Consider the following 144,179-nt stretch of genomic DNA (forward strand, 5'->3'; position numbering starts at 1 on the left):
CCCCCTCCCCTATCTTCACAACCCTACTCCTATCTCTCTCCCTAATCTCCTAAACCTCCTAACACTCACCCCCTCCACCCTTAAACCCCCCTTCCCCAGCTCTTCTCACTCTACCTGTCCCCCCCTCGCGCTTTCCCGCCGCGACCTCCTGCACGCCCCCGCCCCCCAGCTCCCATTCGACCCCAGCTGACCCCTCCCCCCCACCTCATATGGCGCCCGCTGCGCGACAGTGGTAGCGACCCTTGACCCAAGGGTAGGTTGCTCCCCCTGCCGCTGCAGCTCCTCCAGCTCCTCCAGGTTCCTGAGACCCACCTCACAGTAAGTACCCCCCACCTCCCTGCCCCTCACCCTGCCCCGCGCTACTCACCCTCTCTCCTGCTTCATTTCTTCTTTTCTTCTTCTCTGTTCTTCCTCCTCGCTCCTCCTCTGTAATCTTCTTCTGTACTCTTCTTTTCCCCGTCTGCTCTCTTCTTCTGGGTGCTTCTCTGCCTCTCCTGTTCGCCTCTCTTCTTCTTCATCTTCTTCTGTGGTCTTCTGCCTGTCTTCTGCCTTCTGTTCTTCGTATCTTCATCTGTGATCTTCTGGACTCCTGTTCTTCTGTTCTTCCGGTCTTCTGTTCTCCTGTTCTTCTGTTCTTCCGGTCTTCTGTTCTTCCGGTCTTCTGTTCTCCTGTTCTTCTGTTCTTCCGGTCTTCTGTTCTCCTGTTCTTCTGTTCTTCCGGTCTTCTGTTCTCCTGTTCTTCTGTTCTTCCGGTCTTCTGTTCTCCTGTTCTTCCGGTCTTCTGTTCTCCTGTTCTTCCGGTCTTCTGTTCTTCTGTCTTCTATCTTCTGTCTTCGGCTCCTCTGCCTCCTCCGTCTTCTTCTCCCCGCGCCTGCCCTCCTGCTCCTGCCTCATCCCCCTCCCTCACTCGCCTCCCCCTCTCCATCACCCCTACCTACCCCGTTCGCTATCTACCTCCCTCACTCCTCCTATCTACCTATCTCTCTATCTATCTATTTCTCTATCTATCTATTTCTCTATCTATTTCTCTGCCTATCTATTTCTCTATCTATCTACTTTCTCTATCTATTTCTCTATCTCTCCCCCCCTTCCCGCCACCCCCTCTATTACCTATCTTCCTATCCTCTCACTCTACCTCTCACCCTCACCCACCTCTACAACCCCCCTCCCCTATCTTCACAACCCTACTCCTATCTCTCTCCCTAAGCTCCTAAACCTCCTAACACTCACCCCCCTCCACCCTTAAAGCCCCCTCCCCCAGCTCTTCTCACTCTACCTGTCCCCCCCTCCCTCGTGCTTTCCCGCCGCGACCTCCTGCACGCCCTGCCCCCCAGCTCCCATTCGACCCCAGCTGACCACTCCCCCCCCTCCTACCTCATATGGCGGCCCCTGCGTGACAGTGGTAGCGACCCTTGACCCAAGGGTAGGTTGCTCCCCCTGCTGCTGCAGCTCCTCCAGCTCCTCCAGGTTCCTGAGTTCCTGAGACCCACCTCACAGTAAGTACCCCCCACCTCCCTGCCCCTCACCCTGCCCCGCGCTACTCACCCTCTCTCCTGCTCCTGCTTTATTTCTTCTTCTCTGTTCTTCCTCCTCGCTCCTCCTCTGTAATCTTCTTCTGTACTCTTCTTTTCCCCGTCTGCTCTCTTCTTCTGGGTGCTTCTCTGCCTCTCCTGTTCGCCTCTCTTCTTCTTCATCTTCTTCTGTGGTCTTCTGCCTGTCTTCTGCCTTCTGTTCTTCGTATCTTCATCTGTGATCTTCTGGACTCCTGTTCTTCTGTTCTTCCGGTCTTCTGTTCTCCTGTTCTTCTGTTCTTCCGGTCTTCTGTTCTTCCTGTTCTTCTGTTCTTCCGGTCTTCTGTTCTCCTGTTCTTCCGGTCTTCCGGTCTTCTGTTCTCCTGTTCTTCTGTTCTTCCGGTCTTCTGTTCTCCTGTTCTTCTGTTCTTCTGTTCTTCCGGTCTTCTGTCTTCTGTCTTCGGCTCCTCTGCCTCCTCCGTCTTCTTCTCCCCGCGCCTGCCCTCCTGCTCCTGCCTCATCCCCCTCCCTCACTCGCCCCCCCTTCTCCATCACCCCTACCTACCCCGTTCGCTATCTACCTCCCTCACTCCTCCTATCTACCTATCTCTCTATCTATCTATTTCTCTATCTATCTATTTCTCTACCTATCTATTTCTCTATCTATCTACTTTCTCTATCTATTTCTCTATCTCTCCCCCCCTTCCCGCCACCCCCTCTATTACCTATCTTCCTATCCTCTCACTCTACCTCTCACCCTCACCCACCTCTACAACCCCCCCTATCTTCACAACCCTACTCCTATCTCTCTCCCTAATCTCCTAAACCTCCTAACACTCACCCCCCTCTACCCTTAAACCCCCCTCCCCCAGCTCTTCTCACTCTACCTGTCCCCCCCTCGTGCTTTCCCGCCGCGACCTCCTGCACGCCCCCGCCCCCCAGCTCCCATTCGACCCCAGCTGACCCCTCCCCCACACCTCATATGGCGGCCGCTGCGCGACAGTGGTAGCGACCCTTGACCCAAGGGTAGGTTGCTCCCCCTGCCGCTGCAGCTCCTCCAGCTCCTCCAGGTTCCTGAGACCCACCTCACAGTAAGTACCCCCCACCTCCCTGCCCCTCACCCTGCCCCACGCTACTAACCCTCTCTCCTGCTTCATTTCTTCTTTTCTTCTTCTCTGTTCTTCCTCCTCGCTCCTCCTCTGTAATCTTCTTCTGTACTCTTCTTTTCCCCATCTGCTCTCTTCTTCTGGGTGCTTCTCTGCCTCTCCTGTTCGCCTCTCTTCTTCTTCATCTTCTTCTGTGGTCTTCTGCCTGTCTTCTGCCTTCTGTTCTTCGTATCTTCATCTGTGATCTTCTGGACTCCTGTTCTTCTGTTCTTCCGGTCTTCTGTTCTCCTGTTCTTCTGTTCTTCCGGTCTTCTGTTCTTCCGGTCTTCTGTTCTCCTGTTCTTCTGTTCTTCCGGTCTTCTGTTCTCCTGTTCTTCTGTTCTTCCGGTCTTCTGTTCTCCTGTTCTTCTGTTCTTCCGGTCTTCTGTTCTCCTGTTCTTCCGGTCTTCTGTTCTTCTGTCTTCTATCTTCTGTCTTCGGCTCCTCTGCCTCCTCCGTCTTCTTCTCCCCGCGCCTGCCCTCCTGCTCCTGCCTCATCCCCCTCCCTCACTCGCCTCCCCCTCTCCATCACCCCTACCTACCCCGTTCGCTATCTACCTCCCTCACTCCTCCTATCTACCTATCTCTCTATCTATCTATTTCTCTATCTATTTCTCTATCTATTTCTCTACCTATCTATTTCTCTATCTACTTTCTCTATCTATTTCTCTATCTCTCCCCCCCTTCCCGCCACCCCCTCTATTACCTATCTTCCTATCCTCTCACTCTACCTCTCACCCTCACCCACCTCTACAACCCCCCTCCCCTATCTTCACAACCCTACTCCTATCTCTCTTCCTAAGCTCCTAAACCTCCTAACACTCACCCCCCTCCACCCTTAAACCCCCCTCCCCCAGCTCTTCTCACTCTACCTGTCCCCCCCTCCCTCGCGCTTTCCCGCCGCGACCTCCTGCACGCCCCGCCCCCCATCTCCCATTCGACCCCAGCTGACCCCTCCCCCCCTCCTACCTCATATGGCGGCCCCTGCCTGACAGTGGTAGCGACCCTTGACCCAAGGGTAGGTTGCTCCCCCTGCCGCTGCAGCTCCTCCAGCTCCTCCAGGTTCCTGAGTTCCTGAGACCCACCTCACAGTAAGTACCCCCCACCTCCCTGCCCCTCCCCCTGCCCCGCGCTACTCACCCTCTCTCCTGCTCCTGCTTCATTTCTTCTTTTCTTCTTCTCTGTTCTTCCTCCGCGCTCCTCCTCTGTAATCTTCTTCTGTACTCTTCTTTTCCCCGTCTGCTCTCTTCTTCTGGGTGCTTCTCTGCCTCTCCTGTTCGCCACTCTTCTTCTTCATCTTCTTCTGTGGTCTTCTGCCTGTCTTCTGCCTTCTGTTCTTCGTATCTTCATCTGTGATCTTCTGGACTCCTGTTCTTCTGTTCTTCCGGTCTTCTGTTCTCCTGTTCTTCTGTTCTCCTGTTCTTCTGTTCTTCCGGTCTTCTGTTCTCCTGTTCTTCTGTTCTTCCGGTCTTCTGTTCTCCTGTTCTTCCGGTCTTCTGTTCTCCTGTTCTTCTGTTCTTCCGGTCTTCTGTTCTCCTGTTCTTCTGTTCTTCCGGTCTTCTGCTCTTCTGTCTTCTATCTTCTGTCTTCGGCTCCTCTGCCTCCTCCGTCTTCTTCTCCCCGCGCCTGCCCTCCTGCTCCTGCCTCATCCCCCTCCCTCACTCGCCTCCCCCTCTCCATCACCCCTACCTACCCTGTTCGCTATCTACCTCCCTCACTCCTCCTATCTACCTATCTCTCTATCTATCTATCTATTTCTCTATCTATCTATTTCTCTATCTATCTATTTCTCTACCTATCTATTTCTCTATCTATCTACTTTCTCTATCTATTTCTCTATCTCTCCCCCCCTTCCCGCCACCCCCTCTATTACCTATCTTCCTATCCTCTCACTCTACCTCTCACCCTCACCCACCTCTACAACCCCCCCTCCCCTATCTTCACAACCCTACTCCTATCTCTCTCCCTAATCTCCTAAACCTCCTAACACTCACCCCCTCCACCCTTAAACCCCCCTCCCCCAGCTCTTCTCACTCTACCTGTCCCCCCCGCGCTTTCCCGCCGCGACCTCCTGCACGCCCCACCCCCCAGCTCCCATTCGACCCCAGCTGACCCCTCCCCCCCTACCTCATATGGCGGCCGCTGCGCGACAGTGGTAGCGACCCTTGACCCAAGGGTAGGTTGCTCCCCCTGCCGCTGCAGCTCCTCCAGCTCCTCCAGGTTCCTGAGTTCCTGAGACCCACCTCACAGTAAGTGCCCCCCACTTCCCTGCCCCTCACCCTGCCCCGCGCTACTCACCCTCTCTCCTGCTCCTGCTTCATTTCTTCTTTTCTTCTTCTCTGTTCTTCCTCCTCGCTCCTCCTCTGTAATCTTCTTCTGTACTCTTCTTTTCCCCGTCTGCTCTCTTCTTCTGGGTGCTTCTCTGCCTCTCCTGTTCGCCTCTCTTCTTCTTCATCTTCTTCTGTGGTCTTCTGCCTGTCTTCTGCCTTCTGTTCTTCGTATCTTCATCTGTGATCTTCTGGACTCCTGTTCTTCTGTTCTTCCGGTCTTCTGTTCTCCTGTTCTTCTGTTCTTCCGGTCTTCTGTTCTCCTGTTCTTCTGTTCTTCCGGTCTTCTGTTCTCCTGTTCTTCTGTTCTTCCGGTCTTCTGTTCTCCTGTTCTTCTGTTCTTCCGGTCTTCTGTTCTTCTGTTCTTCCGGTCTTCTGTTCTCCTGTTCTTCTGTTCTTCCGGTCTTCTGTTCTCCTGTTCTTCTGTTCTTCCGGTCTTCTGTTCTTCCGGTCTTCTGTCTTCTATCTTCTGTTCTTCTGTCTTCTATCTTCTGTCTTCGGCTCCTCTGCCTCCTCCGTCTTCTTCTCCCCGCGCCTGCCCTCCTGCTCCTGCCTCATCCCCCTCCCTCACTCGCCTCCCCCTCTCCATCACCCCTACCAACCCCGTTTGCTATCTACCGCCCTCACTCCTCCTATCTACCTATCTCTCTATCTATCTATTTCTCTATCTATCTATTTCTCTACCTATCTATTTCTCTATCTATCTACTTTCTCTATCTATTTCTCTATCTCTCCCCCTCTTCCCGCCACCCCCTCTATTACCTATCTTCCTATCCTCTCACTCTACCTCTCACCCTCACCCACCTCTACAACCCCCCTCCCCTATCTTCACAACCCTACTCCTATCTCTCTCCCTAATCTCCTAAATCTCCTAACACTCACCCCCCTCCACCCTTAAACCCCCCTCCCCCAGCTCTTCTCACTCTACCTGTCCCCCCCTCCCTCGCGCTTTCCCGCCGCGACCTCCTGCACGCCCACGCCCCCCAGCTCCCATTCGACCCCAGCCGACCCCTCCCCCCCCTCCTACCTCATATGGCGGCCGCACGCGCCAGAGGCAAGCCCGTCTGCGCCTGGCCCGCGGCCAGCGGCACGACCCCTGGTCTCCAGCTCTCCCAAGCCCCGCTGATCTGCTACGACCCCACCACCCTCCACGCCCTCAACCCAGGGCGCTCCAACACCTGCTTCCAAGCTCACCCCAAACGCACCCATGGACCCTTCGCCTGCAACTCCTGCAAACGCATCTTCCACCACGCAACTACCACGACCACAAGCCCACGCGCCATCAACCACCTCAAGTGCATCCTGGTCAACGCTCGTTCCGTCCACAAGCACGCCGTTGAACTCTGGGACCTCCTGGACTCCACAGCACCGGATGTCGCCTTCATCACGGAGACCTGGATGAACACCTCCTCTGCTCCAGACATCGCTACCCGCCATCCCCGAAGGCTACAAGATCTCCAGAAAAGACCGCACCAACCAAGTAGGAGGAGGTATCGCCATCGTCTTCAAAGACTCCATCAGCGTCACCACCTCCACCGAAGACACCCCTCTCGCCGCTGAACACCTGCATTTTCAGATTCGCACTGACCCCAGGTCCACCCTCAGAGGATCCCTCGTCTACCGTCCTCCCGGACCGCGCGCCCCTTTCAGCGACGCCATCGCCGACTTCATCTCCCCGCACGCCCTCGCCTCGCCGGACTACATCCTCCTAGGCGACCTCAACTTCCATCTGGAACAAAACAACGACCCCAACACCACCACCCTGCTCGACAACCTCGGCCTCAAGCAACTGGTGAACACCGCCACCCACATCGCCGGACACACGCTTGACCCCATCTTCTCCGCCAGCAAACACGTCTTCTTCAGCCACACCTCCGCTCTACACTGGACCGACCACAGCTGTGTACATTTCACATTCCGACGCGAGACCTGCCACCTCCGCACTCAACCCATCCCTCGTCGACAGTGGAACAAAATCCCCAAAGAGCAACTCTTCTCCGCACTCGCCGCCAACCAACCCACCCTCACCACCGACCCCAACAACGCAGCCCTCAGCCTCACGAACTGGATCTCCAACTGCGCAGACAACCTTGCTCCCCTCAAACGCACGCATCGACAGGCCAACACCAAAAAACCTCTCTGGTTCTCTGACACCCTCAAAGAATCGAAGAAAACTTGTCGCGCCCTCGAGAAGGCCTGGCGCAAGGACCACACCGCTGACAACATGACCACCCTCAAGAACGCTACCCGCGAACACCACCACCTGATCCGCGCTGCCAAAAGGAACTTTTTAACCGACAGACTGGACAAAAACAGCCACAACAGCAGAGAACTTTTTAGCATCGTCAAGCAGTTTTCCAACCCCAACGCCAACGCCGTCACGCCCTCACAAGATCTGTGCAACTCCCTCGCCATCTTCTTCCATCGCAAGATCAGCGACCTCCACGACAGCTTCGGACACCAGACCCAACCAAGCATCACCGAACCCACACCTCCGACCATCTCCCTCAACGACTGGACCCACATCAACACCGAAGAAACCAAAACCACCATGAACTCGATCCACTCCGGCGCTCCATCGGACCCCTGCCCTCACTTCATCTTCAATAAAGCCGACGACACCATCGCCCCGCACCTCCAGGCCATCATCAACTCCTCTTTTTCTTCTGCTACCTTCCCCGAATGCTGGAAACACGCCGAAGTCAACGCACTACTAAAGAAACCTACGGCTGACCCGAGGGACCTGAAAAACGTCCGCCCCATCTCGCTCCTCCCCTTCCCCGCCAAGGTAATAGAGAAGGCCGTCAACAAACAGCTGACCACCTTCCTGGAAGACAACAACCTGCTCGACCCTTCACAAACTGGATTCCGAACCAACCACAGCACTGAAACCGCCCTCATCTCAGTCACAGACGACATCAGAACCCTGATGGACAACGGTGAAACAGTTGCCCTCATCCTCCTCGACCTCTCGGCTGCCTTCGACACCGTCTGCCACCGCACCCTAATCACCCGCCTCTGCTCCACCGGGATCCAAGGCAAGGCCCTGGACTGGATCGCCTCCTTCCTCTCAAACCGATCCCAAAGAGTCTACCTCCCTCCGTTTCGCTCAGACCCCACCGAGATCATCTGCGGCGTACCTCAAGGCTCATCACTCAGCCCGACACTCTTCAATGTCTACATGAGCCCCCTCACCGACATCGTACGCAAGCACGACATCATCATCAACTCCTACGCCGACGACACCCAACTTATACTCTCCCTCACCAAGGACCCCGCCAGCGCCAAGACCAACCTACAAGAGGGCATGAAGGACGTCGCAGATTGGATGAGGCTTAGCCGCCTAAAGCTGAACTCTGACAAAATGGAAGTCCTCATCCTCGGCAACACCCCGTCCGCTTGGGACGACTCCTGGTGGCCCACGGCCCTCGGCACCGCACCGACCCCCGCAAACCACGCCCGCAACCTCGGCTTCATCTTGGACCCTCTTCTCACCATGACCAAGCAAGTCAACGCCGTGTCCTCCGCCTGCTTCCTCACCCTCCGCATGCTCCGCAAGATCTTCCACTGGATCCCCGCCGACACTAGAAAAACCGTGACCCACGCCCTCGTCACGAGCCGCATGGACTACGGCAACACCCTCTATGCTGGGACCACCGCCAAGCTCCAAAAACACCTGCAACGTATTCAAAACGCCTCGGCCCGCCCCATCCTCGACGTACCCCGCAACAGCCACATCTCCGCACACCTGAGACACCTGCATTGGCTCCCAGTCAGCAAAAGGATCACCTTCCGACTTCTCACCCACGCACACAAAGCCCTCCACAACAAGGGACCGGATTACCTCAACCGTCGCCTCAGCTTCTACGCCCCCACCTGTCTCCTCTGTTCCTCGGGCCTCGCGCTCGCTGCCGTCCCTCGCATCCGCCACTCCACGGCGGGTGGGAGGTCCTTCTCCTTCCTGGCAGCCAAGACCTGGAACTCCCTCCCCACCAGCCTCAGGACCACCCAGGACCACTCCGCATTCCGGAGACTCCTAAAAACCTGACTCTTCGAGCAGCAGTAACCCCCCCCTTTTTTTTCCCCTTAGCGCCTTGCGACCCGCACGGGTGAGTAGCGCGCTTTATAAATATTAATGATTTGATTCGATTTGAAAAAATATAAGGTACTGGGCAAGTGAAATTTTAACTACACTTTCAAAATTTTGCATTACACAATTATAATTAATTTTGTCGTAGTCGGACTCTCGCTCCCTAGCAAGACTTGGTTTACCGATGACAGCATTTTTGTTTGTAGGCGACTGAGTCACTCCAACAAGTCACAACTTGTCCAGGCTCACAAGCTGTACCTCACCAAAACCCAGACAGCAAAGGTAATTTCTGGCAGCCTTATGAATGAACTCTAGATTAGACCTCTTGGGGAAATCGTGGTTGAATGGAAGTTACCCTTTTCTCTCAATAGCAACAAGTCTCATACACACAAAGGCAATGAAGGAGACGTAGGAGAGTTTTCAATATGTTTATTGAAAAGACTGCAATCTACGATAAAGTGCATGTGCTGCAATGATTAGGATAATGAACAGTAAAAGAAGCAGAATTGTGAAGATGAGAGTTGTGAACATAAACCCCCCACCATCTTACAATAAACAGGAGATGTAAAATTCCTAACCAAGAAAGCCCCAATCTCTACCCTAGAGAGAGCTAGGTGTGATACACCTTATCTGCCAGCACCATGTCCATGAGAAGTGCCCCCCAACCCTTGTTACCTTGGAATGAGGTCTCCAGGTCAGACTCCGTAGGTGACACAAAGGCTGAGTTCTGCAGCAAGGTGACGTGCAGCATGGATGGCACCTGGAAGGAACCCCTCTAATGACCTTGCCTTTGTGAGATGTATTTATACAGATCATGTAGGGTGCCTGACGCAGGAATGTTCCTAAACAACTGATAAGGTGGCAGACTTGTGGCGGCAATTACATAAACAATCCCCAACAAGTGCACATTATGTTCCTATCACGCATAAGTGAGAAAGGGACATGATGACACTACCTATGTACATCACTGATCATGACGCTGATAATGACGCCTTCTCAGAGTGGCACTGATAATGCAAATCAAAACATGTTTTATAAAATATAAACAATAGCAGCCAGCTAGAATAAATAATAAAATAAATGAAATAAAACAGAGCAAGCTAAGCAGATAAAAAGTCACTAGGTGATGGGGCAAAGGCCTGCAAGCCAAAGGTTAAGCTATACTCCTGCTTCCCAATAGGAAACTAAAATGGACTCACCACAATTTGTTCCTCACAGGAAACTGGTTTGAGCAGAAAAAGTCTTACAGGGAGAATTTTCCGCTTGAACTGGTCTCTTGTTGATATATCGGATTACCTTTTTATGCACAGCAATGAGTAAAAATGAATGCAAAATATTGGTAACACATTTCTTGCCTTTCACGTACGTTTACCTAATTGTCATGACCTTTCTGAAAGTTCTAAAAAAAAAATTAAAAAAAAAATCACACACCCCTGGTTATTTATATATAACTGATATACTGATAATTAAAATTGTGTTGGTCAGCTAATACGCATTTTTCCAGTGTCCCCTGCCACAAGTTTAAACCAAGAGCGGTCAAACAATGAATCCTTCACCTCTATTTCTCAACATGTTTCAGCACTCATGAGATGCCCACAGATCACCTCACAACTTCCTCAGGACAGGAGGTCCTACTATTGACAATAAAGAATTTTGGGTTAGCCCCTGAATATGTTGCAGAACTCATAAAATGCACACAGAGCATCACACAACTTTCTCTGGACCGTATGTTCGAGTATCGCCAGTAAAGAGTCTGGGGTAAGCCCTTTCACATGTGTACGCTGTTTACAAAGGATAGAGAAAATGCTTAACATCTTTGTATTTTTTTTTGCTGACAGACTCATGGTCACTAGTAGATATGCCACTTTGGTTGCTAGTTGCAACTAGCATGTGAGCTAAGTGTTGGACTTAAGACGCTCAACATGAGTGGCCAGGCGCAGCATTCATAGAGTAGATACTGCTCTGGGGAATTCTCTTTTTCAAGTGCCTCTGGTGCCAGAATTACTAGAGCCACAAACATTGGGCCTGTTAATCATGGGCCCAGAGAAACCTGACCAGGACCTCGGAGGCAGCTGCAGGGGCTGCGGTCCTTTGCTATGCCCAACCACCATCTAACAGCAGCATGTGGACACCAGCAAACACTTTCCCCTCATGTACCTTCCATCGCCACTCCACTACACCACAGGCCTTCAAAAGTGCCCACATTCATTTACCACCCAGGTGCAGAATTGTTGCTGTAACTTTCCCTGGAAAATGAAACATATGCACCTGGGATTTATAGGTCAAAATATGTGTTATTCCCCATTCTGGGGGAAATAACACTATGGGCCTCATTATGACCCTGGCGGGCGGCGGAGGCCGCCCGCCAGGATCCCGCCCTCCAAATTACCGCGCCGCGGTCAAAAGACCGCTGCGGGTATTACGAGTTTTCCCCTGGGCTGGCGGGCGGTTCCAGTAAAACCACCCGCCAGCCCAGGGGAAAACGACCTTCCCACGAGGATGCCGGCTCGTAATCGAGCCGGCGGAGTGGGAAGGTGCGACGGGTGCAGTGGCACCCGTCGCGTATTTCAGTGTCTGCAAGGCAGACACTGAAATACTTTTCGGGGCCCTCTTACGGGGGCCCCTGCCGTGCCCATGCCATTGCCCATTGGCATGGGCACGGGAGGGGCCCCCAGGGGCCCCGCGACCCCCCCTACCGCCATCCTGTTCATGGCGGCTTTCCCGCCATGAACTGGATGGCGGTAGGGGGGGTCAGAATCCTCATGGCTGCGGAGCGCGCTCCGCAGCCATGGAGGATTCCAAAGAGCAGCGGAAAGTCAGCGGGAGACCGCTGACTTTCCGCTTCTGACCGCGGCTGAACCGCCGCGGTCAGAATGCTCATTGGAGCACCGCCAGCCTGTCGGCGGTGCTCCCGTGGTCGGTGGCCCTGGCGGCCACCGGCCGCCAGGGTCAGAATGACCCTCTTAATCCCTAGATTTAGGTGCTGGAATATTAGTCAGACCTCAAAATGAGGGCCTTAGTGTGGCGTTTAATCTGCCACCACCTCTGTGCAGGTCCGTCACACAATGAGCTGAACAACCATTCACCTGGAGGCATAAGTTATTTGAGTCAAACCTGGCGCTTAAACAAAGGTCATGAGACATATGTGTATTTTTTGCTGAACCAACACTATATGACTGGAGTGTGCACAGCATGTGAATCTATAACAGATACTTCATGAATTCCCATTTACTTTCTTTGTTTTCTTTTACAAGGCAATTATTTTCATGTAAACGTTTCGGTTCTAAAATAATAAATGATCTAGTTTGCCACTTTAGCCTTACCAATTTTTTTTTTAAAAAACACAATGGAAATGATGCCAAAAGGAATAAAAAGGTAGCCACAGAACATGTGAATATTAGGATATTGATAGGTTTATAACTGTATATAATCACATCTCTTGAGTATTCTGTTTCTTTCCATGTACAGTTGTTTGGGTCTCAGAAAACTCGGGCCTGTTATGTTATGCAGATTTGTGGAGCACACTAACATCTGGAAGCGTACTCTGGTGCTCAGCAGGTGGGAGTCTAGCCAAACCTAGGGCTTATTAGGACTACTCGAAAAGCCAAGCCATAAGCTGATTTGTTGTATGTATGTTTCTCAGATTTATCTTGATCCCAAATTGCTGGGTGGCGAAACAGCAAGGCACAGTCTTCTTTAGGAAAACTGTTACAGGACTAAGGTTAATTCCAGAAAGCTAGAATCTGGAGACAGCAGTGAAGCAGGTTCTTGAGTCCTGTCTCCCATGATAGAAAGCAATAAAAATATCCTACAATCTACTACACAAAGTACATCTATGTACGTATATCAGCACAACCACACAGTCTTTGAAATATATTTATTGTGTGATATAGTTAGAGCACTGCAAACAGATTGTTTTTACATAGCAACCAGACATATCATACATATCATATCTTCAAGACTGGCAGATTGATGAGAAACAGTAACTGCACAAAATATGTAGGAAACAATTTCAACTCTGTTTCTGACGGGTTGCTCAGGATGCAAAATGTGTGGCGGGAGTAGTGGTTGCATAATTCTGGCTCATGCACAAGAGTGTTATAGGCAGGTAGAGTTTGGAGAATTTCTTAGGGATGGTTAGCAAGGATCTAGATTGAGAAGATCTGATTTGATGGCAGTCTTGAATGAGGCAAAGTAGAGGCAGCTCCGAGCTGAGCTGTTCATACCTATTTGGCATGTATGTTATGGATTTTTCACAGTGACAGAGGAGTTGGTGACACGAGCCCCATAGTGCCCAGCCCAGGTTAGAGTGTCCTTCCCTTTGTGAAAGAACTTCACGTAACGTACATCGGGACCATAGTTACGGAACACATGCCAGACCTGCAGAGAACAAAGTACAATTAGACGTACCACTTAGTGTCTGGAAGAGATTCCATGCTTTGCAACTTTACAAATATTTTTGCACAGTCTAGTGAGCAGTTTTTAGACATTCTTATTCTTTAAAGACCACCCTGATGACACAGCCAAGTCAAATGAAGGTACAAAATTGCTCTTCCTTTTTCTGTTCTACCGAATGCAAAAAAGAGGGTCACCAACACCAGCACACTGTTTTGCAGGTTAGCCACTTCCCTCCAAGTGATCTACAGCTGTTACACTACTTACTTGCCAACATTATATAGCTAAAGAGATGTGGAGTTTTTAAGTTTCGAAAAACAAAAACTAAAGGTATCATATGACCTTTGACCACCCTTCTCCTTATGACATTCTATCTCACTCACAGAAAACACATAATGCACATTCATTGAGAGCTCTGCATCATCTAATAAACAGATGCATTGAGATCTAGGAGTGGGGTGCTACTCAGACTTACTCGTGGCTCTGGCATAACACCCAGATATTTGCCTGAGATAATACTAGACTGATGCACAGCTCTTCTGGTAATGTAATCCAGGCTCTCTTGAACTCGATTTGTTAAGGGACAGACTTCGAGCTCAGAAAATCAGATCTTTGCATCTGAGAATACGTCAACTCACCCATTGTTGTTATGCTGATAATAACCAAGGCGCCATCCTCACGTTCTCTCACGCTCTCGCTTTATCGAAAGCAGGCTTGCTCTCCTGTGACTTTACATTCGTAAGACTCTCATACCTCCTTTTCCTCTCTTTCTTCAGTTTCTTTGCCCTCTTATGTACAGTTCAGCTAGGCTCACCACCGTATACTACCACTCTGTCATATATTTTATTCAACTTTATTTGTCCTTTTTGTCATGCACACATATTACAATACCTATATAACAAACATAATCAGCTCAGTTTGTATATCTTAGTTTGGGTGGAGTAAGAAGGAGGCCAACACAATCAGGGTGCACATCTATTTTCCCCAGGCCCCCTGCACCTGACAATTCATTTCTTCCTTCCTTTTTCACTTTATCGCACCTCTTTCACGTACTTTTCTCCTCACATTGACACATTTCTTAGGTCGATTCTTCACTCGCCAATCAACCATCCTCACTCTGTCATATTTAAATCCTATTCTGTCTTGTTGTCCTCACCCTCCTCCCTTGGATACTCTCCTCTGGGCACTGTGCTTTCCCCACCACAATACTTCAATGAGGAACTACTAAGCATCAGGTTTGTAAATATGTAAACGTCTTTCAAACAAGGAGCACATTTAGCTTTGAACTGATCCTAATTGCAAGGCAAACAAACAGGAGAGCATCACTTCTGCCACTCCTGGATGAGAGTAATCATCCCCGTCAATAAGGAACCCTTTCAGTAGTCTACACATGTATTGGGTATCCAAGTCTCACTTATTAAAAGCAGCAACCTCCATAAGCATCCGTAGCTAAATCTTTGTCCACTTCAGCTCACCATAGATTTCGAGAGACCAGGTAATTCAGTGACAAAACAGAAAGGAAGCTCATTACTGGGGGCTGATGGCAAACTTTAAATTTATTTAGACAACTAAACCTGGTCAATCAATGCAGCTGTTGTGCATTCTCTAGATGTAAACTGAACCCAAGGCCAAAGCTCCAACAAATGCACTCTGTGCTGTAATACAAAGGGCTTGTGCTACAGCTCAAAAAGAAAGTAAAGACCACTGTGGCATTAGAAAAGGTTTTAAGAGCAAACATGTAGACTAAACCTTTGAGTAAATCCATACAACAGGTGATTTGAACATGGATGATAGGTCCAGTAAACGCAAAAAAGCCAAAAGGGCTTACAAATAATCTTTAAGAGTGCCCACTGCAAGACCTACTGGACAAAAGACAAAACAAACAATAACACATCTGACAGTTTAGCCAGCAACAAGCCTTTGCCATACCAAGCCCCAAGTCTGTCCCAGGGCCATGCATAAACAGATTTTGTAGAATGCCACCCAGCCACCAGGAAGACATCCACTGCTTCGGAAGCAAGGCTGAATAAGTCAACTGCCACCACTCAATTTCCATGAATAGAAGTGTAGATTGTGCATGCCCAGATGCAGGACCATGCCCTACTGCAATAGATCTTCCCAAAGCAGCAGCCTGATTGGAGGACAGATGCATTTGTCCAGAGATTACAGGTATCACACTCTCCTGGCCCAATATAAAGCCACTAACATTACATGGACCTGGTCACTCCCATTCTTGCTCAGAACCTGTGGCAGGAGAGGTTGTTGTGGGAAGTAATACACTAGTCCTTGTCTCCACTCTAGGTGGAAAGCATCTCCGTGAGAAAGCCTTCTTTGGAACTTCAACCACCAAAAGTATTGACACTGCATGGTTTTGGTGGTGGAGAAGAAATCCCTTTGGGTTTCCCTGTCGCTGGAAGACATCCTGCTGCACTTCCAAATGTAGCTGCCATTTTTGGTCCACTACATGTCCTATGAGTTTGTCCATCCTTACATTTAAAGATCCCTACCAGGTGGTGGACGATCAGGAAGAGGCTCTGATGATTCAGCCAGATCTAGCGGTGCAACAGCTTTTGTCACAGAGCCCAGGAATCCATTGCGCCCTGCTTGTTGAAATACCACACAGTAGTAGTGGTGGTGTCCATTAGGACCTGAGCCAGCCTCCGTTTGATGGATGTAGGAAAGCTTTTAATGCCAAGTGAATGTCCTGTAACTCCAGCAAGTTGATGAGAATCTCCACATCTCACACAGAACCTTCCCAACTGAGAAGAGATGCATCTGTCACCACTGTCCACTTGAGGGGAGGAGGGGAGAGTTATGGGGGGGTGGGCTGGGGAAGAAAGTTCTCCTACTGGTCCAATTGCAGTCAAGCAGTCACCACTGCAGATATTTTGCAACCTTCTCCGAAACCTAAATGGAATCCAACAGGGTCCTGTGGTGCTAGGCCCACAGAGACTTCAGATCCCACTACGGAGCCCGCATGTGCCATCTAGCTTAGTCATGAGCAGGACGCAGGAGGTCAGTACAACAAGAATCCTCCGAGCCATTCCCACTTTGACACAGGATTGAGGCTGAAACATCAGCATCATAGCCTAAATGTCTGGGGCTCATTGATCCTGAGGGATGGCCCATATCTGTCCTGTATATAGGATGGCTTCAAAGAAAGGGAGCCTCTGTGGAGGAGTCATGTATGACTTTGGCATGTTGATTGTGAACCCCAATGATGTAAGGAGGTTTGCCATCATCAGGAGGTGGTCTGGGACTGTGTGAGCTCCCTTTCAACAGCAAGTCGTTAAGGTAGGGGGAGGGACTGGTACCTCTGATGGTACACTATGACCACAGTTATCACCTGCGTGAACACCCAAGGTACACTGGTGAGGCTGAAAGGGAGCAAGGAAAACTGAAAAATGCTTGCAGACCATCTTGAACCACCAGTAACACCTGTGAGCCTGCAAGACAGTGATGTGAAATTATGTGTCCTGCAGGTATAACGCCACCACCCGGTGTCCTGGATCTAGGGCAGACAGTAGTTTGGTCAGCCCTTCTTCGGCACCAAGAAATAATTGGAGTAACGCCCAGTTCTAATCTCCAGAATCCTTTCTATGCCTCCTTTATCCAAACAGCCAGTACTTCTTGCATCAAGATGTAAAAATGATCATTTGTAAACTGCTCTGAAATGGGTGGAACATATGTCAGAACAGAAGGGAATGGCAGGACGTAGCCCAGTTGGAGGCATCTGTTTAATGTTATGGCTTGCCACTCACAGAGAAAATATCTGCCCTGCCTCCCACTGGATGGTTGTATGCTGCTAAGGACAAACTAACAAAATGTTGAACCTGCCGGAGGGGCTGGAGACCAGCAGGTTCACTGTCCCTGTAAGCTTGGACATTGTCTGCTGGATCCTCTACCCTGACCCTAAAGGCTGGGATGCCAGTTATTGGAGAGGTGGGTCTTGAAACTCCCTGCAAACAAAGACCCATGCAATGCCTCAAAAGGGGCAAAACTGTTAGGGATTCTGCCTTGAGGGTGTGGAGAGGCAGGGTGGAGTCAGCCTTCTTGCCAAAAAGGCAAGAGCAAGACCTGTCAAAAGCCGTATCCATAAGCGGTGCTTGAATGTCGTTCTGAAAAACCTGTAGATCTCATCCATGATTAGAGTTGGAGCACCACCCTACCTTAACAGTTGGTCATGCCCAGGTCTGACCGTATGTTGTACTTGGCCACATCATGGCCATCTTCAACAATCTTCTGTGTCATGTAGGCATGAAATTCTTCTTGGTCTGATGGCAAGACCTCAGCTATCATGTCTCATAATGCATGAGAGGACCTTCCGAGCACACAGCATATGTTGACTGACCTAAGAGAAAGGCTTCCTGAAGAAAATATTCACTCCCCAAATGCCTCAGTCCTTTTTTACTCTATGCAGTGGGAAAATATTTAGTTTTAACACTGCTAGCAGAGGCTTGCACTACCAGGATCTCAGGAGTAGGGTGCTGCATAAAGAAGGCAGCGTCACACGAAACAGCAGTGTTGCGCTATTCCACTTGCCTGTTTACAGATGGACAGATGGACAAGAGGAGGGCTGACCACCCATCTGATAACCATGGTGAAAGAAGCAGACTATTCTGTGGAAGACTGGGACAAGACCAGCCCTGTGTCAGGGGAAGTGTCCCGCCCACTAGTCTCTTGCAGGTCCATATAAAAATGTCATTGTTGGTGGGGGGTGAATTCTCCCCACACTCTAGCCCCATCATCTCCAAAAGGGTCAGGTCAGAGTCTGATTCGAATAGTTGTTGGATTATTGGAGAGTGGCTGATAGGCAAAGGAGTCAGAATGTATGGGGGCTGGGTGTGTGGGGCTTAAATTTGAGTGCAGCTTTGGCTGAGGTCGAGGTAGGCACATTGTCAGATAGGACTACATGCTCAATTTCCTCCGGTGACATCAGTGCAGGTGTTGACGCAGGAGGAACTGCAATGGACAGTGGTTGCAGGAGTGGAGTCAGCTCCCAATGCAGACCTGAATCTGAGGCAGTTTTGGGAGGCACAGACAGCACCTCGGGTTGCCCTGTTGGCAGTAACCCAAATGGCAGTTTCCACTGGTCCATGGGCCCGTAGGCAGGTCAGAGGGAGCTGGTAGGGTGCTGAAGATGCAGAGCATGGTCTCCTTCAATGCCTTGACCTGTTGTGGACCCGGATATTCAGTGAGCGTTGAGATCAGCTGTGGAATTGACTCCTTAGTGGAGGCCCGAAAGCGAGCTCAGGGGACAATTTGACATCTTTGAGACTTCTCAGGCAGAGAGTGGCAAAGCTCGGACGAGACCCACTTGAGCTTCTTGTGTTTTTTTTTTTTTTTTTTACTTTAACTTACACGAAGATTTAGAACATGATGAAAATCTGTCACGGGACCAGCCAAGGGAACGTGAACTGGTCTGTGCCCATGACTTCAAGTGGGAACTGCCTTTACACAACTTTGTTCGGTGTGTGGTGACATATAGCTTGGCCTTGCAGTCCCTGATCCCATTAGGGCACATTCTTCACATTACTCAGAGGTATGACCTAACCCCAGACACCAGAGGCAGATTTCGTGGGGATCTGTCACAGACATCTGTTCGAGACAGTCCCCACAAACCTGTAGTATTAGGAGGGACATATTCCCTTGCACACTGGAAAATAATTTAGGAAAAAATGCTCAACAACTTATGAGACAAAGTAGCAGCTAGCTCTGAATCTAAACCTAGGACCTGGGTGAGATAAAGAAATAACACATAAATGGTCCTTCTAGGGGGAAATATAAGCCTAGACTTCCACAGAAGACCCAACATCTCATTCTCTTCAAGGAGTATGTCACATGGCTGAAACAAATTTTAAAATAGGTCTAAATACAAGTGTATCACAAAGGTCAAGAACATGAAAATAAGGCTCACAAACGCCTCCAAAGGTATGTGTCAAGCGCAATACCATAAATTATTGAGCGGAGGTCATTCAACAAGGGAATATCCTCAGTTGCTGCATGAGAATGAATCAGGTGCCTTGTAAAGACCCAGTGTGAACGCGGGACGCTGGCTTCATTAAAGAAAGGGTGTAGCATAGAAGCCTGACCTTTGGGAGAAGCTGCGTGTGTCAACATGTCCACTGTAGCTGTAGACACAGGATATCCACATATGATTGCGGTGAACCAGAATGTGCAAAAACTAAAGTAGCGGCATGTAAAAGAAACAAAACTGATAGTGCACAACATCCTTAGGGTTTAAAACACTGCGGGCCTAGAGCCTGCAAACCTCAGGGGAGAATGCTATAAGGATTTAACTGTCGCATGTTGACAAAAGCAAAGTCGCTGGATCACGGCATCCTCCAATAGATTAAAACGTAGCAAAGTCTTTACACAGGGTTTCGCCTATTCGCTGTGTGCCTTGCAAGTATAGTATGTATAAGAATGTATTTATCCATACAAACATCAAGATCTCATTGACAAGCTTTTAGTTTAGCTTTTAGGAGGGAAGTTCTTCTCATGAGTATAGACCATGATATTTAAATCCAATTAGATTTTTGCGACTGATGGCAAGTTGTTGTTCATTTTTAGGTGTCTCCTACACACTACCTTGTCCTGATGATGGTCCTTTCCTAAATTGTACTATGAGTCGAAACGTGAACAGTTTGAAACATTGGACTGTTTTTTAAAATAATTTAATCAAAGGATAGCAACATTTTCATGTTGGAGTGTGATCAGTTTTATTTGTATGTTTATACCAGTCATTTATTTATATCTGCACTGTACATAGAACCTGTACACACTATCTCACATTATCACTTTCACTGCGCCGTATCACTTTTTGAAGCACCTTGGATTGCATACCATTTCGATTCAGATTGGATGTTTGACTTAAAAATTTGTATCTTTGTTATAAATAAATTAATTTGATAAATTATCTTTTGCAAGTTGATTGTTCAAATTTCTGTGGAAGTCTAGGTTTATACTTTCCCCAGAAGCACCATTTATGTGTTAATTGGGTGTTGCTTATATGCAGCTTCAGCCGTCACTTCCTGGGCGAAGTGTAGTCGACACAAAGCCGCACAACAATACCTACTTGTGCATAGGGGCTGTGCTGAAAAATCTTCCCAATACAGTCTGGGACCTAGGGATATTTAAATGTGAGGAATCTGAGGTTAGAAATATCCATAAGAAAGGCAGATTCAAAGAGGAGTGCTCCTAGGCAATACCTGTCTGACTTAACTTGGCAAAGAGGATCCATAGAAATTTGCAGTGTTGGCCGACTAGTTGTTAGCTGACATGTGGTTAGACAGCAGGATTAAAAAAGAGTTAGCGAAGCTTGGCTCTAAGCCAAATGGAGAGAGTAAGGGAAAATGAGGACACAAACAGAAAGAGAACTAGGTTCCAATGCAGATGCAGAATGACAAAGGAGGAAAGGATGACTCCTTCATGCACAAGTGATTATTTACTATAAGTATCACAAGAAAGGGCATTACCATGGAGACTTTTCAGGTAAAACACACTGTACCAGCTCTATCCGTTATACTGAATATACTGACTATGTGTGAAGGGACCCTACAGGGCTCAGTGACACTCCATCTAGTGCCAATAGACACTGGGAAAAGGACTCAGGTGTCCCAAATCACATTCATCCAAATACCAAGGGACCGATTCACAAACGTAATGTTGGACCAAAAGTCTAACTTAGCCCATAAGTGTAACTTAGACCATACGTCTAACTTTACTACTAGTAAAGCTAGACTTTTAGTCTAACTTTACCTTTGTGAATACAGGAAAGTAGTAAAGTTGGACTTTTGGTCTAAGGTAGACTTCATGAATATTGAAAAGTAGTAAAGTTAGACTTTTGGTCTAACTTTACCTTAGTGAATCGGACCCATGTGTTGAAGCAGCTATCAATAGGAGGAAGATTCTTGTCCTGAGGGACAGAAGTGCTTGCAGGACTATGTTTGAGAGGAAGTATCTCAAACATGAACAGGTTCTGCCAAGTGCTAATGACATAGGCTTGGTAGCCAGTCGAGATGACATGGAGCATCCAACTGCCAGAGTTGAGGTTGACGTAAATGGCATGTAGGCTATGATCAATGTAGGGATAAGAGAAAAGCAATGTGCTGGATGTTTCTTGGCCAATGGTTTGATTGCTCCTAGTTTAGTACCAGGACCAGACGTCTACATGGCTTGGACAATGTCAGCAGTGTTTACCAGAGCACAGGCTTTATGTCAGTCTTAGGAAAAGACTGGGACTATCCCCGATTTGCATAGACCAGAGAAGGGTAGAGAGCGAGTCAGGGCACACTCTAAAAAGGCACAGGCTGTAACACCAGTTGCAGTTGCTCCAGAGAGAAAGGCACCTGAAGAGGACCAGGTGTTGGAGTCCGGGCCCCTGCCAGAGCTGCAGCATTTATTAGCAGCTGGAAGGTCTACCTGGGAGGAGTTCTGCTGGGCACACTTAGAGTGCACTTCAGAAAGAAGGACCAGGTCAGCAAGAGAGTGGTTGGAAGGCATTATGCGAGCTGGAAGGATGGGTTATTGCACAGTGAGCCTTGAATCCACAGCCAGGAGGTAGCCAAATGCTAGTGATTCATCTAGTACACAGGATCACCTGTTGTCCCTGGCTCACAGAGTTTCTTTAGTGGTTCACTTGGGAATTAAAAAGACACAAGATAGGTTGGACTTTTTATTTTACTGGCCAGGGGTGCACCAAGGCAGACAGAGGGTCGGTAGAACATGTCACACTTCCCAATTGAGTGGTAACTCATGAAGTAAGACCAAGGCACAGTTAGTACTGCTGCCGGTAGTAGGTGCTTCATTTGGCGGTGAGGGGGCACTGACATTGTTATTGCTTTGCCTCCCACCCCCAGCAAGACTACTAGGGTAGTAATCTTTTTAAGGATTTGATGTCCTAGGATGGTTGCTTCCAACTGGGAATCAAATTACAGCTCCTCTTAAATGCGTGAGAAAGACAGTTTAACCTACCTCTTCTCCACTGCATAAAACACACAGACCAATGGGCTGGTGAACTGGGTTAACAATACCTTCCTTTACAGCATGCTGGAGAACCTCAGAAGTAAGTGGGATCTTCTAATGCCATGCGTCTTACTTGCCCACAGAGACATTTCACATAAAGGAGTTTGGTTCAGTCCCTGCGAACATCTGTTTGGGTACCCAGTGCTTTGCCCACACATCTTAGTCAGATGAGGTTAGGAAGGGACTTCTAAGAAACCCAAAAAGATGTGGATGGCTATATGAATGGCACCAGGAAAATGATGAAGTAGGTGAAGAAAAACCTTCAGGCATGCCAAGAGCTGATGAAAAATTGGTATGACCAGGAAGCAACGCTGAGTGGGTAACAGAAAGTTCAGGAGGTGTTGATGCTGAAGCCCATTTGTACCGAAGCTGTGGAGGGTAAGTGCTGTGGGCCATTCAAGGTAGTGCGGAAAGTTTTCTGAGATTAACTAATTGGTGGACACAGGTGCTACAGAACAGCCAAAAAGGATGCCCCATGTGGACTAGCTTGAGCCATACCTCCGAACATCTGGCAATGACAGAAAAGGATGAGGAGGGAAGATAGTCACTTCTTGACCTCCTTCACAGTGATCAGGATGGTTCTGTAAAAAGGCCTACAGCTTACCCCCCAACTAAAGTTTCAGCTACAAGACTGTGGAGAGGTACTGGGACAATTTTCCTATCTCTTCTTGCTGACCCTAGGATTAACACCTCTCTGTGAGAACAAATTAGACACAGATGATAGCTTACCAATAAAGAGAAAGGTCTATTGGATATAGGTTCGGGTCCAAACGTCCATCAAAGTAAAGACTGCAAAGATTTTAGACCTTGGAGTGATCAAGTATTCCAATGGTTTAGGGCCAACCTAGTAGTGTTGGTGTCAAAGCAAGGGTCATCAGACCTGTGCTTTGTGTGGACTACCAGGCCCTCAATGACATGAAGAAAACTACTGCACATCTAATTCCCCAATGAATTCTGGTGGACGATCCAGGTGCTGTTCACTTCTTTAGCACATCTGTGGGTGGAGACCCAGACACATAAATAAGGCAGGATGGAGAATGAGCTACTTTTAGAAAATCTATGAGGCTGTTTTAGCAATGGATTGCTATAGTAGTACTGCCATTCAGTAGATGGTAGGTGAGAGAGGGGCAGCAGATTCTGTTGTTAAAGGTGAGGAATTTTCTAGGTATGTCCTACCGCTTTGTATGTCGCTGATTGCTACTTCAGGAATTCCGATAACAGCTAGCTCAAGATCTGTACTTTATTTGCACTGGGGTTTGCTGGTGGTCGACACCAGCACTTTTTTTTTTTTTTTAAACAGAAAAGCGGTATGCATTAATTAGAGTGAGTCCACAAAATGGTGGCGCTGTGTGTCTATTTTTTAGTACAGTTCATTAGTGGTGCATTTAACTATTTAACATTTCTTACACATTTTTAAACCTAGGACTTCCAGGTCGTCCTTAGGGTTAAAAGTGGCATTTGGGTGGTGCCAGCTGTAGATGTCTCATGTGAAATTGCTTGGGGCCTGGCACTTCATTGTTTCACAAATTAGCACTGTTTGAGTGACTTCATACTTTAGTGTGCAATGCATTGTATGCACATGCCTGGAATTAGCATTGTCACATACATCTTCAGCCAAAATTGACATCTGAAATTGAATCACTTCAAACTGGTTTAGGGGCCTTACACAATCGGTCCACATCTCCTGTCGGAAACAGAGTATAAATGTTGGACCCAAACTACTCCACATGGTTCCAGCTCCAAGTCTGTCTTGACTAAAGGAGGGAGTGATCTGCGGAGCATATGAAGAGCTGCTGTGAAACAAGGGCTGGTTCTGTAGGAAAGCCAGACTCCCAGAGGTGAAGAGATGTCACCTGAAGCCTGCACAACTTGCTGGTGAAGCTGTGGGTATGTCTTTAGCCTAGAAGTCTGCCTGCCTGCTCAAAGAGTGAAGGAGAGTTCATGGGCCTTCAAGAAGGGAGGTTGTACATGAGAAGACGCCCAGACATGTTACTGGTGCATGTAACACCCTTAAGAAACTGACTGGTGTTGAGGAGTGTGCCTGCTACTGACCCCAGCTGAGAGGAGTCACCCCACCTCCCTACACTGGCATACTTTGTGAAGCAACATCAACTATAAATATTAGTATGCGGTCCAGCGTCTACACTGCAAACTGGGGGACATGCCTACTGTCGTGCTTTGCATCTAGACATCACTGCTGCTGTTGTTGAGGACTTCCCTGAGGCTACAGTTGCCAAGAAAAAGACAACAAGTAATTCTGGGCCTGCTATGCTACAAAAGCACTGGACTGGCAGCAAATTATTTTGCATCTTAGTAAACTGGTGAGTTTGGGGTTCTTGCCACCCCCCACTATCTCCTTGAGAAGGCTTTAAATGCTCACCCTTGGCACCGTGAGAGTCAGGCATAGAAGGTGTTTATTTGGCCCAGTTTGTGGAGCCATAGAAGGATGGACTAGAGGTAAATGAACCAATCACCGCAATTGTGATCTAGTAGCCTGTGTCTGCCCTTTGGCCCCCCAAATTGGAATTATACTCAATTTATGAAACTGCACAATGAGTGGCCCAACTAAACAGCAACTTAGCTAGTGACACGGAGAGTCTTGGTGTTGCCACATGTAATTATCGCAGCCATTCCCACTCTGTCTTCCCCCACATGAACTAACCTCTGAAAAAGCCATTATCCTCACCCATCTACAGACTACCTGGTGACTCAGGTCCACCCATAAATAAGCTCTTCATGGAATACTGACAGGCTTTATAATCTCAATCCTAAATATGAACAGTTTAGTTGACAATACTAAGACAAATTTTTGTAACATCAATCCAAATATCAGGTTACTAGAAGAAATTGAGTGGTAATCATCTCAAACACTCCACTACATGGTCAGCTAATCTAGCCTCACGGACATATGTTATTGAATTATTTTCCCGACAGTGACCCCTCCCCAATAATCTAAAACTGAAACTGGGACCTGTTACTGAATCAGGTCACAGGTGATCAACTACTTTATACTGATGGTAATTAGCAACCTCCACAATCATGCCTCGCCCTCACAGACCCCCCGTCATCTGTACCTGGTGATAGCTTCCATCATTCCCTTTAGGAATGTAGTCAGGTGCTTCTTTATATTCTGCTATTATCTCTTTTTCATCGGAGGCGAGCAGCGTCACACAAATTTCATACTGACATCCACAATCTTTGCGTCCACCGTACCTTAATGGACAAAAAACAAGTAGTTTGTGACACACAATTTGTGAGCGGTCTACTAAAAGATCTTCACTGGTCTGAAAAAGTGGCATGTATTAAAGCAAAGAGGAGGAGCAAACTAAAAGGCAACAAGTCTGGATAGTTGAGGAGGCAGCAGGTCTGTGAATGGTTGGGTTTGGGGGAGCAGCCTGATCTAGACAAAGCATCAAATATAATCTGGTCAGAGCAAGAATTGGGAAAGGCAGAATTGTTTGTGCAAAGAGGAATAATCACTTGATGAACATGCTGGGGCCTCTTCCTTATCAGTAGGCATTTGGGTGTGCTTGAAGAGCAGTTCTTGGGTGTACACAGCTGAAAGAACAGCGTTCTGGTGATAAACAAAGGAAGTGCTGGAGGCAGAGATCATGGGCTGAGTCTGGTGGTCATAAGTGCTTGCATAGGTGACTGCATACAGCTGAGACACAGTGGTCAGTCATGTAAACCCAAATTGTTCCTTTCTTTTCAGACCCCGACTTGGTGGCCTCAGGACAGAAAGAGGCCACCAGGCCCTGACAGTGGTGGTTGCGGTAACTTGCCACTGCTGTCCTGAGGTCTGTACTATAATGGCTCTGCAAACCCAGCCAAGTACAAACCTTTCTATACTTCACTTTCAGGGTAGGAAGGCCTCACAGACTTCTCAGGGAAGTAGTGTGGAGCACAAGAGCTCCAAACACAACAGTCAACCAGCAGACACAATAACGTATTGTCCAGCCCAACCCTTCTCTTTTATGTGAGAGAAACTATTTTAAAATCACAGCAAAACTAAATACTTCACAGTTCAATAGGGATGTAATATAAGGTCGTAACCTAAATCACTGAGTTCCTGCAACCCCTTTGATGTCCTCTAGACCTGCCATGGTTTGGATCCCATGACTAAAGTCCACAACACACTAAGAGCAGAGGCACTGGTTGGGCGCAGATGGCATTAAATACTCTCATTGGTCAACTTCGGAACTCAGTTCAACATCTTTTACCCCTTGATTTCACTCGGTAAAAGACCCTCCTTCTCATGCTAGTGTCTTCTCCTTGATGCTAGCTAAGCCCTGCGTATAGCTGCTGGCAGTCCTAGCAGTGCGGTGGGGGAGACAGCATTCCCTACCTCCTGGTGATGGCTCTTCTTCTGTGGGACCGCTGCGACAGCCTTGTACCGCAGTAGAGATCAGGGAATGCAGGAGGTGGATCACATCTGCTTGGAAGCACTCATCTTCAGAAGTGGTGGCCTATGGAGCTGATTACCGACAGGTGCTCATATTCAGCACTTGCTGCCTCTGAACTGAAGCACCCATGGTGTGCCTTTGTCATCTGCATCCTCTGGGCCAGTCAGGGCTTTCTGCTTTGACGGCAACATATCTTTGTTTGCTGATGTCAGTAGTGGCAGCACCTACCTTCCTACCTACCTACCAGGGCAGGCTGCCAGGCTACCCATTTGTACTTGGTCTTACAAGGTCTTCGTGCAGCTGACACAGGAATCTCACAGAGAGGAGAAGGTCCCTCGTGACTTCGCTTTCTCTGGCAGTCAGCTTTCCCTAGGTTGTGTTAACTGCTACTTGATTCCAAGAAGATACATGAATCTGTTTCTAATCAACCATCAGTGTATTTTTCCTCATTCAGAATGGGCGGTGCCATTTCGTTCTGTACATGCAGGTATGACCTATGTCCTTAATGCATCATTTGTCTGTCGGGCAATAAGAGTATTATCTATCACCAGAAATTATGGCGCTCTCACAGAGTGGTCCAAAATTCCCAATTTGGCAAGTAACGGAATTACAAGTGTTCCTGGAAAAATTCAACTTCCGTTTATTTTTACCAGGACATTTCGCCTATTAAAAGCAGGTGATATCTGCATCTGAAAACAGGAATCAGAAATAACGTGGAAATTGGTGCGGAATTACACTTTCTTTTGGGGTTAACTCAATGGGAGGTATTCCTACATCTTGGAAATCCAAACCCCACCACAGCTGTCCCACATCACAAGTAATCAGTTCACATTGAGTCAAATAGTCAATCCAGTCGAAAAGCAGTCATAGCAAAATACTATGACGTGTGCCAGGCAAACACTGACCAAAAAAAAAAAACTTTAGATACTCTCTGGGAAGGAGTTAACACTTTTTGGAATGCTCTATTACGAAAATGTAGTATGCTCTGTTTATTTTTGTGACAATGAAAATACCTTAGGTTGTAATCTCTAATGTTCTGCCTTGGCTCGTGAGGTCATTGTATATAATTTTGACAAAGCTAAGGAAACGAGAGGAATCAAAAGTTTAACAGTTCTCAATCCTCACTCAGAATGCCAATGTTCAACCTCATCCCTCTACAAAAGGATAGAAAGCGGCAATAAATAACTCAGTGTGTGAAATATATGAAGTACAACTGATAAGTTAGAGAAGACTAAATATAGGGACCACTTCTACAAGTGTTTCTCACTCTTATAGCTGAGGCACATGAAGAACATAAACTAGAAGTAGGCACTATTAGCAAACATCCAAACTGTAAGAAAAGGTTGCTAAGGGGCAGCATAAAATGTGTTGGGGCCAGATCAATCGTTTGGTAATTGCCAATCTATCAATGTTGAAAAACACATTTCGGGGGTCATAGTACTGTTGAACTTGGGCAGCTGAAAGTGTCAAATGATTAGCTGACATGCAATCTCTACTTCAGCGGAGGCCATAAACAACAGAATTAAGGAAAGTGTCTCAAGGTCCAAGTGGGATGGAAAGATATTACTCATTTCCCACTAGAACAGATCAAAGTCACCACACTGCCCTAAAACATCGCATACCTCACATCTTTGGTTAAAACACATTATATGACAAAAGAACAGACTTCCTACAACTGTTCAAGAGCTGCACAGACAAATACACTGGATTACACATCCATTTGGTCTTGGCAGTCTCTACAAGTTGTCCTCTGCCACGGTACACAAATGTAAGTGCTATCCCTAGAGTGTAGAACAACGTGATTAGCAGATCATAATGTGGTAATCTCTACTTTTCAGGCCACTGTAGTTAGGTGTGGCCTGGATCCAAAGTACATCTCAGGAATATGGGGCTCATTTTGAGTTTAATTAGATCGTGCACTGCCAATAATTTATGGTACTATTATCCGGACAAACTGATGGTTCCCCGGCCCCATTTTGAGGTGGGTGAACCCCACAGGTCTTTCTGCAATACAGCTTCACTGAGTTGCCAGCGTATACTTTTTTCACTAGATAGCCCATTCACCAACAAGCCAGTAGGTCACAGTGACACTAGCGTCATGCCGATTAGGGTGGGACTACCATCACCGATTTTTGCTTTGCAGGACCACCATGCAAGGTATGACAGACCTATGAAGGAAAATGTGAAAATGTCTCTGACAAGCGACTTGAAAACCTGTGCGCGTCAGTGACATTTTTCATTTGTTTTACAGGTAACAAAGCCCCGCTTTGGGGCAGTGTTGCTGAAAATAAAAAGAGAATGCAGAGTGGTCCGAAAAAACATAGTGGCCGACTCAGCATTCTTTAGTGAAGAAAATGTATTCTCTGCATTGCCAGATGTGCTACCGTCAAAGAAATCACTGCCAGACAGGCCTCTCTAGATCTGGTGTGCAGTTCTCTGCCACGGACTGGACGCCAAGATCTCTGCTGACCTTGGTGGAGTGATGGTTGCTCGACTATCTATCAATGAGCCCCTACACCTGTTAGTTGACACTATACAATGTTTTGGGGCAAAGGGATAGCAGACCAATGAGCAAATGCCTGACTGGTTACTCTCTCTGCAGAGATATTTTTAAAGATTGTAATGAAGATCAAGGCCAGACTTCACTGGTAGCAAGGTTCCAGGCCTGCTACTGGCCTGAACTGAGAGTAGACCACACGCAAAAACTAAACTGAAAGCAGAGAAAGAGTGGGACATAGTGTCACTGGACTGGTTGAGTCTTATTACAGCCATAAAAACGTAAATGATGCATTTTGAAAAAGTGTAGACTGCACGTAATGCCTTACCAATCAGAGATGCTGATTTCTGGCTGATTTTGATCCAGATACTGCTTTGAAAACCCTTCATCATAGAGGTCAATAGTCTGCCACTTGGCGCACCACCTGTGGACAAGAAATACATGTGACTTCCAGGTATTTTGAGGTTGTATTTTTACTGTTCTAATTTCTACTTGACATGAGGTGTGTGTGTATAGGACTTCAGCCAGCCCAGGATGAGTTTACAATATCATGGTAGCTAAGCATTACAAAAATGTTAAGTCTGCATCAGAGAAACTGCTCTAAACACACACACAAAGTGAATTCTGAGTGGCTAATTCTAGACTTCCACATTAACCCAACGATGGTGAAGCAGATGAGCCTCACATGGTGCTCTAATTGCACCATTATATTGTTTAAAAAGTTGTTACGTATTGTTATAGTTTTAAATTCTATAAGTTGTACGCATCAAAATCACATTTTGATCTTGCTCATGTTCAGTCTGTGATCAGGGTTTTGTTTACGTATTCTGTCATCTATTTTTTAGCCTCCCTTGACCACCAACGCATCAAGAGACATCCATGGAGGAGGGAAATATTTATTATAGTAGCAATGATTAACAATAAACAACTGCAGCTCTTTTCTTCCCACCACGAAGCTCACATACCTACATATCCTGCCCTCCAGTCCAGAAATTATAAACAAGTTAACTTGGCCCACTTTTGCCTCTGTTAAAATCATTTACCAGAGGCCTTGACTCCAAGCCCAAACAAATATAGATAAGAATAAAGTTAAAAAGAATACATTTCAAAACTCACCATAAACTGCAGAAAACCCGTGGCACGGTTTAGAGTTGGTTTTAATGGAAAATCACACGATTTGTGGGGAAATTCAGAGTCCAATGGAGAACCCACTTGTCTGATATTATTTTAGGAATAAGTATGGTGGAGGAAATTCCACTGCAGGATTCACCGCAGGATTTAGCTCTTCCTCTGGAAATTGGAGGCTTATTATCACCAAACTCTAAATAAGACCCTCATTATTAACTAAAGTGTGTTATTGAGACTTAATAGACTGTACCACTAAGAGTAGTGAGAGTGGCATCACTAGTATTTGTAGTAGCATCACTAGTAACAGTAATAGTAAGAGAGGTAGCAGTACTTGGAGCAACAGCAGCATTAAAAGTAACAGCAGCAGCACTACTAGTAACGGAGAGTTGCAGCGCTACCAGCAATAATAAGACCTTAAATGTTGCAGCTGAAATGGAGGAAGCATACAAAAGGAACTACTAGCAACAGTGGAACTCTTTGAAGTATCAGTAGAGCTATAATGGGGCTGTGTGGCCAAGACAACATGGTTGACTAGACGTGCATTGCTAAGGCTCCAGCAGTCGCCAACTAATGCGGCTGCATCCTATACCTACCGGCTGTACAGAACCATTGTTTGGCAGCCCCACGATTCGAGATAACACCAAGGCACCTGCATGTACAGAGGCAGCCAACAGAGCGCTGGAGCTAAAAACACACCACGCTTGAGCACAAATCTAGCAGAGGTGCCATCTTGGATGGTGCTGGAAGAGAGTGTGGCCCACAGGATGATGGCAGAGTTGACACGAGGGAGCAGTCTGTGTCGGGAGGGCCCAACCACAGAGTTTAGAACAGCGGGCCAGGGAAGTCACCATCTTGGATGGCGCCGGGAGAGAATGTCTCCACAAGAAAGTTCAGTGCTGAATTAATGGAGCAGTCCACCTCCTGAGTTGGTGGACACCAGCGAGACTGGAGCAGAGGAGTGGTTCGGAGGCACAGCACAGGCTGCTATACTCAGAACACAAACTCGTCCAAGAAAACGGAGCACTGCGCTCCCATATGAGGCATGACAGGCATGTGGAAACTCAAGACAGCTCTTGGACACATCAGGTGAGGCTCCGGTTGCAGCAGACCTGCCATGACTGCACTCTGGCATCCAAAAGGAGTCGAATTATGGGTACAGACTGAACTGACCCACAGTTAAAGATGAGACATGACAGGGATATTCCGGCAACAAAGGCGGTAGCGTGGGGTTCAAACATACAAGTAAAGCAAAGCTGTTAAGGAAATAACTCATCTGGCCCCAGAGGAGTAAACAAAGTGCAGCAGATTGAAAAGTGTGATAAAAGACGGGCAGTATTACACAAAAAAATGCAATGCAAACTTCCCATTCAACGCAAAGGATCTGCAAATGGGCACAGAGATTAGAGTAGTTTGTGCTGTGCTAGTGGAGAGCCTGTAATGCAATTAAGTAGGTGCAAAGGCACCATTTAAAACAAGGGTGCAAGTAGGGCAAAGAACTAGAGCGAAAAAGATCACTGGATCAACACGTCTCACAAACTGGGCAAAGCAGGTAGCAGCACCCTCTTATTATAATGGATCTAAAAAACTGAAGACCGTAGAGTCATGCCTGCACCGTAGCAGACTAGGTAACAGAATACATTTTAGGAGAGTGGCACCCCAGAAGTTGATATAAGCGTTGTGGGATCGCATGCATGCTAAACACGGCAATATAACAGCTGAATAAAGCTTAAGGAACTCATGGACATGTTCAAGGTGGCTCTGAGCAGCGAGGGGTGGAGGAACAGCATTGGGGCTAGTTTAATGCCACACTGGCCAGTAGGAAACCTACAACCAAGAGTCGATCACACTGCGCAAGAGGCCAAGCAACAATAAAATGTGTAAACAAAAGAACACCAAGTGGTGGTCCAAATAGGGCAAACCCGATAAACCAAGTGAATATGGAGTGAGGAAGTAATGTGGACGAACCGGCCACTGAGAAGACTGATACTATACTTGCAGCCACCATGGTGCCTAGGGAGCCTATTGAGGCTAAGATATATATGGTGAAAATTGAGATGAACCTTCTCAGAGTAAACAAGTGCAAGCTCTCTGACATACTTATGGTGTGGAAGTCAACAATACCCTACAATTCTAAACTTCCAGAAAGAAGTATTTGAACTAGAGGACAAAAAAGAATTCTGAGTACAGAGTAGAAGACCCCACAGAAAATTCAAGAAGGTGTAATAAAGGATAATGAATCTCCCTGAAAAAAGGGAGGAGCACAACATGGAACTTCTTCTAGAAGAATTGATTGTCAAATAGCTGTCAGCTAAAGGACTGTCTACATTTTTTCATGATAGAAAGAACTCACAAGGTACCAACATCATCACCAAGACTTAAGTCATCACCTTGACTAATGGATGAATGCAGACAACATCCTCCATGTAGCGCAGCCAAACAGTCCATAAGGAGTGGAGTACCGTAAAGTGCTGTTCTTCCCAGAATACCAGAATACACCATATCGCTTCAGCAAAAAAGAAATCGATTCCTCAAGGTTAAGCAGAACCTCAGAATGCTTGGCCTGAAATACATGCTCCTTCTTCCTGCAAAGCTACAAATGATTGATAATAATAGACACATAGAGAACTGGGCTGCAGAGCACAATGTATCTCTACCTGCAACATAGACACGTTGTAAAAGTAAAAGGAACGCATATGGCAGGAACCACTCACAGTTCCCAACTCAACCTTGAAACAGTCCAGAGAAGAACAATCCAGTGTGACAGAGGAACTATGGCACTAGAAAGCTGCATCACTGACCAAGCAAAATGAACAGGTACAGAACTGGAAGATGAAGCTGCAGTAGTTGAAGGAATTCCAGAGGCCACACTGATGACATGAGATGAATTACTTTAAGAGGCACTCCTAACAAATGAAAGTATGCAGTGTGGTTTGTGTCTTGGGCTGGTGGAGGTATCACACGCCCTCGCCCCCTTGCTGAATTATATAATTGGTGATGGCTCATCACGGAAAGGGTCTGTTGCTATGAAGGACTTGAAGAACAGAAGATTATTAGGTTAAGCCAGATCAGCGGTGTATCAATGCCCCCCTAATGCATTTGCAGACCCATGAGTGGCCAAATATGGCTTTAGTTAATTGTTTAAATGTTACTGCGTATTGGTATTTTTAAATCTTTCTAAGACAGGGAGTTTGACTCTTGTTCATGATTTACAAATATGTATTCTGTGTGCAGTTTGTTTATAACTAGGCGCACAGTAAATGGGTAAACACATGCATTATACAAACCTGTTTGGTGTAAAGCCACGGTAGAATGAAACTGGACACACTATACTGATCTTGGGCCAAAAACACATCCTATTATCACAAGCCTTTTTTCTGACCAACAGCAACTACCAATATAGAAGTGGATGACACGGAATGTCAGGGGAATGGGAGCCAAGTCAATAGGTATAAAACATACTTATACTTGCATACAAGGGGAGTGGATGAACCCTGTTTACATCAGACTCTTTTGATAGCAACTGAAGGTATCATAGTTCGGAAGAAGTGAAAGGACCAACTTTATCACTCTTTCTACCCAGCACGGGATGCTAGTGTACGCTAGACCAGGGCTCTGTTTTGTGACGAAGAGTAGATACGCCTCTGAGGACAGACAAGTAAACTGCAAACCTTGCCAACAGGCTGTGTATATGCTCCCAATACATAGCAAACTGGTTTCCTGGGCTCACTACATGCACAAATACTGAAATAAATGACGGTGATTTGGGGTGGGGATTTTAATAGTGCGCTAGGCGGCAACAGTGACAGATCCTTGCCTGCATTACCAAACAGGCACAGGGCTGAGATATCGACCACACTCACAAGCTGGCTGCAAAATTAGTGGCTGACAGATATATGACTCACCTTCTATCCAAAGAACAGATAGTATGTGCACTACTGCTATAGACACACATTACACTTTAGGCTTGATTTGAATCCGCCCTTGTATTAGTTGTCTCAGGCTGAATGTTTGGCATGGACCACATTTATCATACTGTCTACTCAGCAGAGGGGGAAGAACACTTGTGTGTGCTAGACCAGGGCACTCCTTGGAGAAGGATGGAGCGAAAGTAGATCCAGAGAGAAGATACGTCTTTGTGGACGGACATTTAGATAGCAAACCATTATCAATAGGAAGATTATATATTCCCAGCACATTATAACGTGAGTTCCTGCACTCAATGCAGGCTCAAACACTGAAACAAATTAGTATACAAGTGATTTGGGGTGAGTATTTTATTAGTGTGCTAGATGGTGAGAGCAACAGATTCTTTCCTTTATTACTAAAGATGCACATGGCTAGATCATTGACCACACTTACAAACTCGCTGCAGACGGAGAGTACGTGCACTACTCTTAGGTCCTCAAGTTACAATGTAAGCTGGACTTGCTTCTGCACTCAAGGCACATGCAGGTTCAAGCTCACGCAGTCTGAATGCATGACATGAGTCACTTCAGATCACTGCCCAATACTGATACATTTAAATTGGGGGTAACATGGACTGTGTATACCAGCATAGTGGTATAGGTGCTAGCTCTATCAGACACTGTATTTCGTGAAGAGGAAAAGAATCTCGTACAGTACTTCAATACAAACCATGACCTTGTTGGTCATTGTTTGTGCTATATAAAACACTAAAACATTATAAATGAAAATAAAACAATCAACCAGTGATGTGTCACTGTAGTGAGATGCATTAAAAATATATATAATGGGTACATGTATCATTACAATGCATGGAGTTAGTTGGATCACTTCGAAGGAAATTATAAAGGCAGAATGAATTATGTAAAGCTGAGCTGGAGGTGGCCGGGGGGACACAATCACTGGAAGCACCAACACCAGTCAGAGCTAAACGTGGAGAAGAAATGAACCATCTCTACCAGATGGACTTTAGGGAATATGTGGAAAGGCAGCATAGGAAGGGCGACAGTCCAGGACACTTATTGACATGGTTGTGTAATAACACAGACCATAAACAGATGCACTGGGAATACAGAGGGACATATTGTCAACATGTAATAGAAGATAAATGAGGCTATGTTGGAACTGTGATTTTTAATGCGTAACTGATTATACACAAGACACTGGTGTAAATACACCCAATTACAGACGCAAAAATAAATGCACCATTAGAAACAAAGGAAATCTAGCTAGCTCTACAAGGTCTTGCTTCTTGCAAAACCCCAGGCAGCATCAGTTTCCCTGTACAATTTAAAGCAGACTATGCTCAAGTGACACTGAAATCTTAGACTTTATATACAAATACATATGATAGGGGCGTACTGAAACAATCCAGCATTGAAGACATTATAGTTATACTTAACAAACCCTGTCAGGTTCTGTTGGAACAAGCCTGTGCCTTGCACTAGCTACACCTAATTTGTACTAAAAGGTTTTATTAAAAGGTGCGAGTGAACAGATTGTCTCTATTAATGACAACACTGGTTCATTCAGATTAGATAGGTTTAATTGCCAATAGGAACACAGCATTGAACATCAGGTGGCTTTTGCATGTAATAGGGAAATGTTCAGCGGATACAGACACATGGTTGTGTCAATAAATATGAAGGCCTGTGACATTTTTTGGGGGGGCTATTTAATTGCAGTTTTAGTGACATGGGAATGGGAAATTACTACTATGATGGGTTAAGTTGCTGTATGTACATTCGAAAGCAAGAGTGAAAACAGAGAGGATCATATTACAGCCAATGTAAATAAAATGTGTCATCAGACAGGGCTGCCCCTTATCCTTTTCGTTGTTTTGCTCTGTAAATGGGGTCCCTGGCCACAGCATTCAGTCAATAGATTAACTAATGGGGAATTAAAACAGGTTAGCACACAAACATCATTTTACTTCATGCAGATGATGCTCTGCTATATTTGCATAGTGCGCCATGAGCCACTGACCAAGTTCTGTGAAAGATAAAGAAGTTTAGAAATGTATCAGGTCTCAGTAAAATATACAAAGTTTTGTTTATACCTAGTGCTCCATATGGAACCCCTCAAACTGAGTCTCTTCCAAACACCACCGCCCATGTGCACGATTCACGTTTAGATACTTAGGGATCCAAGTATGCAACACAAAGGCTTGGGGCCTGATTTAGAGTTTGGCCGATGGGTTACTCCGCACAAACGTGATAGAAATCCCGTCCACAGTATTACAATTCCCATAGGATATAATGGGATCATATTACAGAGGACAGGATATCCGTCATGTTTGTGATGACATAACTCCATCTGCCAAACTCTAAATCAGGCCCATAGTCGTTGGGAATCAGCATAGGACCATAGCGGAGTCAGAGAAAACATTGTTTTTTGGAAAAAGTTGCTGCTGTCTGTGATGTGCAGAATGTCACAGCAGCGATTGACATGATGAAAGTATTACTAGGATCTTCGAGGGCAGTGTGGCTGACGGACCCAGATGAGATGGTAACTGGCACAGAACTATAAGTTTTGCAAATTCAGTCTATCAGAAAATGAAATTCAAACTACTATAGTTCCATGTTTTAAATTACCCATACCTTGCACACAGCTGTTTATGCAGCATATTTCCAGCAGCATTCCCAGTCTCAGGTTGAATATCTTCAAAATTATGCATTTGTTCTGTTCATGCCACTCCATCAGCATTTATTGGCTAGAGGTACTGGAACTCTTAAGGCAGATAACCGGCCTCAGAGTGGAATGTAAGTCTTGGGCACGCTCACTGGAGATGAAGGCAAGAAGTATGCAAAATATATTGGTGGGCAAATTTGTCGATCTGGTATTGAATCTGACCAAGCGTCAGATGGTGATACAGAAGAAAAGTGACAACTCATGGCGCCTTCAGCTCCACTGTCACTACACATAAGACAACCGTCTAAAGGGGCAGAGGCCCAGATGGCAGACCTATCGAGACAGCAAGGACAAAACAGTACATAAGCACAAACTACTGAAAAGGACATGTTTTTTAATACAAGTAACACGTAGATGACAACAGGCCCTAATAAAGAACATAAAACCAAAGTTGTGACTCATTCCAGAAGTGCAGTTGGAACAAGGCACATTCCAAATAGTTTCCATAATGGCAGGCAAGGATGCTCCATACCACCTACACGCAATCATGCAACAGAATAGCAGGTATGACACTGACTGAGGTTGTAAATATTGTGGACTTGCCCAGTTCCTGTTTATAATACACCCTAATGGCCTGGGGCAAGTTAATAGAGCCAGGATCTTCCTAGACTTACGAGTGTACATATTTCTGGACTTCCTTGCGCTGACAATGCGATCCTACTGACCAGGATAGCCAATGATCTAAACGCTCTGATGGCCTAAAATGTTAACTTTAAGAATAATTAGGATTTAACTACCCACGTATCTGAATGTTTTGTCTAACCTTTGGGCTCTAAGGCTGTGAAATCAAGAACCTTTTCCATCAAAGGTCATGTGTTCAGGAAGATCCTTGCTTCTCCTGTGTGCTAGTTTTGATAATACTAAAAACTGTTACATACCACAAGACTTCAGCTTATTAGGTCTCTAGGAGCAGTTACTAATTTTATGGCAAAAAATTGGTGTGAAACGCTTTAATAGATAAAAACTATCTATATGGCCAAATGCATTTCTGTTGTTTTTTATGGTGTTAACGTCTGTGGTACCAGTGATGTCGCTTCCTTGCAACTAGATGAAAAATCGCTGTCGGAGACGATATGAGTTTATGATAGGGTTGTTGGGACAGAGATACCACGAGAATAAAATGTGTCACCCCTTCTTTTATGGATGCTGATTTGGAACAGCAAATCTTCTACACATTCTGAGGAGATCATCTGCAACCGCTTAAGTCTTGAGACGGCAGACAAATTGCCCTGGCTCAGGTATATTAAAGCCTGTCTGTTTGGAAATGAAATGCCTGAATGTTTTTAAAATCCCAATGGCAATTGGAAGTCTGATAAGGTGAACTTCAAGAATTTTTTTTTTAATCTTGCGGTTAAGTGCAGAGAGAGGATAGTGAAATATGTAATCTCTCTGTTCTGGTTTACTGGCTCGCAAATAATGGTGTAGGGATCAGTTTTATCTCACCTTAGTTACTAATGATTTTGAGCAGAACTTACCTACCAGGGTTAAAGGGCGTATTACGCATCTCCTACTCTCTAAACCCAGAGGCTGGGCTAGCCTTACTTCCTACCAATCATGTATTTGTTAACAACTGTAGAGGTACTTTTTTATTTTTATGCATACAAAGGCTCTCTTCTCCAGGTGTAATTTCCTATGTGGGAAAGTTTTTGGAATGTGCTGTGTGCTTGGGATCTGATTTCTTTTTTTTAAACTGAAGCAATTCTGCTGTTTGCTGTCTCATTTTTAGAACACGTATTTACTGTATTATTGTCTTTTCTATGGTATTTCTGTGCCAAATAAAACTATTTTCATTAACTTAAACTGACTGATCAAAATAGGTTGTGCACCATGACTGCAAACTACAAAAGGAATGTTGGCAATCTGATAAGCTTAAAGCCTCTAAAACAAATCCACATGCCTACGTTTTCTTGCGCTGGAACAATAATAGTAATTATTAAGATGTTGCTTAAATGTAAATGCAAATGGCAGTACTGTTGAACAACATGTAACAAATTATGCATAAATTATGTATGCTACGCTGTTTTTATTAAAAAAACTAATAATACATTATTTACAAACAAGAGAAAAAAGTAAACTGCTCCCAGTTGTGGTGTTAATACATGCATGCATTTTAGAAGAAAACATGGTATAAGTATTAGATTAGCTGTATTAATATAGCTACTCATGCTGCTGAGTCGACTACAAGTATTTCAACAGGCCTTATTACCACTATGAAATGAGGTTTGGAACTACCAATTTCCCCAGTAAATCCTTGTTTCCTTAGAAGGGACTTGCCTGCACTCAGGGTGTACAGCTTTTTGAAAAGGACAAATCATTGCATGTGAGTGCTAAAGCTCAGGAGGTGGACTACATATCCCAGACTTCTCTTTGGCCCCAGGAGGCGACCATTTTCTGGCTCAGCTGCTCCCACTCGCCAACCCAACGAGCGCTATAAAGCACCTGGGACTCTCTCGCAGCACGGGATATGATAAAGCTCAGGAGGGGGACTACATAGCCCAGACTGCTCTTTGGCCCCAGGAGGCGGCCATTTTCAGGCTCAGCTGCTCCCACTCGCCACACCAATGAGCGCTATACCGCGCCTGGGACTCTCCCGCAGCGCGAGACGCGCTAAAGCTCAGAAGGGGGACTACATATCCCAGACTGCTCTTTGGCCCCAGGAGGCGGCAATTTTCAGGCTCAGCTGCTCCCACTCGCCACACCATCCTGCGCCCATCAGCGCCAGGAGGTGGCAGGGCAGGGCCAACCCCCTTGGTCTTTTCCTTTTAAAATAAAAACTGCACCCATGGTGATTTCATTTACTATTGGTGGCGATGTGCCAGGGGAGCTAGGGTAAATATTGGAAAGTGAGCCTTGAATGAGAGTGATAATCTGATGCTGGGGAAAAGAAAACACTCAGCTTGGGGCGGGAAGCCACAAGAACAGGGACATGCGTGCTCCTCCTTATTAAATTATCTAACAGGGGCAATGGGAGCAATAGAGAAGCAGATTTCCTCCGCTGAAGAATCCCTATCCACTCGTGAGGAGGAAGTGTCAGAACCTATCCACTCAGCATCTGTTACTCCTAGTGCAACCCTGATAGTCAGGGATAATTTGGATAGCAGGGACAAGGATAGGGATCCTAACCCCATTATTTTTATTGGCTACTAAGACACTGAACCCCCGCTAAAACACTTAAGAATACTGGGTCCCACATCTAAATGTCAAGTAAGCATGTTAGCGGCATCCCAGATTGAGAAGCAAGATCACAAAAAGTCTAATAAACCGAGCATGGCAAAATCTGCTGCTAAGAAAAGCATGGTTAAAGCATCGTCAGAGGAGTTTAAGGCGTTACTAAATGCTATGCAATCACTGGAAGCTTTTGTTAAACTGTCACTGACATCCCTCTCGAACAGGGTGACTCGGGTGAATTGTATGATCTGTACCTGTACAGAGCTTTTACAATCAGCCCTATCATCAGGTGTCGTAAGCCCCCCAGAAGTACCCTCTCCACACTCGGAGTAGTTAAACACATAGCAGAGTTGTACAGCAGAAGGAGTTGGTCCGTGGGGGAATCATACAGTGAGTAATCACACTGTTCAGACGATTCCTATTAGCTTGGGTGGCGCAAATCCGGACCATTGCACTTCTGAACCAGAAGGTAAGCCTAGCAGAGGCAAAGCTACAGCTATTTACACAGGATCAGCTCCCCCATATCCAGATTTACCTCCTGCCATGTCACCCTATATTGTTGTGTTGGCAAATGTGCCAATCCTTCCACCAGGGGCAGAGGCCAAAGAAAACTGTACATCCCTTAGAAATAAAGCTGCACATTGGTTAGGTGAGAAAGCTGGTGTCTCTTGTGAACTGCTGAAGGATCTCAAAATGGTTAGGAGGGTTAGATAGGTGGGGAGGGGACAGAAAAAGTTAGAAGGGGATTGTGTAATAATGTCTTTTAAAACACTGCGCCTGGTGGAAACTATATTAGAAAGAGTGGGAGGTGAAGTCAAACAGCATAACGGTATTAACCCTTGGATTTTTCTATCAACCTAATAGAGGATGGGCAGCCCTATCCGTTTGTCTAGATCAGGCATGAGCATCCCCCCGCCAGGTAATATACGTAAGCCTTACAGAAAATGGGATGGTTCTATGCGTCCTACTGGATCGGGTGCAGGCACCCCCTTGTTTACAACTAACAATCGCTTCTCCTGCCTTGAAGGTTTAGAAGGTGTAGATTGACTGGACTTAAGCACAATTACTGTGCCGGGGTCTGGCACCACCCCTCCTCAGCCCATTAGAGGATGTTTCATCAGAGTCTGTCAGCCTTGTTGATAGTGACCTATTAGATTCACTGAGTAGCTTGCCATTCGAAGAGCCAGGGCTAACACATACCTGTCTGGAAGGCCATCCTGCTACTAGCACGACAGTTGGAACAGGCACGACAATGGTAGCATTTTGGAATGTGGCAGGATTAACGTCTAAACTGGCAATAGCTGACTGGGGTGACTTTGTAAATGGTTTTGACTTTCTTTGTTTTCAAGAAACTTGGGCAGTAAACCCAATCTACTTAAATGGCTACCGAACGTTTCACACCCCCACGGTGTCATCGAACTCAGGGAGAGTAAAGGGGGGAATCTGTACTTATATTTCAAATACTACGAATGTTTTTAGCATAACAATGGTATCCCCACTCCCATTTTACCAACTTATCACCATCGTATTCTCATCTACATGTGTGCTGGCTCTGTTCAAGTTTAATAACAATATCCCAAAGACAGAGGTTAACTCAGTTCTGAGACAACTAAAAAAAGATCTCAAAGCCATTAGTAAGATAGCAATAAGGATGCAATAAACCTGTGGGGTGGGGATTTTAATGCAGAACTATGCACTAAGTATGCTGCTAACATTTGCGGTTTAAGTGAAAGGGCCTTTTGTAGGAGGCTGGACTGGCTTGTAGTGAGTACCAAGGGGTACTTGCACCTTGCACCAGGCCCAGTTATCCCTTATTAGTGTATAGGGTGTCTAGCAGCTTAGGCTGATAGATAATGGTAGCTTAGCAGAGCAGCTTAGGCTGAACTAGGAGACGTGTGAAGCTACTACAGTACCACTTAGTGTCATATGCACAATATCATAAGAAAACACAATACACAGTTATACTAAAAAATAAAGGTACTTTATTTTTATGACAATATGCCAAAGTATCTTAGAGTGTACCCTCAGTGAGAGGATAGGAAATATACACAAGATATATATACACAATAGCAAAAATATGCAGTATAGTCTTAGAAAACAGTGCAAACAATGTATAGTTACAATAGGATGCAATGGGGAAACATAGGGATAGGGGCAACACAAACCATATACTCCAAAAGTGGAATGCGAACCACGAATGGACCCCAAACCTATGTGACCTTGTAGAGGGTCGCTGGGACTATTAGAAAATAGTGAGAGTTAGCAAAATAACCCTCCCCAAGACCCTGAAAAGTGAGTGCAAAGTGCACTAAAGTTCCCCTAAGGACAAAGTAGTCGTGTTAGAGGAATAATGCAGGAAAGACACAAACCAGCAATGCAACAACTGTGGATTTCCACTCTAGGGTACCTGTGGAACAAGGGGACCGAGTCCAAAAGTCACAAGCAAGTCGGAGATGGGCAGATGCCCAGGAAATGCCAGCTGCGGGTGCAAAGAAGCTTCTACTGGACAGAAGAAGCTGAGGTTTCTGCAGGAACGAAAGGGGCTAGAGACTTCCCCTTTGGAGGACGGATCCCTCTTGCCTTGGAGAGTCGTGCAGAAGTGTTTTCCCACCGAAAGGACGCCAACAAGCCTTGCTAGTCGCAAATCGTGCGTTTGGCGTTTTTGGACGCTGCTGGGGCCCAGGAGGGACCAGGAGGTCGCAAATTGGACCTGAAGAGAGAGGGGACGTCGAGCAAGACAAAGAGCCCTCACTGAAGCAGGTAGAACCCGGAGAAGTGCCAGAAACAGGCACTACGAGGATGCGTGAAACGGTGCTCGCCGAAGTTGCACAAAGGAGTCCCACGTCGCCGGAGACCAACTTAGAAAGTCGTGCAATGCAGGTTAGAGTGCCGTGGACCCAGGCTTGGCTGTGCACAAAGGATTTCCGCCGGAAGTGCACAGGGGCCGGAGTAGTTGCAAAGTCGCGGTTCCCAGCAATGCAGCCCAGCGAGGTGAGGCAAGGACTTACCTCCACCAAACTTGGACTGAAGAGTCACTGGACTGTGGGGGTCACTTGGACAGAGTCGCTGGATTCGAGGGACCTCGCTCGTCGTGCTGAGAGGAGACCCAAGGGACCGGTAATGCAGCTTTTTGGTGCCTGCGGTTGCAGGGGGAAGATTCCGTCGACCCACGGGAGATTTCTTCGGAGCTTCTGGTGCAGAGAGGAGGCAGGCTACCCCCACAGCATGCACAAGCAGGAAAACAATCGAGAAGGCGGCAGGATCAGCGTTACAGAGTTGCAGTAGTCGTCTTTGCTACTATGTTGCAGGTTTGCAGGCTTCCAGCGCGGTCAGCGGTCGTTTCCTTATCAGAAGGTGAAGAGAGAGATGCAGAGGAACTCGGATGAGCACTTGCATTCGTTATCTAAAGTTTCCCCAGAGACAGAGACCCTAAATAGCCAGAAAAGAGGGTTTGGCTACCTAGGAGAGAGGATAGGCTACTAACACCTGAAGGAGCCTATCAGCAGGAGTCTCTGACGTCACCTGGTGGCACTGGCCACTCAGAGCAGTCCAGTGTGCCAGCAGCACCTCTGTTTCCAAGATGGCAGAGGTCTGGAGCACACTGGAGGAGCTCTGGACACCTCCCAGGGGAGGTGCAGGTCAGGGGAGTGGTCACTCCCCTTTCCTTTGTCCAGTTTCGCGCCAGAGCAGGGGCTAAGGGGTCCCTGAACCGGTGTAGACTGGCTTATGCAGAATTGGGCACATCTGTGCCCAACAAAGCATTTCCAGAGGCTGGGGGAGGCTACTCCTCCCCTGCCTTCACACCATTTTCCAAAGGGAGAGGGTGTCACACCCTCTCTCAGAGGAAGTTCTTTGTTCTGCCATCCTGGGCCAGGCCTGGCTGGACCCCAGGAGGGCAGCTGCCTGTCTGAGGGGTTGGCAGCAGCAGCAGCTGCAGTGAAACCCCAGGAAGGGCAGTTTGGCAGTACCAGGGTCTGTGCTACAGACCACTGGGATCATGGGATTGTGCCAACTATGCCAGGATGGCATAGAGGGGGCAATTCCATGATCATAGACATGTTACATGGCCATTTTCGGAGTTACCATTGTGAAGCTACATATAGGTAGTGACCTATATGTAGTGCACGCGTGTAATGGTGTCCCCGCACTCACAAAGTTCAGTGAATTGGCTCTGAACAATGTGGGGGCACCTTGGCTAGTGCCAGGGTGCCCACACACTAAGTAACTTTGCACCTAACCTTTACCAGGTAAAGGTTAGACATATAGGTGACTTATAAGATACTTAAGTGCAGTGTAAAATGGCTGTGAAATAACGTGGACGTTATTTCACTCAGGCTGCAGTGGCAGGCCTGTGTAAGAATTGTCAGAGCTCCCTATGGGTGGCAAAAGAAATGCTGCAGCCCATAGGGATCTCCTGGAACCCCAATACCCTGGGTACCTCAGTACCATATACTAGGGAATTATAAGGGTGTTCCAGTAAGCCAATGTAAATTGGTAAAAATGGTCACTAGCCTGTTAGTGACAATTTGGAAAGAAATGAGAGAGCATAACCACTGAGGTTCTGATTAGCAGAGCCTCAGTGAGACAGTTAGTCACTACACAGGTAACACATTCAGGCACACTTATGAGCACTGGGGCCCTGGGTTACCAGGGTCCCAGTGACACATACAACTAAAACAACATATATACAGTGAAAAATGGGGGTAACATGCCAGGCAAGATGGTACTTTCCTACACAACCCCCCCCCCCAAACGAAGGACAATAAGACTAGCCATGACCTGATGAGTCTTCATTGTCTAAGTGGAAATATCTGGAGAGTCCATCTGCATTGGAGTGGTTACTCCCAGGTCTATGTTCCACTGTATAGTCCATTCCCTGTAGGGATATGGACCACCTCAACAATTTAGGATTTTCACCTTTCATTTGTTTTAGCCAAAGTAGAGGTTTGTGGTCTGTCTGAACAATGAAGTGAGTGCCAAACAGGTATGGCCTCAACTTCTTCAGAGCCCAGACCACAGCAAAGGCCTCCCTCACAATGGCAGACCAACGCTTTTCTCTAGGGGTCAACCTCCTACTAATAAAAGCAACAGGTTGATCCTGGCCCTCAGAATTAAGTTGTGATAGGACTGCCCCTACTCCTAATTCAGATGCATCAGTTTGGACATAGAATTTTTTAGAGTAACAAGGGCTTTTCAGGACAGGTGCAGAGCACATGGCCTGCTTCAGCTCCTCAAAAGCTTTCTGACAGTTTGCTGTCCATAATACCTTTTTAGGCATTTTCTTGGATGTGAGGTCATTAAGAGGGGCTGCAATGGAGCCATAGTTCTTAATGAACCTCCTGTAATACCCAGTGAGGCCTAGGAAGGCTCTCACCTGAGTCTGAGTGGTAGGGGGAACCCAATCAATAATTGTTTGGATTTTCCCCTGAAGTGGTGCAATCTGTTCCCCACCAACAAGGTGTCCCAGATAAACCACCTTACCCTGCCCTATCTGGCACTTTGAAGCCTTGATAGTGAGGCCTGCCTTTTGCAGGGCCTCCAAAACTTTCCATAGGTGGACCAGGTGATCATCCCAGCTGGAGCTAAAGACAGCTATATCGTCCAAATATGCTGCACTGAAAGCTTCCAGCCCTTGCAGGACTGTGTTCACCAACCTCTGAAAAGTGGCAGGTGCATTTTTCAAACCAAAAGGCATTACAGTAAACTGGTAATGTCCTCCAATGGTAGAAAATGCAGTCTTAGGTTTAGCATCTTCTGATAATTTGATCTGCCAATACCCTGCAGTCAAATCAAAAGTGCTTAGATACTTGGCAGATGCCAGTGTATCTATAAGCTCATCTGCCCTGGGTATAGGGTGAGCATCAGTTTTGGTTACCAAGTTGAGACCTCTATAGTCTACACAAAACCGCATTTCCTTCTTTCCATCTTTAGAATTGGGTTTTGGTACCAGTACCACAGGAGAAGCCCATGGACTGTCAGAGTGCTCAACCACTCCTAGTTCCAACATTTTCTGAACTTCTTGCTTTATGCAGTCCCTGACATGGTCAGGCTGCCTATAGATCTTACTTTTGACAGGTAAACTGTCTCCAGTATCTATAGTGTGCTCACACCAAGAAGTGGTGCCTGGCACAGTAGAGAAGAGTTCAGAGAATTGATCTAGGAGATTTATGCAATTATCTTTCTGCTCAGCAGTAAGACAATCAGCCAAAACTACACCTTCCACAAGAGCATCTTGTTCTGTGGAAGAGAAGAGATCAGGCAGAGGATCACTGTCTCCTTCCTGTCCCTCATCAGTTGCCATGAGCAGGGTGAGATCAGCCCTGTCATAGTAGGGTTTCAGGCGGTTGACATGGAGCACCCTAAGGGGACTCCTGGCAGTGCCTAAGTCAACCAAGTAGGTGACTTCACCCTTCTTTTCAACAATTGTGTGGGGTCCACTCCATTTATCTTGGAGTGCTCTTGGGGCCACAGGCTCCAAGACCCACACTTTCTGCCCTGGTTGGTACTGAACCAAAACAGCCTTCTGATCATGCCATTGCTTCTGGAGCTCTTGGCTGGCCTGAAGGTTTTTACTGGCCTTTTTCATGTACTCAGCCATCCTTGATCTGAGGCCAAGTACATAATCCACAATATCCTGCTTAGGAGCTTTTAAAGGTTGTTCCCAACCCTCCTTTACAAGTGTGAGTGGACCCCTAACAGGGTGTCCAAAAAGAAGTTCAAAGGGGCTGAAGCCCACTCCTTTCTGGGGTACCTCCCTGTAGGCAAAAAGGAGGCATGGTAGAAGGATATCCCATCTCCTGCGGAGTTTTTCAGGGAGTCCCATTATCATGCCTTTGAGAGTTTTATTAAATCTCTCCACCAGTCCATTTGTTTGTGGATGATAGGGTGTTGTGAACTTGTACGTTACACCACACTCCTTCCACATGGCCTTTAAGTATGCAGACATGAAATTGCTTCCTCTGTCTGATACTACTTCCTTTGGGAAGCCCACCCTCGAAAATATTCCCAGGAGGGCCTTTGCCACTGCAGGAGCTGTAGTGGTCCTTAAAGGAATTGCTTCAGGGTATCTTGTGGCATGGTCCACTACCACCAAGATAAACGTATTGCCTGAAGCAGTAGGAGGGTCCAGGGGGCCAACTATGTCAACCCCTACCCTTTCAAAGGGAACCCCAACCACAGGCAGTGGGATAAGGGGTGCCTTTGGAGTGCCACCTGTCTTGCCACTGGCTTGACAGGTTTCACAGGACTTACAAAATTCCTTTGTGTCCTCAGACATCCTAGGCCAATGAAACAATGGAACCAATCTGTCCCAAGTTTTCATTTGACCCAGGTGCCCAGCTAGGGGAATGTCATGTGCCAGTGTTAGGAGGAACTTTCTGTACTCCTGAGGAATCACTAATCTCCTGGCAGCTCCAGGTTTAGGATCCCTATGTTCAGTGTACAAGAGGTTGTCCTCCCAGTAAACTCTGTGAGAGTCACTGACATCCCCATTAGCCTGTTTGACAGCTTGCTGTCTGAGACCCTCTAATGTGGGACAGGTTTGCTGTGCCACACTCCGCTCCTCTCTGGCAGGCCCCCCTTCACCCAAAAGCTCAGCAGTGTCTGCTTCCAGCTCCTCTGGTGTAGGTTCTGCACAGGGAGGGAATTCTTCTTCCTCAGAAGTAGAATCCACTGTAGAGGGAGGGATAGTAGGAAGTGGTTTGCTTCTACTAGCCCTAGCTTTAGGGAGCACTTGGTCCATTGTTCCAGGATCCAAGCTTCCCTGTCCTTTTTGTTTTTTGGCCTGAGCCCTTGTCAAAGCAAAAATATGCCCTGGGATGCCCAGCATTGCTGCATGGGCCTCCACTCCACATCTGACCAAGCTGATGTCTCCAAATCATTCCCTAATAGACAGTCTACAGGTAAATCTGAAGCTACCACAACTTTCTTTGGACCAGTTACCCCCCCCCCCAGTTGAGATTTACAACAGCCATGGGGTGGCTTTGTGTTATGTTGTGAGCATCGGTTACTTGGTACTGGTGTCCAAGTATGTGTTGTTCAGGGTGCACCAGTTTCTCAATCACCATTGTGACACTGGCACCTGTGTCCCTGTAGGCCTGGACCTCAACACCATTTATTAGGGTTAGTTGCTTGTACTTCTCCAAGTTATGGGGGCAAGCAACCAAAGTGGCTAAATCAATAGCCCCTTCAGAGACTAAAGTAGCCTCTGTGGTCTCCCTAATCAGACCAACCCCAACTAAATTACCAAAAGTGAGCCCAGCTACTCCCTTGGATTGGCTATTAGTAGGTTTGCTCCCACCACCACTGCTATTAGTAGGGACACTAGGTGTAGCAGTAGGGGTTGTAGTGGTAGGAGCTGTGGTGCCTTTCTTTGGACAACTGGGATCTGTTGTCCAATGGCCTTTTATTTTACATAAATAGCACCATGGTTTCTTTTCCTTGTTCTGATTAAAGGAGGATTTGGACCCACCACCCCCACCAGAGTGTTTTTGTGGGCCTGATGAAGACTCATTTTTAGATTTGTCCCCACCCTTGTCAGAAGACTTACCATCCTTCTTTTTGTTGCCATCTTTGCCACCCCCTGTATGAACTTTTCTGTTCACTCTTGTTCTGACCCATTTGTCTGCCTTCTTTCCCAATTCTTGGGGAGAGGTCAGATCAGAGTCCACCAAGTACTGGTGCAACAAATCAGACACACAATTATTAAGAATATGCTCTCTCAGGATCAAGTTATACAGGCTGTCATAATCAGTAACTTTACTGCCATGTAACCACCCCTCCAAGGCCTTCACTGAATGGTCAATGAAATCAACCCAGTCTTGTGAAGACTCCTTTTTGGTCTCTCTGAACTTTATCCTGTACTGTTCAGTGGTTAAGCCATAACCATCCAGGAGTGCATTCTTAAGAACTTGGAAATTATTAGCATCATTTTCTTTCACAGTAAGGAGCCTATCCCTACCTTTTCCACTAAATGATAGCCATAGGATAGCAGCCCACTGCCTTTGAGGGACATCCTGTACAACACAGGCCCTCTCAAGTGCAGCAAACCACTTGTTAATGTCATCCCCCTCCTTATAAGGGGGAACTATCTTGTGCAGATTCCTGGAATCATGCTCTTTTGCAGGATGACTATGGGGAATACTGCTGCTGCCACCATGGGTATCTAAACCCAACTTCTGTCTTTCCTTCTCTAATTCAAAAGACTGTCTATCCAAATCCAGCTGTTGCTTTTTAAGCTTCAGTCTGGTTTGTTCCACCCTCAACTTATTGAGTTCCCTCTCTAACATTCTGTCATCAGGGTTGGTGGGAGGGACATTTCTAGAAACAGAGCTATGATGGGAATGAACAGAAGGAGACCTGTCCCTTACAGAAGGCACCCTAACAGCTTGGTTTACAGAAACATTACTACCAGTATGGTGAGAATAAATGCTTTTGCTATGATGTGAGACAACACTATTTATTTGGTGTGGCTCATCATCATTACCATCTATGCTTGATTGTCTAGTAATGGGCAGGCTAGGAAGTTTCTTTCCTGAATCTTTTCCTGGGGGAGTCCCTGAATCAGATTGAGAACTATTAGGTACTTTTTCAACAGATGGGGCACCTATGGCCTTATCCTGTTCTCTAAGCATGTTAAGTAACAGTTCCAAGGAAGGATTCTTCCCTACACTCAAACCTCTCTCTATACAGAGACTCCTTGCTCTTTTCCAGCTAAGGTTGTCATATGCAAGTTTGGACAGATCAACACTTTGGCCTGTGCCAGACATTTTTTAGAGAGAGTTAAAGTGATAGAAAAAGAGAAAAAAGGTTTCAGAACTTTTTGGAAAGACAGAAAAAAACTTTTTAAACTTTTAAGAACTTTTTGAAAGTTTAGAAGTACTTTTCAGCACTTAGAAAGGAGTGAAAAGAGGAAATGCAAAACTTTTTGGCTATGTGTATATACACTGACCTTGTTTGGTATATTTTTCTCTTATGAAAAGTACAATGACAAGAGTGGTAAGTAGTCTCAAGCACTTATCCCACCACTGCACAACCAATGTAGGAGGCTGGACTGGCTTGTAGTGAGTACCAAGGGGTACTTGCACCCTGCACCAGGCCCAGTTATCCCTTATTAGTGTATAGGGTGTCTAGCAGCTTAGGCTGATAGATAATGGTAGCTTAGCAGAGCAGCTTAGGCTGAACTAGGAGACGTGTGAAGCTACTACAGTACCACTTAGTGTCATATGCACAATATCATAAGAAAACACAATACACAGTTATACTAAAAATAAAGGTACTTTATTTTTATGACAATATGCCAAAGTATCTTAGAGTGTACCCTCAGTGAGAGGATAGGAAATATACACAAGATATATATACACAATAGCAAAAATATGCAGTATAGTCTTAGAAAACAGTGCAAACAATGTATAGTTACAATAGGATTCAATGGGGAAACATAGGGATAGGGGCAACACAAACCATATACTCCAAAAGTGGAATGCGAACCACGAATGGACCCCAAACCTATGTGACCTTGTAGAGGGTCGCTGGGACTATTAGAAAATAGTGAGAGTTAGCAAAATAACCCTCCCCAAGACCCTGAAAAGTGAGTGCAAAGGGCACTAAAGTTCCCCTAAGGACAAAGTAGTCGTGTTAGAGGAATAATGCAGGAAAGACACAAACCAGCAATGCAACAACTGTGGATTTCCACTCTAGGGTACCTGTGGAACAAGGGGACCGAGTCCAAAAGTCACAAGCAAGTCGGAGATGGGCAGATGCCCAGGAAATGCCAGCTGCGGGTGCAAAGAAGCTTCTACTGGACAGAAGAAGCTGAGGTTTCTGCAGGAACGAAAGGGGCTAGAGACTTCCCCTTTGGTGGACGGATCCCTCTCGCCTTGGAGAGTCGTGCAGAAGTGTTTTCCCGCCGAAAGGACGCCAACAAGCCTTGCTAGTCGCAAATCGTGCGTTTGGCGTTTTTGGACGCTGCTGGGGCCCAGGAGGGACCAGGAGGTCGCAAATTGGACCTGAAGAGAGAGGGGACGTCGAGCAAGACAAAGAGCCCTCACTGAAGCAGGTAGCACCCGGAGAAGTGCCAGAAACAGGCACTACGAGGATGCGTGAAACGGTGCTCGCCGAAGTTGCACAAAGGAGTCCCACGTCGCCGGAGACCAACTTAGAAAGTCGTGCAATGCAGGTTAGAGTGCCGTGGACCCAGGCTTGGCTGTGCACAAAGGATTTCCGCCGGAAGTGCACAGGGGCCGGAGTAGCTGCAAAGTCGCGGTTCCCAGCAATGCAGCCCAGCGAGGTGAGGCAAGGACTTACCTCCACCAAACTTGGACTGAAGAGTCACTGGACTGTGGGGGTCACTTGGACAGAGTCGCTGGATTCGAGGGACCTCGCTCGTCGTGCTGAGAGGAGACCCAAGGGACCGGTAATGCAGCTTTTTGGTGCCTGCGGTTGCAGGGGGAAGATTCCGTCGACCCACGGGAGATTTCTTCGGAGCTTCTGGTGCAGAGAGGAGGCAGGCTACCCCCACAGCATGCACAAGCAGGAAAACAGTCGAGAAGGCGGCAGGATCAGCGTTACAGAGTTGCAGTAGTCGTCTTTGCTACTATGTTGCAGGTTTGCAGGCTTCCAGCGCGGTCAGCGGTCGTTTCCTTATCAGAAGGTGAAGAGAGAGATGCAGAGGAACTCGGATGAGCTCTTGCATTCGTTATCTAAAGTTTCCCCAGAGACAGAGACCCTAAATAGCCAGAAAAGAGGGTTTGGCTACCTAGGAGAGAGGATAGGCTACTAACACCTGAAGGAGCCTATCAGCAGGAGTCTCTGACGTCACCGTGTGGCACTGGCCACTCAGAGCAGTCCAGTGTGCCAGCAGCACCTCTGTTTCCAAGATGGCAGAGGTCTGGAGCACACTGGAGGAGCTCTGGACACCTCCCAGGGGAGGTGCAGGTCAGGGGAGTGGTCACTCCCCTTTCCTTTGTCCAGTTTCGCGCCAGAGCAGGGGCTAAGGGGTCCCTGAACCGGTGTAGACTGGCTTATGCAGAATTGGGCACATCTGTGCCCAACAAAGCATTTCCAGAGGCTGGGGGAGGCTACTCCTCCCCTGCCTTCACACCATTTTCCAAAGGGAGAGGGTGTCACACCCTCTCTCAGAGGAAGTTCTTTGTTCTGCCATCCTGGGCCAGGCCTGGCTGGACCCCAGGAGGGCAGCTGCCTGTCTGAGGGGTTGGCAGCAGCAGCTGCAGTGAAACCCCAGGAAGGGCAGTTTGGCAGTACCAGGGTCTGTGCTAGAGACCACTGGGATCATGGGATTGTGCCAACTATGCCAGGATGGCATAGAGGGGGCAATTCCATGATCATAGACATGTTACATGGCCATTTTCGGAGTTACCATTGTGAAGCTACATATAGGTAGTGACCTATATGTAGTGCAGGCGTGTAATGGTGTCCCCGCACTCACAAAGTTCAGTGAATTGGCTCTGAACAATGTGGGGGCACCTTGGCTAGTGCCAGGGTGCCCACACACTAAGTAACTTTGCACCTAACCTTTACCAGGTAAAGGTTAGACATATAGGTGACTTATAAGTTACTTAAGTGCAGTGTAAAATGGCTGTGAAATAACGTGGACGTTATTTCACTCAGGCTGCAGTGGCAGGCCTGTGTAAGAATTGTCAGAGCTCCCTATGGGTGGCAAAAGAAATGCTGCAGCCCATAGGGATCTCCTGGAACCCCAATACCCTGGGTACCTCAGTACCATATACTAGGGAATTATAAGGGTGTTCCAGTAAGCCAATGTAAATTGGTAAAAATGGTCACTAGCCTGTTAGTGACAATTTGGAAAGAAATGAGAGAGCATAACCACTGAGGTTCTGATTAGCAGAGCCTCAGTGAGACAGTTAGTCACTACACAGGTAACACATTCAGGCACACTTATGAGCACTGGGGCCCTGGGTTACCAGGGTCCCAGTGACACATACAACTAAAACAACATATATACAGTGAAAAATGGGGGTAACATGCCAGGCAAGATGGTACTTTCCTACACCTTTGATGGACCTTCTCACTTTACTCATTTCCCATACATTGATCGACTGAAGGAGCTACTCTTTAATATTGATTCGGCTTTTTGCAATGAGATCTGTTCCACTTTAGTCTCATTTACTTATACATTTAATGGACTAGAGTTAAAATTCGGTGACAGACTATATAGCAATAACAAGGACACAGGCCGCCAGGGTCGGAAATTTTATTACACACCCTATTGCATATAGTGACCATTACCCTCTAAGCATCGAATTGGACCTTTAGTCTAATGATGGGTTAGTACAGATGGTGCAGCCAAATCCCTGTATGGGGGTGATGTGGAAATTGCAAGGCAAAACGGGTACGCTTTGAGATGGTATAGACTGACCCCCATGAGTTTTCAAAAAAGCTTATCTGTCGTAATAAACAGCATTTTGACCAATGTCTGGATACGGACAACAGCCCCAAGGAGATCATAGCTGGTTTCCTGAGTATTTCTAGGAGCATTAAGGAGGGTCTGTGGGTTTCCAGCGGGGGAGAAATGTCAAGAAGAAGGGATGGTTCGATGGGGCATTTACTAACGTTCATAATAGCTTGGAAACAGCATTGCATAGGAGCCCACGTTGTATTCTTGAGATCCGGACTGCCAGGAAAAACTATAATCTTGTCATAAGGCAGAGGAAACTAGCATTGAAAGAAGAACTGTGGGCTAAAATTCAGGAATCCAGCCTAAGTAAAAACTCAGCCTTCTTCTGGCATTTAATTAATTCACCTTAGCTCAGGCCTGATGATGGTCCACGCCTGGAAAGTGCAATCAGCAAAGCTGATTGGATTTCACATTTTACCGCTATCTATTCTTGTCCCCTGGACCAACCAAGTTTAGATGGCGGTGGTGCTTCGGGTAGCGGCTCTCCCGCTTCAGCTAATTTTCCAATTAATCTGGTTTTCACTCTAGAGGAAGTTGTCAGGGCTGTAAATGCGAGTAAGGGTAGAAAGGCACCAGGGCCCTGATTCTATTCCAATAGACTTGTTTAAAGTTGATACCAGTCTTTGGGGTCCTTTGCTTACCCAAGTATTAAACGCCTGCTGTAAAATTGGTCTATTGGAGTCTTGGTCAGAAGCTCTTTTAGTGCCAATCTTCAAAAAGGGGGATAGGCATAGTCCAATTTGTTACCGGCCAATGTCCCTATTAGATTCTATGGTGAAAGTGGTGGGACACATTGTATTGGAAAGACTGCAGGTTTGGGCCCAGGAGAACAACGTGCTATCTGATCTACAGTACGGGTTCCGTGAAGGGGTGTGGACCGTCGAGCAGAGCCTTAACTTAATGATGCTGGCTGAGAAATACTGTACCATCAAACAAGGGAGATTATATTTGGCCTTTGTCGATTTCCCAGCGGCATTTGTCTACATAATCCACAGCAAACTGTGGATTATAATGAAGAATTTTGGGGTGGATCCAGCGATTATAGATTTTATTAGGCAAATGTACAAGGGCAGTAGGGCCAGAGTCCAGTGCGGTTTGCAAGGTGAGTGCACCCAGCCATTTAGAATATAGAGGGGGGTAAGACAAAGGTGAGTCTTGGCTCCCTTTCTTTTTTCCTTATATATTAATAGACTGGGTAGCACATTGAGTGCCCACTGTAAAAATCTCCCCCAAACAGGGCATTGTTCTATTCCCGCCATGCTCTATGCACTTTGTATCCTCTATGGAGGAGCTAGGATTACTAGTTAACAAGAGCAATACCTTTGCAATGAGGTGTGGAAAGTGCTACCAAACCCTTACAATCTTCTGATAAATGGAACCAAAATAGACTATGTGAAGTCATTCTCATATCTGGGGGTCATGTTTGATAGCAATGGGTCTTGATCAACAGCCACTAAGACAAGGGATCTTCATTTTCAGAGAGCTAGCTCGACATTGTGTAGTTTTGCAAATAAGCTTGGGGAAACCGCCCCCAAGGATACTGCTGGCAGTGTACAAAGCGAAATGCGTGTCTACTGCCCTGTACGGGGCAGGCCTGTGGGGCCATGCAAATTGCGAACCTCTGCAGGTTGCCAAGAATGCTTTTTTGAAATACCTGCTCTCTCTCTCCCGCTGGGCAGCTCTTCCTTTGTTTGCCACGCTGAGCTAGGGGTTTCTTTTATCTCAAGCTTAGTTAAGATCCAGCCGATCCTGTTGTGGCATAAGATCTGGTCCTCCGAGTGTAAGAAACTGAATCAGGCCATTATTGCTGATAGCCTTAGCTCCACCCAAGTAGGAAGAGTACGGTGGTTACAAGATGTAAAGAACTACCTTATTGACCCGGGGCATTAAGATTACTTTCTCAAACCTGAACTGTTAAAATCAGTCTCAAGGAAATGCTTAAATCAGGGATGCCTGAACCACCTGGAAGAGCTGAGGTTAGCTGTTGAGCTGCTTAAACTAAGCGTGGTAAAAAATCAGCTGATTTTAAACTCATTTGGCATGCAAGGGCACCTCATCAGCCTAAGTAACGATCCTCAGAAATTTATACTTACTAGGTTTAGAATGGACATTTTTCATCACTTGGTAAGCTTGCCACTATGAACGATTGGTTGAGACCGTTGGAAAGATGCCCGTGTGATAATGTGCCCTCTCAAAATACATTTCATGTAACTCTTTTTTTGTAATTTGTACAAGTCACAAAGAAAGACCCATTTTTTGCCATTGTTGAAAGCTATGAAATTGACCCAGTGCCGTCAAGCTTTTACATTTTTACAATCGCGACAAACCACATACGTTTGTTATGTTATGTCCAAATTTCTGTGGGCCATTGTTAGACATCCAAAGTCGGCTCTTTTTAAATAGAATAGGACTCACTCGTTTTAACTGTATCTGTTTTTATGATATGATTTTATGTTTTGCTTTTATGATTTTAAACCTAAATGGAATAAAGCTCCTCGGTGCCATCGGCAGCCGGCTTCCTTCCTCTGCTCCCACCAGGACAGGAGCAGCTGTTTTTGGTGTTCTCCCCAGGCGGAAGCAGCTATTTTAGGTGTTTCCCCCTGGGTGGGACATAAGTTGTGATCCTTGGCTGGGAGAATGCGGGAAGTGAATTAAATTTGTATTCCCTGCCCACATTCTCCCGGGCAGGAAACAGCAGCATGCTGGAGAATGGGATCGCCGGGACTCTACTTTGATTGGGCCCTGGACGATCAGGTCCCTGGGGCTGGCCTATGGCTTGGGGGTCCTCAAGCTCCCGTCCAATAAAAAAAACTGACCCCAGGGTATGGGGTTCTCAGAAACACCCTAAGGCTTGAGGAGGGGTGCTGTATTCCTCCTACCCTGAAAATGACTGTGCCACCGCCCTGGGCCCTGGCCCCCCCATGAGGCAGATATCTGAAAACGGATCCGCAGTACCACAAAAAAAAAAAAAGTTTTTACCTCCCCCTAATTATGTTTTTTTATTAATTTCCTAGAACAGGGGACTGAGTCCCTGGGTCCTAAAACGGCTGCAGCACATCTTTGCTGATGTGATAACGACCAATCAGATCTTATCTTTAGACCTGTCTGCTCCGTGGATCCTCTGCAGCGTGATATATAAATACATTTTTAACTTTAATTTCTCACAAACTAAGAAATGGATTTGCACCAAATCACACAAAACATGCTGTGGTTGTGTCTAATTTTCCTCTTTAAAACTGCATGGGGAAAATGCATTTTGAATCCCCACCCGCCTTTTTCCTTGCCCATACTTTACTGATCACCCGAAAACTCTGTCCGAAGGAGCAGAGGTGGATAAGACTTCTTTTGAAAGGTTTCATAAAGATTCTTCAAACAGGGTCAGAGTTATTAGCAAATCAAAAAATAAATTTCATATGGAAACATGGCCCTAACTATAACTATTGAGTGGTGACCGTTACTGGGTAATATATGTGTACCTATGTTCACTAGGAAAAAACAAAAGGTTAAATGGATGTTACAGTTAGGTGAAAATATCACTTTAGAACATAACTTTTAAACTAACAAAATCAATGAAATTCATCAGTTATAGTTATCTCAAATAACTATTAATCATGCCCAAAAGTAACTATAACACATGCCCTTGGAATGTGCCTAATCAGAGAAAGAAGTTTAAGGGCTTACATAACTTGTTTGCATGGAAGGTGTGGTAAATAAACCTTCTAAAAGGAGTGGTGTCTATTATTTTAAAAAGTATGTTTAAAATGAAAGATCTGGGGGGTGTCCAAGATGGCACTTGAGTATGAGCATTTCTGTGGAGCTCAGTTACCCGAATTCAGCAGCTGGAGGATTCGACTGGTCTCCCGTAGAACTGGCTGTGGATTCGGTGGCAGGGTGGGGGGTTTGGGGATGGAACTTGGATGGCAGGCCACAAGTGCACTCCCTAGTCTGTACACCAATGCGAAATGACAGTGGAGGCACAGGGGCTGGTGATGTGTGGCGGCGCAAGGTGTGATGGAGTCTGCTGCCAGGCTGTCGGAGCTAAAGCTGCAATGCAGGAATTGTGCCGCCCGCCTGCTGCTTCTTGAGGTCACCAGAGCCGCCTACAGCTGCACAGGCTCTGAGTGCGAGGCGGCAGATGGGGCCTGCCCCAGGGGCCATCGAAGCCCTGACAGGGCGGACTGCAGCAGGGCCTGGCGGCTCAGCTGCCTACTGAGCATGGCAGCCCCCGTGCACCAAAGACTAAAGAGGCCACACCGGGGTGAAATACAGTGACTGAGCCAATAGGACCATGTAACTGGCTGGGACCCCCTTCCCCTGCCCCCACTGTTGGAGACAATGGGAGGGGCTGGAATCAGCTGGCAGCACGTCACTGCCTTCACCGTCCTAGCTGGCAGAAGGTGGTGGGCCATGCGCGGTATACAGAGGCAAGAGCAGAAGTGAGTGAAGTCAGGTGTGAGACGCCGACGGGGTATAGGAGGCAAAAGCTGCTGCATGTGCTTCGCCCATTTTTAGAGGCTGATTGTAAAGCTTGCCAGCAATATAACCAAGGCACAAGAGGGGCCGGTGTGTCCGGGGTGCTGGATGGCGCCCTGCAGCGTGCCTTCAGAATTGCGATACCCCTCCTGTAACTGGTGGAAGCAGCATCATTGTGAAACCTCTACGCAGGCCTGCCAGTTCCCGTGTGCAATAGCTTCTCTTCTTAAAGAAGGCGGCACACCTGACACTACTTCCCTACTTCAGTCACACTGAGCATCCCTAGCTCAGTCATGTCTCATTGGACTTGGCATCTTAGCCCTAAACTATTAATTCCACCCTAAAGTCAAAGAGGACCTCCACACTTTCCTCTGTACTAACGATCTACCAGGCACCACTATATCACCGCTCTGGGACAGCCTAAAGGCTCTCTCTGGAGGCACCTTCATAGCAATTTCTGCAAGACTCAACAAGGACAGGAAGGACAAACCCGCCACCCTGGAAACCCGGGTGTAAGCCTAGACGAGGCCCACAGACAATTGGGCTCCCATAAGTTGAGAAGGCAACTAACTCTTGCTAAAAACAGCTCAAGGCATTGGTTATGGATAAAGCTCTCCTCTGCACCAAATAAAAGTATTATGCAGGGGGGTAAAGCAGAGCGACTTTTAACTCAGCAGTTGAGGGCCCAAACACACAGACAGAGAATAGCTGAAATTTGGGGACGAAAGGGGCAACACTCACACCATAACATGACAATAGTACAGGAATTTGAACGCTTCTACACCAACTCTGCAGAAATGTAAGCCATATGAACACTGTAAATTACCTGTCCCTTGGTACCACTGTGTTCTTACTGGTAGGAGACACCCTCCAACTGGATAAGGATATATGAGAAGACAAAGTTGTGGCAGCTATAGCAAGACTGCAGGTGGACAAGGCACCAGGCCAAGACGGATTCACCTCCAGCTTCTGCAACCTATTTGCAGCTCAAAAGGCACTTATCCTTACCCACCTCTACAATTCCTTCATCAAAATGGGCACACTCACCAACACGATGAGGGAGACAACCATCATAGTGATCTCCAAACCTGAGTAAGATTCCACTCTATGTTGATCATATAAGTCCATCTCCTTGCTAAATATTCACGTTAAGATCTTTACAAGCATACTCCCTGCCCGTTTATTCACGTTAAGATCTTTACAAGCATACTCCCTGCCCGTTTTGGTCCCTACAGGTAGGGTTTGGTCGATTGAGACCAAGCAGGCTTTGTATTGGAAAGGTGCTGTAGTGATAATACAAAATGGCTTTTGTACCTTACAGATAAAACAAGATGCTCCCAGATTCCTTCTTCTTGTCGTCGATTGATGTGGAGAAAGCATCTGATCGTGTGCACTGGCTCTTTCTCCAGCTGCTGGACAGGGTAGGACTGGGTGCCACGGCTAAGGTGAGAGTTAACGTGCTGACCTCATGGGCATCCGACGAAGCAAGAGGTACGAGGCAGGGATGCCCACATCCCCGTCCTTAATTGTTCCCTATATAGAACACCTAGCTGAAAAGGATACACATGAACCCCCAGATCAAGGGCATCATCATGGGCCGTTAGGAGCTTAAAATCACAGTTTATGCGGACAATGTCATGATTACCCTTACCCAGCCACACAACTCATTACCACTGCTCCCAGAGGAACTTGAAGCCTTTGGAAGAGTGTATGGCTTCAAAGTCAACATACAGAAGTCGAAGGCCCTCAATCTTACTTTTCTACATAGCAATAAGTCCCAGATAAAGCGCATCTTCCCTTTCCAGTGGGCCCCTTAGGAGGTACCGTATTTGGGACTCAAAATATATTGATCGGTGGAGAAAACAGTGGAGTGTAGCTACACTGACTTGCTAACGTCATCCCGTTCTGATCTACAAACATGGTGGATTGACCCCATTTCCTGACTGGGTAGGACAGTTGCGTTGAAAATGACCCTTCGCTCAACAATCCTCTACACAATGCAGACCCTTCCTCTGCAGCCACCTCCACACGTGCTGGGGAAACTGCAAATTCCGATTGAAACTTACATATGGGGTGGCAAGAAGAATCATCTGGCTAAGAAGCAGACCTGTCTGTTCATAGTGGAGGGAGGCCTAGTCATCCTAGCCAACGCACCACCTCCGGAGGCAGATCCTTCTCCCACCTCACTGCCAAAACCTGTAACTCCCTCCCCACCAACCTAAGCAAGACCCAGGACCTCCCAACCTTCAGAAAGCACCTCAAGACATGGCTTTTCGAGCAGTAACTCCCCCCCCCAGGCCTTGAGATCCTACTGGGTGAGTAGTGCGCTTAAGAAATTTGATTGATTGATCCCTCACTTACCTCGCTACTACCAAGCAGCCCAATGGCGATATATCGTGGAATGAAACAGGACACTAACGGAAAAGCATTGGTGCTTCATTGATCAAGCAATCACCAAGATCCATATATGGGAAATTCCCTGGCTCCTTAAAAGGCGTCACCCGCCAGGTGTCGATATTGCACCAGTTGTAAGGGGGTGATAAGCTATGGGACAGAGTCAAATTAGTAATTCTTTCCACATATGCCCATCATAGGAAATCCTGACTTCACCCCTGCCATGCATGATACAGCATTCCTCCCCTGGCAAGAGCCAATTGCATAAGAATCAGGGACTTCTTTGATCACAGAGGACTCACTGACTTTCCACAAATTTGGTCTTGTTATGACATGCAGGCCCGTGAATACTCGCCCTATGGTGCCATCAGACACTGGATTACACACCTTCAGGTCCATCCACATGCCAGCAGGCCCATCACACAACTCAAGAAATGGCTTCTCAGCTGTCATAGCGACAAGGGCCTTTTATCTGACATTTGCGCCTCCCTGAACACACCAACAGTCCATAATAAATCCCATGCCCAGAAATGCCAGGAATATGAGTTTGAGCTCTCCTTCACCCCCAGAGAATGGTCAAACATCGCACACACATCCTGCACCTCTGTCTACAGTGTCTCAGGAAAGGAGACCCTACTTAAATTAACACAGATCTGTATTACACCCCAGCTAGACTGGGTAGATGGAAACCCAACAGGGAAGATGGTTGTTGGTGCAAATGTGGCCATTCAAGAAACTGACTCTCTTTCTTTGGCACTGCCCCAAACTAAAATCGTATCGGGAGACGTGTTGAAAGACATTAATGAGATGTACGGGACAGACATACCCAAATCCTCTAGCTACATACTATTTAGGCGACTTAACGCCTTGACTTACCCATCGCACTTTGCGACATAGAAAGCAATTTTCTAAGTGCTCTGTGGGGCCAAGGAAGTCATTTTGACAAAGTGGGTTACAGAAACAACACCAACCTATGTCGACTGGCTACTCAAGGAACTACTTGGTATGGAAAAATGAACAGCGTCTATAGAGCAAAAGCTTCCCCAAATTGAAAAGACGTGGTCCATGTATACAGCTTCTCAGACAAGATGTCTGGGAGCTGTCTTGCCCAGTGTACTTATAACTGCTTCGACTCACAGGCACTGACAGCAATGCTGACAAGACTAGTGAGAACTGACCCTGGATGACATCCTCTCAGGGACCATCTAAGGAACATTACATGCTCTATGCAGCAGGAAACCATTGATCAGTGCCTCCACTTGGACTTCGCCCTCCCTCTCACTCTCTTTCGCCCCAACCCTAAGGCTGTTGGACCTGAAATCACTTTACTCCTCCCAGCCCCCCTATTTCCAGACCCCTCACCCATGTCAACGTCCATTGGATGTAGGTGAGAGTTAACATTTTGTATCATTCAAAAATAAATAAAACAGATGTAAACCTAAAATGAAAGATAGGAAAAAAAGTCATGAAAACTGGAGTAAAACGTCAAACACTGCAGGGCCTTTGAGGTATGCATGGCCATCATAAGACTTAGCCAAAATTAAAAGTGCAATATTGAAGACAGCTGTTCGGTGTCAGGTGATGCCTAAAAACAGCTCAGCATACCACCTTTTTGTTCAATTACCCATATGAAGATGCAAATGCCCGAGGCGCTACTGCAACACTGCTGCCTTCCAAATCAACAATTTCCCATCCGTCTCCATCATTTTCAATTTGCCAGTGAGAAAATCCTTCTGCAAAAAGTCAAGAGGAGAAAAATACTGGATTACACAAGCAAAAATGACTATCTTAAATAAAATTACCAACATATTTCTGGTAGTGGTACCATTTTATTGGATTACCAAAACATAAAGGAAACTAAGCTACAATACATCGGATTTCGGAGACCCTTTTCTTTGCTTCCTCAAATGACACTGATGCAACAGTGAAGATATATTATCGTTTTAGAGAAAGAAAAAAACAAAAGCAAACATGAAAAGTTGAAAAGCAATGTTTAACCAAAAAATCCCTATGCAATTGTTCATAAAATTGCATCCAGGTTTTAACTGAGTCTCACAAGGGTATCGCACTCACTAGTGAGAATACTACTATGTTGAATATATTAAGTGCAAGAATATGTATACTTGCCTTAAATTATGTTCCGATTAGAGTGCGCAATAACCTAGGAGATTATCCTGGTGCTTAGCAGGTGTGAAAGTGGTTATTCAAAGAGTCACATCTTCAGCTTCAAGCAGAATTCAAAAAGAGAGGAGGAGGCCCTGATTTGTGGTTGGAGGTCATTCCATGCTTTAGGCATGATGTATGAGAAGGCTCATCTTCCAGCACTATTTCTGTGAATGTGAGGGGTGTGTACAAGAGAAATTACGGTTGAGCTGAGGTGTCTGGCATGTTGGTGGAAGGACATGCGATTGGTCAGGTAGTCCAGTCCTGTGTTGGGTAGAGCTCTGAATGTGTGAATGAGGAGCTTGAAATGGGTGCGCTTGTGTAAAGGAAGCCAACGGAGCTCTCGGAGGTATGGTGTGATGTGTGTCCTGTTAAGAAGTTTGAGGATGAGCCTGGATGCTGCATTTTGTAAGGTCTGTAGTCTTCTGGTGAACTGCTTGGTGATTCCGGTATACAGGGAGTTCCCGTAGTCCAGTTTGAAGAAGGCGTGGGAAACTGTTTTTTTGGGGATGCTTGGGAGCCATTTGAAGATCTTCTTCAGCAGCTTCAGGGTGTGGAAGCATGCGGCTGTGACAGCATTGACTTGCGCAGACATATCCAGTTTGTCGCCAGTGATGATGTCTAGTTTACAGACTTGCTGTGGTTGTAGGTCTGAGTCGGTATGCCACCAGGTGGAATTCCAGGGTGATGTGTTATTACCAAAGATTACTATTTCTGTCCTGTCGGTGTTAAGCTTGAGACAGTGCACTTCATTCAGCAGTCATGTTGATCATGCAAGTAGTGACCCTGTCCCTGATCTTGAATTTTTGTGAGAGGGACACTATGAGTTGTGTCTCGTAGGCATGTTGTCAGCATCGGCGTTGATATCATAGTTTGGAAGTCTTTGACTAGTGGTACCATATGTAGTCTAACCCCCCCACCTAACACTTCCCTACATTTAAATGTTAACCCTACATACAGCACTAAAGGCCTACTTGCAAAAGGCTTGTTATTTGGTGTGGACATACTGGCGGCCACAATCTCTAAGTCTGGACGATATCCTTGCACCAAATAATGGAGAGTGTGCTATTTTCTGAGGAACGGGGACTAGTTCTCTGCCCCCAGGAGTGCCTGGTCAAAAACTGTTTTATTCACATTCCATGACAAAATAATGGACACATCACACAATCATTTACCATCTGCTTAGAGCAGGCAGTACATGGATCTAGGACCTTTGTTTTGGCCATGGTGTAGGGACTGGCAGAAGGGCAAAGAGTAGAGGAGAGAGCTGAGGGGTGCATTTACTGATCCCTCCCATGCAGGGAGGCGAGCAGGGGCTGGGCACCACAGCTGCCCATATCCCTATCTGGTCCTCTTTAAGGTCCAAGTCTGGTGTCCAGGATTACTAAATCTGGCACTTCTGGTCCCAGTAATTCCAAGCCCAAAATCACCAGAAAATATTTAATTATTCCCCAGAAGGACTTCCTTTGATATTGAACCACTTGAGTATAGTCTGGCAGGGGTGTGGAATTTATTAAAATATCTACTTGTCCAGGGGACAGGTTGCTTCTCAAATCTACTTGTCCTATAAAAAGATCTACTTGTCCCTTTGGTGCCATGTAGTGTGGCGACAAATTATGGCAGCAATCTCATTATGTAAGAGCTCTGATAATCGCCTCTCTGATTATGCCAGGGCTACTACCTTAGTAGGGCTTGAATACTTGCAGTTTCAATCCCTACTGTAGCAATTTCCTTATTTTACCACCTTTCTGCAGATCTGCATACTGGGGCTGGAGGAAGCAGTAAGCAATAGTTTCAGGGCTGGAATGCCTTTGAGTCTGCAAACCTACTAACCTGCATGTTTTAAAGATTTTCACCAGCTTCTCTCTAATATTTTCCCATAATAAGAAAGGTTGCTATAAAAATAAAAATAAAAATAAGAAAGGTTGGACATTTACTCCTGACAATGGCAGAATTAGAACTTCTTCCAGGGTTGGGAAGAAAGTGGCTGGAGGGAAAATGAACTTGCAAATGCTCAATAGATTTTCACATGAGCAAATCTACACATCGTATTTACCCATGCTAAAATACAGTTCACAAATATTTTATAGGGGTACGACATATACCATGGGTGCACTTTTGTGACTTTCTTTAAGAATTTGGGGCCACATGTCATTAGGTTCAAATTTGCCATCCGCAAATTGTGAGTCAGAGAGACTCGCAATTTGCGAGTCGCAAATCCGAATGTAGGATAGTGTCCCTGACACCATCTGTGATTCGCAAGGGCTTCGCAAATGCCCACCTCATGAATAATCATGAGGTGGGTCACAATTTGCGACCCCCTTGCGAATGGCAGCCCTCACAGGGATGGTGGCCTGCTGGAGACAGCAGACCACCATGTCTGTGACTGCTTTTTAACAAAACAGTTTTTTTTTTTTTTTTTGTAATGCAGTCCATTTTCCTTAAAGGAAAACGAGATGCATTACAAAAACGAAAAATGAAACGTTTTCGTTTCATTTTTTCAGAGCAGGCAGTGTTCCGCAGGACCACTGCCTGCTCTGAAAAAATGTTTACAGTGACATTCACAATGGGGAAGGGGTCCCGTGGGGACCCCTTCCCTTTAGCGAAAGTGTTAGCACCCATTTGAAATGGGTGCAAACTGCGATTGGTTTGCGTCCGCATTCGTGGTCACAAAACAATCCTACATTGCACTGCGAGTCGCAATTAGGAAGGGACCACCCCTTCCTAATTGCGAGTCGCAAACCCGTTTTGCGATTCGGTAACCAGGTTACTGAATCACAAAACTGGGTTTGTGCATCGCAATGTGCTTTTTGCACGCTGCAAACAGCGAAAGTCGCTGTTTGCGACATGCAAAAAGCTACCTACATGTGGGTCTTGGTCCCTAATTAGGTCTGGTGTTAACAAAACATTTTGTTTTTATTAAACTTCTATTTCTCTCTCTTTCGGCTGGCTTTACTGTGAGCGATCGCATTCTGCTCTTCCACAAGGAGCATATTGGCACACAAAGTAGTTTTGTTCAGTGTCAGGAACTACAGTGGCAATCAGTGACGTAACGAAACTGGAGGGTGCCCCTTTGCAAAGAACATGGAGGAGCCCCCTCTCCAGACTCACTCAGGCCAGGTGCTGTGCTGAAGGGGCCCCCAGGAGGGCGGCTGCGGGCCTTTGTTATGCCACTGGTGGCAACGTGTGCTTTTAGAGTTCAAAAACGTTTTGGTTTTTTTTTTGCCAGTGTTTGTTACAGTGTTGAGTGCCTGATAGCTCCCACAACAATAAAGTGTTACAAAAGCCATGTCAAAACAAGACACGCATTGATGAAACTAAAAGACTTATAAAAATATGTCAGATCAGTTGGCTTTGTCAGTGTTTGTTTATTTTCATGCTTCCCATAATCATGTTGAAAATGGTTACACTGATTTTCCATTAGAAATATTTTTGGGAAATACTAGCATGCACCAACACATTTTACTAAATGACACTTCATTTGCATCTAATCAGAGAGCATTCTGGGAGCATTATACTTAGCCTCATAGCCTAAACTTTTCAAACATGTGTATACACGTTTTTTTTTTTGTACTGGAACCAATGTCAGTAGTGAAGTGTGACCTTAAAACATTTATTTACAGCACTCACCCTAATAATGAAGGATTTCAAATAATGAACCATAAATACAAGTTCGAACAGCATTATCTTTTGGAAACACATTACCTCAACTGCAGAGAGTTCCAGGCAGCCAAAGGGTTTGTGCTGCAGAGGGCTGGGCCTACTTGTCCCAAGGACAAAGTAAACATAAAAACTTGTTGCCCTTGACCCCAAACAAGATGTCCGGGTTTCCCTGTCATGGAAGTTGAGTAGTCTGACAGCCACTGCACTCAGTGGGACCCCAGTCACCCAGGACTCTATGGGCTCTTTCCACAGTAAATACCTTGGAGGCCTTGCCCTCCATGACTACCTTCAGCAACCAGCCCTCCATTTAGAGTTCAGCACTGGGACCTACAGCCTGTGTCAGCAGCCCCACCAATCACATGTTGCATTGTATCATTTCTCTGCATCTTCCACCCTCTCCTGTAGGCACCTTCTTCTCGTGGTCCTTGGCGATGAGCTGCAGGTGGGCCACTGTGAACTCTGTTTTGCCTACCCTTAAACCAGTTTTTGGGGTCTACTCAGAGAAGTCCCAGGTCCAGAGCAACCAAATCTATTTTATTCTACAATGCATTCTTGCTGTCTCCAACAGCCGCCAGCTTCCAGGCCACAGTCCTGCTGTTAGCCTCCAGGCCACAGTCCAATGCATGATGGTCAGCGTTCCCAGATACCACTCAAGTCTGCCTCATTCCCACTGGGGAGCTCCGCCTCTTTGGTTTATTGAGCACTATGGTCGACAGTGCCTCTAGGCAAGATACCTTTCGTGCATTGTGTACCATGTTCGGAGCTCAAGGGCCACCAAACACTGAGTTTGCAGCCACATCTCGGACATATTTCCCCCCTACACCCTCAAAGCAGCCGACTCCTTGGTCCTCTGAAGGGGAGCACCCAGGCCACCACACCAACCGGTACCTGCAAGACAGCAACCCCTCCAGCCAGCTAGAAGCCCTAAATTTAGGTTGACCTGTCTCTATTAAGGAAAGGGCCCCTTGGGAACGTGCGAGCCATAGAACTACTGCAATAATTTTTCACGCATAGTCCGTGCACAGTTCGTTCCTCATAGGTCACGAGGAACAGACTATGCACGCAAAATTATTGCAGTAGTCCTACGGCTTGCACGTTCCGAAGAGGCCCTTTCCTTAATATAAGGGGGTCAACCTAAATTTAGGGCATCTAGAATTATTTGTAAGTCTTTCTCTTAATAGTTTTACACATTGCAGATAGACTTCGGGTTACTCAAGTGAGGCTTAGGATTTTTGCTTGTCTCTTGGTCCTAAAGAAACGCAAACTGATCCTTTAGTGACAAAATAGAAGTGAAACATGTTGACCATTGTTCTGGGTTAAAGGATTATTTTAATTTTTCCCCATTTTTTTCTCGTTTGGCAAGTGCGGGAACATTATTTTCTTTGGCATGCCCTCTGTATGCTTTTAACCTTGACATAGACCCTGTAGGGATTAAACACATATGATTTAGGGCTTTTAGTTCATTTTAACATACTATCTCCAGGCCTTCACTTCCCTCACATGTAGGTTTGAGTCAATTCCTACTACTGACAACAGCACTTATTAAAAGATCTCCGGCAAAGAGCCCCTGTGAGTGGCCTGCTGGGCATTGCGGCACCGGCCTGACGAGGAGCAGGCCCCATGATGAAGCATGACACCCATTGGGGTGTGTGAGGGCTCCTGCTACTAATTATAGAAGTGCCTATTTGACCTCTGTTAAGTGTCAGAGTACTTTTGATCCCCCTCACTTCGGAACAGTGTACTTTGTTGTTTTGTATTCGACTGTTGAGAAACTGTATACTGGACCAGTCAATTTTCCTAGTCCCTCTATTGTATGAAGTGTTGCATCTCTATCCACAAAGTTAAAGAGCCGGGCTTTAGTCAGCCGAGGGGGGACCCCAGGGGCACCTTGGCAGCAAAGGGTCTGTGTGCCCGATCCACCACAAAACAAGCTAACATTGAGTCCTGCAAGGCCCACTACCAGATCCATTCGGCTATGAAGGCAGTGGGTCGGGCCCCCTCAGTTCCCTCCAGGACCCTGACTATGTGGATATTGTTCCTGCAAGACTTGCACACAGTGTCTTCCGCTCTGGTCTCCAAGAGGCCCACCCGATGCAGAGAGGGCCATCAATTCAACCTGGAAGGACTCGGAGGTGTCCTCAATCTCAGTCAGCTGCCCCTCCGCCTCCGAGACTCTTTCCACTGTATTGTGGAGGAGCAGGGACTGGTCAGCACTGAGTTCCCCTATCTTACTCTTCAAGGAAGAGCGAGAGTCATGTACAGCTTGCAGTATTGATTCCATAGAGTCCGGATGGGCAGATCCCAATAGAGGGCTATCACTGCCACCCTGCGTCCTGTCTGCAGCAGGCTTAGTGAATTTATTAATCTTCCCCTGGACAGGGGTCACAGCTTTGTCCTTGCCCATGTCTCCCTGCCACCGCACCCAGTCTAATTGTGTACAACCACCGGGGCCCCACCAGCAGAGTCCATCACAGGGGTTGCTGTTCACGCAGGGGGCCCCAAGCCAAGGATCACCAATGCCACCACCAGGCTGACCAGATCCTCATTAGCATTCACAACCTCACGCCTCACTCACTAGGCTCCAGGGACCACCGCTGTCCAACGATCTCAAATCCAGACCACCTCCACACCACTGTCAGGTCACATCAATGGGCCACTGGGCTGCATACATTTCCTCCGAGGCCCGACCCAAGGCAGGATCCTCTATGGGGCCCACGTCCGGGCCTCCAGTGAGGTCCTAGTCCTGCCCAGCTCCAGAGGCTCTGTTTGGGACAGGCACCGTACAGCACTGGGTTTCTCAGGTCTTTTTTGCGTTCAAGGCCAACCTCCGAGTCTGCAGCCAACTGCTTAGGTGTAGGCACCAGGGTCTGCCAACAGCACCCAATCTGTGTGGGTTGACGCTCAGCCATGATCACAGCTGTTAGGGAGCCTCTGCTTCTCCTTGGACGCACCTCCCAGGGATGGATGCCACCTGTAGCTCCCCTAAACGCAGGAAACAGCCCCCTTGGCAGTGGCCCAGTCATGCTAGAGCCACAGCAGGCTCAATCTCTCCCAGGGTGATGATGTTGAAAGGGAGGAATTGCAGCAGTAGCAAGATGACCTGATGTTGATGGTTGTGTGCTCTAAACAGGTACACAACGCATGCTTCTGTGCCTTGAGTATTCTGTTTAGAGCATTCCAGCGGAGGCAATTTCAAGGAGCTGCAGCTGGGCCTCGTTGGACGGGGCGTGGACTGTTCCTGTGCAGAGCCTCCATCTACTGCAACTCTGGAAAACAACAAATGAGGTGAGTGGTTTTATCTCTCCTTGCTGTCGCTTCACTTTCCTTCCCTTTAACCCATTCCTCTCTTCCTTCTTCCATTTCCCAACATTCCTTGATCTGTTGCGTTCTCCTTTTCCTGCTGTTTCCTCTCCTGGGTCCTTCTGTATTAGTAGCATCAGACAAAACTCAGGCTGCTGAATTCTAATGGTTTAAATGTAATGCTTCAATTTTAAAGTGCCATACATTCAGTGAGTCTCCTGAGATGTGAATCCTAAGGTGGGCAAATAGATAATCAAGCCTCCCTGCCAGGGTGGCTGCTTGCCTGGAAAAATAGCAAATATGCACTACGAGTTAATCTGCAAATGTTAAGGGTAATCTACAAAATTAAAGGATGCTCGTGAGCCCCTATAATTGATCGAATTAAAGGTCTGTGATGGCAAAGATTTATTCTTTTTGAGTGGTGGTGCAAAGAGTTAACAATTGATCTGTGAAGGAACTGCTTTTAATTGCAATTGTTTGTATATAGCACTGTTTACTACTCCTGATGAGGTGTTGGAAGGACAGTTCTGTAAAAGAAACTGCATGAAGTACAGTCTTGGCATTACTAAAACCTATTTTTTGTAAGCACCATTTTATTTTAGAAAGTTTTGCGTATTTGGTAGCACTCTATTTTTTACTATGTGTTATGAAAGTTTAAAATCCAGATTTCCATATTCACACGGCTTTTAGTCACAGGCTGTGCCCTCATAGCTCTAAAAATACACAAGGCACTATTCTTCACTGGAGGAGCCAAGATTTAATTCTGTTGCTCTCTGGTTACACACAGACCTCTGCAGACTATACACTAATAGCCTATCGTAACGTATTATAGTGCACATTTAAGTTGCACGTTATTTTATCTTTGTAGGCACCTGTTGGTGAAACTTACAGAGTAGTTAGTTTTTTTAGCCTCACCTTTTGTACAACTGATATTCTGAACTTGCATGTTTAAAACTACTTTCATACCTGATAATGAAGAAAAATGTTTTTTTGTGAAATAAAATATTTGCCCCAGGTCACACAATTTAACTAGGGTAGCTGGGATTTACCAATATACTCTGGTTTCACTTTGTACAAATCACCCACTAAATAAGTATCTATTTTTCTTTCATTAAGGCTTTGTTTTTAACCTCTTTGTGCAGTTTTTATATAGCGCAAACTCGATTCTAAGTAATTAAGCGCTTTCATTAGCACCAATTACATTGCACATGGTCACATTCATTTTTTTAAAAGCACGAGATTAAGTGGCGGATTTAGAGTTTGTAGAGGGGGTCACTACGCCAAACAGGATGGATATCCCATCTGCCGTATTACGATCCCATTATAGGCTATGGAGATCGTAATACAGTGAATGGGATATCCGTCATGTTTGTGACGCAGTAACCCGTCACCCAAACTCTAAATTAGCCCTTAAGTGATTTGCCCAGATTCACAGCTCTGGCTGTAACACCACATCGTGGGTAGAGGGAGGGTGACAGGCTGAAGCTAGCATAAGAACACTATTTTTTGTCCATTTATCTCAGACATATTGCTGAAAACTGCACCAAAATACACCAATTTTCAAACCTTTCCTCAGGGAGAACCCCCGAAACCTCACCCTATAAACACTGACTTCACTCGCACAACAATTCATTCACTGGTTTTATGCCACACCACTTTCAAATTCCACCAGCCGCCACTGACAGAGACAGTAAGTCATGGAATCAAAGTACATCGAAAGAGGATCTAGGGGGGAGAGAGGATAGCGTGTGAGAGGTGGAAGGTGAGAGAAGGAAAGGAAATGTATTTGTGTTCTCTGTGCAATGTGCGATTCATCATGCTTACCTGGGTCTCCTGAGTTTAATTTATTTAGAAAGAGGTCCACAAAGAATGAGGAAGAAATCATAATTTGGCTGCTCCTTAGAGTGAGCCAGGCTGTTCAGTGTATCCAAAAACGCTCCCTCTCACATCGCTTCCAGCCCTCTAATACTAGTGTTCAGTCACAAGCAAACCACAGGCTGCAATGCCGGAAGTTGAGATACTCAAGAAAGAGGGTATTTTTTGGCTTCAGTGCTGGCGATAAAGTTGTAGTGGTGGGCGAGCCAACAAATTAACAGGGACAGCTGAACCAAGGGTTCACATGGATCTTAGAGCCTGTGCATGAGAAGAGCCTTGAAAATATTTGCTGTGCTTATGTAAAATATGGTAATGTCTCTTCAAAATTCAGTTATTTCTTTAACATGTGGAAGATTTAATATGAATAAGGCACATCATAGCACTGCACTAAGAAGTACTTATTAAAAGTAATATTTAATCAAAAAGAGGTGGTTCTGCTTTTCTCTCATCACCTTCCGGCCATAGAATAAATTGGTCCTAACTAGGACTGTCCTGCTTAGCTCCCCCTCCCCCACCTCCCACAGAGTTTGCTAGTCCTGTCAAGGACAGTTCTGCTTCACTCTTCTCCCCTTCCACAGACTTTATCAGCTAGACCTATGCCATTTATTTTTTTTAATCTTTTCTCCTTCCACAGTTTACTATTCCTAAAAAAGCCACGGTTGGCTTGCTTTTCTCCCTTTCTATAAAGTTTAGCAGCACTTTTATGTTCATATTTTCTATGATCTTTTCATTATATTCATGTAAAGGACTTAGGGCCAGATGTAGCAACTTTGCAAATTGCGACTTGCAATGTGCAAGTCCAAGCAACTCGGAAATTGCAACTCGCAATTTGCAATGAAGAACGGTGTCTCAGACACCGTCTGCGAGTCGCTATGGGGGTCGCAAAGACCCACATCATTAATATTAATGAGGTGGGTCGCAAATTGCGGCCCCATAGCGACTATGGGCACTCAGGGATATGGAGGCCTGCTGTAGTCAGCAGACCTCCATGTCCGTGACTGCTTTTAAATAAAGCGTTTTTTTTTTTTTAAGTGTAGCCCGTTTTCCTTAATGGAAAACGAGCTGCACTTTAAAAAAAAAACGAAACCTTTTGTTTTGGAATTTTTTCAGGGCAGGTAGTGGTCCTTTGGACCACTACCTGCCCTGAAAAAAAAATTTGGGGTCCAGTCACAAAGGGGAAGGGGTCCCCATCCCGTTTGCGAGTGGGTTACCATCCACTTCAAGTGGATGGTAACTGCAACTCCATTTGCGACCGCGTACGCGGTCGCAAATGGAGTTGCATACCACTCCGACTCGCAAATAGGAAGGGAACACCCCTTCCTATTTGCGACTCTGAAATGCATTTTGCGAGTCGGTCCCGACTCGCAAAATGCATTTCTGCATAGCAAACTCAGGTTTGCGACTCGCAAACGGCGATTTTCGCCGTTTGCGACTCGCAAACCGTTTGCTACATCTGGCCCTCAGAAACACAGTTTGCACTTGTATGTAAATTATTGTTTAACCACGAAAATGGTTAAAGTCGTGAGAGGTGTGATATTTCTGTACCCAGTCACCAAGTTATGGTACTTTCCTAAATCCCTCTTCCAGACTGTAATACATTTCTATGAAATACATACAAATTAACATAAGAGTTAGCAAAAACCATGGCATGTGAATTTTCTCTGCTAATCTCCTTTAATCAAATTTGTTTCTAGCACTTCCGTGGAGGAATGCTACTTAAGTGCCTAGAGGTGATTCAGTTCATTGAGAGCACTCTAGAAAATATACATTCCTATTTACTTTTTATGCTCTGAATTTATTGTGTTTTTCTGGAGCAGGGTGTAGGACATTGACACCGTGGCATAAGAAGTGGCTCGGTTTTGCATATGGCTGTGGAAAGTGCATGGAGGCAAGGCCAATAAATGCACATGGAGAAATAAAATTAGATTAATAATTGCCTCTCTCAGACTGAGCTTTAGAAGACCCTAACATCTACTAGATCACTTCCCTCCTCATCTACCAGGCCTAATTCCTCACTGCTGGAAACTATTTCTCAGTAAGTAACTGCAATTAAACAAGAAAGTTGAACCTCTTGATTAAAACATCTACTTATTGAATCATGTTGTGCTGCTGAGGAGTGTAAAAATGCCTTTGAAGCTGGTGTTAAACCTAGCAGGCACAAAAATTATGAAAGATGTGGGGGCCTGGATCCTATGTGTGATGACCAAGATAATCTTTAACCTCCAAATTGCAGGTATCCCAGAAGAAACTGAGTGAAAGTACGTGGGAGCACTAATCAGTTGTAATGCATAATTGATTAAAGAATGTTATCGGGGTTACCAGAGCTGAACCTGTCTAGGACACATAGAACTCCTCTATGTCCTATTAAATCAGGGAGTCAGAAAAGTATTAACGTTGATTTTTTTAGCATTTTTGCTGAAAGAAAAAACTGGTTGAAGCCAAAAAAATAGCTGGTTTGTGGCAGCCTGGGAGTATATGTTTTCAATTTTCTTTAAGTGAACACAAAGTACACAGTGCTGATGTAAACTTTTTGGTTTGGTACGCTATACCATTAAAATAATTACCTTAAAAGTGACTTTCACATGTTGATAAACTGAATCAAAAAGAACCACTTTGCATTAGTTTTCAAGTAAACCTTAATTGGAGTGAAAACAATTAATTTTAGAAGTTCACATATCATACTCTCTTCGATTGTGAGGGGCATATTTATTAAACTATCACGCAGTCCGGCAAGTCGCCATGCTGTGCTGCATGATAGGGAAAGGGCAGTAATGCCCCGTACTTAACAATCTATGGCGTATTTTTGGCTTTTCCCTACACTGGCGCACAATGTGCTACATAGTGCCAATGCAGGCACCCTTGCACCTTGGCTAAGGGTCTGGCTTGGCTCTTAGAGCCCTTCCATGAGCCAAGCCCTGAAAATTATTGCTATGTGAAACATACAACAAACATCACATACAATATGATAAAGTCTCTTCAAAATTCAAAAAAAGTATATTTCATTAACACATAGAAGCTTTACCATTAATATGTCACAATAAAGCGTGGTACCGAGAAGTACTTTTTAAAAGTGATTGTTTTTAAAAATGAGCTTAGACTCATTCCTGCCCCGTCCTCACACTGGTGACAGTGCAATTAGTAAACCAACAGGCAAGAGAGTTGTCACGTGGACCCTGTAGGTGGCCCTGATTATTACAGAGCAATATTAGTCTATTAAATCAAACACAATATGTTTTTGAATACTTGATTTTTGATTTATATATTTGAACAAGCTTCCATTCACAAATATGAAGAAAAACAAGTTTTGGTAAAATAAAATATTTGCCCAAGATCACACAATTTAAGTGGGGAAGCTGCAATTTATCCAGGTTTTATATTATCACTTTGTATAAATGAGCCTCTACATGGCTATTTATTTGTCTCTCCTTTTTATGTTAATGCCTTGTTTTTACCTCTTTATCCAGTTTTCTGAAGTTTTTATATTGTGCAAATTCGACCTGGAAGTATTGAAGTTACACATGATTACCAGTTACATTACACAAGGTCACATTCATTTATTTCAGGCTCTGGAGATTTGCCCAGAATCACAAGATGTTGAGCCAACACCGAGACTCAAACCTAGATTGTTTAGTTACAGAGTTGGAAGCTCTTGCTGTAACCACATTCTAGGTAGTTTGAGTATGACAGGCAGAAGGTACATGAAAGCTTGGATCATTATGGTCTCGAAGTTCCAACAGGACCTCAAGCTGAGCCAGAGCCAGGCTCCAGCCCAGATCAAGCTTTCAATGTGTCCCCATCTCTAGTTGGGATAGTGGGGACCGAAGTTTACCTGCCAAGGATGCAGCAGGTACATTGACACCAGGGCCCAAGGCTGTGAAGGGCCTTCTTTACCTCAGTTATGGTCCAAGTGGAGGTTCTGAGAGTGTTTATGTATTTTAGATTGTGTAAGATGCATGCAGTAATATACTGTAGGATGGGGCATGCATTATTCTATTCAGATAGCAGCAGTGCATGCCTCATTGGATGAGCAGCCTTCAGGGCGAGGGAATCATAAATTTCCCCCAGGAATTATTGTGGAATTACAATATCTACTAGTGCATACGCTTGATTCACAAAGGTTACTTGTGTGTACGTTTACTATTTTTTGGGTATTCACGAACTACAAGTTTATTTTTACTAGTAGTAATTTTATGACTTTGGAGATGCCGCAGTTGGATGGAGAGCTCCGCACATGAACATAAAAGCTAGGACAGGCCTAACGTTTTATGTGCAGAGTCTCTGCCACTAGTGCAGAGTCTCCACAGTTGTAAAGTTACTGTTCATAAAAATTAAACACAGTTTATGAATGCCAAAAAAGCTAGTAAACATTTTTACACAAAAGTTTAGGTTTACCTTTTGTGAATCAGTTGTTAAGAGTGTCTGTCTGTTTTGTACAAGATGCTGAGGTAAAGTAAATACCAGTGTAATCTCAAATAAAATATTGTGTTGGGCTGAATTTGTTCTCACCAGTATGACAGAGTTAGAAATGGGAGTATTTTGTATTCTGATATCTTGTTACAATAGATGGGACTGTCCCGGGTTGTAGTCAGTGACACTGAATTTATGCAATTTTATGGCTGTAGTGTTTACTGCAAAATTATGGATTTGCCAGATAATCTGCAGATTTAAAAGATATGTTTTTAGCTCAAAAGGATCAAAAGTTTAAAAAAATGGTGCAATACATGCACAGTTAAGGACTCTTTGCAACGGTTGACTGTTCACCTTTCAGTTGCATACTCCTATACTTGCATGTTAAACTTGTACTAATGAGGTGCAATTTAGGGGAAGACAGTCAATCAACACATGGAAATTCATCACTCACACTCATCCCACCAACAACCTAGACTACAAGAACACCCCCTACGCCGGGATAAACAAGCATCTCATCGGGCGGATGGAGATCTTGCCAGCCAGAATTACTCCCATCCTCCCACGACACTCACACATCTCTCACCTCAAGGAGCTACACTGGCTACCCAATACTCAAATGAGCACATTTAAAACTCCTCATCCAAACTTTCAAGACACTTTGGCCCAGAATACCTCAACAATGCCATCTACTTGCACAAACCTTCCAGACACCTCAGCTCAGCAAGACTCCTATTTGCAGACATCCCACATATACTGAAAAGTAGATGCGGTGGTTGAGTATTCTCCTACATCGCTCCTAAAGCATGAAATGATGTGCCGTTACACATCTGAGCTTCCTCCTCATTTCTTGAATTCCACAAGAAACTGAAGACCTGGCTTTTTGAGTAACCACATTAGGCCCTTGGCTTGGCTGATCTCACACCTGCTCAGCATTACAATACCCTGCTGGGTGAGAGTGCGCTTTACAAACCAACATTAAAATGACATGACATGACCCAAGACAATCAAGTGCACTTTATGGAGCATTCAGTTTAGACTGGTACAAAACCTAACCATGCACAAGTATTCTGTTAGTCTATATGATTACTTTTGTTTCCCATGTTGTGTGCATGTTTGCTTCTTTGCCCACATCCATAATATGGATGGGTTAAGAGGCTAAAGGATTCCCCGTTTGTGTGGGGTCATGCCCATGCAAATGAGGGAATGTCATCTGAAAAGAACACTGGCTATACATGGGTCATTATCATAGAAGGGGCTGCACAAGCATCTGTGGGTACCCTTCTGTAACTGGGGTACTCTGTGTAAAACGGTCCAACAAGGTTACCTGATTGACTGCAATTACTGTTTTTACACTTGTTGGCATTGAAAACTGCTCTTTGTTGTCAACAATACTACTTTCTTTTTTCCAAATGTGTTGCTGTTTTTAAAACGTTTTTATCAATTAAAGTACACTGCACAAAAAGGATGTGAAAATAAACAACGTCAAAGTTCACTGTAGGCAAAGAAATAGGGGATGTGCAAACTGCAAGGAGTAAGTATCCACTCTTCCTAGTGCAACATGTTAAGGCTTAAATGTGGAGCTCCCTAACCTTGAACTACTGTTACAATCTGCTTGGAACCGGGGTGCTTGTGTTGAAACCTGGCCTGGCCTGCTGGAAATTATAATGGATGCGGCTGCTGAGTATAGACATCAGCTCAAACTCTCAAATAACTCTCTAGGTGCACTCTATGCCCGTTTGGAAGAAGATATGATTAAGGAGGTACAACCTGATTGATGGAGGCTTGTAGGCTACCTCCAGAATTGACAATAATTGGGCCCACATTAGCCCATCCGAACGTACCCCTGGCTCATCCAGATGAAAATTCCTGGATCCTGCCCTGAATAAGCAACTAAACGATGATCTGTTAAACTTTGCGACGGTCGCTCCACTGCACGCAAAAATGTTGCAACGCTTTTAGTAACTTTTGATCTGCTGGAGGAAGAAACTTTTCTTTAATTAAGATCTAGAGATTAAGCAGCAGATGATGGATAATACAGCAAAAACGGGAAACTATAATTATGAGAAAAAAACGGCGGCCACAGAATCGCGTAATACCAGTGGCCCTGCTCAGCAGGCACTGCAGGGCCGCTCACGTGAAGCCTGCAGCACGCACAGTGCGTACAATCCCACTCCCACCTTAGTCGGCTCTGAGGTTCATGACTGTCAGGTACTCCGTGTGTACAGAGAAATGCACTAAGCCCCGGTACTCACCGGAAGCGCTGGGGTTCTTTAGCAGGTTCCGTGACGCCATCTCGCTGGTCTTGATCTCGTGGAGAATTGGGGGGAATGTTGTCCGATTTATGTATTAAGAGCCTGAAGTGATTAGATTTTAACCCCTGTAATTATTTCCCATGCACGTGGTTGTTGCTAGTGCAGGTTTTGCTCGCTAAGCAATGTGTGTGTACGGTTTATGCAGTATGAATCAGTTCCAGCAACAGTTCTTGCAAAATTCCTACACTTTGCTCCTGTTTGCCGTGGCACAGCAGAACCAGGAAGGCTCCTTCTTAATCATTGCTTCTCCTTACAGAGATCACGCGCCCTCTCGTGGTCAAAACCGGCCTCTCCGATAGGAGCTGGGCTGATTCCGAGAATAGGGCCTGAAAGTTGAGACGTTTCCGGTGAGCCCTTCTTCCTGTTTTTCTCAACCAGGCGGTCTTGTGATTGTTTCAGCCTCGTAAGCTAAGCATCAAACGCTCTGTAGCTACGGAGCTCCCCGCTAGGTGCATCAACCAGGTGACCGCTGATTGACTAAGTTTAACGATGAAAAGTCCTCATTTTGTTAAGGACACGGAGGCGCCTGGCGAGCAATAGGAGGAGGCACACGAGGCTGCATCTGCAGGTAATGCTAATTCATGTACACTGGAGAACCGCGGCCGTTCAAGTCCTGAAGAGACCTCAGTTGTGTCTACCAGCCAAACCGGAGAGGAAGCATCCTCCTTGCCAAGGCCGAACTGAGAGGGAGACAATAAGCATAAACACCCAAATAAAAGTGCTCCCCCCCTTAGCAAATCAGACACCTAAACAAGTGCTGAACATTTGAAAGTCGGGACTGTTTTGAACGTGTCAAGACACGCTGAATAGGTGTTTTGCAAGGCATGGGAGACTGCATGCAGCCATGAAGAAGACGATATATACTTTATTCAGCTAATTAAAGCCTTAAAAGCCACATGTAACCACACAATATTCAATTATAAAAGCAAATATAAAGTTCCTGTAAAAAGTGTTCATCAGAAGTAATAACACAATTTATAAAAGAATGAAATGTGATCCGGTTTAATCTGTAAAACATTCATTTTAGCCCTTGTCACATAAAACATTTTAACCTCCAAGCTATTTCCAAATTCTAAGAACTTACGACAAGAATCAAACATTTTCTAGCTTACGCAACAAGAATGTTCAATTCTATTAAGGATACGGAGGCGAGGATTATGCTTATCTCTATCTTTACTGCAACACACAGCAGCCAATAGAAACAATGAAAAACAGAAACTACATTTCCCAAAAACACAAGCCTGGTAATGACCCTCCAATCAGGCTCCATTATCTTTTATATAGCACAAAGCACGCAAAGTCCGTCCTCTTTCTTTGCACGTCCATGGCAAGAGAACTTGAAACAAACACATCTTCGTAAGACTGAGTCCTAGAACAACATCTTCCTGAATCAGGAACTTGGAAGAACCTGCACAACAGTGCAGAAACAAATCAACCTTCTCCGACGCTTAGAAGACTGTTCCAACATCCAACCAGTTGGTTTCTGTAGGAAGTTGGCTCTGTATGTGCTATTTCAAAGTAAGGAATAGCATGCACAGAGTCCAAGGGTTCCCCTTAGAGGTAAAATAGTGGTAAAAATAGATAATACTAATGCTCTATTTTGTGGTAGTGTGGTCGAGCAGTAGGCTTATCCAAGGAGTAGTGTTAAGCATTTGTTGTACATACACATAGACAATAAATGAGGTACACACACTCAGAGACAAATCCAGCCAATAGGTTTTTATATAGAAAAATATCTTTTCTTAGTTTATTTTATAAGAACCACAGGTTCAAATTCTACATGTAATATCTCATTCGAAAGGTATTGCAGGTAAGTACTTTAGGAACTTCAAATCATCAAAATTGCATGTATACTTTTCAAGTTATTGACAAATAGCTGTTTTAAAAGTGGACACAGTGCAATTTTCACAGTTCCTAGGGGAGGTAAGTATTTGTTAGGTTAACCAGGTAAGTAAGGCACTTACAGGGCTTAGTTCTTGGTCCAAGGTAGCCCACCGTTGGGGGTTCAGAGCAACCCCAAAGTCACCACACCAGCAGCTCAGGGCCGGTCAGGTGCAGAGTTCAAAGTGGTGCCCAAAACGCATAGGCTAGAATGGAGAGAAGGGGGTGCCCCGGTTCCGGTCTGCTTGCAGGTAAGTACCCGCGTCTTCGGAGGGCAGACCAGGGGGGTTTTGTAGGGCACCGGGGGGGACACAAGTCCACACAGAAATTTCACCCTCAGCAGCGCGGGGGCGGCCGGGTGCAGTGTAGGAACAGGCGTCGGGTTCGCAATGTTAGTCTATGAGAGACCTCGGGATCTCTTCAGCGCTGCAGGCAGGCAAGGGGGGGATTCCTCGGGGAAACCTCCACTTGGGCAAGGGAGAGGGACTCCTGGGGGTCACTTCTCCAGTGAAAGTCCGGTCCTTCAGGTCCTGGGGGCTGCGGGTGCAGGGTCTCTCCCAGGCGTCGGGACTTTAGGTTCAAAGAGTCGCGGTCAGGGGAAGCCTCGGGATTCCCTCTGCAGGCGGCGCTGTGGGGGCTCAGGGGGGACAGGTTTTGGTACTCACAGTATCAGAGTAGTCCTGGGGTCCCTCCTGAGGTGTCGGATCTCCACCAGCCGAGTCGGGGTCGCCGGGTGCAGTGTTGCAAGTCTCACGCTTCTTGCGGGGAGCTTGCAGGGTTCTTTAAAGCTGCTGGAAGCAAAGTTGCAGCTTTTCTTGGAGCAGGTCCGCTGTCCTCGGGAGTTTCTTGTCTTTTCGAAGCAGGGGCAGTCCTCAGAGGATGTCGAGGTCGCTGGTCCCTTTGGAAGGCGTCGCTGGAGCAGGATCTTTGGAAGGCAGGAGACAGGCCGGTGAGTTTCTGGAGCCAAGGCAGTTGTCGTCTTCTGGTCTTCCGCTGCAGGGGTTTTTCAGCTAGGCAGTCCTTCTTCTTGTAGTTGCAGGAATCTAATTTTCTAGGGTTCAGGGTAGCCCTTAAATACTAAATTTAAGGGCAGGTTTAGGTCTGGGGGGTTAGTAGCCAATGGCTACTAGCCCTGAGGGTGGGTACACCCTCTTTGTGCCTCCTCCCAAGGGGAGGGGGTCACAATCCTAACCCTATTGGGGGAATCCTCCATCTGCAAGATGGAGGATTTCTAAAAGTTAGAGTCACTTCAGCTCAGGACACCTTAGGGGCTGTCCTGACTGGCCAGTGACTCCTCCTTGTTTTTCTCATTATCTTCTCCGGCCTTGCCGCCAAAAGTGGGGGCCTGGCCGGAGGGGGCGGGCAACTCCACTAGCTGGAGTGTCCTGCTGGGTTGGCACAAAGGAGGTGAGCCTTTGAGGCTCACCGCCAGGTGTGACAATTCCTGCCTGGGGGAGGTGTTAGCATCTCCACCCAGTGCAGGCTTTGTTACTGGCCTCAGAGTGACAAAGGCACTCTCCCCATGGGGCCAGCAACATGTCTCGGTTTGTGGCAGGCTGCTAGAACTAGTCAGCCTACACAGACAGTCGGTTAAGTTTCAGGGGGCACCTCTAAGGTGCCCTCTGTGGTGTATTTTACAATAAAATGTACACTGGCATCAGTGTGCATTTATTGTGCTGAGAAGTTTGATACCAAACTTCCCAGTTTTCAGTGTAGCCATTATGGTGCTGTGGAGTTCGTGCTTGACAGACTCCCAGACCATATACTCTTATGGCTACCCTGCACTTACAATGTCTAAGGTTTTGTTTAGACACTGTAGGGGTACCATGCTCATGCACTGGTACCCTCACCTATGGTATAGTGCACCCTGCCTTAGGGCTGTAAGGCCTGCTAGAGGGGTGGCTTACCTATACTGCATAGGCAGTGAGAGGCTGGCATGGCACCCTGAGGGGAGTGCCATGTCAACTTACTCGTTTTGTCCTCACTAGCACACACAAGCTGGCAAGCAGTGTGTCTGTGCTGAGTGAGAGGTCTCCAGGGTGGCATAAGACATGCTGCAGCCCTTAGAGACCTTCCTTGGCATCAGGGCCCTTGGTACTAGAAGTACCAGTTACAAGGGACTTATCTGGATGCCAGGGTCTGCCAATTGTGGATACAAAAGTACAGGTTAGGGAAAGAACACTGGTGCTGGGGCCTGGTTAGCAGGCCTCAGCACACTTTCAATTGTAAACATAGCATCAGCAAAGGCAAAAAGTCAGGGGGCAACCATGCCAAGGAGGCATTTCCTTACAGTTTCCCTCTACAAAGAAGAAGAATAAAGCGGTAACATCTTCTCGTATCATACCATATAATCAGTACAGGGTGGGACAACATACATTTTGAATTTATATAAAGGTAATGAATATGCTAATAATCAAATACTCCCGGGCGGGATAATCCTCGCCTTTGTGTCCTTAACAGAATTGAAAATTCTTGTCGCGTAAGCTAGAAAAGTTTTGATTCTATGTCAGGACCAGAGGCTTCGGATTATGCTAGTTTAAAGCTGAGCGATCACTCTAGAAGCAACATCAACAATTGGCTTATGATAGAACAATTTAAACGTAGAGTCTGATGACCAGTCAGCTGCTGTCATTATATCTTCCAATCTGGATCCTGAATTGAAAGCTTTAGAAGCCATAGCTGCACGAACAGAATGAGCTCCAAATATGGAGACATCTATCCCTGCTTCTTGCAACAAACATCTGACCCATCTCGAGAGAATGGCTGAGGAAACTGGGCCAGAGGGTTTCTGCAAGGAAATTAACAATTGCCTATTTACATCTCTGCGCAATTCTCTAGTAACATCTTCATAGACTTTTAGACAATTTACCACACATGGGGGGTCATTACGACCCCGGCGGAAGGCGGGGAACCGGCTGTAAGACCGCCAACAGGCTGGCGGTCTCCCTTCATGGAATTATGACCATGGCGGTTACCGCCATGGTCATCTGCCGGTTCTCCGTTCCGCCCGCCAGGGCGGACCCGACGGCCGTCACTAGACCGCCGGCGGTATTTGGACCCAGCTTACCGCCGTGGATTTCCAGCGGTTTGAACCACCATGAAATCCATGGCGGTAAGCACTATCAGTGCCAGGGAATCCCTATCCTGGCACTGATAGGGGTCTCCCCCACCCCCACCCGACTCCCTCCCCTACATCACTTCACCCGTACCCACACGACACGCATGCAGGCACCACCTACATACTTACACGCACACGCACCGACATAGATGCAAACATCCACACACACAGTCAGGCATGCACACCCACATTCAAACATACTGTACATGCACGCAACCATACAGACATACCCACAGACATACATGCACTCATTCCCATACACACAACACCCCCGCAAGCATACACGCACTCACCCCCCTTCACATACACACACGCACACCCCCATGCACACACACAACACCCAACACCCCCCCCCCACCCCACCCCCTCCCCTCACGGATGATCGACTTACCTGGTCCGATGATCCTCCGGGAGGGGAAGAGATCCATGGGGGCAGCTCCCCCGACACCACACCGCCAACAGAACACCGCCACGGCGAATCACAGGACATGATTCGCTGGGCGGTGTTCTGTTGGCGTGGCGGTGGAGCAACCTCCACTTCCCCGCCTCCCGCCAGTATGGCTGTTGGTGGCTCTCCGTCCGAAAAAGGACGGAGAGCTGCCAATGGTCATAATAGGCAGAGCGGAAAACCGCCACCACTGGCGGTACTCCGCACGGCGGTCTTTCAAAAAGACCGCTGAGGTCAAAATGACCCCCATAGTTTGGAATTATCACTGAAAGCTGGATAGCTAATACATTTAGAATTTGATTTTGTACGTTTAGAGATGCAAAAAGATACACCCTTAGGAGTAAAAACTCTACCTGTAGTGTCCAAGGCTTTGACATCCGAAACTCTTCTTCATGAAATTAAACAAAGCAGCATAGTTAATTTTGCAGACAACTGTTTTCTTGAAAGACCTTCATTGGCCAGCCAAGCCACCAAGGATCGTAATATAACGTTGACATCCCAAAGAGATGAATATTTTGGGACTGGAGGACGGAGCATACGAACGCCGTGCAATAACTTACAAATTAATGGGTGTTCACCCAGAGGCTTACCCTCAATGTGAGGATGTTTAGTCGAAATGGCGGCTCTAAAATTATTCACTGTCTTGTATGCTAGTCTTTGCGCCGCAACATGAGACAAAACAATTGCTATCATTTGCACTGAGGCCCCCAAGGGATCCACACTCTTTTGACTGCACCAATCCAACCATCTCCTCCAAGCGGAGGCATATCTTTTATGCGTACTAGGTGCCAAGGATTGGGAAAGGAAGAATCTAGTGTCTTCTGAAATTTCAGGACCTTGAGAGTGTCCCCCGATATCCTCCAGGCCATGAGTATTAACTGTTCCTCCAGAATCAGATGGTGTGGATTCCCCACGGGATCCATTAATAGGTCCGATGAAGGGAGGATTTGAATTGGGCAGCACAACATAAGGTCAGCGCCACTGGAAAACAAGACTGTGCCTTCCAACACGGGGTTACCAAAACCAATTCCGCTCTCTGATGAATTACTTGCGAGAGAACTCGATGGATCATGGAAAATGGGGGAACTGCGAAGTGCACATCCCCGTCCAGTCTTGGAGAAAGGCATCCGTGCTGAGGGCATTGGGATCCGGTCTCCAACTGAAGAAGAGCGGGAGATGAGTATTCAGTCGGGAGGCAAACAGATCTATCTTGCACGGGCCCCAGAGATGATTCAAAAATTTAAATACCCTGGGGTGGAGATGCCAATAGCTGGTATCTCTCGGAAGCCTGGAATTCCAGTCCGCTACTATATTCACCTTCCCCGGAATATATTCAGCTGATACAGAAATCTGATGTGCTAGACAAAAATGCCAGAAGTCCTTGGCAATCTCTGCCAACACCCTGGACCGGGTTCCCCCCAATTTGTTGATGTATCGAACTGCTGAAATATTGTCCATTTTCAGGAGAATACAGGATTTCGATTTGGTGGGGGACAACGTCTTCACTGCAAACAAACCGGCCAGAAGTTCTAAGCAATTGATATGCATCTGAAGTTCCTCCGGGGATCAACGACCCCCCCCGTCTCCATCTGGCCACACCTGGTACCCCAGCCCCATCTGCTGGCATCTGATTCTATGACCACTTCCAGAACCGAGGTGAAAATCGCCCTGCCATTCCAAGCGTCCAAATGATTCAGCCACCATTGAAGCTCTGTCCGGGCTTCGTGAAACAGGACAATCAATTCGGAATACGCCAGACCTTTGCGAAGGTGAAGGTTCTTCAACCTTTGAAGAGCACAATAGTGCAGGGGTCCCGGAAAAATGGCTTGAATAGATGATGCTAGGTGGCCCACCAGACGGGCAAGTACCCTTAAGGAAATCAAATGTGCAGACAAAGCTTTCCTCAACTCTTTCTCTATAGCATGGATACTCAAAGTACGGCCCAGGTGCCGCATGCGGCCCAGTTGACCTTTACATGCGGCCCCCTGGACAACAGAAGTACAGGGTTGCTCTTCACTCAATCGTAAATAAAGAGGCAATTCTTTATTTCAAGGTGAACTGGTGATAAGGAAAGAAAGTAACCAGGGAGTCCTGAGCTTCACTTTAGAAGCAAGTTCATTTTAAAGACATCTTGCAGCAAAAGTGTACAAATATACCATTCACTTGAAAAAAAGTGTATTAAGCTAACACGCAGTCCATTTCACCTAAGTAGAAGTTATTGTATCAGTGCAATGAGAAGTATTAATTTAAATGTGATAGTTTTCAAACAAGAATTTAGAAACATTAATTTTCACTTCTACCCTGACAAATATGCCAGTAGTAAATTAAACAAGCAAGCCAGATGTTAAGTGCACTTTTTGAGTGGCCTGGGTTCATATTATAGATGAACAACATTATAGTTTATTAAATCAAACACAGAAGCAGATTTGTAAAGTGCAGACCCTGAGCCTAAAATTAAGCAATTGCCTAGGATCACACAATTTGGAAAACTAGGGAAACTAAGATTAATCCCAGGTTTTCTAGTTTCATATTGTCCAATTCAGCCACTAGATGTATACCCTTCGCTTCACCTACCAATTCTTAACCGCCAGTCCTCCCAACCCCCTCGCCTGACCGCCATTCCGCTGGCATTGATGCAGCCCTCGGTCACATCACAGACCAAACTTTTTGGCCCGTGGGAAAATGTTTGCGAGTACCCATGCTCTATAGCAAGTCTTTTGGTTAATGGCAGTTTCAACAGAGTTGCTATGGAATCTATCCTGAACCCTAAAAATTCTGTGTTCTGAACTGGTTGTAGCTGAGATTTCTCCACATTGATTATGAACCTTAGATCTTAAAGGAGTTGTATTGTCCATGAGAGATGGAGACGAGCAAGACGCTCCTCTGGGGCCATAATGAGAATGTCGCCTAGATAAATTATCAAAACAGAAAAACCACGGCACATCCTAGAAAGTTGAAAAGTTCCAATTTATTCCTTTGTAATGTCTTTAGGTGAACAGATGACATCTGGCCCAATCAAACATCCTGGGCCCAGAGTCAAACAGTGACAACAGAATTCATGTTCGAATGGACAACAGCCTACACGTGTTTCGTCTGGTTAGACGTTTTCAAGGCTGTGGACATGTATAAATATAATATATCAAACACCGATTTTCCTAGTGTTGAGAAGAATACATTTACTGCCCAAAGAAAAATTCATGAATAGAAGAGAAAGCCCGATATTATGCCACAAAATTGGGACAAACCATGAAAGATAACAATAAGCCTATCGTTATTAAGTCATATTGTGTGACACCAAAACAGTACCCATAAAACCTTAGTGATCCAAAGCAAAGCTATCAAAGAAAAAGGAAAGAATGGAAAGAAGTTGGGGGGAAAAGACAAGAAAAAGAGAGAAGGAAAAGTGAGAGGGGCGAAAGAAACCGCAGTGCTTGTGTGATGCAAAAGTTTAAGATGAAATACGTGTAGCAGCATGAGCGTGATGAGATAATAATGATTTATCAAGAAAAAAGACATGCGAGGTCGGAAGCATGTATAGCATGAAAAACAAGGACGAGAAAAATATAGTGAAATAAGTACTGAGTGATACAGAGAAGAGCATACCTAAAGCTAGGAGTTTCACTCGATGTTCCAAAATGTCAGAAAACGCTAATGTCTTAAAAGTTGATATAACGATTGATGAACAAAATGTTTGAGGACCATGGTAAGCCTGTGTAAGAAAAAACAAATGCTGAACAGGCAGTGTATAAAAACGTGGTAACCCCCTAGTAGTAAAATTTCATGTAGTCTATCTCGTGATAAACCCTAACACACAACTTGAGCTCACAGGAACACAGGGCTCTATATACCCTCCAACTAAATGAAGACTTAGTAGTAAAAGAAGCCGATAAAGGCGGAAATATCGTCATCATGAATCGGCTGGATTACATCAAAGAAATTGACAGGCAACTTGAAGACCAATATACCTATTGCAAACTACAGGGCAACCCTATTAGTGTGATTACTAGGGCAATAGAGACAAAGCTCGGTTTCTGGAGAGACAAAGGGCTCTTAACAGACCTAGAACACAGATACCTTTAGAATCCTACGCCCAGCTTTCCATGTATTTATACTCTTCCGAAGGTACACAAACAGGCTGCCTTCCCTCCTGGCATAGCCATCATCTCTGGTATCAATTCTCCCACAGAAAAACGTTCTGAATACATTGATTTTCACTTACAACCCTTCGTTTGCAATCTACCCTCATATATCAAGGACACCGCCTATCTCCTTAGCCTCATTGCTGATTTTGAATGGACCAGTGGCCATACCCTTGCAACATTAGATGTTACTTCCTTATACACCTGTATACCGAAAGATAAGGGTATGACTGCCATACAGTATTTTTTGGACAAGAGAGATGCCAGTTTCTTACAACACTCATATATGTTAATGGACTTAATTGAGCTTGTAATGGATAACAATGTCTTCTTACATGAGGGGGCCTGGTATAGACAAAAGCAGGGTGTCGCCATGGGAGCTAAATTTTCACCATCTTTTGCAAATCTTTACATGGGACACTACGAACACCATCACTTATGGAGCAGAGGCCCGCCAGAACTCACGCAATACATCATATACTGGGGCCGATACATCGATGATGTTCTTCTTTTCTGGTCGGTTGACTCCACCACATTAGACACGTTTCTTCATTACTTAAATAACAACTGCTACAATATACATTTCACCAGTCATTCCAGTACCAGCTGTGTGGACTTCCTGGACTTAACACTGTACATTAAAGACACTCACATTTTTTCAAAATTATACAGGAAACCCACGGCCTCAAACTCGCTCCTTCATGCCAGTAGTTCACACCCATACTCTCAAATCAGAGCCATCCCTTATGGTGAGGCTACTAGAATTAGACGCAACTGTCAGGAGGACCAGGAATTCAGGACACAACTAGAAATTTTGGAACGTTGCTTTGCTAAGCACGGGTATCCTAATAAATTGCTCAGGAACACACATGATAGAATATTAAAAGTTAAGAGAACATCGTTACTTTCTAAAAAACCACTCAAACAGGCTGGCACAAGGAGGCCACCATCATTCATAACTACCTATAGCTGCGCAAGTGCTGACATATTCAAAATTCTAAAAAAAATTGGAATATATTAACATCTGATGAGACCTTAAAAAAAGGTCTCCGAAAACAACCAGACATGATCTATCGTAGGGGACGCACCCTGAGGGACCAATTATGCCACAATTTTCTACCTACTGTCACGAAAGGCAATTGGCTTCCCTCACCACCCCTAGATTTCTACAAGTGTGGACGCTGTAATGTGTGTGACTATGTTCAAGACAAAACCAAAAAGTTTATGCATAATACGGATGTCACATATACCATCAAACAGTTCATGAACTGCAATACCAAATACACTGTATACTGTATACTGTCACCGTTTGACTCTGGGCCCAGGATGTTTGATTGGGCCAGATGTCATCTGTTCACCTAAAGACATTACAAAGGAATAAATTGGAACTTTTCAACTTTCTAGGATGTGCCGTGGTTTTTCTGTTTTTCTTCTTATAACTGTGACCTTTTCGGGGTAACAGTTCACGCACTCTGTGGCTGGGTGCATCCCACTTGGGCACTCCCTCTTTCGGTCTTACATCATCATGGACTTCACAAAAAAGTATTAGCTCATCTTTGGAAAGTGCGCTCTCTCCTCTACACAGCCACATTTTTTGCATATAGATAAATTATCAAGCGAACCCCTTTTTCTCGTAACCACTGCATCACCGGTCGCATTACCTTTGTGAAGCACCAAGGGGCCGAAGAAAGGCCGAAAGGAAGGGCGGAAAACTCGTAACATCGGTCTCTCCAAAGAAATTGAAGAAATCTGTGATGTGGGGCAAATATTGGAATGGTCAAATATGCGCCCTTGAGATCCAGACAGACCATCCAATCTCCTTCCCATAAAAGATCCCTGAGAAGATGGATACCTTCCATCTTGAAGTGTCGATAAACTATCCAGGAATTGAAATGTCTCAGATTGAGAGTCAACGAGACCCCCCTCCCTTCTTCTGAACTAGAAATATCATAATTATAAAACCTCTTGGGTGAGGATATGATTCGACAATCGCGCCTTTTTGGAGAAGGGTCTCTAATTCCTGATCTATGAAAATTGTCTCTTGTTGGGAAAAACTGAGAGGAGGTGGGATCTCAGTTTGATGGGGCTCTGAATAAAACTCTAGATGATAGCCTGAAATTGTGACTCACTCTTCCCCCCAAAACAACATCCTTGTAAGAAATTAGATTGACCTGTTTGAGAGGTATTCTGGCTTTAATATGCTCCTCTGTGAGGTCCTCTGGGGTTGCGACCCCTGTAACCACGACTTCTGTTTGGGTAGAAGTTGGAATTGGGTTGGTAATTGGAAGCTCCACTGTTTCTTTGATAGGAACGAGAGGTCTGGGAGGAGAAACGGCCTGACGAACGACCTCTGGAACGTCCGGCCCTGTGAAAAAGGCCACTGTTAAATACTTTTTTAATTGAAGTTTGGGCCTTGTCTAGTGCTGAAAAGGTAGCAACGTATGCATAATAAAAACGGCTTCCTGCGTTCAGTGGACATTGAACAGTTAGCATTGCCCAGTAGGCAAATGGATGTTTCTGCCCATTCCAACAAAGTGTCTGGATCAATGGGTTCTTGTGATTCTTTGGCTTGGACTGCAAGGTCCAGGATCTTGGTTAGAGGACCAGAGATATCTAGAAGTTTATCCTGGCATCCGCGCCAGGCCCTGTCAATACCCTTCTTCGGGTCTTTGGAAAATTTCTTAAGAAATGTCATCATATGCGGATCTAATTCTGGAGTCACCGTTACTTTTCCCTCGAGAGCTGGATGAGGGCACTCTGAACGTAGAGTACTACCAATGTATTTTTCAAAACTCTTCCTGAGTCTGGATTGTACATAAGCAGCCACTTCCGGACATGGAGACCATTCCGATGTTTTGGGATGAATGATATTGTCTGGATCAAAAAGTAGATTTTGTGCCAGGGGGTTGGTGGGGGGGGAGGGGGGGGAGGGGGAAGGTCCGAATCCTCATATTGGCATTTTTTGCATTTGCGCTTGGACTTATCCTCAGAATCAGATTTGGAAGAGGCATCCAAGGAATTACGCCCTGATTGCATTGTTGGATAAGTTTCCTGATAAAAAAATGTGCCATATTCGTGATCATTCAACACAGTTAATGGTGTGCTCAAAGGGGTCAAACTCGGATCGGCCAGGCTCATTTATTTCGACCTCATTTGGGGTGGGGTTCCCCGAGCCTGCGCCAAAACGCCTGCAGACAAAATTAAATATAGGCTGAGCATAAGGGTGCAAGGCCTTAACCAAGGCCTTATTTACAGAGTCTTGCACATGGTAATCAAGTGCCTCAACAAGGCGTTCCTCTATGTGTTGGCCTCCTGTATATTCCCCATAATAATCATCTTGATGTGTTATGATGGCGACTTAAATCAAATATCAATTAGAGGTCCCAGGTAAAGTGCTGCAAAAAAAGTCAGCAAGGGGGGAAAAAAACCCTGGTGCCAAAAAGGTCAAACAGACCTTTGTTGGTTGATATAATAAAACAATTTGGTACCAATTAGGGTAGAGGGTGCCTGGCACTTATCCCCTCGAGCAAAGCTCTAAACGTATCATTACAGCCCCCACCGGGTGTAAAATGGGGAGCTTGGAATCAGCAGGCTTCCAGCTTCTCAGGCTGCCGATCGCGCGCTGGCAAACTCAAAAGATTCGAGATTTGCGCAAGTGCGACTGCAGCCACAGAAAGCGGACTGCACTGCGGAGGCCGCACTTCCCCAAATGCCCCCCACCGGCTTATTCCGAAACGGTCTTAAAGACCCTTTCTTTGGTAATGCAGCAATGCTGCCAACAAGAAAAAAACACACCGGCGCTTGAAGGCAATCTGCTGCGCCTGATAAAAGCTCTAAGCAAACACAATAAATAATATGTAACTACACAAATAGATCGAACGAGGCACTTATCTCTTGTGTGAAGCAGCAAAGAAAGAGGACAGACTTTGCTTGCTTTGTGCTATATAAGAGATAATGGAGCCTGATTGGAGGGTCGTTACGAGGCTTGTGTTTTTGGGAAATGTAGTTTCTGTTTTTCATTGTTTCTATTGGCTGCTGTGTGTTGCAGTAAAGATAGAGATAAGCATAATCCGAAGCCTCCGGTCCTGACATAGAATCCACATCCAAAAACATTCCCTATTAGCAGGGACAGTGTATGCCATTGTTCTGTAATACGAAGGCGGCCATAAGGTAAAGTAAGTAATTTGTTATTCAGTTCATAAAAACCATTACAGATATAAATCTATTCATATTAAACTACATAACCGTAGTATAAATAGCTCTTACATTGTTTTTGTGTTTGTTGAAAAAACACATTCACGGGAAAGAACATAACTTCAGTATTATTACAGACTCATTCTTCTACTTGATCTTATTTATGAGAGTCTATGGTCCATCGTCTGCCTCCCAAGCAGGTTATGTCCGCTGATTTGCCAAAACGATTTTATCTACCACTTGCAAAAATATCACCATGCGGGAGTTCAGATTAGGATCATTTGATTTTAGGCATGCTATTACTGCTTGTCGGCATGTTCATATACATCGTTGGTTAACCAAAGCTTTTAACATACGTTTTCTTTCCTACATTAGGGCTGGACAAAGACATATTAAATAACTCTGGATCATTTTCTCTGGTCCATTTGCAGCCATGGTTTGTGGTGATATCATTAAAATCAACAGTAAAACCTGTTGCATCAGATGAACAAGCCAAACAGGCTCAAAAACAGCCAAACAAATCAGCCCACATCTTGAGCTGTCAGACCAACCCTACGGTGACTGCACTGTCAGCGGGTGCAGCAAGGAAAATGAAAACTACTGCCCACCGCCTCATTATCTCATTGCCTGGTATCACCAACCGGATTTGTCAAATGAATCAAAATTTCTTTTAAAATCTTACTTATATCCTTTACTACAGTCTGCATATACTATGTAACCACCTCATGATCTGAATTGCTGAGTGAGTTATCTATACATTCATGTAGTTCATGATGAAATATGTTTTTTTCCTTTTGGACTTGAGACAATTCTATAGGTATTTCCCCTGCTTGGGGCATTTTTAAGTTATTCACTGGAACAAAATATTTTGATTTAAAAAAAAGACTTTTTGTATTTTGAAAGAAATGGTTTGAATGAAACAAAATATCTTGAATAGGAAGAGAAGCAAACTGCTCCGAGTACTGTGCCTCATGAAGTGCCAGTGTAGAAACAAAACATCAGGCAGAAACATTGTGCTGATACATCAATGTCTGTGGGTGGACAAAATAAATTTCTGCTACTAAGTATAGAGGGAAGTACTGGTTGGAAGGGGTATTCAGGAAGTAGGGGGAGAAAGCAAAGACACTGAGAGCCTTATTCACCAAAGTAAACTTACAATTTTTAAGTGTAAGATTTTTCTATTCACAAAGCTATTTTGCAAGTAGTATCCTTACAACAGTGGAGTCTCCACACTCGTGGCAGAGACTCTGCTCACAATAAGGTAGCATAGTCCTAGAGTAAGTTTATCTTTGTGGATTTGGCCCTGAGTCTCTGAGGTGCGCTTAACATCACAATGAGGTAAAGGAGGAATGGACGGATCACTTGAGGTTGCAGGGCTCAACCAAATTAAAAACTAGCGTTAGTAAAGTATAAGGATTGACTCTGGAAACTGAAGGTGATTGAGCAACTCTTCAAAATATAAATGGGTCACCAGTTGAACAACACACCTAGGAGAAACATAAGAATTTGTAAACATATAAGAACAGAGGAGCAATGTCTAATAATGAGCAGAATATCAGCACTGAAGATTTGCATAATATTAGTAATAATAAGGCACTTAGCCCGCAATAGTCTGTAGAATGCCACACATTTCTTTCAATATAATAATTTCTTATGTATGACCCAACAAGAGAAAGCCCAAATGTTGATAGCTAATGTAAAGGTATAAGGAAACCCATATTTGGCAGTTTTCAGAATCCACATAAATATGTAGAAGTACAGAAGTAAATCCTTACGCCTCATTGGGTGATTAGGAGAACTGTAGCTGGATCTGTGACAGACCGAAGCACTAGAGGATCTCAGCTTCAGCTAATGCCTCTTCTGCATGGAATCCTTTATTCATCCACATGGTTACCAAGCAGTCACTTCTTAAAAAGGTGGGAGGTGAAACTCTGCTTTCATCTAATAGCATCCCTCAACATAACTTGGCCAACTCAAGTTGTATCTCCCTGCATAAACATCCAAAGTGTAGTGCTTGCATAACATACGGATAGGCCACCAAATATCTGCGTTATGGATTTCCTAGAAGGTACTGGCAACAGAAAATTATCCAACTGGCGATAAGCTTTAGACAAACCTGCTTTGCCATGATTTCAAAGACCGCAATCATGTTGCTAAATACTAGAGTTCTACGCAACAGTGCGTATCAATTGAAGCATCCAACATGGAATACAAGAGGATCTGGAGAACATAGTGTGTTTGATTGTTTACCTCTAAATCCACTATCAATTTTGGGAACAAATCTGAGGTGAATTTTAATCCCTATTTTATCAAGTGAAACTTAAACCAGACAGTGATGGACCAGGCTTAATTTTCACTCATAAATCTACCTGATCTTATATGGACAATGAAGACCCCCTCCTAGAAAAGAAAGTGAAGTTCACAAATTTGAACAAGTTTAATAGCTGCAGTAACAACAGCTAAACTTGTCTTCTGTTTGAAGGAAACATCTGATTCAATCACCTGAGGAATATTTTTTGGTCAGGATCAGATCGGAAGAAGCTTCAAAGTTTCTTCCTGCATATAATGATGGTCCAATGATGGATTTAAATAAGTGCAACAAACCAACAAACAAAAGAACGAAGATCTTGATCTTGCGTATTCTGAAGATGAAGATACAGCAGGAGAAGTTGAGATACATTGTTGATAGGATGTTAGAAATTGGGTTGTTGGTGCAACGGGGAGTGATCCCTGTTCAAGCAACAAACACAATCCCTAGCAGTGTGAACCACAAAACGTCACTAAATTAAACTGTGGTTAATCTTGGGTAGCTTGGCACAAAAAGCAATGAGGTTTAACTTAGTGGCAATGTGTAAAGTATTTATGCAGCAAACTAACAGTAATAAAGGTAAAACACAACATGAGAAAAACCCAAACCAATTTGGAAATTTTAAAAATTATTTGACACCAAAGTGACCAAAATCCAATCAGTAGAACTGGAGTTAAGAATTTTTAAAATGTTCAGTTTAAAAAAGTCCCCAAAAGATCAAAGCACCAACCGCAGACATCTAGTCGCTCAAGACTGGGTCGAAATCAAAAAGTATGGCCAACCGCAATGGAATGTGGTTTGGATACAAGAAGTGATTTGGGCTTCGGTCAGCACTTACCTTTGGACTTAGAAGAAATTCTGAGAAAATATGTTCTGAGATTGTAAAGTTCCACAGGGCATGACTACAGAAGGTGTCTGGGGCGGGAGTGTCTTTGTCGGATAAGCTTTGGTTGAAGCTGCAGTGAACATTTCTATGCTCGAACTTAGTTGCTGAAATGGAAGTTGGAAATCTCTGGCAAGACAAGGCAAGGGACTGTGGCTGAAGACAGTTCCATGAGGCCGAATATCTCTTTGACGAAGGACCATTGAAAAGGACTTGCAGCTGTGGAGAAGAACGTAGAGGGAGAAACAGCTAAGTCAATCTGACTGGTGATGTACCTCGAGCAGACAGGCAAGCAGGTTGGTTCTGGTCTTTTCCTTGTCTCAGAGCAGTTTTTGACTAGAATCTGTCTAACACCTCAGTTTTGGGATTTGGGCACATTTAGCACCACAACCAAGGGTCCAGTAATGGTGTGACACCTCTTGGGGCTTCAGGACTCACTCAGAATCGTTCCACTTGAGGGTTCAAGATGGTGGGAGCTTTTTATGTCCCTGTGGCTCTGAACAGGAGGCCAGCAAACTAGCCCTTGGATTCACTCTGCTATTTCTGGGCACAGGTGGAGATGTAGAGCTTAACAGCAGGGTTGGCTTCCGAGGGTTCAAGGCAAGCTCCTGGCAAAAAAGCAGTCCTTCCAATTTCAGCAGCAGTCTGGCAGAGTTCACAGCAGGGCACAGCAGTAGGCAGTCAGTCCTCTGAGAGTCCTTCCACAGGTCCAGTAGTGAACTGAAGAGTTGAAGGTCCTACATTTATACCTGAGTACTTTTTTTCCGGAAGGTGGGAGAAGCTTCTGGAAAGGTTACTTGAAGTGCATGGAATTTCCTGACTCTCCTGCCCTGGCTCTAAGCTGCCTGTAGTGACAATGTGGGGTCATGGGGCCCTTTGTGTGAAGGAAAAGCATAGGCTGTTAAGTTGCAAGTGGGGCTGTGCTTTGCTTCGACCCCTCCATCCTGCCAGCAGATGGCCCATTGCATCATACCTAATCCCTCAATTGTGTGACTGTCTGGGAGGAATTCACAAAGTCTGTCAGCTAAACCCAGCATGTGACCCAAAACAGGCCGCAGGCACAAAGGGCTGTCTATGGGGAAGAAAATGCCAACTTTCTAAAAGTGGCATTTTCACAATTGTAATGAAAAATCAGATTTTACCATGAAAGAGGGGTTATCGTTACAATTTCATAGATGCCAAATATGAAATAACTACTTTCTACCAATTGGAAATTACAGCTAACCAGTGGTACCATATGCTCGCTCCCCTAAACATGGTTTGATTGGCATATACCTAATTGCCATTTTTTATGTACTTAGAAGTTCCTTGTAGAGCGGTATGCCACATACCCAGTGCCTGTAAATAGAATTCTTCCAGTGGGCCTGCAGCACTTATTGTTCCACCCACTTAAATACCCCTCTGTGTTGCTGTACTCTTCAGAATAACAGAACTATGCACTTCAGGATAGGGTAAGGCACAATGTAAAGCAATCACTCTCAGACACCCTAGTGAGTAGGATAATCAAGTTTATTTAAGGGGCAAGTTCTCTTATGGCAAAACTAACCACACTAATATATCAAGAGAATAACATGAGAATAATGGTGAGAATATAAGCACTCTGTGATATCATGAATAATAGCATGAAAATAACTGCAAGAATAAGTGCATATAACACACGCACACACAATATACTTCAAAGCTTAATAGCATGAGAATAACTGCAAGAATAAGTGCATATAACACACGCACACACAATATACTTCAATGCTTATAAATTGAAAGGCTTCACCGAAAAGAGATTCTGCATCCCTCCGCCGCACACCAAGCCTGGGAACCCAAATCGACTGGCACAGGGAGTCTCCTTCGGGACAATCAGTCCTCCTGGCGTTGCGTCCAACCCAGAAGAGAGTTCCTAAACCAGTCCATACAGGCTCCTGACCTTTATAGTATTTACTAACGCCCAGGAGTCTTTTCTAGAAAAAGACCCCCTCCTTTACAAATTGTGCAATCGGCGGTACCTTGTTCGCCCTTCGAGACGTCTCCTCAGAACGGGCCAGGTTCCCAGGAGAGGGCTCCAAGGTGAAGTTTGCATTCCTCCATGAGTACAGGCGCATCCCTCCGTTGTCCTAACTGATAGCTCGTGGAATGTAAATAGCGCCCTTCGTATCAGGCAGATGGAGCGAAGTTGAGCAGAAAAACACCCCACAATGCAGCTTGCCGAAGCTTGTGGAAAAACACAGAACAGTGCCTTACGCACAGAACCAGACTCGACAAAATGGAGTCGTGAACTAAAATGGAAGCGAAGGCCAATGGAAGCAGAGGCCAATGGTCCACACCCTGCACCACTGTTTACCTTGCACGTAGTGCATGTAGCAATATATTCCACCCTTGGACCATTTGGCCAACTTACAACTAAGTATATCCTATAAGCTGAAATGGCAATGCTCTTGGGCGACACTGAGATAGAAGGTTAGGCACACACTGAATACAACAACATAACAAAATTAAAATAACTGTTACGATAATGATTACACCAAGGATATAACGCAGTTGGCCTAAATTAGGCAGCCATCCAAAAGCCCAATCCCACCACCCCTTGTCAACATCCTGCTGCACCCCCTTCACTAACTTATGCAGGGCCTCTATATGGGAGTTGATTGATATGGAGTGGTCAGATAAATTGAAGCAACACAACCCTTCAAAATCACTGCAGCCATGGTTGTGTTTAAGCAGTAAATAATCAATAGCAGCGCGATTCTGCAAAGCAGCTTTCCTAATTCCCTGTACATCTAATAACAGCTCAGCTAAGGCAGCTGATGTATAGTTAATATCCTTGACTACTAAACATGCAAGTTTATTAATAACTCTGGTATTATATACTGCAAGTCCTGGCACCCCTACGATAGAACCAGCTAAACTGACATATTCTGTTTTGGAAAGCAATGACATTTCAGAATCACAGTTCGTAGGTAATTGAATAGTGTCTCTGGTATAGCGAGGGTGTAGAGCAGTATCCATAGGAAACATGAGAAAGCCTAAGCGTGACCAGGCACAAGGCTCTCCGGTTAGATTGGCTGGAATATAAGTAAAAGAAAGGTTACCACAAGAAAAAAACCAACCTTTAGGCAACTTAACATTTTGAATGTGGCTGGCAGCAGGCACCACATTCTGGCAGAACATTGAATTATTTACATTCAAACAGGTCAGATCATTCCGTGAGTGGCACAATGTCCGTTGTGCAGCAGTTAAGTTTTCGTCTCTTTTCTCCAATTTGAGCTCAGCACATTTACCTATCTTCATAGGATCACAGGTCAATGAATAGCACACATCCCCATTTGAGAAGTTAAACGTGAGTATAGATGTCATGTTCCTCCACAACCGCCTGCCTACCTCCGGGCAATGACGGCAGTACTCATAGAGTGACAGATGGGAGCGAACGTCACTCACATCCACCATTCCATCCTGGTTTGTATTGTTAAAGATGTGCAATAATATAGCAGCAGGAGTAGGCACTGCCACTAGACAAGTGGTAATCAGATCTTGAACGCTTTGCATGTTACTCATACAGAAGTGAGATATATTCAGCACTTCCTGCGCTAGATGAATCCAAACATTGTTCGGTTGATGCAGTAGCGTCGGCATCTGCGGCTGACGGTTGAATTTTTGGGCTATGAGCCCCTCCCGCTCCCCGGTGGAGTCTCCCGAACGGGCTCCATACACCACACTCATGGCACAGGCACTCCACAGGATGATCTGAAAAGAACAAAGGACAAAACATGTATTATCATTCTCGCAAATAGCATTTGTCAGCGGGAACATGTTCCCATTTGTCTTGACCAGGTCGCATAACTACCAGGACATTATCTGGTCCAGTGGCGATGACATCAGCGGGTTGAGGAGGGTTATTTGAGGATTCAATCCACACTTTGGCCCCTGGGTTCTTATCAGTAGATCCGAACCCTCCTTTGCCTCTTACAGTGAGAAGAGCTGGGGCGCTCCCCTTCTTCACAACACCTCCATAAACCGGCATGATGACAATTTGGGCAACACGATCACCAGGTTGCACCACTAGGTCTGCGTCACCACTGTTCAAGAGAATGACTTTTAACTCGCCTTGGTAATCTGCATCTATCACGCCTCCTAAAACTTGGATGCCTCTCAGGGCAAGCCCAAATCGAGGGGCGATCAGACCGTAATGCTCAGGGGGAATCTAAATTCCCACCCCAGTTTCAATCAGAGTGATGTCTCTAGGCTTCAATCGATGCATGTGTAAAGCATGCAAGTCAAGTCCTGCAGATTCTGGTGTAGCTCGATATGGGGCCAAAGCTCCTGGAGCTGTTTCCCAATACACAATGGTATTGCTAGCTGTAAACGGATTAATCTGTAAAGCAGGTGTGAACATTCTCATGAGAGGTGTCTCGGCATTTGTAAGGGGTCGGTTGTTAAAAATTTGCAAAGCATCGTACAAATTATCCCTCCACCCCTTCAGTGTCCCATCAGACAGTCTACGCAATTGTTCTTTCAACAACCCATTCATTCTCTCAATCAGTCCCGCTGCTTGTGGGTAGTAAGGTATGTGAAAAATCCACTCAATATTGTGTTGTGCACAATAGTCCTGCACTAGTCTGCCCTTAAAGTGGCTGGTGTTATCACTTTGAATCTGGAGTGGCACCCCATAGTACAGAATCAACAGATCTAATGTTTTCAGGGTGCTCTGCTGGGTTGCACGCTTGCAGGGAAAGGCTATGAGATAACCAGAGTAAGTGTCTACCACTGTGCAGGCATACTGACACCCTCTGCTCACTGGCATTGGTCCAATGTAATCAATCTGCCATATCTGTCCTGGCAATTTACCTCTGCCTAGCTGGCCTCTCACCACCTGTGGGACCGGTCTGTGCTGTGCATGCTGACAAATGGGACATTCAATGATTGCTGTTTTAATCAAATCTAGGGGAAGATGCATCCCTCTAATCTCGGCCCACCTGTGAGTAGCCTTTTCTCCAAGATGTCCGCATTTCTGGTGTGCCCACTTAGCCATTCCCACCAAATCAGAATTCTGCGCCTCCACTTCAGCCTCTTGAATCTTGGCTCGATCGTCTGCAAGACAATTGAACCATCGGTCTAATGAATCAGTTGGACAGTGAGCGTCCACATGATAGACAGTTACGGTGCTTTGAGGTAACATTTCCCAGATCTCCTGCCAAAACTCCTTCCCCCATACCTCTTTGTTATGGATTTTGTACTGATGTGCATGCCACGTGGGAAGCCAAGTAGCTAACCCATTGGCGGTAGACCAGGAATCTGTATAAATGTGACATTTTCCGGGTAGCTCTTGTTTTAAAGCCTGATACACGGCATAAAGCTCTGCAAACTGGCTACTTCTTCCCTGTCCTGTAGTTGTAAAAAGTTTCTTTGTAACAGGATTATAGGACACTGCCTTCCAGTGTCTTTTCGCTCCAACATATTTTGCTGAGCCATCTGTGAACCACACATGTTTTTTGTCATCTGCAGACAAGTCTGCGAACGGCTGGCCCCACCCTACTGGGGATTCACACACTGAAGGTACATCGTGCAACATTTCGGAATTCTCCACTGGAGCCTGCGCTACCTGCTCATGCAAAACGGCTGTTCCTTTTGGACCCGCTCGTGCCCTGTCCTGGACATACCATTTCCATTTTATAATGCTGGCTTCCTGTGCATGTCCAATTCTATGAGTCTTAGGGGAACTCATCACCCACTGCATGATGGGAATTTCAGGCCTTAAAATCACATTGTGTCCCAGTGTAATTTGCTCAGTATCAACCAGGGCCCAATAGCAGGCCAGCAGCTGCTTCTCAAAGGGAGTATATCGCTCTCCTTCCTCGGGTAACTTCTTTGTCCAAAATCCCAGGGGCACCCTCTTTCTTCCTTGTTTTTGCCATAAACTCCAATTAGCATGCTGCCCCTGGACTGTCACATTCAACTCGATGTCTCCCTCCCGAATCGGCCACAAATCCAAAGCATGCTGACTGGCGTCTTTCGCCAATTCAAATGCGCGCTGCTCCTGCTCTCCCCATTCAAACGCATTCTTCTTTCGTGTAACTTTGTACAATGGGGCCAAAATCTGAGACAAATGGGGTATATGCTGTCTCCAATACCCGAATAGTCCAATAAAACTCTGGGCTTCCTTCCGATTTCGCGGCACTGCAAGTTCCTTAATCTTTTGTTTCACTTTTGGCAACACTTCTCTGTGTCCCTGATTCCACTGAATGCCCAAAAATTTCACGCTCTGAGACGGTCCCTGCACTTTCTCGGGGTTAATCTCCCACCCTTTATTCTGCAAATGTTCCACCACCCTGTCTAGCTGAATCTGCACCTGTTCTTGTGTCTCTCCCTGCATCATCACGTCATCTATATAGTGGGAAATTTGCACTCCGCGAACCACTGGTACTTCATCCAATTGCTCTGCAACCAGCCGGTGACAGATAGTGGGGCTGTGTAAATACCCCATGGGCAATCTACAGAAGGTGTACTGGCGCCCCGCCCACTGGAATGCCAGCTGAGGCTGGCTCTCAGTAGCTATTGGTATCGTGAAGAACGCATTGGCAATGTCAGTGGTGGCATACCAAGTCCGACTGTGTTTCTGTATGTTCTCAATCAAGGTAATGGTGTCTGGGACCGCTGCAGTCAGAAGAGGTGTATATTTATTCAATTGACGATAATCAATGCAAATCCTCCAACTGTTATCACTTTTACGAACAGGCCAGAGGGCATTATTCCACGCAGTGGTGATGGGAATTATTACCCCGGCCTCCAGTAAGTCATGTATAGTCTGGCTAATCTCCTCATGTCCTCCCGGTATTCTGTACTGTTTCATTTGAATCACCTTAGTAGCTTGGGGAAGTGTTACTGGAGGAATCTTCGACAGCCCCACCCTTGCGGTGGCTATTTATATAAATCTTTTGGAACCAAATTGATAACATCCATCTTCCAAATGTAGGGTCATCCCTTTCAAAATGTCAATTCCAATAATGTACTCGGGAATGGGCACAATCAAGACAGTGTATTCTCTCTTTGGAAGTGCCCCTATTTTCATGGGAACCACTATCTGCACTGCCGGGGTTTCTTTTCCGCCCAATCCCGTAATGGTGAAGTACTGTCCCCTGAATTTTCTTGGGTTTCCATCAATCAAAGAGGCCTCCGCTCCGGTGTCCACAATGGCTCGAACTTTTTGAACATTTCCACGTTTCCAATAAATTTCTACTTTGACATGAGGTCTGCTATCTTTGCGAGCCCATCCCTGCACCGGAGTTTGACCTGTTTCCTAATCTATTTTCACTCTGCGCACATCAGAGTCTGCCCAAGTCAGATCTGGATACAGTTTGGGGTAATTCTCAGGGAATTCCTCCTCCCTGTCTCTGCTTCGCAACCTCTCTGAGCTTACCAGCTTCCTCTCCCACTCTTTTCCTCGAGTTTTCTCGGAACCTGTCAGTTCCCGGTCTCTCTCCCTGCTCCGGGTTCCCTCTGAGCTTCGGTGCTCCTGCTCCCAATCTCCATCATCTGGGGATCTCTCTCTACTGTGGGTCTCTCTCTCTCTCTCTCTCTCTCTTCACCCTCACGCTCCTCCCATCCTGCCTTTCTCTGGTTCACCACCTTGTTATCCTTCTTGTTCCCTTTCCTGCTCCCCTCCTTTTTATCCAAACCGCGTTTGCGGTACATCTCCCACATGTCCTTGGTGGTTATCCCATCAATGTCATCCCTGGCCACCCCATGTTTCAGCAAGGCTAGAAACATATCCCGCCTTGACACCCTGTTGTTATCAGTACGATTCTCGGACCGTGAATTCCTCTCTGGCTTAGCCCACTCTCCTAAATCACTTAACTCACGCACCGCTTCTACCACCTGAGACAATGGGTTATCCGTCTGATTGATTAACAAAGTCATGATGACATGCTTATATGCAGGAGGAGCGGCCCTAATCAACCGGTTTCGCACAGACACATTTAAAATTCCATTCATCAAATTATGAGCATTACCCATAAAGATAGCTGTTTTCATCCCTTCTTCCTTCAATCTCTGTACTGCATCCCTCAAAGTATACCAAGGTTTATCGTTAGGCGGCCAGTCTGACTCTGTCGGATACTTCTGAGCACACCCTTGCGCCGCTAACTCCAACAAATTGGTCATGGGACCATTCCCTGGATAAGTTCTAAACTCATTTTGGATAACCGGGTCTATACTTAACATACAAAGCCTCAGGGCGTCGCCGTGATCCAATTGGACCCCCTGACCCCCCATATCATGCCCTCGCACCATCCACGTAAGCAATGTTTCCCCAGACCTCTGTCGAAATCTGTCTATCACATCACTTAGTTCTTGCTGTGTATAATCCTCCAGGGCATCCAGCATCACCCCTCCAGGGTTAGCTGAGCTATGCTGTAACTTTCGCCGATATATAAGCTGCGCACGGACAACATTCCTGCGCTCTGTCTTTTCATGACTAACATCTTGACAGTTATCACCCCCGGACTCATCTGAAAAATCAGACGTATCCCAGATGTTTCTATCCCAAAATTCAGGGTCAAAGGCTAATCCTGCCTGAGAGATAGCTAAATGTACCTTCTTTTTATTAACTTTCCCTCTTCGTTTCTTGTGTTTATATTGAGCAACGCTAACGGCCGTTCTCTCTGCAACCAGCTGGTACATTTCAAGCTTATCACTTAACAATTTATTTTGACAAGCTAACATGGTAGAGGAATTTCGGGCTTCTACTAACTCCTTCTCCAGCTGCTCGTGGTCTTTTAGTAACTGTAAACATTTTTCATACAACTTTTGGTACGCAGAAAGCAAGACCCAGCCTCGCCTCCCCAACGCACAAATCTCCCTTCCCTTGTCAATTGACACTTTTTGTAAACATGTAAGAACATCTTCAGGTTCTGCATTTAACATACACGCATTCCAATTTTCACACAAACCAGCACAACGTGACCATTCCTGAGCTAAAAGTTTATACGAGGCAGTTTCCCACCCCGGTATTTCTATGTCCGGATTTGCTACATGAGAACTTGCTTTTGAGCTCGCTTTGATCTTATTAAGCATTTTCCCTTTTTTTTTTCTTTTTTCGATCCTGCAAACCACTACGCCAATTTGTGTTGCTGTACTCTTCAGAATAACAGAACTGTGCACTTCAGGATAGGGTAAGGCACAATGTAAAGCAATCACTCTCAGACACCCTAGTGAGTAGAATAATCAAGTTTATTTAAGGGGCAAGTTCTCATATGGCAAAACTAACCACACTAATATATCAAGAAAATATCATGAGAATAATGGTGAGAATATAAGCACTCTGTGATATCATGAATAATAGCATGAAAATAACTGCAAGAATAAGTGCATATAACACACGCACACACAATATACTTCAAAGCTTAATAGCATGAGAATAACTGCAAGAATAAGTGCATATAACACACGCACACACAATATACTTCAATGCTTATAAATTGAAAGGCTTCACCGAAAAGAGATTCTGCATCCCTCCGCCGCACACCAAGCCGGGGAACCCAAATCGACTGGCACAGGGAGTCTCCTTCGGGACAATCAGTCCTCCTGGCGTTGCGTCCAACCCAGAAGAGAGTTCCTAAACCAGTCCATCCAGGCTCCTGACCTTTATAGTATTTACTAACGCCCAGGAGTCTTTTCTAGAAAAAGACCCCCTCCTTTACAAATTGTGCAATCGGCGGTACCTTGTTCACCCTTCGAGACGTCTCCTCAGAACGGGCCTGGTTCCCAGGAGAGGGCTCCAAGGTGAAGTTTGCATTCCTCCTTGAGTACAGGCGCATCCCCCTGTTGTCCTAACTGATAGCTCGTGGAATGTAAATAGCGCCCTTCGTATCAGGCAGATGGAGCGAAGTTGAGCAGAAAAACACCCCACCCTGCAGCTTGCCGAAGCTTGTGGAAAAACGCAGAACAGTGCCTTACGCACAGAACCAGACTCGACAAAAATGGAGTCGTGAACCAAAATGGAAGCGAAGGCCAATGGAAGCAGAGGCCAATGGTCCACACCCTGCACCACTGTTTACCTTGCACGAAGTGCATGTAGCAGTACACCCTCCAAAATATGACCTAGGCAAGACATTGCAGCCTTAATGCAGTGTCACACTGCCATATCGACTAGGCATTTAAGCCCCCTTTCCAAGCTTTAAACTCCCCTTTTATTATATATAAGTCACCCTTAGTGTAGGCCTTAGGTAGACCATAGTGCAGAGTGCTAGGTAAATAAAAATGTTGGCTATGTACTTTTAATTTTTACATGTCCTGGTAATGAAAAACTCCTAAATTTGTTTTTAACTACTGTGATGTCTACCATTTATACTTTTAATAAGCTGTAATTCCTAATTGGGAGCAGTTAGATATGCCACATTTGGTACCTATGACATTGCAATGATAAAACCTCTTTAACTGTAAAGTTGGATTTTTCATTATAAGTTTGAAAATGCCACTTTTAAAAAGTTGTACAAACAAAATGTTCCTAGAGGACTTATTTAGTCTTACGATCTTTGTGGTTCAACAATATTTGTATTCCTTAATAAATAAACAAAAAATTTATTGTTGTCGAAATTGTTTTAGTAAGTTGCAGAACGACAACCTAAACACATTAACACTGTGGTCCCCCCATAAGATCTCATAGCAGTATAATTAAACTCAGAGATCTTAGAGAGGCAAAAGCTCCTCGTAACAAAGTGTATCATACTGCCCACAATATAGGATCCAAGTTATAGCCACTAAAAATGAGGAACTTGTTGTTCATATCATGTCAGAGATTGCATTCTAATGAGGAGCAGTCGTCAACGTTTAAGTCTCAAGTAGCCATCTGGTCCGTGAAACCATCCTTAGGACCCAGTGTTGTACGAGGGCCAAAATAGAACCAACCAAAATGTTGTAGTCGGTGAAATCAATAGCTCAACCTCCATGTTGTCAGAGGAGCTGACGGCTGCGGTTCCTTCCTGTGGCGATGATGAACTGATGATTCAGACGCTTCCCTACTTGCATTTAGTGGTCAAAGTTGAGCTATTGAATTCCACAACTACAACAGGCTCCAAAGACTCCTGAACACCACATCAGCCTATTCAATAAAGGACCTAATGTAAACAAATATGAAACAAATATGAAAAATGTGAAACCATGGTCATAATGAAGTGTACCACCAGCTCCATGGCATGGCATTTGGAAACAACAATACTCGACTCAACCACTGAGTATAAATATCTCAGATTGCTTGTTTAATAGCCTGCAAACCATCCAGCCAAAACTGTTTCCGATCCTTGCATACGGTAGTGAGGCATTAAGGGAAAAGATGCCCTCCTCCTGGATAAGATCATAGTTAAAACCTTTAGGTCCTTATTTCATCTACCTCGACATACGTCAGCTTCCCATTTGAGGCTGGATTTCAGCCTAATAAAACAAACTTTAGCCAGGCAAAGGGAAAACCATCAAATGCCGCTTTAAGCTACAAAAATGGCACCAAACACACTCTGAACTTCTACCTATTGCAGAAAATGTGTGCAAGACTCCACTCTCCGGCAAGAGCCTTCCTGGCATCATCATTGACAACCCTTGGTCTAAACTTGCAATGGGACACACAGATTAGCTATCCCCCATTCAAAATCATGGTGAGCAAACAAATCAAACAGGAATGCACTCACTCTGTGTATGCCTGCTAATTTAATCATGTTTATTTTTTGGCTTAACTTCCAATGTTAGGAGCAAAATCATGATGTTTAGTTTGGGTATTCTTTTCTTCTTGTGCTTTTTGGTGCTTTGTCAGATATATATATAAAAGCCAAGATGAATCCATCTGTTCTGTTGCTCTTAGACAAAGATACAGACTGGCTCTTAGGCTTACACCAGCCCTAGTTGCACAGTTTTCCGCTGAATACTCTGAAAAGTACTTGGAACTTGGACAACACGAGGGTAATGTGGTCCCAGGTTTATACACAAGCGGCAGACAGGGGATGTGGATCCACTCTCTGGAGTTATAGAAATGGTTTAGGGTAGTTCTCCTTTCAAATGTCCCTTTTAGGATACCCTCATATACACACAGCCTTTGTGTAGAGTAGTCCTTTGCACAGTAAGGTAGTCTCCAACTTGGAGAACCCACAACAAAGACACAATGAGGTGTGAAGTTTCTACACCTGCTGGTCATCAGCCCGACTGAAATAGTAAGCAGGGAAAGACACAAATTCAAGCCTCTATTAAACATTTCCTCACCTCACACAGCAGAGTCCGCAGCCCCATCGTTCTCTTCTACCAACAACCAAATGTCAGCGTTTTGAAAGAGTAAGCAGCTCCTTGCTAACCGAAAGGCTTCATCTCCACCCCCTCACTTGAGTAAAGTAAGGATACCAGATACACGCTGTTGGGCACTTAGGACAGGTGAAAGCACCTGTTTACCACATGATGTACATTCCCATGCTGAACACATATTTGTTCTCTGCAGCATTGAAAGGTTCACTGTGCAAGGTGATGGCTCCTCACAGAAGAGAGTGACAATGCTGGCACCAAGCAGGAGTATCCACAACATGAGCACAATAAGGCCCATATTTATACTTCTTTAGCGTCGCATTTGTGTAGTTTTTTAACTCAAAATCGGTGCAAACTTACAAAATACAATTGTATTTTGTAAGTTTGCACTGCTTTTGCATCGAAAAATTATGCAAATGCGGCACTAAAAAAGTATAAATATGGGCCTAAGTGTGAAGCTCTGTCCTTGTTTCTAACAGCCTTCCAGGGTGGGCCAGTCAGCGGAAAAGGCCAAGTCTGTCTCTTAAACCCTCTCTTTTCTTAGCAGCAGTCTCTGATGACACACTCCCTTTCCCTCATTAACCAAATGGTAGTACTCATGAATGACTACCAATATATTTCTAAAAAGGTTGCTTTGAATTTCTAAAGGCAGTATCCCTCTATCCTTCTGAACCTAGAGTTATACCCTCCTCCTCAGAAATACAGACAAGTCACTTCCACTCGCTGGGAGTTGCTTCACAACCTCCAGCTTGAGCCATGTCAGACCAGGTGCAATATAAAATCGATCCCAATAGTTACACCATACACATTGTGCTCATAACCCTGAACAAGTAAAAAAGCCTATGAAGACAATACATACTTGCCAAACATTCCTAATTAGTCATATGAACAAGAAAGTGGCTGCCGTTGGATTGGAACAAAGCCTCTGAATGATTCTTGCAAATAGAATTGATTCTAATGTAACAAAATCACAAAGGATCCTGAGGACTGAGGCTACCAGATGGCAACATATACTGGGGCTCAACATTCCCAATTCTGTCTTTTCCTTTTACAAATCATTGTTTTCCGGTGCTTTAGCCACATTTCCTTATTTCAGTAAGTGAGGGCAGGGTAAGCAGAGGCCTAAGAGACTATTAACTGCTCCTCCGTGGTGCTGATCAGGTTGAGTGGTGCCAGGCTATGTTCCTACCCACCCTGGACCCTGCAGTAGTTTCACCAGGAGTAAATCTGCACCTGCTGAAACCTCCCACTGTATCCAGGGCGGACATGTTAGGTCAGAAGATACCGGTCTACTTGTGATTGCCTTCTGCATACCTCACCCTTTGATAACTCTCCAAATGGGATAGCTCAGTGGACACACTAGGCCATAGACAGATAACTAATGAGGTTCTTTGTTATTTGCATGGCTTTTGGCCATATAATAAACAATGGGTTAAGTATACTATGAAAGTGATTGTAAAAAGCGGGTGCAAATTCCATACCAAAATATTTTCAACCACTATATTACTTTGCAAACCGATCTGTGTAATATCAGCTTTGTTTAAAAAATAACAAAATCACAGGCGTTTGCAGAAAAACCTGTCTAATTATTATTCAGTAGGTAGTTTGCAATTGGAAACTTCTTATGGTGGGCTTCTGTCACCTGGATGATGGCCTACAAGGGGCAGCAGGCCACCACCCCTGTGGTTGCATTAAAAAATGGAAAAACTTTTTTTGTTTTTTTTCGTCAACAGCAGCACAAATTCCTCAAATGAGCTGCTGCTGCTTCAAAAGAAAAGCACAAGGTTTTCTATTTGGAAACACTTTAGAGAGAGCAAGCAATGATTCCATGGACCTCTATTGTGACTGCCCATGTGTAAGAGATTTAAAGCAGACACCCTTCATGAATCAGTCACTACTCCCGCTTTGGAGTCAGCAACTAATCAATGACCGAAATTATGGTTGCCAACCAGTGATACAAAGGCTACCGAATCACAATCTGGAAGGAACGCCACAAATATGCCCTTTGCAAATTGTGATTCGGTAATAAGCTTCAGGAAAACTTTTCTAAATCACAAAATGAGATCAGTACATATGTAAAAGGGTTTTGCAGACACAAACCCTGTATTGTAGTGAATCAGAGGGCTTGAGACTGCCAGTTATGCAGACAGTAGTGAGGTAATTAGTGAAATGTCTTTGCTATTTGCACAGATACTTGCGAAATAGTACTTGATTTCCGCAACTTAGCCAGCAGCTGAGAAAACAGTGTTGTTTCTTTATCACCAGCATGGCTGCCAGACTAGTAACCCATACGTTTTGCCATGCAGCTAGCTGCCAGGTAAATAATGACATTTCTTTGCTATTTGCCCAAACATTGGCCAAAAAGCACATAATCTCTGCTATTTTGACAGAGGCTGAGTAAATAATGGAGTGTCTTTTCTATTTGCATGGCCATTTGCTAAACAGTGCATAATGTATATTATTTAGCCAACGGTCAGCTAAAGAATTACGTTTCTTTGTTATCTGCATGGCTGCCAGAAAAACTGTCAATTATTTCTGCAGTTTAGCCAGCAGTGGGTAAATAGTAGAGAACATGTACTATTTGCCGGGTGCCCAGCTATATAGTGCCCACCTTTAAAAATGCACTTTTTTCGAAGATTTCGATTTTATTGCTGTTGCTCCTGCAATAAGCCTTTGATTGCCAGAGTGTTGGAGAACTATACAAATGATAATTATTACACTTATAATAATATTATTTTCTCTATATTTGATCTTCCTTCAGCTCATGTACTTTATAGTGCAACAATCTAGCTTTAAACCGGGCACATCTTGTCATTTGCAACAACTGACACTCACAATGTCGTCTCCTATTAGAGAAGGAGAAGTGTAATGCATACTTGCACGCGCAATACCATCAGTATGAAATGCTTTCAGAACCATCTAATTTGTAGGCAGATAATGGATGCAAGTGGGTTTTATCATTAGGGAGAAGAAATACGTGGTAATTACAAGGTATTGGCATTTGTTTGCATTCACAATCACTCCTCATTCCAGTTAAATGAAGAGGCCATGGATCTCAGCCTCCAACGTGACTGTTTCCCTCTCCTGCCCCACCCTTGTGGAAACACCAGATTCACAATCATATCAGTCCAGTGACTATGGTCAAGGGAATGAGTGTTACGTTTTAGTAGCCAAGTTATCCCAGGGACAAAACCTCCTTGTTCTTTGGAATCTCTTTTGCAACCCACTGTTGCACTCTAGGATTGAGCTTCTCTTTCCATCCGAATATTTCCACATTTAAATAAAAACCTTGGGCCTGATTACAACTTTGGCAGAGGGGATTAATCCCTCCCAAAAGTGACGATATCCCACCCGCTGTATTACAAGTCCACTATATTCTATGGAACTCGTAATACAGTGGGTGGGATATCCGTCACATTTGGGATGGAGTAACCCCCTCCGCCAAAGTTGTAATCAGGCCCTTTATGTCTATTATTAATGAATAATCATAAAAAGTACATGTAAATAAAATAACATATATAACAATTTAAAACCATAGTTATAACAGTGTAAAATAGATTAAAAAACATACAGTCATAAAGCAGACAATAGCATTCTATAGGATCAACAAAAACATAGTGCAGGTCTAGAGTTAGTGAAATTATGTTTGTAACAGTGAGACTAAAAGCATCTTAGTGTAAACTTCATATTATTTGCAGGAAAGGGTGAGATGAAAAAGAGTCTGGTCAGGCACTAGCGCTGCCATATTGCTCTAGTGAAGCACAATAATGATGAATAGTGTCTGCTATAAATCTAAATATTAGGCTCTTTCCCACAGACTTGAACCTTTCTGCAAATATGGCTCAATTCTAACTATGGTCTGCAAAACAACATATTGTCTCACGATGATTTGCTTATTTCATACCCTTCTCTAGCAAAGGATCTGCTCTACAAGAAAGTGCAATTAACCCAAAGCCTATCCTCCTTACATGCAGAGATAGGATTGTCATAAACAGAGGGTCTGCCAGTTGCTCAAGCACCTGATTAATATAAGGTGACCAACGAATTTGTGGACCATTGTGCAGGCCGTAGCCAGGACTAGTTGTTGGGGGTGGGGCATGGCCCGATCATTGCCAACATGATGTGAAGTTTCAGCCTCGTGGGTAGGGCTCCAGTATCTTAACATTTTTGTTAAATACTGTGATTATAGTGAATTTGTAAAGTACATAATGCATTTTCTCTGTATTTTTTACTATGGTTATATTAATTATGTTTTCCCACTCGAGGTTTTTTTGTGTGTTTTTGAAAAATAGTGCATTTTATAACTTAGATAAAAACTGCATATCATTTAAAACAACTTTACAGGGAGGGTTCCCTGGGGAACTGTTGTTAAAATATTTGTGTAGATCAGTAACCCTTGCCAGAAGTGTATGGTTTTTAAAGATCCCTTTAGAATTGGTTTAAAAAGTTTCCATTGTGACGGGCCTGCCACCTGTGTACAAAGTACTGTGCTGAGGGGGCCCACTGGAGCTCAGTCCCCTCACCACCACCACTGTGGGCCTAATGTTACACCACTGGTATGGAGGTGTTACTGTACATAGAACAGACTAATTCACACTTAAAATGATGCCATCGACAACTACAAATTAACATTTTGTCAATCGCAGACTTGAATGCGCACTTGTAATTATATTTACCCACCTAATTGTCACCAAAGTGTTCACGTAGCTTTGTGAAGGTAAGACCTATATGTTCAGTGATATGCCATATCACCTTTCCCAAATATGGAAGTTCACAGCTGTGAAGCACTCTACATTATCAATGGAATAAGGGGCAATTCCACATTAGCGAAAGTAGTTACTGTCAATGGAGATCTATTTTCAATCGCTTTGACAAAGTGAATACATTTGATGACTGCTAGAATGCTAATAAATATGATAGGCTTTTTCATGCATCATTTCTGCCACAGCATACTCCAACAGTTTTCAATAAAAGTTTGTTATTAATTCCACATTGCTAATAGTTGTCTTCCTGTATTGTGAACTGTGATAACTTGTAAGTAATACAAACTGAAACTCATTAATATACAACATAACTTGAATATAATTTAGTACCAGAATATCAAGCTTGTAAATAACGTACTACAAAAATATTGCAGTCAGAATATGGCAGTTATAGTTAGGTCAGTGTTTCCATATGAAATTGATCTTCTATGTTGCTAACAACCTTGGCAAAGTTTGACTAATCTCTACAGAACTTTCCAAAAAAGTGCTCTATTTTGCCTCGTCGGTTGGTGTATGGAAAGTTTTTGTAGAATCCGTCAATTGAGGCTGAGAGAAGGAGGGTGTGGGCTGGGAGCAGGGCAGGGGGCCCCAAAACACAAAAGCCCCATGCATTTTCAATAGACTTCTTTAAGAAGAGCTACCACAAAATCCGCTGACAGAATTACACCAAATTTGGCACGAAGCTAGATCTTGGTGCTCAGATTATGCTTTTTGTGATTTGGTGTAAATTCGCTCAGTAGTTTTTGAGAAATTAAGGGTAAAAAATAATTGTATATCTAGAAGGTTGGGTCTGAGGAACTCTTGCGAGAGTCCCTCAAACTCAATTTTAAATAATAGAGCATTCTCATTTATTCAGTTTTTTTTTATCCTTGGCCAGTTTGCTCCCTTGGGAATCGGACTCCTGCAGTAGTGAGCACTCTGATTTGCTGCAAGCAACATGAGAAAAATGTTGCTGGCTGCTATTAAAGTAACTCGGGAGTTAGCCTCCTGTCCTGAAGTAAATGAAAACAAAATAATATAAGGAGGCAGTGTAGAAGTACCCTACCTCCCTAGGCCCCTTGGAGGGGGAGCAAAGGGTCTCTGTTGGAGCCAAAATTAAAAAAAGGTTTTTGCCATGATCCCACAGGACTCCAGAGAGATCATGGCAAAAATGAAAATACTTACATCTGCCATTTGGTTTGATATCTATATGTGTGTGTGTGTGTCTGTGTGTGTAGTAGTAGTAGCTGCAGTTAGAGTTAGGGTGCCCAGAGATAGGGATTGTTTAGATTTTTGTCCCTTAATAACTTTGCACCCATTTGACAAATGTCTGCAAAACTTTGTAGATCTACAGCCCTTGTTTCATTCGTGGAGTTCTGAAAGTTTCTTGGCATTCCGTGAGAGGGTTGCAAAGAAATAAGGGGTTCCCAAAACGATCTTCAAATCCAATGCATTTTCTCATACATTTATATATATATATATATATATATATATATATATATATATAAATATATATATATATATATATACTTACACACACATATTCTCTGAAAAAAAACAAAGGTTAGATGGGCATTAAAGTTAGGTTCTGAATTTACTTGTAGAAAACCATAGAAATTCACCTGTTGTAGGTAGAGTTACCTAAAGTAACTATGACTCCTGCCCTAAGGTAACTATAACTCGCGCCCCCGCCATGCATAGGTATCTGATCATTAACTTTACTGCAGATGTTACAGTGACTTTATCAATGATGTTATCAAATATGTTATGAGTGCAGTAATTTGTATGGTAATTATAAGTGTATGCCGAGGGCGAGTTATAGTTACCTTAGGGCAAAGAATATAGTTACTTTAGAAATCTCTAACTATAAGAGGTGAATTTCTATGGCTTTGTATGAGTAAATGCGTGCATCAGTGTTTTAGTGGGTATGTCAGTGTCTGCACAGGTCTGTAAGTGGGTGCATGAGGGTATCAGTGGATCTGTGAGTGGGTGTGTGAGAGTCTGAGTGGGCCTGTAAGTGGGTGCGTAAGTGCCTAGTGGGTCTATGAGTGGGTGCGTCAGGTTCTTAGTGGGGCTGTGAGTGGGTGCACAAGGGTCTGAGTGGGTGTGGGAGTGTCTGAGTGGGTCTGTGAGTGGGTGTGTAACAGTCTGAATGGGTGTGTGAGTGGGTGAAAGAGATTGAAAAAGCTAAATTGAGAGAGAAAGAGAGTGAGAGAGATAGAGACTTTTTAGGCTTTGGTGAATGGTATACTACAGCCGTAGAACTCACCGTAGCGGGCTCTACCGGCTATTAAACGCCCGCTCCCGCTTTAACAAGGGAGAAGGCCTTTAATAGCCGGTAGAGCCCGCTACGGTGGGTTCTAAGGCTATTAGAACATTCTGCCACTCAGGGCAGAATGTTCTATTAAATAAAACAAATACCTCACGGAGCCCGAGGGAATTAAAATCCCCTCGGGCTCTGTGAGGCTTTGTTCACAGCCCTTGCTGTGAACAAAGCGAACATTGGAATGTTGGCGCTGCGGCCTTTTACCGGCCAGTAAAAGCCCGCAGCACTCCATTGTTTTCAATGGAGCTGCCAACGTTCCAATGTTCTAATTAGAATTAGATATTTATTGACAAATTGAAAGCAAAATGTATTTGTCAATTAAAAAGAGTGCGATCATCTTTCATTATGAGCCTTAAACTTTTGAAGATTCAAAACAGAATAAAGTAGGGAAATGACCACAGACGCAACTGGACTAGAACCCTCATCTTTCAGTGTAAGGGTCTGTGACATTAACCATTATACCACAAGTGACTCCTTGCACAATCATTGCACGGAGAGACCATTGCATGAGATTGGGATTGGTGGGATCGAATCTTTTGCGTCCCTATATATACAAATTGGGGTTTTCTTAAATTTCTAAAATACTATTAAACGGATTTACACCAAATAACAAAAAGGGTGCTTTCTGGACCAATACATATCATTCTGCCAAATTTGGTGTAATTCCGTCCAGTAGTTTGGGTCTATGACTATTCGAAATCCCTATGGAAAAATTAATGAGCAGCACGTGTTTTGGGCCCCTCCTCTTTCTTCTTGGCCCCTGCTTGACAGATCACCCCGAAATTTCCAAACAGCAGCTGAAGTGAGCATCATATTATCTTGGAAAAGTTTGTGAAGATTCATCAAACGGCGCCAAAGTTATTAGCAAAACAAAAAAAAAAAATTCTATAGAAATTAGTTCCTATAGTAAAGTTGACATTCTGACTATTATATTTTTGGAGTACCAAATTTTCTACTTGATATAACCCTTCAATATCTGTTACAATCTATAGTTTTTTTCTACTATTCCAATCTCAGGCTATGGAAAGACAGATGTGTTCAGAGTCTAAAAATCTTACTAACAATGAGCACATAAGGAAACTGCAATTTGTTTTGAGGAAACACTATTTCCATTTACCATTTTTTATAGATGAATTTCACTGAATAAACCAAGAAGAAAACAAACCTGGCATGGAATGCATGTGCTACCACCAGGTCTTTGACACAACTCAGCCTTGTGAATTTGTAAGGTATTCACTGCAGATTGTCTCTGGCTGATCGTTTAGGGGCCAAAGGCCTCAGAGACTTATTGGTCGATAAATATTCTGAGTTTTTTCTTTTTACAGTGCCGTAGATGGTTGAGGTGACTCAGCCAAAGGGTCCATGACTGATATAAATAGCAAAGCATATAAGGGGCAGCCCTGTCATATACATGTAGGTACCTGAAAAGGGGCAGCTAGGAGGCTATTGACTGAACCCCATCAGGAATGGACACTCCATGGAGGCAAATGCCTTCTTGGCATCCAGTAATATTGACACAGCCTCAAGCTCAGGTTTAAGCTGGTGAAAGACAGTAAATACTGTGTGTAGATTAAAGGAAGTGGAATCATGTGGAACAAAAACAGCTTGTACCGGGGATACACCTCTCCCTTGGCAAGCCAGATGATGGTGTCCCAGTTCGGATAGTTCAGTCTGGGGGCGCAGAAGCCTGTAGGGGATTTGGACCAAATGGTCAGTGCATCCACTCTACAAGGAACATTGCAGGCAGGCTGTCACGGGCAAACAGTTAAATCATAAGTGTTTAAAAAAATGTGACAATCCTCTTAGAGTTCGTGGACTCTGCTATAACAGCTATCCGGGCATTATTTCTATGTGACCTGGCTTCCAAATCCTCATTCTTCACTGCCACGGCTATGGACCATTTCTCTAGGTGTGCCAGTTTGGATTTTGTTTCAGTAAGGTAGTCTTCCAGGTCGGAGATCCTCCATTCTGCACAATCTATTCTGGTCGAATGGTGATCAATCCATTACCTTAGACCATCGAGCCGCACCTCCATGGTGTCAATTATGGCATCAGTGGATTGAAGACAGTTGTTGAGTTTGCAGAGAAGCTCAGTCATGAAATCAGCCACTTCTGCCAGGTCTGGTGCCTTGGAGTGATCACCATGCAGCACAGAGTCCGTGCGACAGAACGTTTTCCTAGCATCACACAACAGTTTAGCCTGCCTAGTAGCAATTTTCCCCATCAGGTGGATAGCAGGGAGGCAAAGGCAAAAATAGCCGGGGAAGTCCCACTGATGGAGGCTGGTCTGAAGGTTAGGCAGTCCATCCTAGCCCCCATGTTTGATTGCCGTAGATGTAGTCATCAGCCATCCCTGATGTAAAACCCAGTGGGGAGAGTAAAAGGTGTGGAGAGGGAACAGTGGATCAAATAAAGAGCCCGTAGGAGCTATCAGTAGCAGCAGCACCCTGTCTCCTCCAATTGTAGGTGACATCTAGGGGAGCATTGTGCTAGCTGGCCCACTGGTGAGACATCAAGGATGAAGCACAGGCACCACAGCCCCCAGTATTAGGAGTAGGTCTGCTTGACAATGCAGGCATGGTAGGGGGTGGCCCCAGGCTCACCAGTGGCCTCGGCAAGGGTTCCAAGTCCGCCTGCTCCTCAGTAGGCCATGACCTAGAAGCTGCACCTCCCTGCACCCCCTCCTTTGGCTGCACAATCACTCTTCCACCACAGCACTAGGTCTAAGCTGTCAGTCCCCAGCGTCACTCATGGGTCCTGCCATGGGAGGTTCTTGCTGACCGCAGTTTATCTTGGCTGCTGTTGTGGTCATGCACCCTACTTTTTTTATATGTAACTTGGTTTGTGATATATATATATGGTGCCTTTAACTTTAACTCCTTGGTGCGTTTCCTCATGGCGGGCCCCAACATTTTACATTGTTTTCTTCAAATCCTCCTGGATTAAAATAAAGAAACCCACTCGCAAGTGCTCTGAAGATTCATCTTATTTATCCATACAACCACGGCTACATAACGTCCAATGCATTTTGGTTGTCAAGACATTGATCACGGATAATGTTACCCTGTCCTACACCACTTTTTATCGCCAATAGTCTTTTTTTCAATTCTTGTCTTTTTTTCTTTCCTTTCATTTTCTCTTTTTTTCTTGAATTTGAAAACCACCCCACAAACAAGTGAAAAAACTTTACGTATGCAAAGCAATGCAAAACGCTTTTAAAATATGGTACAAAGTTGCCAAATCATTGAAATGTTCTTATCATAGATGTAGTCTCCTGAGACAGAGCCGAATTCCCATCATAATATCACTTTATCACCCATGAACAGATTATAGTAGTTCTTTCTTTCCTACTGAGCAAACTATTTTTGTTTTTATCTTAAAGCTTTGTTGTTTTACTTATCTTGTTGCAATGCGTTCTGGTTATGGATTTCAATTTCTTTGAATGACACTAATGTGGTTTCATTAAAAACTCTAGCAACAATATTTCTGCAATTCACAATGACAAATAATCCATCCTTTAACTTATTTTTCTAAGTTCCCCTGTTATGCTCAATGCAAATCATCTTTCCTAGGTATGCCAGTTCCTCCTAATATCTCTTGTTATTAATGAATGCTCCCAAGTGCATTATCTGTTTCCTGAGTTACCTCTAGCCATCCTATTTATTTTCTTAACACAAATAAATGCTCATTTGGATCAAATTATCAATGTTACACTCATTCTTCATTTCACCCACGATGTTATACAGTGGATGGCAGATGTACTGTTTTCCTATAGTATTTCTCTAAATTATTCTCATTGTTAAGTGTCAATAACATGATAACCATCAACCCAGATGCATGTACAATTCTTCATCATGGTTCAAGCCCAATGGGGCCAGTGTCCTTAAAGATAGAATATATCTTGACTCCTTTAGTCTTAGTTGATTCATTCTGTTACCACCTCTCTCCGATTTTGTGATCTGGTCAATAGCATAGTATCTCATCTCTTCCCACTGACTATTGTGCGTTAATTCCATATGCTTTGTGATAGGATTGCTTCTGTCCTTGTTAATGGTTGCTCTTTTATGTTCCAATATTCTCTTTTTGGTTTCGCAGATGGTACTTCCAATGTATTTGAGGGAATTCAACCACATAAGTGGTGTATTTGCTTTTACAAGTTATATGTTTCCGGATATTCCACTTTTGACCACTAGCTGTTTTATATTCCTGTTAATTTATTCCAATTTTACATGCTCTGCAACTTGAGCATTTCCAAAAACCTTTACTATCAGTCCATGTCATTTGTCTGATTATATGATGACTGTGTACCAATCTGTCTTTTAAATTTGCATTCCTTGGAAATATAATTTCAGGACCATCCCCTATTATGTTACTTAAAGTGGGATCGAGTTTTAAAATTCCCCACTGTTTAGTGATGATCCTCCAAACTTTTTGGTATTCCAATGAATATGCAGAGATAAGTCTGATCTGTGCTCAGAAACATCATCTTGCCTCATTTCTTTTTGCTTTTGTTTTATTAGTTGCAATGGTTGTTTGTCTTTTACTTTCCTCAGTCCTGTTTGTATGGCCTTCTTCAGATATCCTCTGTTCTTAAAACACCTCACAGTTGCCTATATATGCTTTTATTCTTCCTCTTCTTCTGAACAATTTATTTTTATTCTAATGAATTCTCCATATGGGATACTCCATTTTAGATTTGGCTGGTGGAAGCTATTGCCATGTAATAATGAATTTGTTACCATACTTATCCTATGCAAGTTAGTCTGAATTAAACCTTCATGAATGTAGATTTCAGTATCCAAGAAATTTGCTCTCATGAATCTCATTTCATATAGAAATCAAAGGTTTGCTGGGCTGTGGTTTAAAATTTGAAAATGTTGTTCAAATTCCTTTTCTGTCCTATCCCAAATGATAAACAGATCATCAATGAACCGAATCCACATTATGATTTTACTCATAAAGTTGTCATTTTCTAATGCCCAGGCATATTTCATGGTCAAGTTCGCAAAATTTGGAGAAAAGGAGAAATCCATGGCTGTCCCCTTGATTTGGTGGTATAGCTGTTTGTTAAAAAGAAAAATATTGTTAATCAGGAATCATTTGATCATTGTTATTAGCATACAGCTGTGTTGGAAGAACTGGATATTCCTTTTCATCAAAAAGTATCTACATGCTTCAATTCCAATTTGATGCTCAATGTTTGTATAGAGTGAGACCACATTCATTGTAACTAATTTGTAGAATTCCTGCCAGGGGACATGTTGCAAGTGCCGTAAAAGATCTCAAGTATCCTTAAGAAAGGAAAGAAAAGAAAGGAACTTACATTTTTAACCATAGGTGCTAAAAATTGGTCTACATAATTTGACACATGTTCCAAGAGGGACCCCTTTGCTGATACTATTGTCCTCCCAGATGGATTCTGTTTTTTTTATGTACCTTTGGCAAGACATATATCATCGGAATTACTGGATATTTTAATTAGGCCAATCTTCCCCCCGGGGGGAGGGCAGAAGCCACTAGACATCAGGGATATATATTCTTTTGTTTTTGACATGTGGGGAGTGACTCTTTAGGCAAGGGTCGCTCCCCTGAACGCAAAATATTTATAGGCCATTTCGGCCTATGTTTTATGAGGTCAATCTGCCCTGGAGGGGCAGAAACCACTAGACACCAGGGATTTTTAATGTTAGTCAGTTTCACGCAAAGGGAGCAAATTTATTTTACACCATTTCTGTCCCCCTTGGGGGCAGATCACCCTATTTTAAGTAGGCCGATCTCCCTCCCTTGGGAGCAGAAACCACTAGGCACCAGGTATTTTTTTATTTTTTTTTACAGATGGGGAGCGACCCCTTAGGCAAGGGTCGCTCCCCTGGTGCAAATGTATTTTAGGCCATTTCTGCCTCCTTGGGGGCAGATCAGTCTATTTCTATTAGGCCGAGAAACCACTTAGGCACCAGCTATTGGTGTGTGTGTCTGTGTGTGTGTTTTGTTTGGGGGGGCAGCCCCTTGGACAAGGGGCTGCCCCCCCAAACAAAACACACACACAGACACACACACCAATAGAGGTCTTTTGATTATTTTGGATTTTGGTTTTACATTTTGGCCATGAGAGCTTGTCTAACTCTCAAAATCGTCCAACTTGGAATGGTGAGGGCTGCAATTTTTGGACTTTGGGACGCTGCCATCTAGAAAAATCTACAATAACTAGACACATCTGAAAAGTAAACATCTGGGTGAGTCCATCATGGTGTGCTTCACATGCACCAGCACCATTTTCTTACCCACAATGCCCTGCAAACCTCCAACTTTGCTTGAAATCACACATATTTACCACATTTTTGAGATGGAACCATCCTGAATCTGTAGGAATCCACAACATTCCTACCACCCGCATTGTCACATCTATACCGGTAAAAATTCTGCCCCACTTGTGAGCCTAAAAACTTTTTGTTTTCAAACTGCCCTTTTGGACCCATTTTGGTTCCCCCTCATTTTCGACATGGTTTTGGCTCATCCCTGTCACAGGCACTTGGCCCACCTACACAAGTGAGATATAATTTTTACCAGGAAACTGAGGGGAATGTTGAGTAGTAGGATATCTGTCCTTGTGCTGTTATCACACACAGAAATGTGGGACAAATGCGATTTTTTGAAGCAAAATTTGAGGTTTGCTGACGATTCTGTGTAAGAAAACACTTGGGGATCCACGGAAGTCACACCTCCCTGGACTCCCTCGGGTGTCTAGTTTTCAGAACTGTTTGGGGTTGGTAGGTTTCCCTAGATGACTGCTGAGCCCAGGACCAAAAACGCAGGTGCCCCCCCACCCCCTTTACAAAAACAGGTCATTTTGTATTTGATAATTTTGATGTGTCCACATAGTGTTTTAGTGCATTTCTCGTCGCAGGCACTAGGCCTACCCACACAAGTGAAGTACCATTTTTATCAAGAGACCCGGGGGAACGCTGGGTAGGAGTAAGTTTGTGGCTCCCCTCAGATTCCAGAACTTTGCAGCACCAAAATTTGAGGAAAAAGTGTTTTTTTGCCAAATTATGAGGTTTGCAAAGAATTCTGGGTAACAGAACCTGGTGAGAGCACCACAAGTTACCCCAACCTGGGTTCCCCTAAGTGTCTAGCTTTCAGAAATGTCCAGGTTGGCTAGCTTTTTCTAGGTGCCGGATGAACTAGAGGCCAAAATCCACAGCGAGGCACTTTGCAAAAAAACAGGTCAGTTTTCTTTGGGGAAATGTGATGTGTCCATGTTGTGTTTTGGGGCATCCTTGCTGGGTGGAAGGAAATTTGTGGCTCCTCTCAGATTCCATAACTTTCTGTCACTGAAATGTGAGGAAAAAGTGTTTTGTTTGCCACATTTTGAGGTTTGCAAAGGATTCTGGGTAACAGAAACCTGTGAGAGTGCCACAAGTCACCCCTTCCTGGGTTCCCCTAGTTGTATAGTTTTAAAAAATGCACAGGTTTGGTAGGTTTTCCCAGGTTACGGCTGAGCTAGAGACCAAAATCCACAGCTAGGCACTTTCCAAAAAACACGTTAGTTGTCAATGTAAAAATGTGATGTGTCCATATTGCGTTTTGGGGCGTTTCCTGTTGTGGGCACTAGGCCTACTCATACAAGTGAGGTACAGTTTTTATCTGGAGACTTGGGGGAATGCTTGGTGGAAGGAAATTTGTGGCTCCTCTCAGATTCCAGAACTTTCTTTCACCGAAATGTGAGGAAAAGGTGTTTTTTTTAGCCAAATTTTGAGGTTTACAAAGGATGCGGGGTAACCGAATTTGGTGAGAGCCTGATAAATCACCCCATCCTGGATTCTCCTAGTTGTATAGTTTTAAAAAATGCACAGGTTTGGTTTCCCTAGGTGCCGGCTGAGCTAGAGACCAAAATCCACAGCTAGGCACTTTCCAAAAAATACGTCAGATTTCAATGTAATGTTGTGTTTCCTGTTGCGGGCACTAATGAACCTACAAGCCCTATATATCTACACAACCAGAAGAGTCCAGTACAGGTAACAGTATATCGCTTTCAAAAATCTGACATTGCAGGAAAAAGTTACAGAGTAAAACATGGATAAAAATTGATGTTTTTTTCACATCAATTTCATCATCATCACACACCTTTATTAGGCTATAAGCCATAAAAGGAAAATACAATCAGATAAAACAAACACATCATTTCAACAACAATTATTCGTATGATCAGTCAAACCAATGTGCTTACATAAATGACCAATAATACTCCTAAAACAATAATTAACAATCATTTCCATCATTATTTTAAGAGAAAATCATTAAAATTCCTATAATTGATCTCCTACCCAAAATACCACCACTAAAATATTAACTAACCAATGGTGCACTATTTAATCTTTATGTAAAACAATAAATAAATAAGTAAATAAATAAGAAGGAAAATCCTTACAATGCATAAACACCTATTTTTCCTTCATGCAATAGACTAAAATTACATTTTAAGCAAGATAACTTATCAGGATCTATTAGCTTATTTAAAGGGGGCCTATTTGCCACTTGATCTCTGTAAAATGTATCCATGAATATGTATTAAATCTAAGCTTCTTAAAACCTCAGGCCCTCCTTGTCCCTGATAAATGAAGTTGCTAAGAGAAAACTACTTATTCCAAAAACAATGGATGGGGTAGTAGTAGACCTAAGTAATCTGGACGCTTCTTTATAATTTCTGATTCCTTCATTCCTACAAATAGGTCGAATCCATTTTTTCCTTGGTTTATCGTAGGCTTTGCAGAATAACAAGACATGATCCACCGTTTCAATGGTCTCCATATTGCATAACCCACATTTCGCCTCATGATTATTCTCTCTCAGGGAACTCCATTTAATAGTAAAAGCTTTAGTCTGAAGGATCCCATATCAAAACTTCATAAATAATGATTTTGCTTGCCTAGGGTAGATTGTATCTAACCAGTCCTCAGCTCATGGTATTGGTTTAATGTCCAGAAAGTTTGACGTCAATCTACCCAAATTCTTGTTGCGAAAAAGAGTACTCGAAGAGAATTCCCAGTATACTTGTTTTAATTGGATCTTGGACTGTATCGTAAGTGTATGGGGTTCATCCCAATATGGTTTCAGCGCTAGGTTATAGAACCAGTACCTTACATGATGTAACCACGGGAGAGAAACTGATTTATCAAGGTCCATTATCTCCATTAGTGCTTGCTTGTAATGGGTTAGTTCTGGAATTGTCCAAAGTCTACGCCAGTAAAGCAATGGCCTCAAAACTGCCAATTTACCTATTTGTTTCAAATTTATATCATAAATGAGAGGGATTAACGGAGTAGATGATGGTAATCCCAATATCCCCTAAAAAAACTGTTTTCTTGAGATACTAAAGAATTTAGATTAACAATCCCCCAAAGTTCGGCACCATATAATGCAGCAGCCTGCGCTTTATATCTATAGACCTCAAACACTGGTGAAACAATCCCAGTTCTTGAACTTTTATAGTTATTGTTTATAGCCGCAGAGTTATGGACTAAAGATGTTGCCGCTTTATTAATCTGTGGCATCCAGGACAGTTTAGCATCCAGCAGTATCCCTAGATAGTTGAAATTTTTTACGCGTTCTATATTGTACCCATTAGCTACAATATTCCTTTTCAGTACTTTATGAGGATTAACAGTCAAATACTTTGTTTTAGTTGCATTTATCTCCAGCCCCTTCAGGTTACAATATTTACCAAACATGCCTAATAGGGATTGTAAACCCAGGGGAGTTTGCGATAATAAGATAGTATCATCGGCAAAGAGGAGAGCAGGAACTGGTTCTCCATTCAATCTTGGTGAGTCAGGATTACTCTCTTTTAAATACTCTACCAAGTCATTAATATACAATGAAAAAAGAGTTGGGGCAAGCACACAGCCCTGCCTCACTCCCCTTTTAATAGGTATTGGGTCAGTCAACTCTCCATTTGGGCCCCATCGTACTTTTGCAAAAGTATTCTCGTGCAATCTCTTTATCTGAAGCAGAAGGCTCCCCGGGATACCCTGCTTCCCCAATGCAGCCCATAGAGAATCTCTAGGGACCAGATCAAAGGCTGCCCGCAAGTCCACAAATGCAATATACAAATGGCCCTTTTTTAGTTTTGTATATTTCCACATTATTGCTAATAGCCTAAAGACCTGGTCAATTGTGCTTGTCTGCTGCCTGAAACCTGCCTGGTATATTGTCAATATGTTTTTTTCTTCTATCCAGCAACCTATTCTATTCAGCAGCTGTCTAGCAGAGATTTTCTGCATAACATCAATAAGGCTAATTGGCCTATAGTTCCCAGGGTCCTCCCTAGATCCTTTTTTATAGACGGGGATTATTTCTGCACCTTTCCATGTCTCAGGAACTGACTCACCCCTTGATATAGCATTACTAAGTAAGTTTACATAAGGTGCCCAAATTTCTATGTTATATTTAAACAAGTCCCCTGGGATTTTATCCAGACCTGGGGCTTTACCTAACTTAATCGCTTCAATGGCAGCCACCGTTTCTTCCAGGCTAAACTGTATGATGGACGAGCTGTTCCAGAGGGATACTTCTTTGGTCCAGCAAAAATGTTCATCAAAGATGGGCAAGTCAGAGTAGAGGTGTGTAAAATGCTTGACCCAAACACTGGGATCTATATGATGTTCAGTGCTATGTATCCCCTCTTTCCTACCATAAGTAACTATTTTCCAAAAGGCAGCAATATCATTACGTTTGGCTGCCTCTAGGAGGTCTTGCCATTTTTGATCCTCCCAATTTTTTTGTGCTGTAGCCAGAGTTTTCTTTTAACTAGCTCTTGCCAGTTGAACGGCTATTGGGTTTTTCTGTTTAAGGGCCTTTACCAATAATGTTTTCCTCTCTCTGCATTCAATGGTATACCAAGGGTTAGATGAAGTAATTAGCTCCTTGCCATTGTTGTTTTTTTGATGTACTTGTTTAGTAAAATAAGGTCTTAGTGCGGTACTCATGGATTTGTGAATATCCATGATAGGGATCTCAGTACAATTTTTAAGGGCATGGGGTTCCATTAGTTCTACATATGTATTATAGATATTAGTCATAACACCCAAATTGCCCAATATCACTGGCCACTTTACCGCCCTACGATTATTACTAAGAGTAGGTTGTAACTCCATCTTGTCCTTTTCCATGCAATTCAATTCCGTAAGGTAGCCCTTGAGTTCAACTGTTAATGGAAAGTGATTGCTTTCCCTCCTCTTATCTATTTTAAAGGTCACTATTCTCTCCCACGTACTAGTGCTATGCATAATATAATCTAATTTTGAACCTATATTACCTCTTTGAAAAGTGTCCATGTTGAGGCCACCTTGGCCCACTCTACCATTGCACACCCTCAATCCATGCTTTAATGTAAGGCCCATAAGTTGCAATGCAGCAACCGTACCAGGGACCGACTCTTCAATTGAGAGGTGGGCGACTGCTCTAGTTTGGTCTTCCTCTTCTGCCAGGTGTTCAAGGCCAATTATAGGTTCATATTTACAATTGAAATCTCCCCCAATCATGATTGACTCTCCTACCGTAATTTTTTCCAACAAGCCGTCTAATATTTCTATTTCATGTGACTCCAGGTTTGATCTTCTAGGCCTTATGTACACGTTAAACAAATGGGATAATCCCTTATTTTTTTTCACTAGTTCTAACCAGAGAATATCAGCAGACCCTGTGTCACATTTGCATGCCTCAATATTGAGGGAAATTTTTACCCATGTAACCAGTCCCCCAGACGGCCTTCCTCTCGCTGCAGCAGTTGCACTAACAAAAAAAGTTTTATAGCCCAGCTTATACGGTGGGTCCTTTAGCCAAGTTTCTTGGAAAAGACAGACTTGAAACTGTTCTATATAAGCATGCCAATCAGGATCTATAAGCTTGCTTTGTAAACCTGCTACATTCCAGGAAACCATGGAGATCAGCTCTCTTCTGGTTACAAACGTTTCATTGGTAGTGGGGCTCTGAGATATGGTCATTTCCTTTCTACAGGGTAAATACTCCTCAATGCTTCCTCCCCCTGTATCTTGATAACTAGTATCTTCCTGGAACTCCACTACTGTTTGATCTCTGGTTGGTCTCAGATATACTTGATTCAGTCAATCAACTGCTTCCAGGTGAGAGTCTTTTTCTCGTTTGTACTCTCCCACCCCCAAATGTATTCCTCTGTGTTATAGGCTTACAGGTATACAGATCCAGGCTAAATCTCATAGCGTTTTCTATGGGTGCACTGGCTCTCTGTTCCATACTGATCAATCCATCAATTAATCTTTCATCTCTTAATGTCAGAACAACAACATCTTGCATCCCAACCTCTCCTGGAATCCTTTCCGCCCTCGTAATATCGGAGCGGATTAGAGATAGACAGTGTTGTTTATGTCTAATCCAGTGTGTAAGTTTATTCTTTAGGGAATCCTCATCATCGATACAATTTTGAGCCAATTTCGGGACATTTAGTAGGTATACTGCATCAATCCTAGAGGACCTTGCATTTCCTTCGTGATATCTATTCCTTATGAGGGAATGCATGCTACCATTTTTTAATATAGTATAGGGTTTAAATTTACTTTCCGTCTTCTCTTCTTGAGACCCTATTCCCAAGCAAGACACCCTTAAGGGATTCACAAGTTCTTGTCGTGGTTCTACTACCTTACTCACAGGGTCAATGCAAGTCCCTCTCCTACACTTGTTTTCCCCCCTCACATATTCCTGCGATACATATGTTCTACTAGCTGTAGGAAAAAAGGAATTAAACTGGGCATTCATAGTTTGATGGGACACACAACTACCTTGTGTATATGATGTTACTAATGTAGTCTCCTCTGTGCTCTGGGTTCTAGTCGTTCCTGTATTCCCCCCCTTCTTCACAAGAGCTGATAGTTTTCCCACTTCAAATTTAAGCTCTCTGACTTACTGGATTAGTCCAGTAATTAGATCATAAAGATCTGTTAAACTCCCTGTTTTACATTTTAAACAGGTCTCTAGATCTTGGTTAGCTAATGGTACCTTCTCTTTAGCTTTCTGTTCTAAGGGGGTGATTTGATCATGCCTGCCCGCAGGATTCCTCTCTTGGGCCTTCTGCGCTTTAGTTGTGGCCGGTTCTGCCAGAACTGCATACTTATTAGAGCACACTATATCACTCTTATACACATGGACCTTCTTCTTAGTATTTTCTATTGTACTTAGAGGATTGCACTTGGCCCGGAGTGTATCGTCTTTATGATTAGGTCTCCTACTAACAGGGATACATTTTCATCTTGTTGACTGTCACTCTCTTTCTTATCAATTACTTCCGCTTCCCCTACATCTATTTTCTTTGTGTAATATGAAGTTATCTTCTTGTCCAAACCCTCCCGAGATATAGTCCTGTTACTTAGTAAAGATTCTACCTCCTCTATGAGATCATCAATTTCGGATAGCATACAATTTTCACCCGAATTTCTTGTAGTTTTCTCTTTCCCCCGTGGTGGTTCTGATGCCTTGCGTTTCCCCATTTCACTTTTCAGCTATTTGATTCTTTGCTAATTTGCTAGATCAATATCTAGTACAAGGGACTCTAGGATCTTATTCTGTGATAATATTTATGTTATTCTAACTAGGGAGGAATGGCTACTATTATTAAAACTACCTAAAAATACAATAGCCCAAATTAAATTATATAGAGTCTCAATACCGGATGGCAATCTAGGGCCAGATGTAGGAAACTGTTTGCGACTCGCAAACGGCAAAATTTGCCGTTTGCGAGTCGCAAATCGCAGTTTCCAATTCAGAAATGCATTTTGCGAGTCGGGACCGACTCGCAAAATGCATTTCCGACTCGCAAATAGGAAGGGGTGTTCCCTTCCTATTTGCGAGTCTGAGTGGGATGCAATACCATTTGCGACCGCGTACGCGGTCGCAAATCGTATCGCAGTTACCATCCACTTCAAGTGGATGGTAACCCACTCGCAAATTGGAAGGGGTCCCCATGGGACCCCTTCCAGTTTGTGAATGGACCCCAAACATTTTTTTCAGGGCAGGCAGTGGTCCAAGGGACCACTGCCTGCCCTGAAAAAAAAAACGAAACTAAAGGTTTCGTATTTTTTTTTAAGTGCAGCTCGTTTTCCTTTAAGGAAAACGGGCTACACTTAAAAAAAAAAAAAAACTGCTTTATTTAAAGCAGTCACGAACACGGAGGTCTGCTGACTACAGCAGGCCTCCATGTTTGCGAGTGCCTTGACTCGCTATGGGGCTGCAATTTGCGACCCACCTCATGAATATTCATGAGGTGGGTCATTGCGACCCCATAGCGAGTCGCAGTGGATGTCTGAGACACCGTACTGCATAACATTTTGCGAGTTGCAAATAGCGAGTCGCTATGACTTGCTATTTGCAAGTCGCAAAATGTTTTGTTTCTACATCTGGCCCCTAGTCTCTTGCTGTAGATGAAAGAGGGGGGGCCCAGCCCAGTCCCCTCCGGTCTCTGACGGGCACAGGACGGGCCCGCCCTTGGCCCAGGCGCTGCCCACGTGCGTCCCGCGAGGCGGGAGCGCTTTACTGAATTTAAAGGGCTCCTGCCCTTTAGCAGTGGCTGCCTGCAGCGTCCTCCTCGGCCCCCAGATGGGAAAAAAAATAAAAGCGCGTCCACCTCAATTTCAATATGTTTTTATTTCAGCTGTTATTGTCTGTAGGACAAATGACCCCTTGCTGAATTCAAAATTCTGTCTAATTTTCCGAAATGTTTAGCTTTCTGGGATTGAGCATTGGTTTCACACCCATTTCTGTCACTAACTGGACGGAGGCTGAAAGCACAAAAAATAGTGAAAATGGGGTATATCCCAGTAAAATGCCAAAATTGTGTTGAAAAAATGTGGTTTTTTGATTCAAGTCTACCTGTTCCGGAAAGCTCGGAAGATGGTGATTTTAGCAATCCAAACCCTTTGTTGATGCCATTTTCAGGGTCAAAATCACAAGCCGTTTTCTGCAGCCCTTTTTCCCGTTTGTTTAAAAAAAATGATTTTTTTGCTGCATTTTGGCTAATTTCTTGGTCTCCTCCAAGTGAACCGACAAACTCCTGGTACCTCTAGAATCCCTAGGATGTTGAAAAAAAGGACACAAATCTAGCTTGGGTAGCTTATGTGGACAAAAAGTTATGAGGGACTAAGCACAAACTGCCCCAAATAGCCAAAAAAAGGCCTGGCACCTGAGGGGGAAAAGGCATGGCAGCAAAGTGGTTAAAAACATAGTCCATGATAAACCAACAGTCATAACATTGCAAACTCTATATTACCTAACTTGACTGCGAACAGCCCTCTTTTCTTGTACGAGAAGTTAATAAGTATTGAGCAACGATAAAATAGAGAAAATAATCTTCATTGCTATAATGATAGGAAATAGTTCTTGACATAAGTTCATAAATCCAAGGAGTAAGAGAACGAAAGAAGGTGCTGGAAACACAGGAGTCCAATGCAGATCCAAAGATGGAGAAGAGTTCTGGTAAAGACCAGTTGAAGGTGGTAGAGAGTTATGAAGTAGTTGGCATAGATGGTGAAGCCACTGACAGGGAGGGAAAGAAACATGAAGTTAGGTAATGTTGATGTGGGATAATACTCGCCTCCATGTCCTTAATAAAATGAAGACTTTCCTTCATAAATTGCTTTGAAAATCTACATTTTATTTCAAGTCCGGTGGGTCCTACTATGCTTGTTTACAGCGAAATAATAACAGGTGAAGGTTAACAATACAACACTTTTATCACATTGTCATTCGACCAATCAGCTGATCTGAGAATGTCCTTAAGACAGGAACCGGCCCAAAAAGCTTTTGAAGTCATAGCTCCTTTGGAGGAATGGGCACCAAAGACGAAATTATCAATACCTGCTACTGACAAGATCCATTTCACCCAGCAGGCAACAATAGAGTAAGAATCCATTATGTAAGATTTTTCTGAAAGAAATAAGGAGTTGGGAATGTGAAGATGTTCTTAGATCAGTAGCTTTTTGTTTATAAACTTTAAGCACGAACACAAAGTTTCAGGTGGTTGGCAAAATAAGGGTAAAGCACAGGCCAATTTAATCTTGATAGGCTTATACATTGTAAACAAAACACCTGTTGGAGTAAACTGATGAGACAAAATGTCTGGAGGTCTAACATCTGAAAGGCGTTTAACGGAAATCAGGCCTAACAAAATGGTAAGTTTAGCTGACAACATTTTTAGAGAAATAAGAGCATTATCAGGCCATGACAGAACTTTGAAAGAACATTTACATCCCATAAGGAGCTGTATTTTGGAACAATAGTATTACAAAACTTTACTCCTTTCAATAGTCGACAAATGAGCGGGCGTTCACTCACTGATTTTCCCTTGATGTAAGGCTGGTTAGTTGAGATAGCAGATGTGTACAAATTTTGTTATAGGTTTTTCAGTTGCTGATCTCTGCCTCTAGGAAATTATCAATTTAGGTAACAGTCCCTGAAAAGGATTGATAACGTTTCCCACACACCAGCGTGTGCATAAAGAGCAAGCTGATTTGTAAGCTTTTGTAGACCCTGGGGCCCAGGATTGGTTAATATAGTTTGAAGCCTCTAGCGAAATAAGCGGGGTAGATTGGGAACCCCTGTTATCTTCCAGGCTAAGAGGGTAAGCACATTATCTACGACTAGATTGTATGGAAGGCCAAGAGGGTGTAGAGAAAAGAAGGAAAAAGAACAGGGATATCCATGGTTAGTTCTGGAAAAGGAGGAAACCACACCTGAGATTGAAAGAATGGTGCTATCAAGACAAAAACAGCTTGTTTGCATCTTATCTGCACTAAAACTCTGTTTATCATGAGGAAAGGAGGGAAGGTGTAATTTGTTGAAGCAGAACAGTCCTTCAAAAAAGCATCTGAGGCTAGTGCAAAGAGATCTGAGTGTCAACTAAAGAATTAAGGTAGTTGAGACACGATGCAAAGAGATCTATCTGAAATGGACCCAATTTGTATTGAAGAGCATTGAACACTAATGGATGAAGCTTCCAATTGCTGGAATCTTGAAGGTGACTGGAATGAAAGTCTGCTACAAAGTTTAGATTTCCTTTTATATATTCTGCATGTACAGCAAAAGTCCCAGAACCCTTTTGGTAGATCTGCAAAGGTTTGGGAATTGGTGCCGCCTAGATGGTTGATATAATGGACTCCTGAAATGTTGTCCATGCTGAGTATGATTGAACATCGAACTCCGCCTTTGCAAGGCTTCTGATTGCAAAGGAGCCTGCAAGCATCTTAAAACAATTGATGTGCAGTTTGGACTCCTCTAGCGACCATGTACCCCCAGTTGAGATTGGTCCGTAATGGACGCCCCATCCATTTCGACTTGCACCTGATTCTAATACAAGATCTGGGGCCGATGCGAAGATGCTCTTTCGGTTCCAGGCGTCTAAATTGCCTATCCACCATTGTAGCTCTATGGGAGACTCTTATTCTAGAGAAATGCTGTCCGAATAAGCGAGGCCTTTTTGTAAGTGGCAATGTTTTAATCTCTGGAGAGCCTGATAATGCAGGGGACCTGGAAATATGGCCTGGATAGAAGAAGAAAGGAGACCTACTATCCTTGCCAGAGATCTGTGGGAGATTACAGAGCTGCAGAGGGTCTGAAGGATCTTGGATTTTATTGATTTTTACCTTGTAAGGTGGCTGTGGCTGAGTTTATAAGGAAACCTAAAAAATTGTTGTAGTTGGACTCTCGCTCCCTAGTGAGGCTTCTGGTTTTGGGATGACAGCACTTTTGTTTGTAGGTGACTGAGTCACTCCTACAACACATTGCAACTGTTGGCCAGCCCTCCTGGCTCACAAGCAGAAATTGTGAAGATGAGAGTTGTGAATATAAAGCCCCCCAGCATCTATGAGATATAATATTCCTAACCAAGAAAGCCTATTTCTCTGCCCTAGTGAGACCTAGGTATGATAAACCTAATCTGCCAATACCATGTCATTAAGAAGCGTCCCCAACCCTCATTACCTTGGAATGAGGTCTCGAGGTCAGACTCCGTGGTGAAACAAAGGCTGAGTTCTGCAGCAAGGTGACATGCAACATAGATGGCATCTGTAAGGAACACCTCTAATGACCTTGTCCGTGTGAGGTATATTTATACAGATAGCATAGGATCCCTGACGCAGGTATGTTCCTAACAACTGATAATGCAGCAGGCTTGTTTTCGGCAATTGCATAAACAATCCCTAACAAGTGCACATGATGTTCCTATCACACATCAGTGGGATAGGGACACAAAGACAATAACTACCTGTATCACTGAGAGTGGTGCTGGTAATGACGCCTTCTCAGAATAGCACTGATAGTGAAAATCAAAACATTTCTAATAAAATGTAAGAAAAAGGCTAAAGGAAATACTAAAATAAATTAAATAAAACTGAGCAAGCTAAATAGGTAAAAGGTCACTAGGTGACAGGGGCACAGACCTGCTACACCACAGGGTAAACTGACTCCTGTGTCCCAAGGGGAAACTAAAATGGATTCACCACAAAATCTATTTGTTGAGTGGGATGAAGTAGTGATTTTTCCTTGTTGATTAGAAAGCCTAGTTCCAGCAGGGAGCAAGTTACAAGGATTTGCATCTGTAAAGAAAGAAGACTTTGTCTCACGAGTAAAATGTTGTCTATATAAATAATCGGCCTGACACCCTGTGCTCTGAGAAAAGCTACCAAAGGTTTCATGAGTTTGGTGAAGCATCATGGTGGTAATGAAAGACAAAAAGGTAGTGAGGTAAAGTGAAAGGTTAACCATTGAAACTGTAGATACTTTCTGTAGTCTGGATGGATGGGGACGGTGAGGCAAGCGTCCTGCAGGTCCAGACAAACCATCCAATCATGCTGGAGCAGGGAATCTCTGAGATAGATTATGGGTTCTATTTTGAAGTGATGATAAACTACAAAATGGTTGAAATGTTTGAGGTTGATGACTGGCCTCATCTTCTTTGGGGTTTTTTGTGAACTAGAAAGATAAAACTGAAGAAACCAGAATGGTCAGCATGGCATTGGAATATTGTGTGCTTTTGTAATAGAAAATGAATCTCTAGAGAAATGAGGGTAGACATTTCTGACGAGAATTGAGGAGGGTGAGGAAAAACCGTTTGAAAAGGTTTTGAGTAAAGCTCTATAGCATAACCTTGGACGGTGTTTAATACCCCTGGGTCTGTGGTTATAGGAACCTACTTTGAGAAAAACAAACAAAGACAGCACCCTATGGTAGACTCACCTGTTTGGGAAGCGTATCTGGAGCTCTTGTTTCCCCTGCTTCAAAAACCTCCACCTCTTTGACTAAAATTGGGATCTGTATTCCTGATAAGAGGAGTTGAAGGAACCTCTGGAACCTTGATTGTTTTAATTATAGCCAACAAAGCGGTTCCTGCCACTGCCGGCTCTTGAGAAAACCCATTGTGAAAACACTTTTTTCAAGGGTTGCTGGGCCATGTCTCATGAAGCGAAGGTGGAAACATACTTTCTTTTATAAACGAATCACCAAAGAGAAGAACCTCTGCTTTTATGCTTGGATCTACCATTGCCAGGTTAACTAGTTTAGGGTCTAACTTTAATAGGAGACCTTTTCTGCATTCACGAGTGAGTGCGGAGCTAGCATTACTGTGTAAGCTGAATGGTCGGTAGACCCATAATGACAGATCTTCCAAATTAATTGGGGTATTTTCCAGTCTTGCAGATTCTGCAAGGTTGAAAATGTGGGTCAGGGGGCCAACAACATCCAATAATCCAATAATTTGTCCTGGCATGTGGACCATGCCTTATCTACCCCTTTGAGGAGATCCTTTCCAAATTTCGAGAAGAAAGTTAATAGTGATGGGTCGATAGCCGGGGTAATAGTAATCTTGGAAGGAAGTAAAGTATGGGGACCTCGGACCTGAGTTTAGCTCTTGTCTCTTTGTCCAGTGGTGAGCGTAATCTGGATGCTACATATTGTCCGACACGGTCCGTAAGAAACCATTTGGTAGAGTTAAGGTGATGGATACTGTTAGGATCAAACGATGGTACACCCTCTGAATCGGTCACCATCTTAGGTTTAGAGGTCTCTTGGGGACAAATCTTTGTTTTTTTAGGAGGAGGGGCAGCAAAAATGTCTACATCCCCATCTCCATCTTTATCATTGTCTGAGTCAACATCACTCATGTCTTCATCAGTGTCGGGATAGGTTGTGCTTTGTTTTTGCTTTGCACATAATAGAAGATGATTTATTGAGTTTATCTTGTTTATTCCCCTCCTTCATAGGATGCCTGTGAGGAACCGCAGCCTCTGCCTTATGTGAGATAACCTCATTAGTCAAGAGCACCATTTATTTGACTTTTTAGCTTGAAGACCAACAGTAGTAGTAAGAAACAATGTATTGCGCTTTCTACTATCCCCGCAGAATGGGACAAAATTGTCTTAGAAATTAAATTAATGATAGAGGACCTCAATACAACCTCGGCGGTCTTTTAAAAAGACCGCAGAGGCTGCGGGAGACAGAATACAGCCAGTGCTAGCGGTATTTCTGGCTCCCTATTATGACTTTTCCACTGGGACAGCGGACGGTAAAAGTGTTACCGTCCTCTGGCCTAAGCGGAAAAGTCACATGAACATTGCGGCCGGCTCGTAATAGAGCCTGCGGCAATGCTGATGTGCAGTGGGTGCAGTTGCACCTGTAGCGAATTTCACTGCCCGAAATTCGGGCAGTGAAATGCGCGACGGGGCTATGCCTGAGGGCCCCTGCACTGCCCATGTCAAGTGCATGGGCAGTGCAGGGGCCCCCAGGGACACCCCAAGTCCCCTTTACCGCCAGTCTTTCCATGGCAGTGTTTACCGACGTGGCCAGGCTGGCGGTCGGGGACTCATAATACCCAGGGCAGCAGTGCTTGCACCGCTGCCCTGTGGGTGGAGGGGCCAGCGGTATGGACGTGGCTATTGCGCCACGGTCATATTAGCTGGCGGAACACCGCCAGCCTGTTGGCGGTGTTACCGTCAGCTTACCGCCGGCCGCCAGGGTCGTAATGAGGCCCAGAATTCTCTATATTTTTTCTCATTTTGTCCATAGAGGCAGAAACTGCCTGTTCCACAGAAGCTTGGATGTATTAATTCAAATTATCTTTGAGGGAATCCTCCTCATCATTAATTTTGAAGTAAAGGGGACATTTTTGCATGAGTAATCAACAGTTCCTGTATGCAAGGGGTTAAAATTTACAAAGAGCCAAGCAGGCTCAGTAAACTCCACCAGTTGCTTAATGAGAAGAGCCTGTGAGGAGAGGCCAGTGGCAAGAACTGAGTCTGCGCCCCTAGATGTGGAGAAGAACACGGAGCCTAAAGCGAGATGGAGAAAACCACTTGCTTTGGGTTAACAGGAGGAAAAACCCCAGGGCTAAGCAAAGGAACCTGAAAACACGTAGTGAGGAGCAGAGCAGGAGCAGATTGGCGACGCTTCTTGGAACCGCAGTTTAAAATGGCTTCTGCAGACCGAGAATGTGTCAGAGTGTGAGGGAACAGGCACTCGTGAGCTCTGTGGTAACATGCTGACTGGGCGAAAGGCAAAGCACTTAGCAAGCCAAATGAAAGCTAAACAGTAAAACATACGATATAATATTAGATGAGCACAATATTTGACATCCAGGAAAGAGTGAATACTTATCTTGACTGTGAGCCGCAAGAAAAGAGGGCTGTTCGCAGTCAAGGAAGGTATTATAGGGATTGCAATGTTATGATTAGCAGTTTATTATGTACAACGTTTTCAATTCCATTGGCTATGTTTGTCTTTACCTCATGGGATATGACTGCTGCTATTACAAATTTGCCAAGAATTGAAAGCATAATAGGAGCCTCTGTGCTTGAAATAAAATTATGTATATGTTTCTATATATTTAAAAACAAGTAACAGAGTATTGTGGTATCACCCAGAAACAACTGCAGTACTAAAAAGAAACTATACAAAAATTAAAGATATACAAAAATACACTGTACTACACTATGTTTCACAAATATATTATGCTACACTTTTTTACATATTTAATTAAAATTAAAATTAAAAATAAAGGAAGAATCTAAAAAGTACTGCTCTAGTTACAAAATATTCTTAAAAAATAATTTGTAAACAAATAAAATACATTGTACTACACTATGTTTCAGTTTGCTGAATGACAAGCGCATTACAGTAACAGCACTCCAGATAACAGTGGACGGGACATATACTACGTTCTCACTGACTGTCCTGTGTGTTTTTAATAGTTTATGATGTGCTCTTTAGCGAACTTAGGCAGCATTCAGCAGCATGCTTGCCTTAGCTTCAGTGGTAAATATGCTCACTCAGTTCGAGGTATGTAGTCCTCAGAAGGCATTTTCAGACACACCCAACTTGCATCCACAAACTGGAAGGAATTAGACTTACCACATTCAGTGTGCTAAAGACATGTCTTCCTGAGCCTCATGTGGCTTCATGGGAGCCATTAGTAAATGTACGCAAGGCGTGCATTTAGTAATGTTCAAAATGGAGGTGGTTACTTGATATGGTAAAAATGTAGTCAAACTGCTTATTCATTTGTGAAGGTTGTGGATGCGCCAATTATCAACATGATGTGTATTTAGAGAGGTTTGTTTGTTGTGTATTTGTGTACAAGTTGTTGATTACTGTTTGAGAGCTTGTCTTGAATGGGGTTTGAATCTTGTGGCGTATGAATGTGATGGGCCCTTGAATTGCGGCGGTATGTTGATGTGAGTGCACTGATTTGTAAATTGGGCCTGTGGCCAGTGGTATGAAAGTGTGATGTGTGGTGCTTTTAGGGCTTTATGTCTCACTTTCAAAAGTCTTATTTCCAATATTATGTGATAAGTATTTGGGCTTTGAAGCTAGCATTTCTGGAAGTGCTAAAAAACAACCAGTGTACCTTTACCTTTAAAAGATTAGTACCTGATTTATATCTGTAGCAGTAAGGATACTTTGCTACAACAGAGTAACCTTACTGTGAAGCTAAGGGTTTGCCTATCCAATATATATCCAAATGGACCACTGGTGTAACTGTGGGGAAGACTTATCCATCTGGCATGGTTGTACCCCTCCCACATCCCGACTGAGTAAGTGCTGTCTGCGGCTGACCTCTATTTCCGCCCACGTATTTTAAATTTGTGGACATACAGGTCAGTTTTAATGCCATTAATGGCACTGAAAACCATCTAATGCCCTGTATATGAGAGATAACTCCCATGGAGAGAGGGGCATTTTTTTCACAAAGAAAATCTGGCTTCAGGATTTTGTTTTTGAAAATGAAAAAAAACTATCTGAAGGACGGCTTCCTCATATTGATGGGGCACTGCGTAAAACCTAAGAAGGCATTGACAGGAATCGCTGTGATGGCAGCTCCTGTCAATGTTTCGGAATTGACCGTTAGCTTGGCGGTTATTTCTAAATTTGGCAGGTGGAGTAGTCTCAGCATGGCAGACCTTAAATCCTCCACCAAGGCGACTGAGTCTTCTCTGCATGCCAAAATGTGCATCTGGCCTTTACTAAAAACTTGTCATTTATATTTTACAATCTAAACACCCAGAAGTGTCCTGCGTGGTGTAACGTACACTGAGTCTTTTCACTTTCCCATAATGCTGAACAAAACTTGAAAGTGCGTGCATGTCTAAGACTACTCATTTGTTTACATTTTCTGTTGGAAATTTCTGTAATCTGTTGAGATCCACAAATTGACAACCAACCAGCATTCCCATGTGTCTCCACATAAAAACAGAACCCAATTCATATGGGTGTAGAGGAATAGGTGGACGTACACATAGTAGACCTGGAGGCCATTGTATAGACAGGGCATCCACTGCCCATGCCTGGTTGGAATGTTCCAGAAAACAAAATTGTGGGAGAAGAGAGCTGTGTTACTGCACAAATAAATCCAACAATGGGAGTCCAAAATCTCTGAGAAATCTCCTCAAAGATTTTTGGGCGCATACACCAAAGGGTTGAGGTTGGGAATTAGATGATCTGCTAAACAATTTGGTTTTCCTGGCAGATAAACTGCACTAAGGTAGGCTAGACTGGTCTCTGCCAAAATACCTGTTGCCTGTGATAGCTGAAATAACCCCTGGGACCTTGTTTTCCCTGGTGATTTCTTAGAGATCTGGGTACCACACAAGTTCTCTGTCTCTGACCACCACTAAAGGGACAGTTAAATCTGTGAAGTTACCAGGATCAGGTACTCATATTCCTGAGAAACAGGAGTTCAATGGTGTTGCAGGTGCTTTACTAAAGGATACATGTATAGATGCACCTATGGATCTAGAGAAACTGTTGAAACCATATCCCCATTTGCGAATCCTGTGCCATTGTCTTCTTCTTGGAATGAAGAGTCTTGATCAGTATAGGGAAAGGTGCGGAAGACATTGTGACGCGAAGGGTTAATTAGCTTGAGCAGTGTAGATGAGTGTGATGCCTGCTGAAACCCCCCAAACAATGTTGAAAAGTTCATGATATTATTTTCAAGCTTGTTTGTGTAGAAGACTCCGTCTCAACCTTGAGAACGAGAGTACAGGGAGAAGATGGAATGAAAACAAAGGCTGGAGAAGGGCAGAGCAGCCAAGTACTGATAACATAGCTAGAAAATGCCAGAAAGAGATAGAATCCAAGCTTCGAGTTATTTAAGCACTGAAGTGTGAGTGAGGGATCTGAAGCTCGCAGATGCAGTTGTGAAAGCTGCCATGGCCCAGCGCTGGCTCCCTGTTTTGCTGACCGTGATGCTTGAGGGGGAGAGAGGTCCAAGCATGCGGTAGAGGGCTTCCCAGCATTCCGTGGACTAAGTTAAGTTCCACACAGGGATGAAAGGCCTTTGTTTCTCGGCTTTATTATTATGACTGATAATTTATGCTTGCACTGTGTTTATAACCTGAAGTATTCAGCTCGTTTATATTTTGCTTTCTAAACCTCGTAGTGTGAGCCTGCCGCAGTAACTGAAACATGCATTTTGGTGTGCAGTAAATCAAAGCTTATCTGAAGTATTCAGCTCGTTTATATTTTGCTTCCTAACATCGTAGTGTGAGCCTGCCGCAGTAATTGAAACATGCATTTTGGTGTGCAGTAAATCAAAGCTTATCTGAAGTATTCGACTCATTTATATTTTGCTTCCTTAACATCGTAGTGTGATGCATTTTGGTAAACAGTTATTCCAAGTTTATATCTGTCAATGAACTCTTTGCTCATTTGTTTACATAGATGCTCTTTGTAGTGTACTTATATATATATAGATGCTTTTTCATTGCTATTCTTATTCTGTCAATGAACTCTTTGCTCATACATATACATAGATGCTCTTTGTAGTGTACTTATATATGAATAGATGCTTTTCATTGCTATTCTTATTCCACTATTGTTAGTGTGCTATATGCCTACATTTACCTGAAATTCTAGTAAAGCTAAATTGTATTCATAATTGGCATGTGGTCCTTCATTGAGCATTCTTATTGACTTATACCGAACAGGTGTCAACCAGTCACCTGGATAAGACAATTCTGAAGACGAGACTGGAGCTCGAGCCTACTGTACTGTGACAAAAACACTTTTCCCACTTCTGAATTAAAGTACGCTCCAATGAACTGGAATGATTGATTCGAAACAAGATGTGATTTGGCTTGATTGATCAGGAATTCATGTTTCTCTACAGTCTTGATCACCAACATCACACTCTCCAATCCCTTAGAAAAAGAGTGGGACACAATCAACCAATCGTAATAGGGGAACAATGATACTCTTAAGGGATGTAGTCTGCTTACCATTGGGGCCAAGAGTTTTAGGAAGACTCTTGGTGCTGTTGCCGGACCAAAAGGCCCAGACTCGGAACTGTTAGTGGTTGTCCTGAATGGAAAATCTGAGGAATTTGTGTGAAGAGCTGTGCATCAGTATATGCAGGTAGGCATCCGGGTCTGTCAATGCAAAGAAATCCCCAAGGTTGTCATTTTGAATGTCTGGGATAGAATGAATGAATTGAAGTTCTTTAGGTCTAGAATAGACCTGAACCCTCCTGAAAACTTCTGTACCAGAAAGATTACTGATTATGTCCTAGTCTCTCTTTATTGCTTTGCAACCAGTACAATTGCTGCCTTGTGCACTAGAGTTTGAATCCCTTCTAATAAATCTTTTAGTTGAACAGAGTTCCTGGATAGAGGAGTACCTGGGAAGACATTTTGAGGATTCTGTAGAAATTTGATCAGCTATCCCGAAGACACAGTCTCCACCTTCCATTTGTCTAAAAAATGGGTATATTAAGTGTCTTGAAAAAGCTGTATTTGACCACCACTACCCCTAGGTGGTGCATGAATCTTCTCAGCATAATCAGGCTTTTGGGAGAGCTGGAGAAATTGACAGCTAAGATGCCAGGGACTTGAATTTAATAGCGATAGGGCCCCTCTCCCCTAGGCCTTGACCCCTTTTCAGAAAGGGCAGAGATATGCATTCCCCCACCCCCGAAAAGGCCAGAGGCCATCTTATATGGAGCTCCTCTACCTCTGAATGATGAATGCTGTGGCTGTACAATTTGCGATCTCCTGCAATTCTTTAATCAGTTACTCTAGTTGGAGACCCAACAGCCTGGACATAGAGAATGGAATGTGCATTGGCAAAGGCCTTCTGGGATGCTTCTGCCTTCAATAAATGATCCATGGGTGCCTCCCTGCTGTGACTGTTTCCCTGAGGAAGACGCAGGTGCGCCTAATGAAGCAAGAAAGACATTAGCTAGGAAGCGCACCTGTTGCTCCATGATGGTCAGAGTAAGACTAAAACCGAACCAATCTGCAACTGTTCCACTAATGTTTGAAATTCTTTCAAGAGCAAATTAATTGTGTAGTTTGCATAGGTGCTCAACCTTACCTTGAAGTTTGATGCTGCATAGGATTTTTTTAAATGCTGGTTCCACCTTTTCCTACTGCTTCTGGAATCCCTGCCTCTTCTGAAATTATTAGCCCTTGGGTGTAAGACCTGCCATGAGGGAGTCTACTCTCACTGAAGGCAGAACGTCTTCAGCAAAGTTCTGAAAAAGATATCCGTGCAACAAGAACCTTGGAAATGACTGAGGATCCATATCCTTTCACTCAGTCGAAAGCACCTTCCTTATTGCTGCTTCTAATGGTAGTGATTCTGATTCTTAGCGCTGAACAATCCTCTTCTATAAACAATTTCAGGCTAGGTTGTTTCTCAACTGTTAAAGTAAGTCAGAGAGTTCTTCGTCCTTGACAAAATGTCCTTTAATGTCCTCATTGTCCCCACCATCCTGAGTATCATCAACAATGTCTGGAGACACACTGAACATTTTGGAAGGCACAGCACCTTCTCTCGCAACAAATGCTGCTACTATTCCATTCTTTATCATCTTTTGAATTACAAATAAGGAAATTGTTTCCTGTTGGCCAGCCTCAGCACCTGCTTCTCCCTCATCCAGCAAACAGAAGCTCTGCATGTTTCTTCTTTATTGCTGTTTTCCCTTCCATTGTGGGTAACACCATGGAAAATGAAGTTGGACTTCCTTAAATAGTAGTTGTCTAGCAAAGTACTCTCATTTGGAACAAGAGTAACACCAATTTAAGGAAATCCTTGTAAGAAATAATTTTATTTACTTGGATGCCTGTTCACTGGAAAGTGTAATTTTCAGGGTTCCGGGCTGCTAAAGATTACCTCAAGGTTTACTGCTTCCCCTTGCATTTGTTAAAGCATAACACAGACCTCTGTGGACAAAGGGTTTTAAGTCAAAAAGGGTATTTTGCTAAAACATGATCATCAAAATACAATAGAATAAATATAAATTTGGAGAGTTTACCTTCCTAGTTTGTGTCGTCTTGCAAAAGAAAAGAACAGGAAGTAAGGTTAGCCCAACCCACTATTATCCTTCGTGAGCAGGAAGTAATAAGTGCCCATTTTTGTAGTTATTGTTCTGCTTGCAGAGATGTGAGATGAACTCCACCAGTGAGGACTGGGAGAAGGAAGACGGGCAAGGAGGTAATGTAGGGGTGCCTTTCTAGGTAGTGACAGTGTAAGGAAATGCCCCTTTCTCCACTATTAGATCTTTCATAGATTCACATGCTTCAATCATCCCCGTCGTCGAGGTGGGAGCCTCATGGTAACCTGAAATACACATAGCAGTACACTTTATACACTAGGCCCCAAGGGCCCCCTTAGGTTCTTTTATAGTCTATCCATTTTGTTTTACAAAAAGACCCAAAGTTGAACCTCAGCCAATCAGGCGTCCACACCCTCTAGAACACTCCCAACAGAGGCTCTTACCCTCAGATTTTCTACCGCACATCTTGTGAAGGGAGTCTCCCTGAGCTCTGCTCAGTATACCTTTCTGACAGGAATTTTTCTCTCAGAATATTTAACTTTTACCATTCTAACGTGTCTCAGCAGACTAAGAAAGGTCTGTTTAGAGATTGTGGCAGCTGTGGGAAGAAGAGATTTCACTTTGATGACTCCCACAGAAAGTGTATCTATTGCCTGCATCCTGACCACAAGGTGAGAGACTGTAAAATCTATCACACCTTTAGTCAGAAAACCCTCAAGGACCGTGAGGGTAGGCTTCTGTTGTGGCTCCAGAGACAGAAGGCCATGGAAAATCTATCCTCAGATGAGAGTGAAGCATCATCTCGCTCCCTCAAACGTCCTGGAGAGAAGGAAAGACTATCTGAGGAACCCCTAAAGAAGGTGTTTAAGAAAACAAAACATAAATCTATGGAGAAACAGGGGCACCAAGAGCCTGCTACTGCCGGATCAGAGACCCAGGCAAAACTCCTAAAAAAGGTTCGTTCAGAGCCTACGACGCCTGTGGGAAAAAAGGCACCCATAAAAAGTGCCTCTCTGTCCCTGTCGCCGACGAGTGATCTGGTAAGGCTTTCCTCTGATGTTCCCCAAAAATGTTCGTAGACGACCCCATCGACAACCCCGTCGACGGTCACAGTGACGACGATGACGTCGACGTTTACTACGGCGGTGTCTCCAATGATAATAACATCATCACCGCTTTCATTGACGACGATCATTACTGCTAAAATATTCAAAAAGGCATCGTCGACGAAGACATCGTCGACAGCGGAAACAGCAATGGTCCACCCGTCGACGACGGCACTATCATCAACAAAGCACCTGTCCGCGAGGATGAGGAAAACGACGTCGACGAGCACACCTGCATCGTCGACGAGACAACCGTCGGCGAGAGACCCTTCGACGACGCCACCACCATTGACGACAGATCTGTCAACGGCACAACTGTCGATGAGAGTCCCGTCAACGGCAACACCGTCAATGAGAGAACCATCGACGAGGGGACTGTCGACGACGAACACTGCAGTGTCAGCGGCAGGGATGGAAGTTTTGTCCACACAATAGTCGACCATCATGCCCCCCTCTGGAGATTTCAGAGCACAGCATGAGTCCACAATATTCTTCCCTCTTTCTTTTATCACCATGGGAGAAAGACCATCATCAATCCTTCCAAGACATACGTCTC

The 144,179-nt window shown here is 44.6% G+C and overlaps 1 protein-coding gene across 1 annotated transcript; it reads right to left on the reverse strand.

The window, feature by feature from the left end:
• Positions 1-12,936: 12,936 nt before the first annotated feature.
• On the reverse strand, positions 12,937-78,645 carry LOC138259287 (F-box only protein 27-like). Its single transcript, XM_069206906.1, has 5 exons — positions 78,311-78,645; positions 62,272-62,380; positions 29,724-29,819; positions 25,570-25,708; positions 12,937-13,453 (listed from the first exon to the last, which is right to left on the reverse strand). The coding sequence occupies exons 1-5, from the start codon at positions 78,348-78,350 to the stop codon at positions 13,316-13,318; spliced, it is 522 nt and encodes a 173-aa protein (XP_069063007.1). The 5' UTR covers positions 78,351-78,645; the 3' UTR covers positions 12,937-13,315.
• Between the last annotated feature and the right edge of the window lie 65,534 nt (positions 78,646-144,179).

Source organism: Pleurodeles waltl, chromosome 9, assembly GCF_031143425.1.
Source record: "Pleurodeles waltl isolate 20211129_DDA chromosome 9, aPleWal1.hap1.20221129, whole genome shotgun sequence".
NCBI lineage: Eukaryota > Metazoa > Chordata > Amphibia > Caudata > Salamandridae > Pleurodeles > Pleurodeles waltl.

Bases quoted from the DNA above. Each gene is read 5' to 3' on its own strand.
- LOC138259287 (XM_069206906.1), bottom strand. From the start codon at position 78,350: ATGGCGTCACGGAACCTGCTAAAGAACCCCAGCGCTTCCG. The intron at 62,381-78,310 runs GTGAGTACCGGG...GACTTTTTGCAG, and splicing joins AAAGAACCCCAGCGCTTCCG to AAGGATTTTCTCACTGGCAA. The intron at 13,454-25,569 runs GTACAGATGACG...TGTTCTCTGCAG, and splicing joins ATGATGGAAGCTATCACCAG to GTCTGGCATGTGTTCCGTAA.